The sequence below is a fragment of the Oncorhynchus clarkii genome, chromosome 1 (genome assembly GCF_045791955.1).
Source record: "Oncorhynchus clarkii lewisi isolate Uvic-CL-2024 chromosome 1, UVic_Ocla_1.0, whole genome shotgun sequence".
NCBI classification, from domain to species: Eukaryota; Metazoa; Chordata; class Actinopteri; order Salmoniformes; family Salmonidae; genus Oncorhynchus; species Oncorhynchus clarkii.
The window spans coordinates 58678074-58799969 of NC_092147.1; the positions used below are offsets into that span (position 1 = coordinate 58678074).

The window sequence follows — 121896 nt, forward strand, 5'->3', positions numbered from 1 at the left end:
TTCCATGAATCAAGACACCATCTGACGCTACCCTTGCCATTACTTGAGAGAGGACAGAGCAAAACAACAGTTTAAGACACTTCTGAATCTGGAAATCCAGATCGTCCATTCACTGTATGATCAATTATTACATTCCTAATTTTCTTAATACCATTATCTCTAAGACATGACTGCTGAAACCATTTTCAAAATGAGTTCATACGCCCTTATTTTACTGGCGACCTCTCTGAAGAGTTATCAGATCAGGGAGTTAAAACTCCAACCCATCAGGAAATCCAAAACAATCCAGCAGAACCCAATCTGGTGAAATTTGTATCGAAACAAAAATGAAATCAACAATAAACATATCACAGTCCATTTGGCTTAACTGTCAACCCTTATTAACATGTATTTTTCCTTCTATTTGCAGACTGAACAAAATACATTTGTGTTTTTACCAAAGGGCCAGGGCTCCAGGGAACTGGTCATTTCCCCTTTGAACACATGATTCACATCGTTAACTAAAAAAGAAACAAATTAGAATAACCAATCAACTTAGAATTACAACTCTTGATAACTCCATAAGGAAATAATGGTATCCCGTAAGGTAATGGTGAAATATACTAAAGACTGATGTCACTCCTTCATATTATAATGAAATCCCACCTGACTCGATCATTTCTAGCGAGGTTGATCACGCCTCAAAAGAAATTCAGGACACAGGTCATTCAACACCATTCATATTTTCTTTCACTGTTCTTCAAAGACCATTTACAAACATTTCCATCATTCTACGTACACAGTTTAAAACCAAATTGAAAAGACCCCACACAATAAATCCCACGGTATTAACGCCAATAACAAATATTCATAACTGGTGAGTGGTGTGTGCATGCTGGTGTGTGTGTGTGTGTGTGGTAAACCATAGGTCAAAAACATACACACGAACAGGCCTTACTTATCTGGGAGCCCCTTCTACGGACTAATCCGGGGACTTTTATACTTATAAAACTGCCTAATATCACTAACAGATCTCCCCAAGACCATAGTCTCAGGAAACATTCCAAAGAGATAATGAATCCCCCTCTTCTTCTGGAAAAGAAAGTGTACATTTCGTTAGCATTCACTACATCTTAATCAGCAATCCAAAAGTATTAATTATAAACCAAACATGATAATGGTAAATTCACCTTCCTCACTCCAATCATTAAACGTTTGTTTTAATCCACCCCATCGTTTATGTATCTCTTATTTGGCATGTACCACCCTTTAGACTCGGTGGCGAGATAATGACGCCGTGTCTAACGATTCACTGGTCTCTTTTCCCCATGATTCTCCATATCCACCACCATATCCACATTGCTCTTCATGTTCATGAACTAAAAAAAAATTTAAGTTCATTTTAGGTTTGGGAACCCCAATGCAAATTTCTCTTGACCCCTTCTCCCTTTCGTCCATTCTATAAATCTATTTCAGAATAAGACATAAAACGTAAATCTATTTCATAATAAAACAACATAACATGTCTCACGAGATTAAAAACCCCCAAGGTTTTCTGAGTTGGCAAGGAGTGTTTGGCCAGATAACAAATTCTAACAGATTCTTCAAGACAAAATAATTTTTCCTGAGGCAATTTTTGCCAATTTCTCATCATAAGGAATCCGTGATATTTGATCCCTGGCATCGATTAAAAAGTTGTAAGACGTGAGCTCCTACGTCTCCCCTCACTAAAAACCGTAATCTCTATGAACCGCTAACGATCGAACCGAGGCCATACACTGCTATGTAAACATTTTCCTGTCCCGCTGCTTTCAAGAAGATTTGTTGGGGCTCTTTTGAAAAAAATATAAATGCTTGCAAGGCGGCATTTCCTCCGGATGCAGCAGGCTCAATTTTCCACCTTATACTCCCTTTTCCTTTTCCAATGACCAACAGCCCCACACCTAAAACAGGACCCATAGCTTCTATGGCTTTAAGCTTCTCTTCCCCTAGCCCCATTTTACAGGGAAAATCGGGGCCGCCGGTCACCATTTTCAATAGTTAATATTCCGAAACCTCTCCCGACGGTGTCCAGGGGGTTTAGATCTTCACTCCGGGCTCTAATACACGCCTTTCATTAACTATTTTCCAAGGTAGTGATATCCACGTCCCAGTATCGGTACCAATAATTGGTCACGGCACTTCATACTTTGCATTAGAATCAATACTATAGCGTCTGACAATGTTTTACTGGAGAATACGGATGACCTAATGTCTTATTCCAGTGTTGCGCCTCAAATATCACTGTTAACACACTGTACCAAAATGATTCAGTTGTCTTCCTAAAAATATAAATGCAACATGCAACTGTTTCAAAAGATTTACAGTCCACATAAAGTTAATTCATTCAATAGGCCCTAATCTATGGATTTCAGATGACTGGGAATACAGATATGAACCTGTTAGTCCCAGATACATTAAAAGAAAAGTAGGGGCATGAATCAGAAAACCAGTCAGTCTCTGGTGAGACCACCATTTGCCTCATACAGCGTGACACATCTCCTTCGCATCGAGTTGATTGTGTCCTGTGGAATGTTGTCCCACTCCTATTCAATGGCTGTGCAAAGTTGCTGGATATTGGTGGGAACTGGAACACACTTTCGTATACATCGATCCAGAGCATCCCAAACATGCTCAATATGTTACATGTCTGGTGAGTATGCAGGTCATGGAAGAACTGGGACATTTTCAGCTTCCAGGAGTTGTGTAGAGATCCTTGCGACATGGGGCAGTGCATTATCATGCTGAAACATGAGGGGATGGCGGCGTATTAATGGTAGGACAATGGGCCCCAGGATCTTGTCATGGTATCTCTGTGCATTCAAATTGCCATTGATAAAACCACCACCATGGGGCACTCTGTTCACAACATTTACATCAGTAAACCGTTCGCCCACACAACGCTATACACGCTGTCTGCCATCTGTCCGGTACATTTGAAACCGGGATTAATCTGTGAAGAGCACACTTCACCAGCTTGCCAGTGATCCATCGAAGTCAAGCATTTACACGTTGAACTTGGTTACGACACCGAACTGCAGTCAGGTCAAGACCCTGGTGAAGACGACGACCAAGCAGATGAGCGTCCCAGAAAAGGTTTCTGACAGTTTATGCAGAAATTATTCAGCACACCCACAGTTTCATCAGGGTGGCTGATCTAAAACGATCCTGGAGGTGAAGAAGCCGGATGTGGAGGTCCTGGGCTGGCGTGTTTACACGTGGCATAATTACACGTGGTCTGTGGTTGCAAGGCCGGTTGGACGTACTGCCAAATTCTCTAAAACAATGTTGGAGGTGGCTTATGGTAGAGAAATTAACATTACATTTTCTGGCAACAGCTCTGGTGGACATTCTTGCAGTCAGCATGCTAATTATAAACTTGATACATCTGTGGCATTGTGTTGTGTGACAATTAGCCCAAACAGATATATTTGACTAAAACATAATCATTTCAAACCATGCCTACATTTGTATACAATCACATAGAGATCTCTATGTGTGGGAATACTTTGGAACAGATTTGCTGGTGTTTTTACAGTCTTTTATGTCCAACAAGTCCAGCACCCAGTGACACAGGAAAGCCAAGACAATCATCCAAGACCTCAGCCACCAGAGCCACGGCCTATTCACCCCACTAACATCTAGAAGGCAGAGACAGTACAGGTACATCAAAGCTGGGACCGAGAGACTGATAAACAGCTTCTGTATCCAGGCCATCAGGCTGTTAAACACTCATCACTAGCCGGCCTCTGCCCCGTGTACCCTGCCCTGAACCTTAGTCACGGTTACTAGCCGGCTCCCACCCGATAATCTACCCTGCGCCTTAGAGTCTGTTGCCCTATGTACATAGTCATTGAACACTGGTCACTTTAATAATGTTTACATACTGTTTTACCCACTTTATATGTACAGTATATACTGTATTCTAGTCATGGCTCATCCTATACAACTCCTTTTGTACACACATTTCCTGTTCAAATACTGTCTATACACAAATTCCTAATATTGAGTTGCACCCCCCACACCTTTTGCCCTCAGAATAGCCTCAATACGTCGAGGCATGGACTCTATGGTGTCGAAAGCGTTGCACGGGGATGCAGGCCCATGTTGACCCTAATACTTCCCACAGTTGTGTCAAGTTGGCTGGATGTCCCTTGGGTAGTGGGACCATTCTTGATACACACGGGAAACTGTTGAGCGTGAAAAACCCAGCAGCTTTGCAGTTCTTGACACAAACCGGTGCACCTGGTACCTACTACCATACCCCGATCAAAGGCACTTAAATCGTTTGTCTTGCCCGTTCACCCTCTGAATGCCACACACACACAATTCATGTCTCAATTGTCTCAAGGCTTAAAAATCCTTCTTTAACCTGTCTCCTCCCCTTCATCTACACTGACTGAAGTGGATTTAACAAGTGACATCAATAAGGGATCATAGATTTTACCTGGATTCACCTGGTCAGTCAATATCATGGAAAGATGTCCAACAATAAAACACTTTTTTTTAAACGGTCAGATATCTTGTGGAGCCAAATAAAATTGCCTGCTGACCAAATTAGCACACTGACGCTCTGGAACAAAGCTACTGACTCATGCTATGCACACGAAACCAACAAATGTCTACAGGTTGTGCACGCACATACCATTTCAGATGCAAAAATACAATTTGGGACGCATGCGCTTTGAGGTTCGCATATCAAACGCTGTCAGCGCACGTAATCTGCAGCTGGATGCTTCACCTTTGTTTTGATTCATTCTTTGTGTGGAGTAAAGAAAGACATACTGTCTTAGGCTACACAACTGTCATTTTACCAAAAAGATCTCTCAACTATAGAGCTGTTTTTGTCTAAATTGATTTGGTTAAGTGATCAACGTATCTGATGTGTCAATGACTGTTAAATTCAACAGTTGGTAGTTAGTTTAATGAATGTAATTGATGCGGTTAACAGTTGTATCTCTTGGTTTGTTTGAAACAACTGCCTTTTTGACAATTTCCCAACAAGTCAGGCAAAAACGCAGAGCGCCGTCTACTTATCAAAAAGTTGTACACAAGCAACTTAATCCAGGTCGGTCTACACATTTTAAAGTTTGAATGGGGTTTCTAGTGTTTGTGTGTGTGGAGATACTGCTGGCCCCTGTTCTACACAGCTGGCCAGAGAGAGAATGAGAAAAGGAGAAAGGAATGGGCAAAGGATGTAGGGCAAGGTTCAGGGCCAACATTCCTATGACTTCAACCAGAAGGAGAGGGATGTAGAGATGGATACAGGGGTGGGGGATATAGGGGTGACGACTGACACTCCCTTCCGTAGAAATCCAAGAAAAGAAAGAGAGAGGAGGGAGGAGTGTTGCTATGCAGTCTTGACGTGTCACCTTCTTAAAAATATGTGTCTGTACGTGTGGGCGTGCAACCTTTTTCTCCCCCATTTCCTTATTCATCAAGTCTGAGTCGTCCCGAGGGTTCAGGGGCAGACATGAATGAACCAGATAACATCCTGTTGCTACATAGGCCTACACCCACACACAGTCACCACTTCCTGTTTGACTGATCGACATCTCCAACCGTAACTCATGGCACTGGGGTGATGGGGCAATGCTCAGAAGAAAAGGATGAAGTTTTCACAAATTTCCATAGACTCTAATCTAAGGTCAGTATTGAATCCCCCCCCCTGATGGTTGAGGTTAGTATGGGGGAAGGTAAAGCTGAACCTCGATGTTGGGTTAAATCAACTTCTACCGGGACTATGGTCAGAAGAATGGAGGGTGGTAAGGTTTAGAAGAGGAAAGACAGAGGAATAAATTACATGAGGTAGTCCAGTTGTATCCTCAACCCCCCCCCCCCTAACCAGAGATAATGCCACAGATAAGATATGAGCAAGAACTGTCTTGTTAAGTGATTGAGAGAAAATGCCTATTTGTCAAATGAGCAGACAGCAGTCACCTGTTTCTGTATTGATGATGATAAACATTATCAGAATGAGGACAAGGATGTGCATTTGATCAGACATGCTTGATCAGACACAGATGTGATCGACTGGTATTGAACGTGTTTCTCTAGACCTTGTTAGCCCACTGAGCTAAAGCTTGAGAACCAACATGGGTCTTTAGATATCAGATGACTAATTTCAAGAACTACCCCTACTATAATGACACACTCAGTATGCTTTATTTCTCGATGCATCGGTGTAGATCTGACATTTACGTAACAAATATGCAAACTTCAAGAGCAGCAAGAGCATTCTGTTGGGCTGTATCGCCGCCTGGTATGGCAACTGCATCGACCACAACCACAGTGCTCTCCAGAGGGTGGTGCGTTCAGCCCAACACATCACCAGGGACACACTGCCTGCCTTCTAGGACATCTACAGCACCCGGTGTCACAGGAAGGTCAAGAAGATCATCAAAGACCTCAGCCACTCGAGCCACGTCCTGTTCACCCCGCTAACATCTAGAAGGCGGAGACAGTACAGGTGAATCAAAGCTGCGACCGAGAGAATGATAGAAGCTATTTATCCCCAGGCCATCAGGCTGCTTAGCAATCATACCCTGCCCTGAACCTACTACTACCCGGCCACTACCCGGTACTCTACCCTGCACCTTAGAGACTGCTGCCCCTTTGTACATAGTCATTGAACACTGGAAAACTGTTGAGCATGAAAAACTCAGCAGCGTTGCAGTTCTTTACACAAACCAGTGCGCCTGGCACCTACTTCCATACCCCGTTCAAAGGCACCTAAATCTTTTGTCTTGCCTATTCACCTTCTGAATGGCACACATACACAATCCATGTCTCAATTGTCTCAAGGCTTAAAAATCCTTTTTTAACCTGTCTCCTCCCCTTCATCTACATTGATTGAAGTGGATTTAACTTGTGACATCAAGTACACCACTATGTTGGGGTGGCAGGGTAGCCTTGTGGTTAGAGCTTTAGACTAGTAACCGGAAGGTTACAAGTTCAAACCCCCGAGCTGACAAGGTACAAATCTGTCGTTCTGCCCCTGAACAGGCAGTTAACCCACTGTTCCTAGGCTGTTATTGAAAATAAGAATTTGTTCTTAACTGACTTGCCTAGTTAAATAAAGGTACAATTATTTTTTTTTTTTAAATGTTCATGAAAACGGTTCGCTCCTACAGATAGTGAGTCACGTGGCTGTAGTGTGCTACATAAAGAAGGCAGTTAGGCATCAAGTTACTCTTGGAATGAATGTTAGAATGGGCATAATTTGCCAGCAGCATACCACCCTGCATACCACTGTTGGCTTGCTTCTGAAGCAAAGCAGGGTAGGTCCTGGTCAGTCCCTGGATGGGAGACCAGATACTGCTGGAAGTGGTGTTGGAGGGCCAGTAGGAGGCACTCTTTCCTCTGGTCTAAAAAAAAATATCCCAATGCCCCAGGGCAGACACTGCCCTCTGTAGGGTGCCGTTTTTCGGATGGGACGTTAAACGGGTGTCCTGACTTTCTGAGGTCATTAAAGATCCCATGACACTTATTGTAAGAGTAGGGGTGTCAACCCCGGTGTCCTGGCCCTCAAACCATCACGGTCACCTAATAATCCCCAATTTACAATTGGCTCATTCATCCCCCCTCCTCTCCCCTGTAACTATTCCCCAGGTCGTTGCTGCAAATGAGAATGTGTTCTCAGTCAACTTACCTGGTAAAATAACGGAAAAATAAATAAAATGAATAGCCTAAGAGACTTTGAGTGTGTTGTATGATCCTCGGTGCCGGTTCCAGTATCTAAAAAAATGGCAGGCTCCCGGGTTTGTCACGCACAAGCGTCTAGGGTTTACCAAGAATTGCGTGACAAACAAAAAACATCCAGTCAGCAGCAGGCCTGTGGGCGAAAAATGTAATTGATGAGAGGTCGAAGGAGAATGGCAAGAATCGCGGAAGCTAACAGGCAGGCCACAAACAGGAAAATAATGGCACAGTACAATAGTGGTGTGCAGAACAGCATCTCGGAAAGCAAAACACGTTGGTCATTGTGACGAATGGGCTATTGCAGCAGACGACCGCACCGGGTTCCACTGCTGTCAGCGGAAAACAAGAAGAAGCGGCTCCAGTGGGCATGCGATCACCAACGCTGGACAATTAAGGAGTGAAAGAGCGTCCCCTGGTCCGATGAATCCCGGTTCCTGTTGTGTCATGCTGACGGCAGAGTCAGGATTTGACATAGGCAGCATGAGTCTATGCCAACATCCTGCCTGGTGTAAATGTTACAGGCTGGTGGCGATGGTGTAATGGTGTGTGTAATGTTTTCCTGGCACACGTTCGGTCCCTTGATACTAATTGAGCAATGTTTCCATGCCCCAAAGAATTCAGGCTGTTCTGGAGGCAAAGGGGGTCCAACTATATGGGTGTACCTAATAAACTATACCTAATATATGGCAGTATTGACTCAAGACGGGGGTTTTGCTTTCCGTAGTCGTTTTCTGTGTCTGCCATATATAGCCATGCTTGAAAAAGCCTCCGGTAGCTTAATCCAGGTGAATAAGGGGATGTTATTCTAAGTTACAATTAAATACTAAAACCGTACTTATGTGTCCGGTGTAATCAACCTAAGAAGACTCTTAAGATACTACAAACACTGATATACAGTGCTTTCGGGAAGTACTCAGACCCCTTAACTTTTTACACACAGCCTCATTCTAAAATTGATTAATTAAAAACATTTGATCAGCAATCTACACACATTACCCCATAATGATTGAAACAAAATAGAATTAGGTTACTTACATAAGCATTCAGAACCTTTGCAATGAGACTCGAAATTGAGCTCAGGTGCATCCTGTTCCATTAATCATCCTTGAGATGTTTCTACAACTTGAATGGAGTCCACCTGTGGTAAAGTCAATTGATTGGACATCATTTGGAAAGGCGCACAACTGTCTATACAAGGCCCCACAGTTGACTGTGCATGTCAGAGAAAAATCCAAGCCATGAGGTCGAAGGAATTGTCCATAGAGCTCTGAGACAGGATTGTGTCGAGACACAGATCTGGGGTAAGGTAACAAAAAATGTCTGCAGTATTGAAGGTCCCCAAGAACACAGTGGCCTCCTTCGTTCTTAAATGGAAGAAGTTTGGAACCACCAAGACTCCTCCTAGAGCTGGCCGCCCGGCCAAACAGAGCAATCGGGGAGAAGGGCCTTGGTCAGGGAGGTGACCCTAGAACCCGATGGTCACTTTGACAGAGCTCTTGAGTTCCTCTGTGGAGATGGGAGAACCTTCCAGAAGGACAACCATCTCTGCAGCACTCCACTAATCAAGCCTTTATGGTAGAGTGGCCAGACGGAAGCCACTCCTCAGTAAAAGGCACGACAGCCCGCTTGGAGTTTGCCAAAAGACACCTAAAGACTCAGACCATGAGAAACAAGATTCTCTGGTCTGATGAAACCAAGATTGAAATCTTTGGCCTGAATTCCAAGCGTCATGTCTGGAGGAAACCTGGCACCACCCCTACGGTAAAGCATGGTGGTGGCAGCATCATGCTGTGGGGACGTTTTTCAGCAGAAGTGACTTTGAGACTAGTAAGGATTAAGTGAAAGATGAACGGAGCAAAGTACAGAGGGATCCTTGATGAAAACCTGCTCCAGAGGGCTCAGGACCTCAGACTGGGGCGAAGGTTCACCTTCCAACAGGACAACGACCCTAATTACACAGTCATGACAACGCAAGAGTGGCTTCGGGACAAGTCTCTGAATGTCCTTATGGCCCAGCCAGAGCCCGGATTTGAAACTGATTTAACATCTCCCTTGTGACCTGAAAATAGCTGTGCAGCAACGCTCCCCATCCAACCTGACAGAGCATGAGAGGATCTGCAGAGAAGAATGGGAGAAACTCCTCAAATACAGGTGTGCCAAGCTTGTAGAGTCACACCAAAGAAGACTCAATGCTGTAATCGCTGCCAAAGGTGCTTCAAGAAAGTACTGAGTAAAGGGTCTGAATACTTATGTAAATGTGATTATATTTTTTACATTTTTAAATGAGCAAACATTTCTAAAAGCCTGTTTTTCCTTTGTCATTATGGGGTATTATGTGTAGATTGATGGGGAAAAAACTATGTAATGGAGTTCAGAAAAAGGTTGTAACCTAACAAAGTGTGGAAAAAGTCAAGGGGTCTGAATACTTTCCGACGGTCCTGTATCTCGATTCAAGTTAGAATGACCTTTGGCAGTGATTTCAACGGAGTCTTTCTGGGTAGGTCTCTAAGAGCTTTCCACACCTGGATTGTCCAAAATTTGCCCATAATATTTTCAAAATTCTTCAAGCTTTGTGAAATTGGTTGTTGATCATTGCCATTTTCAGGTCTTGACATAGATTTACAAGCAGATTTAAGTCAAAACTGTAACTTGGACACTCAGGAACATTCACCGTCTTCTTGGTGAGCAACTCCAGTGAAGATTTGGCCTTGTGTTTTAGGTTATTGTCCTGCTGAAAGTTTAATTAATCGGTGGTGGAAAATGTACCCAAATGTCATACAATAGTAAAAGAAAATGACTCAAGTGATTGTCACCCAGTAAAGTACTACTAGAGTAAAAGTCTAAAAGTATTTGGTTTTAAATATACATAAGTATCAAAAGTTAAAGTATAAATAACTTCAAATTCCTTATATTAAGCAAACCAGATGGCACCATTTTCTGTTTTTATTTTTTACAGATAGCCAGGGGCACACTCCAAGACTGACATATAATTTACAAACGAAGCATTTGTGTTTAGTGAGTCCGCCAGATCAGATAGGGATAGTTTCTTGATAAGTGTGTGAATTGGACCGTTTTCGTAGTCCTGAATGAATTGTAACTAATGATGAGTGAGAAAGATTAGAGGCATAAATATCATACCCCCCCCCAAAAAAAATTGCCAACCACCTCTCTTATTGTAATGGTGAGAAGTTAGCATGTCTTGGGGGTATGATATTTGTGCGTCTAACTTTCTCACTCATCATTATTCAAAAATTAATTTGAGACTATCCATAATCATGGTAGCATCCACATTAATGTAAGTGTTAAGAAACATATATTCTTATTTACAATTAAAGTGACTCCAAAATTACACAATACATTATTTACCATTCATTTCTATTGATGACAAATGATCTAAAACACAAACAAAAAATGCATCCAACAAGTTTGAAGAGTCACAAGCATGATGTAATAATCATTGCTTGCTAGGAATATGGGTCCAAATACTTCACTTTTGACTACTTTAATACACGTAAGTGAATTTGTCCCAATACATTTGGTCTCCTAAAATGGGGGGACTGTTCAAAAAGTGGTTTAATTTCTAAACGGTTCACCCCGATATGGATGAAAATACCCTCAAATTAAAATTGACAGTCTGCACATTAACCTCAGTCGTTGTATCATTTCAAATCAAAAGTGCTGAAGTGCAGAGCAAAAACAACAAAAAAATTATACCTGGAGAGACTGAGGTAGACTGCCTGCTTGCCTCAAACCACACAGTTCTAGGATCAGACTATATCCCTAATCATAACCTTATCCATAAGGGGGAGGATATACAGTATCTGACCCTTGACCAATGGTTAGTTTCAACTTCTACAGGCCTAGTCCTGCTTCCTTGCCGCTTACCACAACTTATTCCACCTCTTGCTGACTTACCCGTAGGTCGTTTTGCCTGACCTCCACGTCGCAGACAGCGTGTCCGTGACTGGAGGAGCAACAGGAGAAGCACCAGTACTGACATACAGCAACCTGCTCCACCTCGCAGTAAAACAGCTGGTATTTGTTGTGCCATTTACCCCCACCGACAACTTCTCACATGAATCCATTACATTTTTTTTTTTGAAGGTGTTGGGCAAAGCCTGAAATTGGGGTTGGGAATTACCCTTTAAAACTACTCATCCGCAAAATATCATAGCAAATATATGGCTCTGGGACAACTCATCCGAGATTCTCATTATGATACCCAGGGGGGTGGAATCATATGAAAGCTATCGTTCTGCTTCAGTCTTTGTTCCTAAGTAGGCCTACCACTGAATGCATGTATCAGTGTCTCTTCAAGGTGAGAATACTAGAGGAAATCATTGGTAGATTCTCAAATTGGTTTTTCTCAACTCCTCCATCCTCCTTTGGAAAAAGTTCAAAGGTAATCGAGGAGAGGAAATGTAGAAACAAATGCGCTTGTATGAAATTACTCTCCTTCACTAGCGGGTCATCATGCAAATGACATTTACAGGGGTGGAATCCCATAATAAACGTGTAAAGTAGTAAACATAAATGTAGCTATTTGTGGTAGACATTTTATAGATAAAAACTATATGCTACTTATTTTAAATATATGTATGCTTTTCTCCACGGACAAAACAGGAGCTGATTCAAAGGGCGTGGCGGATTACAAAACTCTTCCACGAAGGACTCTCTTGTGCTTCCTCGGCGGGAAGAGGCGAGGAGGACACTCCTCCATTCACCTACTAGATTTGACAGACACACAATTGACACCCTCCTAGACCACTTATTGGTTTCCCGGTCACGAAGTAAAGGAGGACGGAGTCGTCGACAAGAGGATGAACTTTTACCCAATTGAGAATCTCCCATGTCAAAACAATACCAAAATATTCAATACACCTTTCTACATATCTAATTATATATTCAATATATGGCAACAACATATAAAGCAGTTACCGAAAATTGCATACTTCATCACGTGTAGATATGTGCACCACGTTATTGCTCTACAGTGGATGCATCTTGCTGGCTCTCACTCATATTTAAAAAAATATATACTTTGTAGTCACCAAAGCTCCCGGAGCATGTCTTTCATTTATTTACACTTTAGTACATCAATAAACCATTAGACCAAAAAACACTGACTTGAATGTACACTTGTTTAATGCACTTGTGATTACATAGAAACAGGCAGTTAAGTAATTAATTCACTCATAAAATAACAGTACTACAAAACTTACCTTTCAAAAATGCCCTAATAAAAGCTCTTTTACATTTTCACCCGGGAATAAAACCAGAAAGACACAGTAAAATACATATGGCGAACAGGAGGCCACTGTAGAAAGAGAAGAGTTACTTAGCTCCTGTTCTGGACTACCTAGCTATGGAATGCAGTCATGGCATTAAGAGACATCTGGGATGCCGTATGTGTATGAAGACCGAGGTCCTTGATCGAAACTAATGTACATTAAAACACAGGAGCGATAGGCAGTGGAGAGTGTAGACGATACACGGAGTCTAAACATTAAAGCCTCGGTGGACTGAAACGGCGGCGAGAGTCAATCCACGAGAACACAATACATTAACGTAACAGTTGAGGACACGCAGTGTGACAGCGATAAAGGACAAAGTATCACAAGTTTTGGCTTTGGTATCAAAACTAAAGAATGAGTTTCCAATAAAGTATTGATCAGAAACGTGGAATCGACCAAGGGTTTGACAAGTTCTATTGGCTTTCAAAAGCAAAACACAGAGATGGGAGAAATTAGTGTGAGTTCGATCAACTCTGATTCAATTAAAGGACAAGAAACACACGACAGTAACTGTTGGTCTAACTTTCTCACTGATTAACTTTGTGTGGCCACATGGGACGTTCTCTGATACGCTCTCCCACATTTCACTCTCTCTCAGCCCTTATAAAAACTCTTACAAACACAATCTTTCCACTGATAGTAGTTAAGTCATTGTAGAGCTTTAGGAGATACATTTCATGAGCAAGTTACAGAATAGGGTAATCTTGATATAAAAATCAAATTAAGGGGAAAGAGGGACAACTAAGATTTGAGAGACACAGAATAGAATGAGAGGATTATGTGGTTTGATTGATTTTAACAGAGTTTGCAGGGGTCTTCAAACTTTCCTTGCCAAAATATGGCAAAATAAAAATAAGATCTCATCAGGTGAATGATAATGGCAGGGAGAGATGATCAACATTTTAAAATGAATAGATTTGGTATAGTTTTTCATTATTTTTACCTCACCAGTTAAAATTAGCAACATTCATGAAAACATTGAAATAAACAAAATTCCACTAAAAAAACAAACATATGTTTGAACTAAATCAACTGACCCTGCATCTTTGCTTGTGTTACAAACTTATCGGGTCTAGTGGATGTCTCTTTATAACTAGACATTTGACCCATTCACAAGGCATGGCAACCACGTCTCATCTAACAAGGCAGCTATTTGGAGAAACAGGTTTCCAGAACATTTCCAGATGTTTCTAAAGGTTTGAAAAACCCAGTAGAAAAAGGTGGGTAGGTCAGAGAAGGCAGTAACAGTCTACAGTCAAAGGAAGATGTGATAAGACATCCTGCAGTAGCTGGGTCAGGCTCTCTCGCCCTGGGTATACAAGGCAGACCAGAGCCCCTGGAAAAGAGCATGGTTGTGCTCAGTAGGCACAAAATGAGAGATAAATATCCGAAACGTGTGTGTTACCAGAGCTACTATCTGAACTTGTCCAATAAAAAAAATAACAACTTGTATTCATATTCTGCTGCAAAACACTTTGCTACAATTTGTCCTAATGAACATGACCCATTTAAAGGCTGGGTGAATAGGTCCATCCATGGGAACTGACTGTGTAAGGAGGTCCAGAGTACTCTGAAAAGAGAAGTGGATCCCAGTCTCACTGCAGAGGGTTGTCAAACACAGAGTCAGGCAGGACCGAGATCTTCAGTTTCTTCTCTGGCCAGCTATATTCCTTTGGTAACTTGGTCTGGAAAGAGGAATCAAACAGGAGAAAAACATTTAATGACAGAGGCAAAACAAAGTTACAATTCTGGAAACTTTGCAGGGTTTTTTCCTTGCCTGCTTATTACTGTAATCCTCAAACCAGGATTTCTGAAAAATCTAGGAATTTGTCTGTAATTTCCCAACCGTAATACTTAATAGGCCGAGGATGCAGATCCATAGGTAGTCCCCCCTGGAAGCCGTCCCCAGAGCCAGAGATCCTAATTACATCGGCGCATGCATTTCTTTACCTATACTTTATGCACACATTTTCATGGTCTCCCGCCCTTCACATTTCTCACCCGTGAGTGATAATTCTTCAAGTTTTACCGGTGAAACGTCCATGCAGCATCTGTATACCAACCTTTTGACCTCAATCAGTTTCATGGAAATATGCATTTGAGTGTTGATTTGAATTATAGTGCATTCGGTAAGAATTCAGGACCTTGACTTTTTCAACATTTAGTTATGTTACAGTCTTTATTAAAAAATGTATTAAATAGGTTATTTTCCCTCATCAATCTAAACACAATATCCCATAATGACAAAGCAAAAACAGGTTCCTGGAAATGTTTGCAAATACAGAACAGTCAAAAGTTTGGACACACCTACTCATTCCAGGGTTTTTCTTTATTTTTACTATTTTGTACACTAGAATTATAGTGAAGACATCAAAACTATGAAATAACACAAAAAGTGTAAAACAAATCAAAATATATTTCATATTTGAGATTCTTCAAAGTAGCCACCCTTTGCCTTGATGACAGCTTTGCACACTTGGCATTCTCTCAAACAGCTTCATGAGGTAGTCACCTGGAATGCATTTCAATTAACAGGTGTGCTTTGTTAAAAGTTACATTTGTGGAATTTATTTCCTTAAGTCAATCTGGGAAATTTCAAGAACTTTGAAAGTTTCTTCAAGTGCAGTCGCAAAAACCATCAAGCGCTATGATGAAACTGGCTCTCATGAGGACCGCCACAGGAAAGGAAGACCCAGGGTTACATCTGCTGCAGAGGATAAGTTCATTAGAGTTACCAGCCTCAGAAATTGCAGCCCTAAATAAATGCTTCATAGTTCAAGTAACAGACACATCTCAACATCAACTGTTCAGAGGAGACTGAGTGAATCAGGCCTTCATGGTCAATTTGCTGCAAAGAAACCACTACTGATGGCCACCAATAAAAATAAGAGACTTGATTGGGCCAAGAAACACAAGCAATGGACATTAGACAGGTGGAAATCTGTCCTTTGGTCTGATGAGTGCAAATTTGAGATGTTTGGTTCCAACCGCCATGTCTTTGTAAGGGCTATTTGACCAAGGAGATTGATGGAGTGCTGCATCAGATGACCTGGCATCCACAATCACCTGACCTCAACCCAATTGAGATGGTTTGGTGTGAGTTGGACCACAGAGTGATGGAAAAACAGCCAACAAGTGCTCAGCATATGTGGAAACTCCTTCAAGACTGTTGGATAAGCATTCCAGGTGAAGCTGGTTGAGAGACTGCCAAGAGTGTGTAAAGCTGTCATCAAGGCAAAGGGTGGCTACTTTGATGAATCAAAAACAAATCAAAATATATTTTATATTTAACACTTTTTTGGTAACTACATAATTCCATATGTGCTATTTCATAGTTTTGATGTCTTCACTTTTATTCTACAATGTAGAAAATAGTAAAACGTCAAGGATTATCAATAGAAACAGGATGCACCCTAGCTCAATTGAGTCTAATAGCAAATGGTCTGAATACTTATGTAAAATAAGGTCGTTTTTTAATTGTAATACATTTGCTAAAATGTCTGAAAACCTGTTTTCACTTTGTCATTATGGGGTATTGTGTGTAGATTGATGAGGAAAAATGTATAATTTAAGCAATTTTTGAAGGCGGTAACGTAACAAAATGTGGAAAAAGTCAAGGGGTCTGAATACTTTCCGAATGCACTGTATGTACAGTGATGGTGTTAAACTGTAGAATACCTGTGTTGTTTCAATCAAAGCACATACAGTGCCTTCAGAAAGTATTCACAACCCTTGAGTTTTTCAATATTTTGTTGTGTTACAGCCTAAATTTAAAATGGATTAAATATATATTTTTTTGTCATCACTGGCCTAAACACAATATATAGATGGGTAAAAAAAAATGAATATCCCTTGGTGCTGGTGTTAATTACACCAAAGTGTAATTAATCGTGTTAATTACACTTTGGATGGTATATCATTACACCCAGTGACTACAAAGGTAAAGGCGTACTTCCTAACTCAGTTGCCTGAGAGGAAGGAAACCGCCCAGGGATTTCACCATGAGGCCAATGGTGACTTTAAAACATTTTATTGACTGCGATAGGAGAAAATTGAGGATGGATCAACAACATTGTAGTTACTCCACAATACTAACCTAATTGACAGAGTGAAAAGAAGGAAGCCTGTACAGAATACAAATATTCTAAAACAGGCATCCTGTTTGCAACAAGGCACTAAAGTAATAATGCAAAAAAATGTGGCAAAGAAATTGACTTTTGTCCTGAACAATAAGTGTTATGTTTGGCGCAAATCCAATACAACACATTACTGAGTACCACATTCCATATTTTCAAGCATAGTGGTGGTTGTGTCATGTTAAGGACTGGGGAGTTTTTTAGGATAAAAAAGAAACGGAATGGAGCTAATTGCAGACAAAATCCTAGAGGAAAACATTGTTCAATCTGCTTTCCACACGTCCCCAGGAGATCAATTTACCTTTCAGCAGGACAATAACCTAAAACACGAGGCCAAATATATGGCAAGACCTGAAAATGTCTTTCTAGCTATGATCAACAACCAATTTGACAGAGCTTCAAAAATTTTGAAAATAATAAAATGGGCAAATGTTGCAGAATCCAGGTGTGGAAAATTCTTAGAGACTTACTAGAAAGACTCACAGCTGTAATCACTGCAAAAGGTGCTTCTACAAAGTATTGACTGAATATTTATGTAAATTAGATATTTCATTTTCAATACATTTGCTATAGTTTCTAAAAACACGTTTTCACTGGGTCATTGTAGTGTATTGTGTGCAGATAGGTGGAAAAAGAATCCAGGCTGTAACAACAAAATGGAATAAGTCAAGTGGAATAAGTCAAGGGGTATGAATACTTTCTGAAGGCACTGTATTTTGCCTACAGTCGTGCACAGTTGAATTTTGGCCACATTAAAGAAAAATGCAACCCCTCGCACAATCCATAAATCTCCTAAGAAAATGTGGTGTTTTTGTCTTACAGTAATGTTATATGGTATTATATTCTCTTGTGTGGAATACTATCATTGATCTCGGCGACATTGATTCAGCTTTGATCTAACTTTATTAAACGAACACCATTCTCAACTCATCACACAGCCTGTTCTCTGAGTAGCCGAACGAGTAGAGCAGAGTGTGCATAAAGTAGAGAATCCCACACATGCGCAGAAGCTTCGTACCGTCAGCTGTCGGTAAGAGGGTTCCAGAGAACTCGGATCTGCAGCCACTCCATTCTTTATATTACCCCTGTAAAGAATGGTAAAAGGTGTTTCCCTCACCTCCTCTCGAGTGTTGAGCTCCGATAGGTCTCCAAGCATCTGTTCAACAAACTCTTCAGTCAGCAATATCTGAGGAGGAGATGTGATAACATAAGTACATGCAGCAAGTATGCACTTGAAGCAGTGTGTGTGTACCAGGAGCCAGTGTGTGTGTTTACCTGTAGCCAGGGTCCATGTGCGGCATACGGGTGTTCCTCAGTAGCAAAGGCCCCCTCTACTCCAGTGGATACGAAGGTGATGGCAGTGTCTCCATTAATACTCTTATAGGTGAAGTGTCTACCATGGAGCAAACGACCCCTAAGCAGAGAAGATGACCAGCACATTAAACATCACTGAATACATACTGTATGTAAGAAGTCTGCCGGATTGGAGAGCCTGCTTCTTCTCACCCTCCGTCTCCCTCTCTCACTCCATCGCTCTAACACGCCACTCCCGATCTCTCCCGCTTTCACACACAAAGGGCTCAGATGACCCGGGTATCGTTTTAATGTAATCTGTATGTATGTGGGAAGAACCAGGCTCACCCCCAACACCAGTGTGTGTGTGTGTGTGTGTGTGTGTGTGTGTGTGTGTACCTGAGACAGAGAGGCAGCAGTGTTCCTGACTCCTGGTTGAATTTCAGATGAACACTTTCCAGTTGTCTGGTACGAACTAGCTCGTGAGGAATGATGGCCGCCGAACTCTCACTCTCCAGACTGTCCTTACGACTTCTAGAGAAAGAAGGGGAGTCAGAAAGAGATTTAAATGACCCCTTACGTTCAGGGGAAACAAGTCCGATGGTGGCGTGTAGCTCCCTATAAAGTGTGTGAATGAGTTTGCTATGGAACTGGACATGTGCATAAGCACTTATCTTGTCTTTCTCTTACCTGTGATACTGCTGGCGCTGCAAATGGCCATTGTTTGTCTACGGAGAAACCAGGGGGAGAATTCTACCACATACAATTTCACACACCTATCATGTGTTGTTCAATGTCCCAATACTGTGTACACACTTGGGTCTCATGGCGTGGTCTCTGGCTGGGTTAAGGGGAGGTGCATGCATGTGTATAGTCTACTCTGACATCACCACTTGAGAGGAAAGAGAAAAACAAGAGTGGAGTGTATGTGCCTCAATGCTGACTGAGAATGAACATTTAGAGTGGGAAAGTGAGTGAACAGCAGCTGCACTGTGTGGGTATGTACTCACTGAGGCCTGTCATGTCCTTGTTTCTGTGAGTTGATAGGGGGTAGTGCTGCTTTGGTGTTGAACTCCAGTCCTTTCCTCAGGGCTTCTCTGATCTGCTCTGTATCTGCAGTGGACAAACCATTGGGTTTGTTTTTGGACATACAGTAACATTAGGACACAAAATCACTCCATAAGGACTTAAATAACAATATTGCTTACACTTATCTGGGTAGCGCCCAATAGATTTGCTGCAAAAAAAACACTACTATAGGACACCAATAAAAAGAAGACGAGACTTGCTTGGGCCAGGAAACACAAGCAATGGACATTAGACTGGTGGAAATCTGTCCTTTGGTCTGATGAGTGCAAATTTTAGATATTTGGTTCCAACCGCCGTGTCTTTGTGAGACGCAGAGTAGGTGAAAGGTGGATCTTTGCATGTGTGGTTCCCACCGTGAAGCATGGAGGAGTGATGGTGTGGGGGATCTTTGCTGGTGACACTGTCAGTGATTTATTTAGAATTTAAAGCATACTTAACCAGCATAGCTACCACAGCATTCTGCAGTGATATGACATCCTATCTGGTTTGCGCTTAATGGGACTTTCACACCTCCAGGATGTGTAAGGGCTATTTGACCAAGGAGAGCGATGGAGTGCTGCATCAGATGACCTAGCCTCTACAATCACCTGACCTCAACCCAATTGAGATGGTTTGGGATGAGTTGGACTGCAGAGTGAAGGAAAAGCAGCCAACAAGTGCTCAGCATATGTTGGAAATCCTTCAAGACTGTTGGAAAAGCATTCCAGGTGAAGCTGGTTGAGATAATGTCAAGAGTGTGCAAAGCTGTCATCAAGGCAAAGGGTGGCTACTTTGAAGAATCAAAAATATAAAATATATTTTGATTTGTTTAACACTTTTTTGATTACTACATGATTACATGTGTTATTTCATAGTTTTGATGTCTTCACTTTTATTCTACAATGTAGAAAATAGTAAAAAGTCAATGATTATCAATAGAAACAGGATGCACCCGAGCTCAATTGAGTCTAATAGCAAATGGTCTGAATAGGTGTGTGAAAAGCTGTCATCATGGAAAAGGGTGGCTACTTCAAATATATTTTGACATGTTTAATACTTTTTTGGTTACTACATGTTTCCATATGTATCATTTCATAGTTTTGATTTCTCACTATTATTCTACAATGTAGAAAATAGTAAAACTGAAGAAAAACCATTGATTGAGTAGGTGTGTCCAAACGTTTGACTGGCACTGTATGTTCAGTTGAAGTCGGAAGTTTACATACACTTAGGTTGGAGTTGATAAAACTTGTTTTTCAACCACTCCACAAATGTCTTCGTTAACAGACAGATTTTTTCACTTATAATTCACTGTGCCACAATTCCAGTGGGTCAGAAGTTTACATACACTAAATTGACTGTGCCTTTAAACAGCTTGGAAAATTCCAGAAAATTGTGTCATGGCTTTAGAAACTTCTGATAGGCTAATTGACATCATTTGAGTCAATTGGAGGTGTACCTGTGGATGTATTTCAAGGCCTATCTTCAAACTCAGTGTCTCTTTGCTTGACATCATGGGAAAATCAAAAGAAACCAGCCAAGACCCCAGAAAAAACAATTGTAGACCTCCACACATCTCCACACATGCTGGAGGAAACAGGTAGAAAAGTATCTATATCCACCGTAAAACAAGTCCTATATCGACATAACCTGAAAGGCCGCTCAGCAAGGAAGAAGCCACTGCTCCATTCAGGAAGTAGGATTATTTGTTGTTGTAGTTTTCTATTCAATGCCATTACAGTATCCATTGACTTAGGACTCAAATTGCAGTTCCTATGCCTTCCACTAGATGTCAACAGTCTTTAGAAATTGTTCCAGGCTTGTATTCTGAAAAATGAGGGCGTAAGAGCAGTCTGAATGAGTGGACCCTGCCGTGTCACAGAGCTTTTTCATGCGTGCGACCGAGAGAATGCCTTTCTAGTTTACCTTTTATATTGACAACGTTATTGTCCGGTTGAAATACTATTGATTATTTAGGCTAAAAACAACCCGAGGATTGAATATAAACATAGTTTGAAATGTTTCTACAAACTTTACAGATACAATTTGGATTGTTTGTCTACCTGTTGTGACTGCGTTTGAGCCTGTGGATTACTGAAGGAAATGCGCAAACAAAACTGAGATTTTCGGATATAAAGAGAGACTTTATAGAACAAAAGGAACATTTATTGAATAAATGAATGTCTTCTGTGTGCAACCATATGAAGATCATCAAAGGTAAGTGATTCATTTTATCTCTATTTCTGACTTGTGTAACTATTCTACTTGGCTGGTTACTGTTTGTAATGATTTGTCTGCTGGGCTATGTTCTCAAATAATTGTAAGGTATGCTTTCGCCATAAAGCATTTTTTAAATCCGACACAGTGGTTGGATTCACAAGAAGCTAATCTTTAAACCTATGTAAAATAGTTGTATCTTTTCTGAATTTTTAAAATTAGTATTTCTGTATTTGAATTTGCAATCTCACTGGATGTTGGCCAGATGGGACGCTATCGTCCCACATACCCTAGAGAGCTTAAGGACAACAAAGTCAAGGTATTAGAGTGGCCATCACAAAGCCCAGACCTCAATCCCATAGAAAATTTGTGGGCAGAACTGAAAAAGCGTGTGCGAGCAAGGAGGCCTACAAACCTGACTCAGTTACACCAGCTCTGTCAGGAGGAATGGGCCAAAATTCACCCAACTTATTGTGGGACGCTTGTGAAAGGCTACCCAAAACGTTTGACCCAAGTTAAACAATTTAAAGGCAATGCTACCAAATACTAATTGAGTGTATGCAAACTTCTGACCCACTGGGAATGTGATGAAAGAAATAAAAGCTGAAATAAATAATTCTGACATTTCACATTCTTTAAATAAAGTGGTGATCCTAACTGACCTAAGAAAGGGAATTTTTACTAGGACTAAATGTCAGGAATTGTGAAAAACTGAGTTTAAATGTATTTAGCTAAGGTGTATGTAAACTTCAGACTTCAAATGTATGTATGTATGCATGTAAGCATGTATATAGTTCTGCAACAGAAAACAAATATAAGCCGTTCTTGTTGGACAAGTCCAGATAGTCCCTCCCTGTTTCAAAAAATATTATTTTTTTTGGTGCCTATTGAACACAGCCCATTAGAATTGTCTAGGGATATAAGTTAGAAGTGTTATGTTACCTTTCTCCGACAGTCTTCGTGGCTGAGATCCTATACAGATGGAGCGGCTGTCCTCTTCATCCTCGGACGGCCGGCTGAGGTCGTCCCACACACACTTTGCGCTCACGCCACTCAGGTTGGATCCCTCTGTCTCTATACCCTGGTCCACACGCTCCTGCTTAGGATGAGCAAACGCACACGCAAACATTAACACTAGCCCACACACACATTAACGTACACTCAAACACATTGTGTGGACTGAACCAGCAGGTGGCACTGTTAGAATGAAAATACAATTTGAATTTATACACAAAGTAACTAATCAAAGCCTTACTTGTAAATGCGGGTCGATGTCAAACATGGTCTCTCCTCTCCTCATGTCAGTTATCAACCAGGGTCCTCCAGCACTGAACACAGACAGCATAGAGGAGAAAAGAGAATCATCGACTCGGTCACACTGGGTTAATGTGAAATAAGACTGGTCGGCTGGCAGGGAGGTATCTCATATTTCAAACTCACACATGGACCCCTCGGAGAAGGTCCAGTATTCCCTGGCCGTTCCACTGTTGGGCCGCCTGCAACTCTTCTGTACACACACCCACAATCTATAGAAAGGAGAGAGAGTTAACACACCGAAAAAAAAGAAAAAAGACACACAGAATGCTATTATAGACTCAACGGAGGGAGTTGAAGGGGTAGGCCGGAGAGCCTACCCCTTCAACTCTCTCTGGGGCTAGATTAGCTCACCTGCAAGAAGTTGACCAGGCCGAAGGGTGTGTGGACCGGCGATATCTGGGGGTCCTCAGTGAGCAGCATGTGTTGGATACGAGACTCACTGTTGTCCAGGGGACTGTGCCACGATATGTGGTCTCCACTGCAAAATGTGTTTTCTACAGGAAAGAGGAGAGACATGGATGTGAAAGACCACTCTGTAATATATTGGAAAATACGTTACAGTTCTCATCACCAGTCAAACAGCAAATGAGAAAAGACCATCAGACTGAAAGAAGAGTGATGGTAAGAATGATAGGAGAAAAAGCGAGGAAAAAGGGAGTGTATGTATACAGTGCAGAGCGTTCAGACCCCTTTACTTTTTCCAGATTTGTGACTGACCGGCTTGATCTTATGTACAACATTTTAAAATTGTGTTTTTTATTTTTTATTTTACATTGGATAAAAGTAGAGACTCAGAGCTAGGACATGGTATATCATACACTACATTTGAGGAACAATGGGAAAGTTATTCTGATTTTTAAGTTGATAAACTTGTAACCCCACTTTCCAGAAAATGGCCCTTGAATGTTTTGGTACACTTACTGGAGAGCTCTTCTTTGTCTACACCCATTGAGTATCGTTCACACCCTCTTAAGCTTTAGCCCCACCCATCTAAGTATTTACATGTGAGGCCATTTACTAAACAACCAAAGGTTTCAAGACTAAAGGCTGGCTTATACTACGGGTGTGTTCGTAAATTTAATTTGGAGCGCCAGAGTGTGCTCTGGGCGTTCGAAAACTAAGAGCGTTGTCAGATTGTCCGTTCGTAAATTCAGAGCGCTTCACTCTCGGAGCGTTCAGACCTAACAGCAGTAGTCAAGCACCCAAGCTAACTGGCTAAAGTTGGCTAGCTTGCTAGCTGCTGCCAGAACAGCTCACTCTGACCATTTTACTCGCACTAGCAGAGCTGGTTAGGCTGTCTTCATGTTATCCAGAGTGTTGGTGACTGCAACTGTGCTGCTGGCAACAATTTAATTATACTTTGTTTGCCAACTTTTACTGACACTGGCCATATTCAATGGGTGTTGAACGTTCATAAATTCTAAAGTTATTCTGCACTTTGCCACGCTCAGTGCTCTGAAATCGGAGTGGATAGCTGGTAAATTCACTCAGGCTACGTCTAACGACAGTTGTTGCAGTGACATCATGAACATTCTATTGAAATGGTTACTTGCATAGAGGAGTCCTTTGTCTAGATATTTAGCTAGCTCGCTAACTAATGAACCATGCCAGCAGCACAGTATTTATGCTGCAGTAGTTTGTGTGTCGGGGGCTAGGGTCAGTCTGTTATATCTGGAGTATTTCTCCTGTCTTATCCAGTGTCCTGTGTGAATTTAAGTATGCTCTCTCTAATTCTCTCTCGGAGGACCATGCCTCAGGACTACCTGGCATGATGACTCCTTGCTGTCCCCAGTCCACCTGGCCGTGCTGTTGCTCCAGTTTCAACTGTTCTGCCTGCGGCTATGGAACCCTGACCTGTTCACCAGATGTGCTACCTGTCCCAGACCTGCTGTTTTCAACTCTCTAGAAACAGCAGGAGCGGTAGAGATACTCTCAATGATAGGCTATGAAAAGCCAACTGACATTTCTCCTGAGGTGCTGACCTGTTGCACCCTCGACAACTACTTTGATTATTATTATTTGACCATGCTGGTCATTTATGAACATTTGAACATCTTGGCCATGTTCTGTTATAATCTCCACCCGGCACAGCCAGAAGAGGACTGGCCACCCCTCATAGCCTGGTTCCTCTCTAGGTTTCTTCCTAGGTTTTGGCCTTTCTAGGGAGTTTTTTCTAGCCACCGTGCTTCTACACCTGCATTGCTTGCTGTTTGAGGTTTTAGGCTGGGTTTCTGTACAGCACTTTGAGATATCAGCTGATGTAAGAAATGCTAAATAAAAAAAAAATTGATAATCCCAACTCATAACGTTACTACCCTGCATGAATCTGCAGGTAGCTAACCAACAAGGTTCAATGTTAGCTAGCTAACATTAGGCTATAACTAGCAGTGCAAATGGCTCTGATACGAATAATATTACTACACAGATCATACACATAATTAGCTAGCAAGCTAATGTTAGCTAGCTAGCTAACAGTACACAAACTTGTAAACGACTTTGACTAAATTTGAAATGTGTAATATCTGAAAATGTAGTTAGCTAGACTATCTTACCCGTAAACATGGAAGGACACTCCTCCCTCTCTATCACGGATGCTATGGTTGACCTTAGAGCGAAAAGTGTTTCAAACAGCCTTCTATGCTTCCTTTTCGACAATCAAACACCAGAATTAGCTCTCATACTCTAATTCCACTGATTTCAAAACTCGGTCCTCCTGAAAGTGGAGAGCAACCCTTATGCATTTGTACTACATGATATCTTTCAAAAAAAGCTGTGTTAAAAAGGATTACCTACACATACCGACCAGCTTTGAGTACACGTTCTGGTATTCCGTCTGGCCCCGCAGCTTTGTGAATGTTGACCTGTTTTAAGGTCTTGCTCATATCGGCTACCGAGAGCGTTATCATTCATCCGGAACAGCTGGCGCTCTCATGCATGCTTCAGTGTTGCTTGCCTCGAAGCGAGCATAAAAGGCGTTTAGCTCGTCTGGTAGGCTCACGTCACTGGGCAGCTCGCGGCTGGGTTTCCCTTTCTAGACCGTAATAGTTTTCAAGCTCTGCCACATCCGACGAGCGTCAGAGCCGTTGTAGTAGGATTCAATCTTAATCCTGTATTGACGTTTTGCCTGTTTGATGGTTCGTCTGAGTTGGGGTATGTACTGTGGGGACGACATCGTCAATGCACTTATTGATGAAGCCGATGACTGAGGTGGTATACTCCTCAATGTCGTTGGATGAATAACGAAACATATTCCAGTCTGTACTAGCAAAACAGTCCTGTAGCGTAGCATCCATGTCATCTGACCACTTCTGTAGAGCGAGTCACAGGTACTTCCTGCTTTAGTTTTGCTTGTAAGCAGGAATCAGGATATAATTATGTTTAGATTTGCCAAATGGAGGACGGGAGAGAGCTTTGTATGCATCTCTGTGTGTGGAGTAAAGGTGGTCTAGAGTTTTTTCCCCCTCTGGTTGCACGTGACATGCTGATAGAAATGAGGTAAAACGGATTTAAGTTTGCCTGCATTAAAGGTCACCCGGTCACTTGTCCCCGGCATTTACTTCTATTTAGCTGTTATTCTACCAGGTAAGCTGACTGAGAACACATTCTCTTTTACAGGCTACATGAGGAAGTTGCGGTGGAGAAGCAAGGAGTTGAAAGAACCAATTTGAAGCTGGAGTGCTCTCCTTAGCCGAAACGTCACTGACGTAGAGTGACATAAGGTTACAAATATTGACATGCACATGCAAAATCTCAATATGGAGGTAGCGGAGCCCTCTGTGCCATGTGTGGTGGAGAGTAACAAAACGGTCCGAGCTCCTGGCTTATAATTGGTAGATAACTACCATCTCCTAACCTTACTCTAATAACTAAATTCCTTCTACACTAGACACACACACACACACACACACACACACACACACAGAGCCTGGGTTCTTACCTGATTGGAAGACGTAGCGGGCCAGGCCCTGCATGAGTTCAGCCGGCCAGGTAGGGGGTGCGGTCTCTCCCACCTCTCTCTTCAGCCTGAACGTCAGCTCAAAGCCAAAGCCACTGGGGCCTTCCTGACCTGTAAACCTGACAATACACATATGGAATACACACACTTAATTCAAGTGTTATTTGACCACGAGTCCACACAACCCATGACAACACAAACCCAATAAGGATTAGCCTTCCCTTTAGCTTAACTCCATTACTCCACTAGGGATATGACAAATGAAAAAAAGTTCTTAGCGTTTAAACTATAAGAATATTCATAACATTACACATGAATTTACAATGCAGCTGTGCTGCTGCCAGCAATGGTTTGGGTCTCTTCCAAATAGTTAAGCATTGCACCTGTACTACCATTACTGTACATCAATTCCACCGCGCAAAGTTTGCATTTCCTTGTCATTTAACTCCTCAAAGTATTTGCCTTCCTCTGTCATTTTTTCCAACTGTTCACCACTACGTTAAGAGTCTACTCCAAAATAATTGATTCCTTGCACATCAACTCTAGTCATGTGCATTTTACAGGGTTCGTAGGACTTTTTCAAGCACTAATATTTATTTTCAAGGACCATCAATATGTATAGTTCCTATTATGCAATTGTTTCTAGTCGCCATCAGAAGGGATTCATCTACTCAATCATACGTGTTTTGTTTCACTACTTATTTACTACATACATGAGTGATATCAGTTATATGAACTGCAACTCAGTAAAATCTTTGAAATTGTTGCATGTTGCGTTTATATTTTTGTTCAATGTACATTATAATAATATTAAAGTCTTTATATATAAATTGTCTTTATATTGCACAAAATGTTAGGTCCCACAGGCTGTCCCAAAACAATGACATGGAAGTGTAACAGGCCCTTAGTTGACTTTAAAATATCGTATTCTATAACCATTTGAAGAGAAACAAGTTACTAATGTGTTTGATAAGATGAAAGATACTCTCCGGGGCCTCAAGTTTGGGTACCACCGCACCACTAACCTCGTCTCTCTGCTTGCTTCAATGCTTCTCTGTGCATGTCCTTTGCCTCCTTCATTGCAGCCTGACTCACAACTGTCTGTCTCACTACTCTCTATAAAAAGGTCATTTGTTATGAGAACTTTATGAGAACTTAGAAATGCGGCAAAAAAAGAGCCGTCCTCTCACTGTCAACTGCGTTTATTTTCAGCAAACTTAACAATTGTGTAACTATTTGTATGAACATAACAAGATTCAACAATTGAGACATAAACTGAACAAGTTCCACAGACACGTGCCTAACAGAAATGGAATAATGTGTCCCTGAACAAAGGGGACCAAATCAAAAGTAACAGTCAGTATCTGGTGTGGCCACCAGCTGCAATAAGTAATGCAGTGCATCTCCTCCTCATGGACTGCATCAGATTTGCCAGTTCTTGCTGTGAGATGTTACCTCCCTCTTCCACAAAGGCACCTGCAAGTTCCCGGACATTTCTGGGGGGAATGGCCATAGCCCTCACCCTCTGAGATCCGGGCTCTTCGATGGCCATGGCAGAACACTGACATTCCTGTCTTGCAGGAAATCACACACAGAACGAGCAGTATGGCTGGTGGCATTGTCATGCTGGAGGGTCATGTTAGGATGAGCCTGCAGGAAGGGTACCACATGAGGAGGAGGTCTTCCCGTAACGCACAGCGTTGAGATTGCCTGCAATGACAACAAGTTCAGTCCGATGATGCTGTGACACACCGTCCCAGACCATGACGGACCCTCCACCTCCAAATCGATCCCGCTCCAGAGTACAGGCCTCGGTGTAAACGTTCATTTCGTCGATGGTAAACATAAATCCGACCATCACCCCTGGTGAGACAAAACCGCGACTCATCAGCGAAGAGCACTTTTTGCCAGTCCTGTCTGGTCCAGCGACGGTGGGTTTGTGCCCATAGGCAACATTGTTTCCGGTGATGTCTGGTGAAGACCTGCCTTACAACAGGCCTACAAGCCCACAGTCCAGCCTCTCTCAGCCTATTGCGGACAGTCTGAGCACTGATGGAGGGATTGTGCATTCCTGGTGTAACTTGGGAAGTTGTTGTTGCCATCCTGTACCTGTCCCACAGGTGTGAGGTTTAGATGTACCGATCCTGTGCAGGTGTTGCTACACGTGGTCTGCCACTGCAAGGACGATCAGACGATGTCCTGTCTCCCTGTAGCGCTGTCTTAGGCGTCTCACAGTACGGACATTGCAATTTATTGCCCTGGTCACATCTGCAGTCCTCATGCCTCATTGCAGCATGCCAAAGGCATGTTCAAGCAGATGAGCAGGGACCCTGGGAATCTTTCTTTTGGTGTTTTTCAGAGTCAGTAGAAAGACCTCTTTAATGTCCTAAGTTTTCATAACTGTGACTTTAATTGCCTACCGTCTGTAAGCTGTTAATGTCTGAACGACCGTTCCACAGGTGCATGTTCATTAATTGTTTATGGTTCATTGAACAAGCATGGGAAACAGTGTTTAAACCCTTTACAATAAAGATCTGTGAAGTTATTTGGATTTTTACTAATTATCTTTGAAAGACAGGGTCCTGAAAAGGGGACATTTCTTTTTTATGCTGAGTTTCTTTGGATTGAGACACAGCCCATGCAACAAAAAAAAAAGATATCTCTATCTTACACAGATTTCTTCGTTATGTATTATGCAAATTAGATTTGATTGGAATTTCTTGGCTTTTAATGTCTTGCAACTTCAGTAAAGCAGGGCCTATCATCAATGAATAGGCTAGGAAATTCTAAACACAATAGACCGAAGACTGAACACAAACTCGGCATCATTAGCGAGAGAAAGCAGGTGGGCCAGCGTGAGGCTGTATTGCATTACTGGAAACCAAGACTATTCTGAGGACAGGTCTTCCAGTTTTGAGTTGCAGAATTGCCTTTTTGTAGCAGGTTAGGAGAACTTACGCAGCAGGGTAGGAGAATTAACGTGGCAGGTAAGGAGAATTAGGTGAAGGTTAACTAAATTGTCCCCGAAAACCAGGCCCCAGAGACGGTCTTGGTTTCCACTAATGTGATGCTGCCAGCACAAGAGAGAAAGAGGAGGGGGCAGGCAGAAAGAACCGTGGTACGCATATGTCTTGGTAATATGTATCTCATCTTGTATGCCTCGCAAATTCACCAAAGTAGTCTAAAGTTAGCCTCTTCCTCTCTGGTTTTATTTAAATTACACCACTTTCCTGAGGTCATTCTAGACCTGGGGAAAGTTGTGTAAATGAATATGTTCAGCGCTGGCAAGTCTAATCAAGAACACTACAAACGGGGGTGAAAGCTGTTGGCATGACATAACTGCTTCAGAGGAACAAGAAAAATACAAGTGGAGAGTGTGTTAGTGTCTCAATGTTGATTCTGCAGGATGATAAAAAGGAGTGAAAATGAGTTAACAACAGCTGCACAAACCATGTGTGTGTGTTCTTAGTAACCTGGTCTGATGGAGCTTTAACCCGAAGTACCATACTTACTCATGTACTCTGTTGTCTCCATACAGGTCACTGAGTCCGAAGCTGATGTAGTGCCAGTGCTCCTGTACATCCTGCGCTGCACAGCCCACGTTACGGTACATACTGATGTAGTCCAATGGATCAGGACCCCCTAACCTGTAGAGACACACTACTGATAAGTGCGATCTGCAATATTTACTCCCATCTTAAATAATTATATAACCATTGATTATTTAATTTAATGTCTGATAAGCTTAGGACAACTATCACACAACCCAAAATATGAGGCAATTTACACACCATTGTTTGTTTACATACTCTGTAGGCATTTAGTGGTTAACGTTACATTTCTCCAGCCCCATTCCTCACTGGTCATTTCGTCGACAATAAAGGGCAATCACATCAAATCATACGTTCCCTCTGGCTAGCAAGCTAGGTAACTAACCGTAGCGTTTTCAACATATATTGTTAGCTAACGTAACTAACAACATTGCAATCCACGTTAGCCTAGCTAGCTTTCGAGGAATCCGACGTTGTTGTAAAGAAATGTCTCCACAATAAGACGTCGTTAGCCATCTCCTCACCAGTATTTGACAATGGCTGTAACTTGTAAGGGGTTGGCCTGGTCGGGGTAGAGGCGCCTGCATTCCCCGTAGATTGCCTGCAGACCCGGGGGGAAGATTGACGCCAGCCCAGGGGCTGCTGCTGGTCCGTTGATAGGCCGCACCTCGTCCATCCCAGTTTTTTTTTAAAAATGTGGTAATACCTGAAAGGGCGACAGAAATTACTTTCTTCGCGAAGATAAGGAAGGATCCCTTGGTTTAATGTTGGTTGATGAAACAGTCCCTGTATTTTTTGTTTTTGTTGATATTGCTACCAATATATACTTTTTTACTATCGGCCCCCTATTCCTTGCCCTACTCAACTGCGTGACTTGTTGCTCGCTCCACCTATGAAAACTTTTCCTCATTGGTTGGAGCTGTGGAAAGGAAGGGAGGAACGGCTTGAGTGACATTTGCTCAATCCAATCAAAGGGCCAGTTTTTGATAGGCGGATCCAAATACAGAGTTGTGTTTGGCTAAAGAATTGTCAATCAATATGTTAGAACCTGTTTAAGAGCAAGATTGATGGATTTAAAACTATCCCCAGTTTTTGATCGTATTGAAATGTATCATATTGTGTGTGTATTAAGTTGCAGTTATTTTCTTACCTATGCCACATATTATATTTGTTTCCAATACAGAGTTATTTCCAATGTAAATTGACTGAGAAAATAAGTATTATCTTTTAAAGCAAAGACATGGGGAAGAGTTACAGGTGGGAGGAGAAGTGATGAATGAGCCAATTGGAAGCTGGAGTTGAGTAGGTGGCCATCAATGGCATGAGGGCCAGATTGGTAATTTAGCCAGTACCCCAGGGTTAACACTACTCTTTTTAGGATAAGTGCCAAAGGATCTTCAAATCAAATCAAATTTTATTGGTCACATACACCTGTTTAGCAATGTCATTGTGGGTGTAGCAAAATGCTTGTGTTTCGACAGTACAGTAATATTTAACAAGTAATATCTGACAATTTCACAACATATCCCCAATACACACAAATCTAAGGAATGTAATTAAGAATATATAAATATATATGGATGAGCAATGTCAGCGCAGCATAGACTAACATACAGTAGAATAGTATAGAATACAGTGCATACATATGAGATGAGTAATGCAAGATATGTAAAAAATATTAAAGTGACTAGTGTTCTATTTATTAAAGTGGCCAGTGATTTCAAGTCTATGTATATTGGCAGCAGCTTCAATGTGCTAGTGATGGATTTTTAACAGTCTGATGGCCTTGAGATAGAAGCTGTTTTTCAGTCTCTCTGTCCCAGCTTTGAGGCACCTGTACCGACCTCACCTTCTGGATAATAGCGGGGTGAACAGGCAGTGGCTTGGGTGGTTGTTGTCTTTGATGATCTTTTTGGCCTTCCTGTGACATCGAGTGCTGTAGGTGTCCTGGAGGGCAGGTAGTTTGCCCCAATCGATGCGTTGGGCAGACCGCACCACCCTCTGGAGAGCCCTGCGGTTGCGGTAGGTGCAGTTGCCATACCAAGCGGTGATACAGCCTGATAGGATGCTCTCGATTGTGCATCTGTAAAAGTTTGTGAGTGTTTTAGGTTCCAAGCCAAATTTCTTCAGCCTCCTGAGGCTGTTCCCCACACTGTCTGTGTGGGTGGACCATTTCAGTTTGTCAGTGATGTGTACGCTGAGGAACTTGAAGCTTTCCACCTTCTCCACTGCGGTCCCATCGATGTGGATAGGGGGTTGCTCCCTTTGCTATTTTCTGAAGTCCACAATCATCTCCTTTGTTTTGTTGACATTGAGTGAGAGGTTATTTCCCTGGCACCACACTCCCAGAGCCCTCATCTCCTCCCTGTATGCTGACTCATCATTATTGGTAATCAAGCCTACTACTGTTGTGTCGTCTGCAAACTTGATGATTGAGTTGGAGGCATGCTTGGCCACGCAGTCATGGGTGAACAGGGAGTACAGGAAGGGGCTGAGCACACACTCTTGTGGGGCCCCAGTGTTGAGGATCGGTGAATTGAAGGTGTTGTTTCCTACCTTCACCACCTGGGGGCGGTCCATCAGGAAGTGCAGGACCCAGTTGCACAGGGTGGGGTTCAGCATTCTTACATAGGTATTCTTGTCCAAATGGGATAGGGCAGTGTGCAGTGTAATGGCGATTGCATCATCTATGGATCTATTGGGGCGGTAGGCAAATTTAAGTGGGTCTAGGGTAGAGGTGATAGAAGTGAGTGCTACGATAGTCTATCGTGACTAATGATAGTCATTTCGTTCAGTTTCCTTAGCTTTCTTGGGTACAGGAACAATGGTGGCCATCTTGAAGCATATGGGGACAGCAGACTGGGATAGGGAGAGGTTGAATATGTCTGTAAACACAGCTAGCTTGTCTGAGGACGCAGCTAGGGATGCCATCTGGGATTTCCTTTTGGGACTACAGAGAGTCAGGACACCTGTTTTAACATCCCATCTAAAAGACACCACCCTACGCAGGCCAATTTGCCCTTTACTGCCCTGTTGCATTATGATTTCCTTAGACCAGAGGGAAGCGTGGCCCGTACTTGCTCTCCAACACCACTTCCAACAGCATTTGGTCTCCCAGCCAAGGACTGACCAGGACTGACCCTGCAGCTTCACAGGCATGGCAGCAGTGGGATGCAGTGTGGTATGATGCCGGCAACTTGCAAGCAACCCATCTGACCTCTCACTGCAATCAATGCTTGTCACAAGCAAAATGAAATATCAAATTTGTCACAGTATGTTTGGGCAGGGTTGCAAAAGTCTGCCTAGTGTGCAATTGAGTACCACAGTATGAGTCATAATACTCATAAAATCTGGCGGTTAAACCCCGGAAATGTTTCCAATAGTTTTCCAGCATACTTCATGTAAGATCATTGTTTCGTGTAGGCTTACCCTGGTGTGACGTTTCGATAATCGCGTAAATCTCTCTCGGACAAGGTCACTTTTATCAATATATTCGCCTGTAATTGCCCCCCCCCCCCCCCATATGAAATAATAATTAGCTATCATACAGAACTACACATCCTGTCGCAAGCTTTGACGTCATCGCTCAAGGCGCAGGATACCTTCATGCCACCTCTTTGTTATATGTGCCCCACTTTACAGACAACACCCCATCTAACGACTGTGATCTGAGGACCCTCTTTTAGCAGCGACAGAGTAACGCACTTGGCCCTGACCACTGCTCCATAATTGCTGCCCGTCAACCTCCCTCTCCTCATGGCATGCTAGTTGGGGTTGGAGCACTGTCCAACTGTTGCCTGCCGTATCGCTTCATGCTGCTCCACGACAGCTCCATGCCAGCCAGGATCCCTGCAAGCCCCAGGTGCCCTTGTTTTTTAAATAATGTCCAGTACAGACAGGGATGACAGGGAGGGTAGCGACTGTTCTGGCTCAAGTTCAAAGAGACATGCCATTCCACTGAATCTGCCCTGGAGACAGTTCCTTAGCCACTGAAAATGTTCCTCTGTGGGCTCTTGGGACAGAGGGTTGTTGTCTTCTCACGGGTTCAGGTCCTCCACAGACTGCACGTGGTTGGCCACGGCTGGCTTCCTCCATTCTCATTCCACATTGGTATGGCCGATACAAATACCAGTTTTAGTTTTAGGTATGGCCGATACCAGTTTTAGCATTGGAATGTGATACAAAACTAGGCAACGGTGTGCTTTAGGACCATGCGGCTGTTTGGAATGTTTATCCGACGGGATAAAAAAAATAATAATAATGAAAAAAAAGTTACAACCAGAGTTGCGCCCCTGGAAATAGACACTAAAGTCGACAAAATGTACAAACAATTATCTAGGCCAATTTTTTGATCTACTGCTCTGCTAACGCTATGAACTATGCCTATGTAACGTGTCTGTAACCAGCTTCTGACAGACATTCACTATGGTGCATCAAGTTTGTTGGAACCTCTCCAGCGCGCTGACGATAAACAATGATTAATTTAAGATTGACTTGTACTGTCCCTGTGTAAGAATTTCCACAACAATTTGGCGTCAATGAACAGGGTCATTGATTCTGCCTGCGGAGCTTTCAAGTGAGCGTCTGCAAGGAAAACCGGTGGTGCATTTTATTAAGCGTGAGGGAAATTCCCGTCTGACTAAAAGACGACGAGACTCGCCCAGAACAGACCCTTTCTGTTATCTGCCCAGGAGGAGACACATCATCTGCGAACAATTGAGGGATGGCAACTGATTTCAGTAAGTCAATTTAAATGAATCGGTATAAAAAATATAAAAAATAAGATAAAAACTCAAATCAAGGTGAGTAGCGTACACAAAGGTACTCATAGTATTATAGAGAGAAGGTTATTCACTAGTTTTATGAAGACTTGAGCGAGGACGTAACGGTACCATGGGAAGCCCCGCTGACAGCTGTCTGTAGGCATTTATAAAAAAACATAATCGTGGCCTGCAGCCACTACAAATAACACAAAGTGTTTTTGAAACGTTGTGTTATTTATATTTACAGCAAGATACATATGGTGCATAGCAAATAATGACAATAATCTTTGAAGATGCACATGGGGTGATGAGGGAGATTACTGAGTGTGTTTGGGAATAGTACTAAGTGCATGTGGATGTGAAAGCTGTGTGATTGTGAGATACGACATATTAAGCTGAATCAAATTTGGATCATAAATGGATTGAAATTATTACTATTGAGATTGGAATTTGGAAGATAAGATCACAATTTCAATAGTAGGCTGATTGGATAATAAGATTGAGTGAAATGTGGATTTTAAGCTGATTGAAATGTGGAAAACAAGATTGAAATATGGATAATAAGAGGATTGAAATTGAGGTGAATGAGAGCTGTCAGGGGACTAGCTCACGTGTGATAGAGGTGAATGAATGCCCCAACCAGTTCTGTGAGCTGAGTTTTTTTTTGTCTGTAACGTTGTCTAGGGTTCTGTTCAACACCGCCGATGGATCTACAGGTAGAGGATAACATGTCTCCAGTCTTTGATAAATTCACTCCCATTAATAGAAGTATAACCTATGATGATAGTATTACCATACTAATTGGATTGTACAACCCAGAATGGCTTTGAAATGATGAAGTGTCTGGTTTTATGTGTTGATTTCCCTTACTTCAATTTGATATAGAAGTTAAACAATGCTTACCTTACAATTTCACCATTATTATCACTCAAGTGATAAAAGGATGGAATGTAAAGGACATTTTACTTTGTGCATCTTGTCTTTTGTGTCATAAACAATCCTTGGTTCCTGCCTGTGCCTGGTAAAGACAGGGGGGCCACCATGACCTCCTCCTTTAGACTATTTGGCAGAATGCCCAGAATATGTTCTTTACATTAAGATAGGAGACGGTGCCAGACACATGCCAGAAACAACGCTATGAACTATGCCTATGTAATGTGTCTGTAACCAGTATATAAGGGGACTAAATGGGACTTCCTGGTTAGCGCTCCTGACAGACGTTCACTATGGTGCATCAAGTTTGTTGGAACCTCTCCAGCGAGCTGAAAATGAACAATGATTATTTTAAGATTTTCTTCGAGTGTCCCTGTGTAAGAATTTCCACATCAAGAGTAAATTGAGGTGAACAGACAGATTAAACTTGCCACGACCTGATCTGTTTCACATGTCTTTGTGATTGTATCCACCCACCTCCAGGTGTCTCCTGTTTTCCTCAATAGTCCCTGGTGTATTTATCCCTGTGTTTCCTGTCTCTCTGTCCCAGTTTGTCAAGTCGACCAATGTTTTGCCTAGCTCCTATATTTCCCCAGTTGATGGTTTTCCTAGCCCTACTGGTTTTGATCCTTGCCTGTCCTGACGCCGAATCCGCCTGCCTGACCACTCTGCCTGTTCTGACCTAGAGCCTGCCTATCCCCTTGTACTGTTTGTAGTCGGACCTGTTCACTGAACCCCTGCCTGTCCTGACCTCAAACCTGACTATCCCCTGGTACTGTTTGGACTCTGACCTGTTTTATGAACTCGCCTGTCCCCGACCTGCTTTCTGCCTACCACTTTTGGTACAATAAATGTCGGTGCTCAACCATCTGCCTCCTGTGTCCGCATTTGGGTCTCGCCTTGTGCCCTTTTATAAAACTCACCTTGTCCGAGATATAATCGCACGGTTGACAAAATATCACGCCGAGGTAAGCCTACGCGAGACATATACTTCATTTAAAGTATTTGTAAAGTTCACTATGTGAAAAAATGAATGGTGGAAAGACGATTGGAACCGTTTCTGAGTTTGACCGCTAGATTTTATGGGTATTATGACACGTCCACGGTGGGGCTCTATGCAAACACACATTTTACGAGGCCTATGGGACTCACTACTGTTTGAGCTCCAAGTAGTATAGGAGGAACAGAAAGGGAACTCAAAGGTGCCACTGTCAATGGTAGGCTGTCCTAAAATGCAATTTGGTGTTTAGATTTTTATGACCTGACGACACCGTAGTTCATTGAGAAGATATAGTCACCATCTTATCAGGATCTATGTACGTAACTGTTGTTACCTGCAGCCTAGATACTGTAACAAAGAGTCAGATGACCGGCTTCTGTGCCACAAGTTATGTCTGAATGTAGGGGAGGTATGGCAGACCCTTTCTATACTTAATGGAAGTGCATTTCATTTTCTGACAAGAGAACACCAAACAACACTGGCTTTGCGAGTTTCACTTCATATTCCTTCAGGTGAGCAACACGTTGTTGATTTCCTTATGATCTTGTGCAAGTTGCCGAGTCTTTTCACAACTTTTTAGATTTAATGACAGTCAGCCTATCTGTTTCTTTTTTCAGAGTTTAGTTCAGAGTTTATTGGAAATGGGAGCTAGCTACAGTGTTGACTTGTGAAAGTTATTTTCATATACCTTTTTAATGTGAGTACTTTTCACCTCTTTGTTTTGTATTTGCTGTTAATTTCAGCAGAGTGAGATCCCTGTATGGACAAAGACAACCCCGACCTGCCTCTGAGGTCAGGGGACCTTCTACCATTCTCTCCACACCCACCTGTCTCTTAGAACATGAACTCTCACTACTTTTACACATACACATCACCTCGACCTGCATCTACACACCACTTTTACAGATCGATGTGTCCCACCGTCATCACCCCACCTATGCAGTGGCCCAACAACTACAGTCTCTACCCTCCATGTATCCCCACCAAGTATCAATTCCCCTTAAACTTGGTCTCCAGGAGCACTAGGGGATTCCAGGGATCTGATCCCAGCGCGTTCCACCACTATCATCAATCTTCTCCCCTGCCCTGGTGTAACTATAGACTTATGTCTAACCCTTACTGGCACTACCACCAGCGCCTGTATGCCAATCTTTCTGCTCCAGTGGCTCCTGTGGCCCCTACTCCAACCAGGCCCCAGAGGTTCCAGAACCAGGGAGGGACCTGGCCCGAGGGCTTCACCCTGAGAGGAGAGCTTCGCTGGGGCAGGCTGGAGAGGGTGTATGGCCCCCGCAGGGAGCTGCCTGAGTTTGTGAGGGAGGACCTGCGGAGAGTGTACGGTACCTATCCCCGGACGGATGTTAGTATCACCTACCAGGGAGGGGAGTACGTGGTGCGAGGGGACACCCATGTCGGGGAACAGGAGTACAGAGTGGAGAGGAGGATAGTGAGGCAGCAGGAGAGTCCTGAGGGGGAAAGCATGAGTGAGGTAGTAGAGAAGAGGAGGAGAAAGATGAGATGATTGTAATGGAGGTATGGCTAATAAATGCCAACTTTGTTGACGTATGAAAATGTATTTACATAAATGTGATTTTTCCCATAAGCATTGAACAAAAGTATAACTGTTATATAGTAGTCGCTGCATATTAGTAAATGTTAATAGTAGAAATGCTATTGATAAATATTCTACATAAAATTGTATTTGTCACATGCTGAATACAACAGGTTTAGTAGACCTTACTATGAAATGCTTACTTATAAGCCCTTAACCAACAATGCAGTTTTAAGAAAATACAACAGCAGCAAAAAGTAAGAGATAAGAAACAAATAGTTAAAGCGCAAACTCCAGATAAGTAGCATTTGACTGCTTTTGTATTAAACGTATTTGTTAATATTCTCCATCTCATTATATGGCGCTACCTCAGGCAACTACAATGCTGGAGTCATTCTGGTCTAGTGTTTTCATTAGGTGGTGTGCTACTGTGTACTACTATGATTTTCAGTATCAAGGTTCCTGTAACATTAGCATTAACAAGTTTGCTTCAGGAAAGTGCTTTTCCACTCTTGTTATAAACTCCTGTCATTTGCCTCTCATCTCTTACTGAAAAACCCATGTTAAGCAGTTAAAACTTCTCTCATAACATGCTGATGTTCTATCCATTGTCTATCATATTAGTCATTTCTCACCTCTTCTACTATAACCCCATGTCGTATTGTATCAAACCCGGTCCAATCTCTTGTATCTCATCACTATTGTCACAGTAGACTTTGTCCATCAGCATAGAAATATAATTACTAGAATGGACATTCTCATTCAAGTCAACTGGTAACTCTGACGAGTATGACTAGTCATTCTGTTTCTGTCTGTCCGACCAGTCATTGACGTTTATGGACCCTGCTCTTCTCTCTGTCGTCTCCATGACTCCAGGTTCTATGGAACAGGCGTTTGGGTCTGAGTCACCTCTCGCAGTATAGAGTGATAAGACATAGCTGTGGCCAGGGTGTGTGGGTTGGGTATGCTGCATTCGATTGCTTCACTTTAGAATGTTCCTTGTACTGCACAATTTCCAGTAATATATATGTGCTTGAGCACACATCCCGTTTCTCTATAAATAAGTGTCACATATGATTTTACAAAACTTGGATGTCTGACTGTTATTTATAATCCTCACCACTTTGTAAATAAACAGGAATGATGATGCGATTGTAAATATTAACGAGAAATGAAGTGTATTTTCTGAATAGGAAAAGTTTATTCATTTACATGATATGTATACATACAAAACACATACCCCAATTACAGACTTTAACAGTTTATTACAACACACAATGCTGAATTGTAACATGCTGAGTAAATGTAATCTGCAGAAGGACACAATGATTTATATTTGAAACTGCAAGTTTGCCGTAAAAATCCAGATAACCCGTATTCCTCATATGAAAGTATAGGTGATGTCTTATTATGCTGATAAGCAGTGCCTTGCCAGAAGAACTGAGCCCATAGATGACATCTCCAGTAGCCACCATCTATGGAATTCAGTTCTCAGGGCACAACACCTCTCACACCTCTCATTCTCCTCCCATACTCCCATCTCTTCTCTCTCCATTTAGGCTTTAGCACCGTTCCAATACATTCAAATTGCTTCTGTAACACCTGGATCAAAAAAGTATTTGTTTTCTTTCAAAGAAATTAGGTGCTCTTGTTCAATTGGTCCCATCATTCAATTTCAATCAAGCATACCTTAAGTATTTTAAAGACTGCTAACACTATCAAAAAATATTTTGACCCAGGTATTGAACAATAGTGTAGTGAAAATTGTATCAATACCATAGTTTCCTAGTCTCAGTAGCATAGACACTTCTGTGTCTACCTCTCTACCATGTTGACACGTCTTTTAAAACCTAAGTAAACAGAACTGCCAAAGGCTCCTATTCAGATTGACACCGAGTCTGATAAATGCCAGGGGAACGACAAGCAGTAGACCAGTAGAGACATTGCTCAACCTCTTATCATCCCCAGCTTTGCCCTGTGGTGACCTTCCCTATTTCTAGAAAAAGTCACTAAGATGGCGACGAGAAGATGGTGATAGTAGATACCAGCACCTCTTCCTCCTAAGAGTACAACGCTATATGGCATGTTCCATCATCATTCAAGACTGAACCATGGGCCTGTTGATTAGAGGGGTATGAAGTTCATGATTCGAGATCTGTGCCCAAGGGTTACGCCTACGCTTAACCTTGCTAAAGAATGTTTAAAGGATCCATCTGCAGCACACAAGATTCCTGGAAGTGTTTCACAACTTCTCTGATGGCAGTTGGCGGGGAGGAAAGGAAATATTTTGTGGTGGGGTGATGCAGGGCCTGATTCAGATCGCACCGAGAGATACAGCACTGGTCAGTTACACACACACACACACACACACACACACACACACACACACACACACACACACACACACACACACACACACACACACACACACACACACACACACACACACACAGCACTGGTCAAGCCGGGAGATGACTCGTCACATACAACAATTTCACACAAACCAGGGGAGTATTCAGGATCATATCATATCTGTTGCTTAGTATTTCTTTAAATCCTCAATAATATAAATACATGGTTTGCCACTGATTGTAATCTGAGCAATTAAAATGGCAGGAATTATAATTATATTCAAATAACTAGAGTCAATATTGACAGTGTGAGTACGGTTGGAGGTGCCTTCAGCGTTCTCTCCTGGTGGTTTATAGTGTATTCCTGAGTGGACACGCAAACGCACACACACACACACACACACACACACACACACACACACACACACACACACACACACACACACACACACACACACACACACACACACACACACACACAGAACATAGTGAGGAAGAACACAACTCAACCAGCTAGCACATTTGGTTCCTTGGAAGTTGTGGGAACATATGTTTTTGGTATCACATTGGCTGTGGGAAAAAAAGTTAAAGTTGAGATTTTTGAATAACTTCCTTAAAACTTGTGTGTGTTTCAATAAGACGTTTAATTAACACTGCCAGCTCGTTTTGGATCTCCACGCACAGATAGGCATTAATCGAGAAAACACATTTATTTTTTCATTATGACACAGCAGCAGTGAGATTAAAATCTATGATCATCTGTCCTCTATCCATGGAATGAGTTCACTTGGCCACCAGGATGGCACGATCATACCATGTTTTTTGTTACGCATACAAAGCTGTTCATTTTAGTCTATTTAAACAGACCCTATTTCAAAGGAAACAAGCACTCATTAAAAACAGGTGTGGCTACCACAACTGAACACAGTTCAGACACAAGATGGAGGGAGAGAGAGTGTTGTTAATGCTGAGAACGAAATGTACACGTTTTTAAATAACATTCTTAGAATGTTCTCTGAACGTTACTAAAGTTTTATAGTGGTTTTCTTAACTTTCTCGGGACAATTTGAGAACATTACTTTAGCGTAGCACCCCGTATTATCGGCATATTCAACAGGGTTTAAGAAATATATTACCTTCAACAGTGCTATCTTGTGATCAAGCCATCAATGTTTTGTGATTATTGGTGTTGTAAAAATGTTAGCTAATGGTTTAGCAATTTGCATGTTTGACATTTCAGTAGAAATGCTACTACTATCAGCTTTTTGATAAGCAGTTTAGCAAATAAAATATGTCCTGTATTATCGGCATATGGTCCCCAGTTGTTGACACCTTACTATTTTGTTCAATTACAACATAAATCTGTTTAATTTTGTTAACAAAAGAGACACCAACCTCGTATCCGAACTGTTTACTGGTTGACTAGTTGGCTAGCCTTCCGGTAAAAAAAAAACTTGCCTGTCAACTTTTCCTAGCGTAGCTCATTGCACCCTCCTGTAGACTCTTAAGAATTCAGTGTTACCAAATAATGTCTCATTATTTGTTTTACTGATTAAACTTATGTTTTGAGAAGTAGATACGTTTAATACTAACATTTAAATGAGTATGAATAATTTAGGTCAAAAGTTGGATATTAAATTATGCGTGTGGGGTCTGTCGCGCATTCACATTTTTAAATATACAACACGTCCCACAAAATGTGCATATGTATAACTTTTTTGAAACTCTCAAAACCTAACTTACATAAACTGCAATGAAAATTGGTGGTCAGCTAGCTAGAAGTGTGTCTTTAGTCGCAAAACATACCATTATTTTCCAGGCCATTTAAATGTTGAGCTCGAGGTGATTTAATCCTCCAATCCTATGGTGGGGGAAAATGAGCTAAATACAACCATTACAAAAAACCTGTAGGAATTGTTATGCTAAAATACCATTACGCTAAAGTACCCACAGAAAAACTTTTTTTTAATGTTCTCTAAACTATTTTATAACATTCCCAATGTCAAACAAGTTGGGAGAACATTCTTAGAACATTACCAAAATTGAAATGAAATGTAACCATCTTTGAACTTTTAGGAAACTTTCTGTTAAATTAATAAAATACCAAGAAAAAAACATTTTTGTGCCTAGAATGTTCCAAAACCGAGCAACTATCCTGCACCATTCTCAGAAAGGTTGTATACAAAATAACCTCAGGACAACCATGCTCTCCCCAAGCTCTAAGAATTATATGGTTCTCAGAATGTTATGTGCTAGCTGGGTAATATATGCTCAGGAAACTCCAGTCTTCCTGCCAGTCAGTTGAACTGAGCAACAACCGGTTGAACTGCCTGGTATTTACTGGAATAAAGAAATAGTTGAAATACAGAGGAACTGGCTAGAGAGTCCCAGTGTAGTGGAGATGGTTCAGTGAACCATGCTCACATTATGATTAACCTTGTCTAAGGCCTTGACACTTGTGTTAGCTCCCAAAGCTAATGCCTAGGCTTTAGCTCATTGGGCTAACACAGTTAAACACATTCGGTCACGTACTAGGGACTTTTGTTATTAAAAAAGTAAATGTAAAGATAGGAATCACACACATATGGGGTAGACTAAAGCAGAGACAGATTTGGCTACCAGGCAAAGTCCAACACAGTCTCTAATCTCTGATCAACCTCTAGCATCTGTAACCCAGACAGACTAGCTAGCACATAATGTTCTGAGAACCTTATGTTTGTTAAAGCTTGGTGAGAGCGTGGTTGTCCTAGGGTAATTTTGTGTACAACCTTCCCACAACTTTCTGGGAAGGGTGCAGAATATCCAGTTAGCACATAACGTTCTGAGAACCATATGTTTCTTGGGTGGGAATTTCAGTTTCCTCATGGCTCTATTTAAAGTAATGTTATCGAATTGTTCCAAGAACGTTATGAAACATCGTTCTTCCGTGGGAATGTCAGTACTTCAGCATAACATTTTCTGCAGGTTTCTTCCTGGTTCTATTTAAAGTCATGTTCTCAGAATGTTCAGAGAATGATAACAAAAAAACAGAAGTTCTATTGTCACATACACCGGATAGGTGCAGTTTTACAGGGTCAACCATAGTAGTACGGCACCCCTGGAGCAAATTAGGGTTAAGGGTCTTGCTCAAGGGCACATTGACCGATTTTTCACCTTAAAACCAGAAACCTTTTGTTTAGTGACCCAACACTCTAACTGCTAGGCTACCTCACAACCAACAACATTCTTTTGTGGAAATTTCAGTACTTCAGCAAAAACATTAAGGGCACCTTCCTAATATTGCGTTGAAACAGCGCCACGTAATCTCTTATTCCAATACAGAAATTATACTCACACAGATGAAGACATTTGTAACTCAAATACTTACATCAGACTAAACACTGTCCCATTGATTAGGTACATCATAGAAATTCTGCATTGTGGCTTTCCTAGAAGTAATGTTCTTGCTAATAGTGAAATGAAACTCACAATAGTGATATGGCCCTCACCCAACAAATAGTGGTATAGCTCCCATTTTGGCATCTGAAATCATACTGGAGCTGAGCCCATCATCCGCATTTCTCTCTCCACCAGCCTCTCTCTCCACCTGTACTGTCCAGACAGATCCTCACTGTCTTCCCTATCCCAGGCACACCACTCACTGCCTGACATTCAGAGTTGAGACTCTCTTAAATACACTCCCCTCCACACAAGCCGCCCGCTCTCTCTCCCCTCCTTCTGCTTTTCTCTCTTTCTCTGAATGATAAGCCAGGCAGTCACTTCCAGTAAGGAGGAAATAGTGGGAGTGAGGCTCTCACCCACACACAGTGATTAAACAGAGCTGCTTCTGAGGAACTCCATTAGACCAGCCCCCCTCCCCCAACACACTTCTCTTCAGAAAGACTGGGGAGAGGCGAAGGGGTGGCTTAATAGTCTACAGTGGTTTCCTCTGTTTGTCTCCTCTTTTCTCTCACCTTTATCTCTCACTTCTTTCCCTTTACTGATCTTTGACCAGGTTAAGAAATGCATGTTGCATGCCTATGAGGGACTGTGTAGTCAACTCTTCTGTCGTAATAAAGGAGGGGAGACAAGGATAGGAGAGGAGGAACCAGTGTTAGAGTATTGATGATCAGCCTTGGAATGGTGAAGAGAACAGGAATTCCCCCTCAGCTCCAGAACAGCTGCTGAGAGTAGGTGATGAGGCACAGGGAAACACTTCTTGCTCTGGTATCTGTGTGTGGGTGCATTTGAGTGAAAATTAGGTGATGTTTTGAAGTGCACTTTTTTAAAAACCTTTTTTAATGAACAACAGTCATGCTTCAAAAGTAGAACAAGTCTCATACAACAAGGTTCCCATTAGACCGAAAAGGTATTCTACGGGAGTGCACATTTTAATTATTGCACTAGCACTACAAACCTGATTCAAATCATCAAAGCCTTATGATGAGTTGATCATTTGAATCAGCTGTGTAGTGCTAGGACAAAAACAAAAATGTGCAGCCCTTTGGGTCCCCAGGACCAGGTTTGAGAACCAGTGATCTAGACCAATCTAGACAAGCCTGAAGCCTATAAAAGAACATTGTCTCCACTATGTGCATGTCGAAACCCATGATGTCATGGATGAAACAGGGCACTCGAGGGGTAGTGTGTACAAGTGTCAACGAGTGGAACAGATCAGTCATATAGAGATGAATGTGACAGACAGTATATAGATGAATGTGTACACAAACTATCGGTAAGTGAAACATGACACGTATGATAACCGGAACAACCACATTAATCCTTCTTCCTCATCATGTTATATTGACAGATACTCAGGTGTAAGCAGCTAGGTGGTTCTGCCTTGTTTGTTATTCTTCCTAGGAAATCCCCCTTTCTCTCCCACTGGTTTTACTGTATTTCCCTCCCTTCTCTACGTCTCTGTTACAGTATTTCCGTGATGAAGCTGAAAAGGGGATTCCACTCTAGCTATACCGGTATGTCAGCATGCTTGACTTCTCTTACTCTACATAATCTACCCTGGTTGGTCCCCACTCATAGGGTTACTGTAATAACCCAGTTAGCACATTTGGTTCCTTGGTTGTGGGAACGTAATTTTTTTGGTTTCCCATTAGTTCTGGGAACGAAGCCAGAAGTTTCCTGAATGGTAAAACGGAACGTTTTTTAAACATTCTGAGAATGGAAGTGAAAATTTCACCTGTTCTGGGAATGTAACTGTTTTGGTTGTCGGATGTTCTCTGGACATTTTACTATGGTTCACAGAAAGTTTTCCTGGAAGGATTTATTAATGGAAATTCTAAGTTATTTGGAGGTTTTTGAACAACTTCCTTAGGGACAACTGATTGCCCACCTCAACAACAGCCCCTTCACATTACACTCCATGCAGTTTGGCTTCAGAGCGAAACACTCCACAGAAACGGCCAACTGCGTTCTTCTGGAAAATGTGAAGTCCAAGATGGACAAAGGGGGCGTTGTTGGGGCTGTGTTTCTGGACCTAAGGAAGGCTTTTGATACTGTTAACCATGAGATTCTCATCACAAAATTGTCCAAGTTCAACTTTTCCCCTGATGCCTTGATATGGATGAAATCATACCTTGAAGGCAGTACTCAGTGTGTCAGAGTGAGCAATGAGCTGTCGCCCACTCTTAGGTATGATGTGGGCGTGCCCCAAGGGTCAATACTGGGGCCCCTCCTGTTCAGCCTGTACATTAATGATCTGCCTTCTGTCTGTGCTGGGTCTGGAGTTCAAATGTATGCAGATGATACAGCGATATATGTGCATGGAAAGGTGCAAACATCAAGCTGCACAAGAACTCACTACTATTACAGTAGTGATTATTATTATTTTTACTATTACAGCTCCAGGTGGTATCTGATTTTAAGTACCATGGCATCATACTTGATTCCAACCTCTCTTTTAAAAAGCATGTGAAAAAGGTAATTCAAATAACCAAATTCACAAAATGCTTGGCTCCCCCTCCACTCAGTATTTTTGTTAAACAGAAAACCCAAACATATGGCAGCAGATCCACAACGTCTGCCATGAGAGGTCCAGGTTACAATGTGGCTCAGTGACTCGTGTTCTTCACAAAGAGGGCAACAGATGCTACTGAGCCAGATGTCTATGTGTCAGGGGAGAAGCTCCAGGTGGTATCTGATTTTAAGTACCATGGCATCATACTTGATTCCAACCTCTCTTTTAAAAAGCATGTGAAAAAGGTAATTCAAATAACCAAATTCAACCAAATGTATACAAAATTGTTTGACTACAGAGGTAGCAAAACTTTACTTCAAATCTATGATACTCCCCCACTTAACATACTGCTTGACTAGTTGGGCTCAAGCTTGCTGTACAACATTAAGACCTATTCAGTCTGTCTACAAACAGGCTCTTAAAGTGCTTGATAGGAAGCCCAATAGCCATCATCACTGTTATATCCTCAGAAAGCATGAGCTCCTGAGTTGGGAAAATCTTGTGCAATATACCGATGCATGTCTTGTATTCAAGATCCTAAATGGCCTGGCTCCCCCTCCACTCAGTATTTTTGTTAAACAGAAAACCCAAACATATGGCAGCAGATCCACAACGTCTGCCATGAGAGGTGACTGTATAGTTCCCAGCAAGGAAAAGCACCTTTAGTAAATTCGTTTTCTCTGTGAGAGTTTCCCATGTCTGGAATTTCCTGCCATCAGACACACACAACTGCACCACATATCACACTTTCACAAAATGCTTGAAGACATGGCTAAAGGTCAATCAGATTTGTGAACATGGTCACTAGCTGTGTGTTGCCGCTTTCCATGTCTGTTGTCTGTAACTTGTGAGGTGTGGAAACACTTTGTTGCTTTTATAAATTTTGTCTTGCTGCTTTTTGTTCTATGTTGCTCTGTATGTATGCTACATCTTGCTTGTCCTATGTTGCTCTGTCTGTATGCTATGTCTTGCTTATCCTATGTTGCTCTGTCTGTATGCTATGTCTTGCTTGTCCTATGTTGCTATTGTCTATATTGTAATTGTTTTTAATAACCTGCCCAGGGACTGCGGTTGAAAATTAGCCGGCTGGCTAAAACCGTCACTTTTACTGAAACGTTGATTAATGTGCACTGTCCCTGTAAAAATATAATAAACTCAAACTCAGACACATCTAAATTTACTGGTGACCCTGTGTTTATAAAATTGGATATCGACTTCAGCATGCGTTTGTGGCACAGTCGATGCCTGTAGCAAGAAGATTGAGGGTTCACCAACCGCCACAGACGAGCTCACTCTCACTGCCTGTTTCATTACTTCATGATCAGCTAGGGGAAATCATATTTTCAACATTTTGATTACATATTTATAATTGTATTAAAATACTGTATATACAACACTAGTCTAGTGGTTAGGATTTGGCACTCCCACTGCCGCAGCCCGGGTTTGATTCCTTGTCAGGGAACTGCTCTTAGGGCTCCGAGTGGCGCAGCGGTCTAAGGCACTGTATTTCAGTGCAAGATGTGTCCCTACAGTCCTTGGTTTAAATCTAAGCTGAATCACATTCGGTCGTGATTGGGTGGCACACAATTGGTCCAGCGTCATCTGGGTTTGTCTGGGGTAGGTCGTCATTGTAAATACGATGTGGTGTTGAAGTCGTCATGTTTTGTTTATTGGTTGTGTGGTGTAAAATTAAAATAATAATAAATATAAAAAACATTTTTCACCAACAGGTTTTGGCACCACACAACCAATAAACAAAACATACTGACTTCAACACCACAATAAATAGAATACAGTGCCTTGCAAAAGTGGATTTCATCCCACTTGGCAGTTTTTTGATTTTTGTTGCATTACAACCTGTAATTTAAATAGATTTTTATTTGGATTTCATGTAATGGACATACACAAAATAGTCCAACTTAGTGAAACTGAAATGGAAAAAATAACTTGTTTAAAAAATAAATACATCTAAGCATATGTGGGAACTCCAACACGGTTGGAAAAGCATTCCAGGTAAAGCTGGATGACAGAATGCCAAGAGTGTGCAAAGCTGTCATCAAGGCAAAGGGTGGTTACTTTGAAGAATCTCAAATATAAAGTATATTTTGATTTAACACTTTTTTTGTCACTACTTGATTCCATATGTGTTATTTCATAGTTTTTATGTCTTCACTATGATTCTACTTCCGGCGCCGGCAGAGATGGCCGCCTCGCTTCGCGTTCCTAGGAAACTATGCAGTATTTCGTTTTTTTTAAGGGTTATTTATTACATTGGTACCCCAGGTAATCTTAGGTTTTATTACATACAGTCGGGAGGAACTACTGGATGTAAGAGCAACGTCAACTCACCATCATTACGACCAGGAATACGACTTTCCCAAAGCGGATCCTGTGTTTTGCCCACCACCCGGGACAATGGATCGGATCCCAGCCGACGAATCAATACAACGATGCCGTAAAAGGGGCAGACGAAGCGGTCTTCTGGTCAGGCTCCGGAGACGGGCACATCGCGCATCACTCCCTAGCATACTACTCGCCAATGTCCAGTCTCTTGATAACAAGGTTGATGAAATCCGAGCAAGGGTAGCATTCCAGAGAGACATAAGAGACTGTAACTTTCTTTGCTTCACGGAAACATGGCTCACTCGAGACAAGCTATCGGAGTCGGTACAGCCAGCTGGTTTCTTCACGCATCGCGCCGACAGAAACAAGCATCTTTCTGGTAAGAAGAGGGGCGGGGGGTGCCTTATGATTAACGAGACATGGTGTGATCATAACAACATACAGGAACTCAAGTCCTTCTGTTCACCTGACTTAGAATTCCTCACAATCAAATGTCGACCGCATTATCTACCAAGAGAATTCTCTTCGATTATAATCACATCCAGACACATCGATGGCCCTGAACAAACTTTATTTGACTCTTTGTAAACTGGAAACCACATCCTGAGGCTGCATTCATTGTAGCTGGGGATTTTAACAAGGCTAATCTGAAAACAAGACTCCCTAAATTCTATCAGCATATCAATTGTGCTACCAGGGCTGGTGAAACCCTGGATCATTGTTATTCTAACTTCCGCGACGCATATAAGGCCCTCACCCGCCCTCCTTTTGGAAAAGCTGACCACGACTCCATTTTGTTGCTTCCAGCCTATAGACAGAAACTAAAACAGGAAGCTCCCGCTCTCAGGTCTGTTCAACGCTGGTCCGACCAATCTGATTCCACGCTTCAAGATTGCTTCGATCACGTGGATTGGGATATGTTCCTCATTGCGTCAAACAACAACATTGGCGAATACGCTGATTCGGTGAGCGAGTTCATTAGCAAGTGCATTGGCGATGTCGTATCCACAGCAACTATTAAAACATTCCCCAACCAGAAACTGTGGATTGATGGAAGCATTTGCGCAAAATTGAAAATGCGAACCACTGCTTTTAACCAGGGCAAGGTGACCGGAAATATGACCGAATACAAACAGTGTAGCTATTCCCTCCGCAAGGCAATCAAACAAGCTAAGCGTCAGTATAGACAAAGTAGAGTCGCCATTCAATGGCTCAGACAAAAGAGGTATGTGGCAGGGTCTACAGTCAATCACGGATTACAAAAGGAAAAACAGCCCCGTCGCGGACCAGGATGTCTTGCTCCCAAACAGACTAATCGACTTCTTTGCTCGCTTTGAGAAATATAGTGCCACTGACACGGCCCGCTACCAAAACCTGCGGACTCTCCTTCACTGCAGTCGACGTGAGTAAAACATTTAAACATGTTATCCCTCGCAAGCCTGCAGGCGGCATCCAGACGGCATCCCCAGCCGCGTCCTCAGAGCATGCACGAGCCCAGGCTCTGTCGCAGCCGGCTGCGACTGGGAGGTCCATGGGGCGACGCACAATCGGCCCAGCGTCGTCCGGGTTTAGGGAGGGTTTGGCCGGCAGGGATATCCTTGTCTCATCGTGCACTAGCGACTCCTGCGGCGGGCGCAGTGCACGCTGACCAGGTCACCAGGTGTACAGTGTTTCCTCCGACACATTGGTACGGATGGCTTCCCGGTTGGATGTGCGTAGTGTCAAGAAGCAGTGCGGCTAGGTTGGGGTGTGTTTCGGAGGACGCATGGCTCTCGACCTTTGCCTCTCCCGTGTCCGTACGGGAGTTTCAGCGATGAGACAAGATTGTAACTACTACCAATTGGGGAGAAAAAAGGGGTAAAAAAAAGTGAAATGTCAGAATAATAGTAGAGAGAATGATTAATTTCAGCTTTGATTACTATCATCACATTCCCAGTGGGTCAGAAGTTCACATACACTAAATTAGTATTTGGTAACTTTGCATTTAAATTGTTTAACTTGGGTCAAATGTTTTGGGTAGCCTTCCACAAGCTTCCCACAATAAGTTGGGTGAATTTTGGCCCATTCCACCTGACAGAGCTGGTGTAACTGAGTCAGGTTTGTAGGCCTCCTTGCTTGCACACACTTTTTCAGTACTGCCCACAAATTGTCTATAGATTGAGGTCAGGGCTATGTGATGGCCAATCCAATACCTTGACCTTGTTGTCCTTAAGCCATTTGCCACAACTTTAGAAGTATGCTTGGGGTCATTGTGGGACATTTCTCCAAAAAGTACGATCTTTGTCCCCATGTGCAGTTGCAAACCATAGTCTGGCTTTTTTATTGCGTTTTGGAGCAGTGGCGTCTTCCTTGCTGAGTGGCCTTTCAGGTTAAGTTGATATAGGACTCATTTTACTGTGGATATAGATATTGTTGTAACTGTTTCCTCCAGCATCTTCACAAGGTCCTTTGCTGTTGTCCCACCACAGTGTCTTTAGATATTTTTGTCAGATGTTACTATGGAATACTGAAGTATAATTACAAGCATTTCATAAGTGTCAAAAGCTGTTATTGACAATTACATTAAGTTGATGCAAAGAGTCAATATTTGCAGTGCTGACCCTTCTTTTTCAAGACCTCTGCAGTCCACCCTGGCATGCTGTCAATTGACTTCTGGGCCACATCCTGACTGATGGCAGCCCATTCTTGCATAATCAATGCTTGGAATTTGTCAGAATTTGTTTTTTGTTTATTTCTCCACCTGCCTCTTGAGGATTGACCACAAGTTCTCAATGGGATTAAGGTCGGGGGAGTTTCCTGGCCATGGACCCAAAATATCGATGTTTTGTTCCCTGAGCCACTTAGTTATTACTTTTGCCTTATGGCAAGGTGCTCCATCATGCTGGAAAATGTATTGTTCATCACCAAACTGTTCCTGGATGGTTGGGAGAAGTTGCTCTCGGAGGATATGTTGGTACCATTCTTTATTCATGGCTGTGTTCTTAGGCAAAATTGTGAGTGAGCCCATTTCCTTGGCTGAGAAGCAACCCCACACATGAATGGTCTCAGGATGCTTTACTGTTGGCATGACACAGGACTGATGGTAGCGCTCACCTTGTCTTCTCCAGACAAGCTTTTTTCCGGATGCCCCAAACAATCGGAAAGGGGATTCATCAGAGAAAATGACTTTACCCCAGTCCTCAGCAGTCCAATCCCTGTACCTTTTGCAGAATATCAGTCTGTCCCTGATGTTTTTCCTGGAGAGAAGTGGCTTCTTTGCTGCCCTTCTTGACACAAGGCCATCCTACAAAAGCCTCACTGTGCGTGCAGATGCACTCACACCTGCCTGCTGCCATTCCTGAGCAAGCTCTGTACTGGTGGTGCCCCGATCCCGCAGCTGAATGAAATTTAGGAGACGGTCCTGGAACTTGCTGGACTTTCTTGGGCGCCCTGAAGCCTTCTTCACAACAATTGAATCGCTCTCCTTGAAGTTCTTGATGATCCGATAAATGGTTGATTTAGGTGCAATCTTACTGGCAGCAATATCCTTGCCTGTGAAGCCCTTTTTGTGCAAAGCAATGATGACGGCACGTGTTTCCTTGAAGGTAACCATGGTTGACAGAGGATGAACAATGATTCCAAGCATCACCCTCCTTTTGAAGCTTCCAGTCTGTTATTCGAACTCAATCAGCATGACAGAGTGATCTCCAGCCTTGTCCTCGTCAACACTCACACATGTGTTAACGAGACAATCACTGACATGATGTCAGCTGGTCCTTTTGTGGCAGGGCTGAAATGCAGTGGAAATGTTTTTTGGGGGATTCAGTTCATTGTCATGGCAAAGAGGGACTTTGCAATTAATTGCAATTCATCTGATCACTCTTCAAAACATTCTGGAGTATATGCAAATTGCCATCATACAAACTGAGGCAGCAGACTTTGTGAAAATCAATATTTGTGTCATTCTCAAAACTTTTGGCCACGACTGTATATTGAAGCGTTAAGTTCTGGGTGCACAAGGAATAGCCACTTGGATTGTAGAGGAGGAGGAGCTAGTGTTAAGCTTTTCTGAATAACTTTGGCCTGCCTGGAGCATATGTGGCCACATTATTATAGGACATCTTGAGAGAATGAAGATCTCCAACAGACAGCGCATCATTGACGGCAGTGCCGTTTAAGATGAGGGAGGACAATTTTTTTTCATGAACATTACAGCATATTGGATGACTTGTCATTCATGTTTCATTCACCCAGTTCAATGTAACATTGATAGGCTTATAGGCTACTACATGATACTCAAAATTTCCCTGTGCCCATCATGAGGTTGTCTAGTCTAGTCTGGTCTATGAATGAAAGTTTACAATGTAGGTGCACACAGGTCGAGAGACACATTTGACAGTGACACACAGGGTGGTAGGTAGCCTAGTGGTTAGAGAGTTGGGCCAGTAAACGAAAGGTTGCTAGATCGAATCCCCAAGCTGACAAGGTAAAAATCTCTTGTTCTGCCCCTGAACACGGCAGTTACCCACACACGGTTCCTAGATCATCATTGTAAATAACAATGTGTTCTTAACTCACTTGCCTAGTTAAACAAAGATTAAATAAAAAAACATGGCCAAACAATACTGCCTTGCACACTCTTGCCTGCATCTAACTGATATAGGGTGTAATCTAACAGTTGCAAACGAGAGTTACTATTGGACAATTTCAGGTATGTTTATCTCTTCAATAAATGTTTTTTTACAGAATCAGTGGAATGAACACACCCCTGATCACGTGTAAACACAGTTCGCTTTCATAGCTGCCGTGTTGTATTCCTTCTCACATCTATGCGCTCTCCTCCTCTCAACTATTCCCTTTGCTTGTGGACTTCAATGCTGTATGTGACCAGGTGAAAAAACCTGTCCAAGCCAAACTGCTACACACAGCCTACATCATTGTCACCATATTAGCATTTAATTATTTATTTATTTAACCTTTATTTAACTAGGCAAGTCAGTTAAGAACAAATTCTTATTTACAATGACGGCCTAACAGGGAACAACGCTCTAACCAATGCTCTAAACACTAGGCTACCTGCCACCCCTAAGGTAACGTCATTGTCAGCATGGCTAATAGAACTAACAGATACAATGAATGGGTCTAATCCTGAATGCTGATTGGTTAAAACCACATGCCAGCCGGTGTCTATTTCACAAGTTACCACCGTCTAAATCTATGACGTTAAAGTGTCTATTTAGTCTGTTCCATCTGACCCTCGCAATCCACTGTCTCATCAGCCCAGCCAAGCATTTTATAACTTGATCTCCACTATAAAAAGGATCTAGACATTATCTCACATTTCTTTTAGACTAAGATTTTGTTTTTGACAGGGGAGATTTGTATTAATATTGTTTCAATATTGAAATTTGATCTCCAGCTGTCCCATAGTAATGAACGTGTCGGGTGTCAGGATGAGACAGACAGGCAGACCGGCAGGCAGGCACCATTTCTCAGTCAGTCTAAATCATGAATCAGCATGAAATGTCAATTGAAAAAAGGTAAAAGCAAAACGAAGTGCAGCTAGTTTGAAGTCTTTCCAGCTTTGAAGTGATTTTGTTAGCTGTGTTGTTGGCTAGCTCCTCTGAAAAACAGTGTCCTGACAAGTGAGCACATTTTCTATGCCAGGTGAAATCACGCCTCATTAGCTCATTGTTATGGATGTATCCAAACAAATGTCACTTGAAAACAGCATAAACAAATGGGGCTAATTTGCTGTTATTCTGGCTGCAGAATATTTGACTTGACTGTACATTAGCCGTAATTTGCTAGCTAGCATGCAAGGGATAAGAACGTTGCCAGGCAGTATGGCAATTGAACATTTAGAACAAATGACTGGGTTGTGTCCATACATACAGAACAAAAAGACGACCGGGTCGCATCTCTAGCAACCGAACCGATGGATTGAATGCTTGGGTAGCAACCCTAGATTTGTGTCGGGACTATATCTTGTGGAAGGATGAAATGGTATGAATAAATTAATAAAAATAACGTTTTAAATGAAATTATGTCAATCATTATTTGAGGATGTTGTTAACCCGTTGTATAAATGTGATAATATCCTCAAAGCTGGTGTTTGGAGGATATATTGATACAGTTTGCCGGCCCTTGACTTCGTCTCGGGCCTAACAACATCCGTGCCAATATATCCTCCAAACACTGGCCTCTAGGGCATTATCAATTAAGTAAACCTGCTACAATCATGCAGTGACTTTACAGTATACATTCAGTAAGCAGTTACATGGGCGGGCCCTGGTAGCAAAAAAATTGTAAAACCAAAAGCTTACCTTGACTTGGAAGATTTCCAGTGTTGTGTTGGATAGTCAGAGCCAGCTAGCTAACATAGCATCCCTCTGTTTGAGCAGAGTGTTTCAGTAGGCTAAACCAGCTAACTGCATTTTCTAGCAAAGTAAGTGAAACTGAAAAAAATAACACTCTCTCTCTCTATTTCTCTCTTGCTTCTTAATTCGTTCAACCATTGTTTTTATCTCTTTGAGTAAACTACTCACCAGCTAGCTAGCTGCAGCTTATGCTTTGAGTTCTAGATACATTCTCTGATCCTTTGATTTGGTGGACAACACGTCAGTTCATGCTGCAAGAGCTCTGATAGGTTGGAGGACATCCTCTGGAAGTTGTCATAATTATTGTGTAAGTCTATGTAAGGGGGTGAGAACCATGAGCCTCCTAGGTTTTGTATTGAAGTCAATGTACACCATGGTGCTACCCTACAGAGTACAGAGAGGCTACTGTAGATCTTCTTTGCAAAACAGTGTTTTAATAAATTATTTTGTGACATGTGGTTATATTTGAATATTGTTTTATCTTAAAAGGATAACTTTAATGTTTTACAATTTAAAAAAAATGAAATTCAGTGAGGAGAATGGTTCACCCCTTCCTGCTCTGAGGAGCATCCACTGCAGTGCATTCAGTATCAGAATTTAAAATACAGCCAGACTGGCCTGCTACTGTGCCTTTCTAGACCTTATAAACTGTCGAGAATAGACCCACAACTGATCCAAATCGAATGAAACATTCAAATCACAGGGCTTTTGCTGTGTTATTCAAATGACATTTTCACTGCAGCCTAGAGAAGAATTTTGTTTTCATTTGAAAACAATAATGTAATTATTCATTGTACTGTGGCGTTGTAGGCTAGTATAGGTAGGGTAATTTTATTGTCCCTAAACAAAATCAATAGGGGAGCTGTTTGAGCTGTGTGTTTCATGTCTTCACTGATTGATGTGCAATGACGCACATGGCCTCTCTGCTGCCTATCAGCTATTCCTATTTGTTCTTGTCGATTCATATTGAAAATTGATTCAGGTTTGAATGTTTTTATGTGTGGTATATTGCTAGTTAGCCTATTGCAGATCTGACTATTGTCACTATAGAGAGCAGGATAGACTGTAGACTGGTAGACTATATTGACCTGTGGTATACTCAAAGTTAGCGTGTGGAAAAGTGTTCAGTGGCTTGCGAAGGTATTCACACCCCTTGGCATTTTTCCTGTTTTGTTGCCTTACAACCTGGAACTAAAATTGATTTTTTGGGGGGTTTGTATCATTTCATTTACACCCTCATGCCTACCACTTTGAAGATGAAAAACACTTTTATTATGAAACAAACAAGAAATAAGACTAAAAAACTGAACTTGAGCATGCATAACTATTCACCCCCCCCAAAGTCAATACTTTGTAGAGCCACCTTTTGCAGCAATTACAGCTACAGGTCTCTTGGGGTATGTCTCTATAAGCTTGGCACATCAAGCCACTGGGATTTTTGCCCATTCTTCAAGGCAAAACTGCTCCAGCTCATTCAAGTTGGATGGGTTCCACTGGAATACAGCAATCTTTAAGTCACAACACATATTCTTAATTGGATTGAGGTCTGGGCTTTGACTAGGCCATTCCAAGACATTTGAATGTTTCCCCTTAAACCACTCGAGTATTGCTTTAGCAGTATGCTTAGGGTCATTGTTCTGCTGGAAGGTGAACCTCCGTCCCAGTCTCAAATCTCTGGAAGACTGAAACAGGTTTCCCTCAAGACTTTCCCTGTATTTAGCTCCATCTATCATTCCTTCAATTCTGACCAGTTTCTCAGTCCCTGCCGATGAAAAACATCCCCACAGCATGATGCTGCCACCACCATGCTTCACTGTGGGGATGGTGTTCTAGGGGTGATGAGAGGTGTTGGGTTTGCGTCAGACATAGCGTTTTCCTTGATGCCCAAAAAGCTCCGTTTTAGTCTCATCTGACCAGAGTACCTTCTTGCATATGTTTGGGGAGTCTCCCACATGCCTTTTGGCGAACACCAAACATGTTTGCTTATTTTTTTCTGGCCCCTCTTCCATAAAGCCCAGCTCTTTGGAGTGTACGGCTTAAAGTGGTCCTATGGACAGATACTCCAATCTCTGCTCTGGAGCTTTGCAGCTCCTTCAGGGCTATCTTTGGTATTTTTGATTAATGCTCTCCTCGCCTGGTCTGTGAGTTTTGGTGGGTGGCCCTCTCTTGGCAGGTTTGTTGTGGTGCCATATTCTTTCAATTTTTTAATAATAGATTTAATGGTTTAGAAAAAACATTTTACAACCCAGCCCTGATCTGTATTTCTCCACAACTTTGCCCCTGACCTGTTTGGAGAGCTCCTTGGTCTTCATGATGCCGCTTGCTTGGTGGTGCCCCTTGCTTAGTGGTGTTGCAGACTCTGGGGTGTTTCAGAACAGGTGTATATATACTGAGATCATGTGACAGATCATGTGACACTTGGATTGCACACGGGTGGACTTTATTTAACTAATTATGTGACTTCTGAAGGTAATTGGTTGCACCAGATCTTATTTAGGGGCTTCATAGCAAAGGGGGTGAATATATATGCACACACCACTTTTACATTTTGTCATTTTTAAATATTTTTGAAGCAAGTTATTTTTTTCATTTCACTTTACCAATTTGGACTATTTTGTTTATGTCCATTAGATGAAATCCAAATAAAAATCCATTTAAATTACAGGTTGTAATGCAACAAAAATAGGAAAAACGTCAAGGGGGTGAATACTTTTACAAGGCACTGTAGTGCATAAGGGAAGTACCAAAACACCTTGATATAGGGGAGGTGGATGCAAGCAGAGGAGGATATTTGGCTAGGATGGAAGAAATTATATATTAAAACCCACAAAAGAGAGACTGTAAACCAGGGAAAAAATGCACCATTTTTGGAGGGGATAACTCCCCCCTATTTTGGATGCGCACCCCCCGCCCCCATTGGTAAATTACAATGTATCCCTTAAAACTTTCACTAACACTGCCAGCTTATATTAACTAAGTTGAACTCTAAGCACAAATAGAAACACACTTGCTTAGGCACTAATCATGCAAATACATTTTTTTGGGTGTAATGGTATTAGGGAGATTTGAACCTATGAACTTCTGTTTTTTAGCAATGGAATTAGTCCACTGTGCCTCCAGGATGGAGCTAGCATGCCATGTGTTTTAAATCATACAAAGCTGTTCCTTTTAGTCTATTCAAACAGATCAGGTGTGGCCAATTGGTGGGCGCGAGTTCACAACGTTGGTCTGCAGGGGGACTGGAGTCTGACGACAAAGAAGAATTCAAGACTGGATGCTGCGTTCTATTCAAAATAGCCTCTCCCAATGACTGCCAGCCCTGGAGGTCTGTCTGGGGATGCTGTGACTTAAACAAGACAAAGAATACAAACAAACATATACCAAAGAAAAATAAACTAGTCCGCCCACCAAGGCAACCATAAATCTTTTGCCTGTGTAGCAGCTCAGATGCTAGGGCGGACTCGACCAAGTAACCGTACCCTACCTGCCTAACGTAAGAGACACAAACTAAAGCTACAGTATGAGCAGCGAAAGGCTTATTAGCTTTACAGTTGGTGAGCCATGCTCTTTCCAGACCTACACAACCATCAAAAGGCATCAATGCTGAGTCTCTGACAGCATTGAACGCCTCTCCCAAACCACATCACAAAGGTTTCACAGAATTCGACCACCAGAGCCAACGGCTCACCATTCCCTGTCCTCCAGGGCGGAACCAAAACTCTCCCCTGAAAGGTTCTGCTCAGGTATTTATGACATTGCTCCCCCCTTATTTCATACCAGACACTGTTTTCTTGTTTTTGCAACACACGGGTTGAAAAATCACGTGATCAAACAAAGCTTCAGACGCCATTGATGACGTTCTTCTGATAAAGTGATACACGCATCGGCACACTGCTTCGAGATCTCCATACACTCATTGTAAAGAATGTGGATTTTGTATCATTTATAGCCACTTTTATTAATTGCACTGCACAAGTGTCCAAGAGGTCTAAGAAGCTGGACATCATTGTATCTTAAGCTGTCAAGGACTGTCCCCAGAAAACATCCCTCCCTCACAAGATCCTTCTGAGCCTGTGTAGGGACCTGATTAGAATTTGAACAGAAAATGCAGGTTGATTTAGTTTACTTTAACCTTCTTTTTGATAATCTGTATGAATATTCTTTACCCCACGTTATTTATTTTTGGAGATCTTTATTATCCACTCGCACAGTAGGTGGCGGAATGCACATGCAATTGTTCCTAACGCCATTGTATCAGAGAAGAAGAAGAAAAATTAGTAGCTGCGGCCAACTCACCTGAACACAGATAGAGGATAGAGAGCGTTTTAGATGTAGCTGAGAACAGAATGTATGTTTTTCAATAACATTCTTAGAACGTTCTTTGAACGTTACTAAGGTTCTCTTATGGTTGTTATGTAAAAGTTGTAAACGTTCTGGGAACATTACTTTAAAAAGAACCATGAGGAAACCTGCAGGAAATGTTGTATTGACGTTCAAACACTGAAGAGCGTTGTTTCTTAACGTTCTTGGGAACAATTTTAGAACATTCCTTTATTAAGTACAACAATGAGAAAACCTGGTGGAAATGTATGCTGTTATGCAGTATCTAAATTCCCACAGGAGAACATTGTTTCTTAATGTTCTATGAACTATCTGAGAACATGTCTTCCTAATGTCAAACCAGTTGGAGAACGTTCTTAGAACATTACCAAAAATATAATTAATTGTAACAATGTTTTAACTTTTAGGAAGGTTCTGTTAAAGTAATGAAATACCAAGATTTTTATTTTTATTTTGTCAATTTTGTTAAATCTGCCGAGAATGTTCCAAAGCCAAAAAACTATCCTGCACCATTCCCAGAACGTTGTGGGAAGGTTGTATGCAAAATAACCAGAGGACAGAACATTATGTGCTAGATGGGAAGTGAAATGAATATATTAGGGTAAAGCGTGTCAATCTTGACACTTATACAGTGCCTAGCGAAAGTCTACACACCCTTTGCACAGCCTTCACATTTTGCTGCCTTAAAATTTGAAAAGGTGAATTTACTCAGCAGGACCCAGACATTAGAAGGAGACACAGAGACCACATAGAGCCTCACTGTAGAATAGATGGGCTACACTACAGTGACTCCAGACTCCACTTTCAGACCCCGTCCTTGGGCAGGTGGGATAAGTTGCAATTGACATTTTGCGGCGGACTTCAGAAACAAGCCTGGCTTTCATGGTGCCGTTTGAACACTGGGGGAATCTCCTGCAAAGGTCACTGAGCCCATTTCCCTTCCTTCCTCCCCCCCACCCATCAATCCCCCCTGTAAAGACCTTTATTGCTTTACCTCCTCTCCGCTTTTCTCCTGCACTTCAGTTACTGGCACCAGTCCTATTCTAATGGTCTATATAGGAAGTGAAAGAGGGGAGACATGAAATGGCATCTTATTTTAAGTCGTATATTGCACCTACTTCAACTACCCCTTTTATGTCCACATGATCCAACATTAATACAAACAGCTTTTCTTTTTAGTTTCACAAACATACACTAAACAAATGGAAACTGAGTTTAAAACACTTTCACATGTTCACATTGAGTGCTGCACAGACACTTGTACAGTATGTACTGTACGTGTAAAGATGTCCTGTTAAAAACAGGCTAAATACATTTGAGACAAACCATTTGAAACACTTGAGGTATGCTTGTTATAGGCCTAGTTTGCAAGTTACAATAGTTCCATATTGATGGAATATCACATATCTTTTTGCTAATCTCCGCAATCTTCTTTATCATCAGACTTCTGCTTCTTCCCCCCCCCCCCATCAGTGCAGCTATCCTGGTCCTCTCCTTCCTCTGGTAGCAACTAGTGAAGCTTCTCAAACTCCTCCTTAATCTGTTTTATTTTATTAATCAAGCGCACCTCATGTATTTGACATACAGTACAAGGTTTTACCACAAAGGTAGTAAGCCAGACTGTCATACCTGCTTGCTCGACTATGTAGCCTACAGTATGTCTCAAATCTTTTATATGTCCTGAATATCTCTTCATTATCTCTCAAACAACCATTCATACTGTCATTTTAATTATGTGCAAGTGTAATGGGGGTCAGTGTAGAGCTGGGCCATACCGACAAAAATCGGTGTTGTTCCGAAATTGCCTGAATTGATGCGATAAGGATACGTTTCTGACATGCACCACATTTCTTTATTTATTATCCTTTAAAAAGATGCACCATGCAGATATCGATCCACCATTGCCTGGTTCCAAAAATTCTAATAGTTTGCCTAATTTCAGTATAGTATAGAGAATCAGTGAACTATCTAAACCACTGTGAAGTATATTTTCCATAACCAAAAATATTGTATTTTCAGCTGTTTGAAGCTGGTGTACAAAACCAAAAGTAAAAGACGCAGAAACAAAATCTAACAACGGGTCGCATAGCAATAGCACACATAGAACATATCTACTGCTTCTTAGACTTGCTTTCAATGAGAATGGCAGATCTATAAAACACATTTCTATGTGAATTTTGTCAGGTCGCCCAAAAAGTGACATATTGCAGCTTTAAACTACTACAGTACCACTAGCTTGATCGTTGTAGCCACCAATTGTACAATTAACAATCGCCCATATTAACAAGCTTATTTCATTTTAAACTACACAGTTCTCTAGTATAGGCTACTTATGGTAATGAATGATATTAGCAAAATGCCTACGATAAGTGATGACTTTGGTCTGTGTCAATTATTTTCGGTTTATCGTCCTAGCTTTAAATCAGTGTACTGCTAACAGCTTAGCCCCATACTGGGCTCGTACCAGTGATCCTCTGCTTTGAAGCACATCACTACGACATGTCTCTGTAGCCCCTGGTCCACATTCCACAGTTTCTCCATATCAAACACTCCCTTGTCCTCCACAAACTATTCAAACAGGTGCAGCACCCACCCCAAAGTAGTTGCCCTTGGTGGCCAGGTAGACCATTCACCCCGAGGCCAACAGTCTGGAGGGTGTTGTGAAGAGCTGAGTTGTATGCCGTTTTGTAAATGGTCCCCGAGGTGCAGATTACGTCATATTTAGGGGACGGATCTTCCTTGAGGACCAGCGCTAGGAACATTGTCCAGTCTCCTGAGAAGAAACGGCAGCAGGACAGCTTTGGATGCTAGGAGGGGTCCAGAGCTTGCCTCTTGGGCAATATGCTGCCATCCTCTCCCTCCTATTTTTTCTGTTCATTCTTCTTCATCTCCTTTGACTTTTCCTTCCTTACCTTCTTGTCCTCCTCCTCCTATTCTTCGTCTATAATTGTCTCATTGTCTTGTCCTTCCACCTGACAGTCTAGCAGTGTGTTAGACAGCGTGAGCCATTTTATAACGGTACTATTATAGTCCTGGAAATGGGCCCGACTTGCACATTTCTTTAGTGCCAGTAGGCCCAGCAGTCCAGCACCGTAGCCCAGATCTAGACCACTCTTACCCCCCGAACGTCTCCCACTCTTTCTCTAGCAGCTCCATGAGGTCATAGGTACACTCAGAGCTCAGGGATGATAACGAGTTTCCCACTAGTAATTACAAGTTGGAGCGCTGTTCCAGTCGATGTTTCCCAGTTGTATGTTGTAAATTCCCACTTCCCAACATAATTTTAGCAACCTCCATGCAGCCACGTGTTAATGACATATTAGGGCACATCAAATCCATAATGCATTGTGGGTAAATGGTGACTGACTGACTGATTGATTGACAAATAATAATGAGTAGGTATTTATGATGCAAGGTGATTTTTAGATCAGTCAGTCAGGCAGTTGTCTGCACTGTCAGCTGCAATGCCGACCAAGCCTGTTAACTACACGCGACAGAGTCATGCGGACTGGAAGGAAAGGTTATATGAACATGCCTGCTGCCCAAATGGATGACGTATGTCGCGCAGCTGAGAGTAGAGTGTGGGAGGAAGTGAGCTTGTTCGTGGAGGCCCAAGGCGGAGGAAGGAAAGACCATGGAAGCACTGTTTGAGTCAGATGGTGAATAGAAGAAAAATAAACTGTAGCGTTAAAAAATTGAGCAAAACGGGCTAAAGTTGTTAAGAAAGATGTAGAGTGTGTTTTATGGATGTGTGTTTGGGAGATCTATTTGTGGTCAAGGAGATGGTGGAGGATGCCCTGGGAAAAGTGGAGTTAATCAAAGTAGCCATACACACACACACACACACACACACACACACAGATTAATGGACTGCTGAATGTATATATATATTTTCTCTTGCTTTGTTTGCTCTTTTCAGTAATATGTCTATCCCTGATAAGCTACCTGGGAAAGGGCTGAAAATAGCCCATGTTAATGTATGTAGACTTAGAAATAATGTTAATGAAATCAATAACTTACTAACATCAGAAAACATTAATATATTAGCCATTTCTGAGACTCACTTAGATAATTAACTTGATGATACAGCAGTAGCAATACAAGGATATAACATCTATAGAAGAGACAGAAAAGCTTATGGGGGAGGTGTTGCTGTATATATTCAGAGCCAAATCCCTGTAATGCTTAGAGAAGATCTTATGTCAAGTGTTATTGAAATGTTGTGGTTGCAGGTTCACTTGGCACATCTAAGGCCTTTTAATTTGGGGTGCTGCAATGGGCAACACCAAGTGCTAACAGTCAGTATCTAAATAATATGTGTGAAATGCTTCATAGTGTACAGTACCTTGCAAAAGTATTCAAGTATTTGTGTTTTTCCTAATTTGTTGCTTTACAACCTGTAATTTAAATGGCTTTTTATTTGGATTTCATGTAATGGACATACACAAAATAGTCCAATTTAGTGAAGTGAAATTGAAAAAATGACATGTTTCCACAAAAAAAATAAAAACATGGAAAAGTGTTGCGTGCATATATATTCAAGCCTCATGATGAGTTGATCATTTGAATCAGCTGTGTAGTGCTAGGGCAAAAACAAAAATGTGCAGCCCTTTGGGTCCCCAGGACCAGGTTTGAGAACCGGTGATCCAGACCAATCTAGACAAGCCTGAAGCCCACTATGTGCATGTCGAAACCCATGATGTCATGGATGAAACAAGGCACTCGAGGGGTAGTGTGTACAAGTGTCAACGAGTGGAACAGATCAGTCATATAGAGATGAATGTGACAGACAGTATATAGATGAATGTGTACACAAACTATCGGTAAGTGAAACATGACACGTATGATAACCGGAACAACCACATTAATCCTTCTTCCTCATCATGTTATATTGACAGCTACTCAGGTGTAAGCAGCTAGGTGGTTCTGCCTTGTTTGTTATTCTTCCTAGGAAATCCCCCTTTCTCTCTCACTGGTTTTACTGTATTTCCCTCCCTTCTCTACGTCTCTGTTACAGTATTTACGTGATGAGGCTGAAAAGGGGATTCCACTCTAGCTATACCGGTATGTCAGCATGCTTGACTTCTCTTACTCTACATAATCTACCCTGGTTGGTCCCCACTCATATGGTTACTGTAATAACCCAGTTAGCACATTTGGTTCCTTGGATGTTGTGGGAACGTACATTTTTTGGTTTTGTAAGGTACTGGGTGTCGTGAGGGTGAAGTCAGGCGCAGGAAAACAGAGAGTTCAATATAGTGCTCTTTTAATGCACACACGGTGAACCACGGCCACCCCACTAAACACTGGGTGCTCAAACAAGATGCCCCAGACACGGGGAAAGAAAACAGTCCAGCACTATACACGAACATACACCAACACGTTCGTCTGTATCAAACACCAGGGTTACAATAATCAATCCCGCACAAAGAAACGGGCGGGCCGGCTGACTAATAAAGCCCAACTAATTACAACAAACTTAAAACAGGTGTAATCAATAAACACATAAGGAGGGGGAGAAAAGAATCAGTGGTAGCTAGTAGGCCGGCGACGATGACCGCCGAGCGCCCCTCGAACGGGAAGGGGAGCCACCTTCGGTCGGAGTCGTGACAGGTTTCCCATTAGTTCTGGGAATGAAGCCAGAATTTTCCTGAATGGTAAAACGGAATGTTATTTAAACATTCTGAGAATGGAAGTGAAAATTTCGCATGTTCTGGGAATGTAACTGTTTTGGTTGTCGGGATGTTCTCTGAACTTTTTACTATGGTTCACAGAAAGTTTTCCTGGAAGGATTTATTAATGGAAATTCTAGGTTATTTGGAGGTTTTTGAACAACTTCCTTAGGGACAGATCTAAATTTACTGCCGACCCTTGTTTATAAAATTCGATATCGACTTTGCTACTTCAGCATGCGTTTGTGGCACAGCCGGAGCCTGTAGCAAGAAGATTGAGGGTTCACCAACCGCCACAGACGAGCTCACTCTCACTGCCTGTTTCATTACTTCATGATCAGCTAGGGGAAATCATATTTTCAACATTTTGATGCCATATTTATAATTATATTAAATATATGCAACACTAGTCTAGTGGTTAGGATTCGGCGTTCCCACCGCCGCGGCCCGGGTTCGAACTGCTCTTAGGGCTCCTGAGTGGCGCAACGGTCTAAGGCACTGTAATTCAGTGCAAGAGGTGCTATAGTCCTTGGTTTGAATCTAAGCTGAATCACATCCGGCCGTGATTGGGTGGCACACAATTGGTCCAGCGTCATCTGGGTTTGTCTGGGGTAGGTCGTCATTGTAAATACGATGTGGTGTTGAAGTCGTCATGTTTTGTTTATTGGTTGTGTGGTGTAAAATGAAAATAATAATAAATATAAAAAAACATTTTTCGCCAACAGGTTTTGGCACCACACAACCAATAAACAAAACATACCGACTTCAACACCACAATAAATAGAATACAGTGCCTTGCAAAAGTATTCATCCCACTTGACGTTTTTCCTATTTTGTTGTATTACAACCTGTAATTTAAATCGATTTTTATTTGGATTTCATGTAATGGATATACACAAAACAGTCCAACTTAGTGAAGTGAAATGGAAAAAAATACTTGAATATGTATTCACCCCCTTTGCTATGAAGCCCGTAAATAAGATCTGAATAATTATACATGTTCAAGTTCTGTTTTTTGGTCTTATTTCTTGTTTGTTTCACAATATAAAATATTTTGTATCTTCAAAGTGGTAGGCATGCTGTGTCAATCAGATGACACAAACCACCCAAAAATCTTCAAATTAATTCCAGGTTGTAAGGCAACAAAATAGGAAAAATGCCAAGGGGGTGAATACTTTCACAAGCCACTGTATGTGATGTAAACAGAGAGGTCTACTTTCTTGGGGACCTGAGTATTGACTGGTTTTCATCAAGCTGTCCGCTCAAGAGGAAGCTTCTTACTGTAACCAGTGCCTGTAATCTGGTTCAGGTTATTAATCAATATCAGGATGTTTACAAACACTACAGGAACAAGATCATCCACGTGTATCGATCACATTTTTACTAATACTGTAGAACTTTGTTCTAAAACTGAATCTGTACCCATTGAATGCAGTGATCACAATATAGTGGCTATATTCAAGAAAGCCAAAGTTCCAACAGCTGGGCCTAAACGTGTATAAGAGATCATACAAAAGATTTTGCTCCGACTCTTATGTGGATGATGTTAAAAAAATATTTTTTTGTCTGATGTGATTAATGAGGAGCATCCAGATGCTGCACTTGATTCATTTATCAAATTGCTTCTTCCAATTATTGATAAACATGCACCCAAAACTGACTGTTAGAATTGTTAAGGCTCCATGGATTGATGAGGAATTGAAAAACTGTATGGTTGAAAGAGATGGGGCAGAAGGAGTGGCTAATATGTGGCTGCAAAACTGTCTTGCTTACTTACTGCAAATTTGAAATTATGTGACTAAATTTAACAAAAAGACGAAGAAACTGTATTATGAAGCCAAGATCAATGATATAAAGAATGATAGAAAAAAAACTTGAGTACTTTAAATGAAATTTTGGGCAGAAAGACAAATTCAACACCATCTGTCATCGACATGGCTTATTCATCACAAAACCATTTGATTTTGCCAATTATTTTAATGATTATTTAATAATTGGAAAAGTGGGAAAACTTAGGCAGGAAATGCCAACAACGAACAGTGAGTAATTGTATTCCTGCATAAAAAAAACTAATGAAAGAAAAGCATTGCAAATTTGAATTTTGTAAAGTTGTGGGAGAAATGGAAAAATTCTTGTTATCGATCAATAATGACAAACCTCCTGGGATTGACCACATAGATGGAAAGCTTCTGAGGACGGTAGCTGACTCTATAGCCACTCCTTTCTATCAAATGTTTAATCTGAACCCAGAGGAAAGTCTTTGTCCTCAGGCCTGGAGGGAAGCCAAAGTAATTCCGCTACCCACGAGTGGTAAAGCGGGCATTACTGGTTCTAATAGCAGACCTATAAGCTTGCTGCCAGCTCTTAGCAAACTGTTGGAAAAATTGTGTTTGACCAAATACAATGCTATATCTCTGAAAACAAATTTACAACAGGCTTTCAGCATGCTTTAGAGAAGAGCACTCAACATGTACTGCACTGACACAAATGACTGATGATTGATTGAAAGAAATTGATAATAAGCAGATTGTGGGAGCCGTACTGTTAGATGTCAATACAGCCTTTGATATTGTTGACCATAACCTGTTGTTGAAATAAAGTACACTACCGTTCAAAGGTTTTGGGTCACTTGGAAATGTCCTTGTTTATGAAAGAAAAAAAGAAAAAAAAATGTCCATTAAAATAACATCAAATTGATCAGAAATACAGTGTAGACATTGTTAATGTTATGACTATTTGTATGGAATATTTACATAGGCTACAGAGGCCCATTATCAGCAACCATCACTCCTGTGTTCCATTGGCATGTTGTGCTAGCTATTCCAAGTTTATCATTTAAAAAGGCTAATTGATAATTAAAAACATTTTGCAATTATGTTAGCACAGCTGAAAACTGTTGTGCTGATTAAACTGGCCTTTAGACTAGTGGAGTATCTGGAGCATCAGCATTTGTGGGTTCGATTACAGGCAGAAGGGTTATCTAATGATCAATTAGCCTTTTAAAGTGATAAACTTGGATTAGCTAACACAACATGCCATTGGAACACAGGAGGGATGGTTGCTGATTATGGGCCTCTGTACACCTATGTAGATATTCCATTACAAATCAGCCAGTTCTAGCTACAATAGTTATTTACAACATTAACAATTCCCCTCATTTTGTCTGTCATAGTTGAAGTGTACCTATGATGAAAATTACAGGCCTCTCATCTTTTTAAGTGGGAGAACTTGCACAATTGGTGGCTGACTAAATACTTTTTTGCCCCACTGTGTGTGTGTGTATGTATATATATATATATATATATATATATTTTACTGGACTGATGCCCTGCATCTGATGGTCAGTCTGAGGGGAGGGAGGGAGCGGATGGCAGACTGCATTATTTCTACCTCATTCCCCAATTCATGTTGTCACTCCTATGACCAGGGAAAGTGAAACATTCCTCGATTTTAAAAAAAAAAGAGACAAGCTGCTAAAAATAACAAAGCAAGCTTATTGGAACGCTTTGCTTTAGTCATTCAGTGCAGCTACAGTGCTGGTTGTAGTGTGAGTGAAAGTATGGAGGATGTTCAACACTTTAATCCATAAAATGCACAAAGTGTTGACAGTGCTGAATAAAAACAGACATGCACTTACTCATAAAAACAGCAGCCCTTTGTTGTACCCTATTCGTTGAGTCTCTAGTTATGGTTTTATACATTTTTAAATTTCAGTCTCAACTGGCAGCTTCATTAAATAGTACCCGCCAAACACCAGTCTCAACGTCAACAGTGAAGAGGTGACTCCGGGATGCTGGCTTTCAAGGCAGAGTTGCAAAGAAAGCGCCATATCTCAGACTGGCCATTAAAAGAAAAGATTAAGATGGGCAAAAGAACACAGACCCTGTCCAACCTCTCTGAGGTTGAGAGCTTCAGAGTTTCTAAATAATCTGCTTGACACATTGTTACTTGCCTTACAGATCACAAAAATCAGCTAATTTCCTCTCCATTCATAAGAAAATCCATTTGATTCATACACTGGCTTGTCTGGCTGTCATGTTTATATCTTAACCTGCCCTTCCCTCATCTACACCGAAATAATATAATTTATGTAGTCCTCTAGTATGATACATTTTTTTTTTTTTACATCTCACATAGCTCACTAGCACACCCTTGTGGTTGAATATATATATGTATCTATTGTAGATCCTAGGACACAACAATAAGTAATGTGGAACTACTAAATACCATCAAGGGATACCTTACAATTAACACCTTGTGAAACAGCTGTGCAAACCAACCTGGCAATATTAAAGATTTTAATACATAAAACATTGATATTCTTTTGGTACAGTTGTGGCACTAATATTTTTCACAGATTTTTTGTACACTCATGGCAATCAAAAACTAAAATACAGAATTCTGGTGTGTGGAATATAAAGGAGGTGGTTGCTGTGTGGGTGGGAGGTTCTGCCTGTCACTTGTTCACGACAGGCAGCCAGTCTCAGTGGTGTTTGCAGTGCTAGTGTTTTTAGTTAGTTAAATCTGTGTATCGCACATATGTGCCCAGCATGATAGAGCACGAAAACTTTCTTAGCAGATAATGACAACAACAGTAGCTGTAGCAGATGGAGTGGTTGGTAATGGAGGACATCAGGCTGGTACCCTTCTGACTCAGAACCAGACTGATCTGAACTCACTGGCTCTGGTGGATGGGATACCTCCTGGGGTGCTCGGACAGTCGATGGTCCTAAAGTCATTTGGAAAGGTAAATTGAAGAGGTACATTCAGCATAACTACAATTTCTTGTTTTCTCAAATGTCAACCAAAGCTTAACATACTTTGTCTAATGGGCTTCACTGAAGTGCAGGGCATCAGGGCTTTCGGTGGTCGACCGTCCAACTGGAGAAGGTTGTTAGCTTCCACCGAGGTAACCCTAGGAAGACAAAGAGAAAAATATCATTGATAGGGAAACTAAAATTGGCTTCAGGTTGTTTTGTGTGCAAATGAAAATAATTATCTGAGATGTTTTATATTCACCTTAACGGATGGTGACTCCAGCTAGGAGCGAAAAAGCAGCGAGGTTCCCCCAAGTCTTGCCTTCCTTTCGTCCTTCTTCCAAACCCAAGTAATTTGCCCAGATGTCAAAGTACTTGCCCTTCTTTACTTCCCCTTCTTGATTCTCCCCCGGTAGCTCTCCTTCTGTTTCTCCTGCGCATTGTCGATGTTCAGTCTCACATTGATTGACAACAGGACTAAATGCAAATTATATTTCATATTACAAATACATTTCTTACATCTCTTGGAGAAGGCCAGAAAATAAATGAACAGCAGACAATTATTTTTACCTCGTCAAAAACCTTCACATCCTTCTCAGTCTGTGCAAGAAGGTGGTTCCCGAAGGCATTCTGACGAGGTACACAGTGATCTGAAAGTATGTTACACAAAAATCACAAATTTGAAAGACTACAGTTTATGCAATAATTGTACAGTTGAAGTCGGAAGTTTACATACACCTTAGCCAAATACATTTAAACTCAGTTTGTCCTGACAGTTCCTGAGATTTAATCCTTATAAAGATTTCCCTGTCTTAGGTCAGTTGGGAGTCAGTTGGCTCAGTTTTAAGAATGTGAAATGTCAGAATAATCGTAGAGTGATTTATTTCAGCTTTAATATCTTTCATCACATTCCTAGTGGGTCAGAAGTTTACATATACTAATTGAGTGTTCAGTAGCATTGTCGTTAAATTGCTTAACTTGGGTCAAACGTGTCGAGAAGCCTTCCACAATAAGTTGGTTGAATTTTGGCCAATTTCTCCTAACAGCTGGTGTAACGGAGTCAGGTTTGTAGGCCTCCTTGCGCACACACGCTTTTTCAGTTCTGCCCACAAATGTTCTATATTATTGAGGTCAGGGATTTGTGATGGTCACTCCAATATCTTGACTTTGTTGTCCTTAAGCCATTTTGCCACAACTTTGAAAGTGTGCTTGGGGACATTGTCCATTTGGAAGACCCATTTGCGACCAAGCTTCAACTTCCTGATTAATGTCTTGAGATGTTGCTTCAAAATAACCAACATTTTCCTACCTCATGATGCCATCTATTTTGTGAAGTGCACCAGTCCCTTTTGCAGCAAAGAACCCCCACAACATGATGCTGCCACCCCCGTGATTCACGTTTGGGATGGTGTTCTTCGGCTTGCAAGCCTCCACCCTTTCAGAGAACATTTCTCCAAAAAGTACAATCTTTGTCACCATGTGCAATTGCAAACCGTAGCCTGGCTTTTCTATGGGGGTTTTGGAGCAGTGGCTTCTTCCTTGCCGAGCGGCCTTTCAGGTTATGTCGATATAGGACTCGTTTTACTGTGGCTATAGATACTTTTGTACCCGGTTCCTCCAGCATCTTCACAAGGTCCTTTCCTATTGTTCTGGGATTGATTTTCACACCAAAGTAAGTTCATCTCTAGGAGACAGAACGTGTCTCCTTCCTGAGCGGTATGACGGCTGCGTGGTCCCATAGTGTTTATACACATCGACGTGGTATGGAAATTTTGTGAAAAGGATAGCGTTGTTCACTAAGTGGAGAGCTCTCAGCAAGACAGGGAATTGGTCCTGGGAGAAAATGGTTGGGAAAAAAGGGGTCCTCATTAGTGAGACGTTTCCTTTTAAGACCAGACTACCTCTATACTCAATGGCTATCGGTGTCTTTCAAGAGTACATTTTTTTCTGTCAGGACTGACTTCGATTGTAACTATGGTTACTCAGGGTTGGCAACTGAGAACCCCCTTTCCAGAGGTTTATGCATCTTATGAACTTTTCCTGTATTTGCACCCCATTTATTAATAAATCCCCCATCATAGTAATATTTCCGATGATATCCCCCCACAATACCTTCCCCCATTTCTACCCCACCTGGACTAGAAAACATTCCACAAATTAAAATACACCCCCCTCCCACAAACCACTAAAAAGGTTTCATCCAAATCTGGCAACCCTATTTAGCTTTCGCGCAAAGGTAGGTTTATATTTGAGGTGATAATCTGTGAGGCGATAACATTTTATTTGCCTTGTCAAAAACTGCATGTGCTCAGGTTGTGTACTCTGTAACAAGCACATCAAAGATTTGTTACATGGTGAAAAGTGGCCAGACTAAATTGATCTTATTCGGGCAACAGGTGCAGCCATCTTTGACTTTGTTTATTTGCGTTTTTAGTGAATGGCGTTCTGGGATTAGGGAGTTCTCTTGTCAAACAAACATGGCTGCCATCACAAAGAATTTAGCTGTTAGTTTAGCTGACACATATCTCTTTTCTAAACAATTTTACATTTCTCCCTTTTGCTCACCAGAGATGTGGTACATTGCAAATAAGTGTAGCCGTTAGATCGATAATTTATGTTTTTTGTCAGCGCAACCTGGTATTTAGATTGGCTGTGGATGTGTTCCGTGTGATACTTGGATGATGAAGTTTGCGTTGATCTTTTAAAATTAAAGGTGAAATTGTGGAATAAAGTTTAGACATTTTATTTTTCATCAGTACAAAACATTATTTAGATGCTTTTCAGACAACACCGCAGGGACCACTCAACAATGATCACAAATAAGTGATTGTACAGGTCAAAAGGTTAATGACCGGGATACGCCCACACCATTCTGTTGTTGGGGTATGCCCAAAGCTTTCCAATACAAAAAAAGCTGCTTTTTAACATGCTTAATAAAAAAATTGTGAAGGAAAACTATTTTACTCAATGTAATTCATTTTAAGTGACATTTCATAGAAATCTAGAAACACTGGACAGCTACTTTAAAGGTTGACTTTGGGAAAAACTCAAATATTGTCTTTAAACTGTAAAAATCATCAATGCACCATTATACTAGGTAATTTAATGCAATATATTAATAACATATTTGGCTACAGAAGTGCCATTTCTTACCGCTACAGCTTCCGTCCAAAAACAAATCCTGAAAAATGATGTCAACACATACTGGAGGAGTTACTGTTTAGCTACATTGGCTAGCTTAGCTAACAAATGTCAGTCGCATGACCAAATGACAACAATAAACTATCAAATACACAGCCCATTTCTGCTTGAAAATTGAGAAAGAGGAGGAGTTGGACCTTTTTTGTGCCCAAAGTCGACTGTGTATGCAAATGTCCTACAATTTCACACATTTTGCCATTGCTTATGACATGTTCATATGCTATATGGGGTACCCCTGACCAAAACCCCCCCAAAAACTATTCTACATGGACATGTCCCACCCATCCCCCCTGGTAATTTTGCCTATGACAAAGAAATGTGTGCTCTAATAATCTATTCCAAGGCTGAACATGAGTTTCAAGTTTGGGGAAGTTTACAAGTTATCCTTCAACTTCTACCGATCTGCGTGCCAGTTATGATTTTCACAAGTGCATTTTTCATGGAAGAGTTTCATTTTAATAATGTTTTAGTTTCTCAAAATCATTGTCACGTGGTTAATATTACTAATTGGAATTAAAATGATAAAATCTAAAAGTTAAAATTCCACTAATGCCAGAGCACCAGGCTCTGTCATATGTACACATTGATTCACAGTTAGCCATTGGCGGCTAAAGAAATGAGCGCATGGAATGAAGCCAGGGGTCTCCAATCTGTTCTAGCATGAGAGCTACTTTAAAAAAATAACGTCCTGAGCAAAAAAAAATTCTAGCTTTCAAATAGGCACATTCTCCTCCTCTCCCCTGCAACTCTTCCCAAGGTCCTTAATGTACAAGAAAGTAGTCCAGTGTTCTGTCAATATACCTGATAAAATTATGGTTAATAAAAATCTGTTTTTTCCCCAAAATCGGCTTTATTTTTCACTCTTAAAATTACAATTGTTCACAGAGAAACAAAATGTGATGTTCTGAGCCCATGTCAATACTTTAGACATTTCTTTAGGTCTAGAAGAAACGAACACATTTAAAATTGAGTGCAAGTCCCCTTTTAATTGCGCATCTGGCCCTTTAATTGCGCCACCGAAGAATTTCTACACAAACTGTCTGAAACGGTTTCAGGGAAGCGCATCTGCGTGCTCGTCGCCCACACCAGGGTCTTGACCTGACAACAGAGTGCCCTATGGTGGCGGTGGGGTTTTGGTATGGGCAGGCATAAACTACGGACAACAAACAATTGCATTTTATCGACGGCAATTTGAATGCACAGAAAAACTGTAACGAGAGCATGAGGCCTATTTTTTAAGATATATATATATATATACCCAGTCTTGTGAAATCCATAGCTTATGGCCTAATTAATTCATTTCAATTGACTGAATTTCTTATGAACTATAAACCAGTCAAATCTTTGAAATGGTTGCGTTTATATTTTTGTTCAGTGTAGATACAAATTATATACTTACTCATGATACACTTCTGCCAGGTAAGCCTACTTTGCAATTAACATTAAGTTGAGAAGGTTTTGGGGAAAGTATTTTTTTAAACTCACAAGATGGTTATCACATCAACTGGCTACACATGGAGTGATTTACAAAAGTGCCCCCCACACCGACAGACAGGGGCAATATTGCTGGAAATTGGCAGATATTGTGTTAGACACTATTGGCTTAAAAAATCCAAACCTAACCAGGGGTGGGATAATGTCAATGTTAGGGCCTACTTGTAAGATTTGTTTATGACAGTTTGCGGTGGAACACGTGAAAATTGCATGTACTTTCAGAATTGTTTGGCGAACTACTCATAGGTGAGCTACGCGGTCGACCTGTTGGAAACCCCTGGCCAATGTAGAAGCAGGCATATAACTTCCATTGCGAACTAAGTGAAATACAGAAAGTTGACAAATATAAACGCATTCGTCGCTCTACTCCATCGGTCTGCCTCCTTTTCTATCTGTCTTGAGCTATGAAGTGCATTGTAGCCTATCAAATCAATCAACTGGCTCCGGCCCAATGACTGTTTATATATATATATATATCCCGAAGCTGTTGCCAGCGAACTTGCAACATTGTATCAACTAGCCTATTCCGGGCCCTCGGTTTCCTGCACCAGTGAGCTCCGGACAAACACAGCTGATTTTGTACAAAGGGAAATGTGTTCATGTATTTTATGACATTACCACTGGATATTGGTATCCTCAGAGCATTACATGTTGCTCTTTCACACCAAGGCCTGGTTATTATCAAGGGGGAGAGTGTTGGAAAGATTTTGCAAATACTATGTGGAACTATCGTCATTCAAAAAAATGAAGGACTTCATTGACTTACTGTGTGAGGCGAAGAAACAATTACTTAGAAGCGCAGAGATAAGTCAGAAATCAAACATCCCCAAATGGGCACTTTCCTAAATGTTCACGCAGCAGACCAGTTAGTCTACTTCTATAAGTGCTCAGGCGCAAGCGTTCCGTTAACATTAAGATGACAGAAAAGACACTCATTGCTCACATGGAGCGCTCAAAATGCAATGGAACATTTGTAAATTAAGGTATGAAATAAACCAAAACTTGTTTCTCACAAGTGTAACAGGTTGTGAACTGCAAAAGTTTCCACTCTGAGAACGGCAAATGACTGTAGGACTAATTAATCTATGCATTAACATAACTGAATGTAACGAAATGACGCGAATAACCGTACATTTACTACTGGTCACAGGTAATGGGGAATTGATCAAAATAAACAAAATGGCAAACCATTAACACAATAAAACAATGACTGCACAGCATTAATGTCTAGCTACATGTTTGTAAAAAAAAAAAAAAAATTACTCCGATAAAAAGTCACAAGTCCCGATATTGGTGTCTAACCACTTCAGCGAGAATTTGAAATTTGTCTAGCTGTGAAGGGCTCATCAGGATGAATCATTAGTACACTGCAAATTGACCGCAATAATCCCAAACATATATACTAAACCTTGATTACGTTGATAAAAATCACATGCCTCTATTTATGCGTGTGATTACTTGGTTACAGATTTTCTAAATTAAAATAATTTTGAGCTGATTTCCTGGTGATTTTTGTATTCTCAAACAACTGAAATTATATTTAAAAAGTGGGTTAACTGCCTTGTTCAGGGGCAGAACGACAGATTTTTACCTTGTCAGCTCCGGGTTTCCACGAAGCAACTTTTCAGGACGGCTAATCAGGAGGACTGACAATCGAATGTATTCGTCTCGACTGCCGCTGTGCGACATAAGTCATCAATTAGGGCACCATGTCAATATCAATTATTTATATACACACCTTTGGTCCGTATAGCCTCTCCCGGAAGTAAAATTACTAATTTTCAGCACTGAGTCTGTAACGTAGAGGAGAAGCGTCTGGGCTAAACTCGCGACAGAGAACATTGTCTCCGTTCAATTGTTAGCTTCCGGATGAATTAAACCTTCTTCACCTTGGTATCATGGCCAGAGATAACACATTTCTCACGGGTGACATGCGATCCTAAGAAAGTGAGTATATAAATGGAATGTATTACTTTGTGCATGGTAGCTAGCGCTATACAGCGCTACTCTCTCTTCAAGCTTGCTGCTGGTAGCTCACGACACTGGTCAAGTGCCTGTGGTCCTTTCAACTGATGTTCTCTGAGGAAAAGCTTAAACGTATATGACTCCTATTCAATCATATTGTTTGGCTATCTTAAAATAGCATTTTGTCCGTCGTGTCATAAAACATTGAAGCTTGATAGTTGCTACTGCGCTGGCAGATGGTTTATAACAAATGGGGGGAATGAACAGTGAGTGACAGAGGTATGTTAATGGAAAGTTGCGGTGAAAATGCGCAACAATGTGCTAGACAGAACGTCTGGATAGGATTCCAACAATATAGCTAACTCCATTCTTTCAAAGCTGTCATTATGGGCTGTGTCGCTCTCACTATTGTGTTCCGCCCTGCTCATATCCCTTGATTGGAATGCAGAAGAGCAAGAGTAGAGTTGCCATAAAATGACGTGTCATAACTATATATATATAAATAAATAAATAAAGCAGTAGTCCTAACAGTTTGTGGCCCAATCCCAAAACTACAGGGGTCCCCAATTACTTTCAGCTGTGGGCCGATTATTATAATTTCTTTCTTGAGCAGATGGTTGGTGTGCCAGAACATAGTTATTTATAATTTGTACACAGCAAATTCACCGTAGGAATTCCAAACAGATAGTATTTGACATAATCAGATGAAAATTGTATAGATTTGTTTTTATATTTTTTTTACTAAACTTCGGTGCCAAATAAAACCAACAGTTTGGCCAGTGTGCTTCCTATTGGGCAATCCTGGTCTAGACCCTACGCGAGGGCTCTCCAACCCTGTTCCTGGAGAGCTACCTTCCTGTAGGTTTTTGCTCCATCCCCAGTTGTAACTAACCTTATTCAGCTCATCAACCAGTTAATTATTAGGGTTGGAGTGAACCTACAGGACGGTAACTCTCCAGGAACCGGGTTGGCGAGCCCTGCCCAACGTCCTATGCACTTGTGGAGATCTGCAATGATTTCACAGGTGTAATCAATTTGGTAATAGTTCCAATTTGCCCTCTAATAGGCTAGGTGGAAGTTTTACCATATTGCTTAGATCAAATTATCTCAGATCTCCACAAGTGTGTAGGGTCTAGGGGGGTTGATTTGGGATTGGGCCAGTGACTTGAGTAATGTTCCCTCATTGTTTTGGGAACTGAGCAAATTTCAGGTCTGCTGAGTGCAAACTTGAACATTGTGAAAATTCTGTGCAACTACTGACACTGTACCCGCTTTAAGGTACAGTTAAAACAGTGGCCGTTTGGTCATAATGTAGGCCTATCTGAGTGGCCTACCATTAAAAACAATGGAGAAAATGCATCACAGAACGGCTATTTCCATGTTAAAATGTTATATCATTCAGCCTATAGTAGCAGCCAATGTGTGGTGTAAAATGTAGGCCTACATTCCATGAGAATTTTTGAAAAAAATGCAGGGCTTCACATTAACCATTTTATTCCCTTGTCCTTCAGACAAGGTGGTGACTGGAAATGTGTTTGACGCAGGAAACCACTTACGAAAATAAAGTTAATTATTATTTCCATACCATCATTAGAGAATCAGACATTATCCTACCCTCTGCCCATTGGCTACTTAGCTCATTCAAGCATGTCTCAAAATACAACAATGCCCCTTTTTAAGACCGAAAAAAAATATTTACCTGACTTTCTTTTCAAAGGCTAGAAATGCACAGGTTTTGTGCTCTTGTAGGAAGCAGCCACTCCCCCATTGTTGACTAGAAATGAGCAATAACTGGACTAATAACTCACTTACTAGCAAAGAATATAACAAATGTTCTCTCGCTTTGATCCCAAAAGAAGCGCATCTACTCATGCTGCAAACACAGTCCAGGTCAAAGGAATAATCTAATCCTAAACTGGAATTACGGGTAGGATGAACGGCCGGCAGACTCAAAACTTCTCTGTCACAAATCCACCCTATCCCGTTAATCCCAGGGACCCAGGGGGAAATTGGAATAGATCCCAATGCCATAATCGTCCGGAGCCCAGAAAAGTAGGTCTTAAAAAGCGGAACCATTGCTTACACCATGTGGTCTTTGTAGCTCTGTGTATTGTTCAGGCCTGTGTGTGTGCGCAGGTTTTTTTTTTCTGGATCAAAAAGGGGCTTCGGTGGTGGGTGTGGCAAAAATGTGTTTTTTGGTCTTGATTTATGGCTTGGGTAAGGCATAATGTCACCAGTGTGGTTTAAGCTTAGGTTTTGAAATCTGATTTTAAGAAGAGAAATTCTAGAAATAGGTGGAGTTTATGACTTTGTTGGTGTGTTAACTAGTTACGACCATGTGACAGAATTTTAGAGGGCCCAATTCTATGCATTTTGTCATAGCTAATGCTGTATTCTTTAAACATAACAAAATCAATACTGCTAAATTCATTGTTTTTGGAATTTTCAATTAGAGGTCGAACGATTATGATTTTCAACGCGGATGCCGATTATTGGAGTACCAAAAAAAAGCAAATACCGATTTTAATCGGCCGATTTAAATAAAAAAAAATAATAAAATACATATTTTGTTTTTATTTTGGTATTTTTTTTAAATTGTAAATTTTGTATATATATTTTTATTTATTATTTATTTATACAGTGGGGCAAAAAAAGTATTTAGTCAGCCACCAATTGTGCAAGTTCTCCCACTTAAAAAGATGAGAGAGGCCTGTCATTTTCATCATAGGTACACTTCAACTATGACAGACAAAATGAGAAAAAAAATCCAGAAAATCACATTGTAGGATTTTTAATGAATTTATTTGCAAATTATGGTGGAAAATAAGTATTTGGTTACCTACAAACAAGCAAGATTTCTGGCTCTCACAGACCTGTAACATCTTTTTAAGAGGCTCCTCTGTCCTCCACTCGTTACCTGTATTAATGGCACCTGTTTGAACTTGTTTATGGATATATTCATGCAACGATTGTGCTTTTTTTGCAAATGCGCTATTGTTAAATCATCCCCCGTTTGGCGAAGTTGGCTGTCTTTGTTACACGGAATCCAAACCGGCTGCGCGCGTGCGTTATCGTGCATAAATGTATTTGGTCCCCCTACACCAAACGCGATCACGACACGCAGGTTAAAATATCAAAACAAACTCTGAACCAATGACATTAATTTGGGGACAGGTCGAAAAGCATTAAACATGTATGGCAATTTAGCTAGTTAGCTGGCACTTGCTAGCTAATTTGTCCTATTTAGCTAGCTTGCTGTTGCCAGCTAATTTGTTCTGGGATATAAACATTGAGTTGTTATTTTACCTGAAATGCACAAGGTCTTCTACTCCGACAATTAATCCACACATAAAACGGCCAACCACGACGGATTACCACGACGACCGGCAAAACAGTTTGTCTTTCAATCATCCACGTGTGTATAACCAATGAGGAGATGAGAGAGGCAGGACTTGCAGCGCAATCTGCGTCAGAAATAGAAAGGAGTTCTATTTTAGCCCTTGGCTTCGCAGATGCTCGTTGGTGCGCGCGAGCAGTGTGCATGCAATAATTGAATAACATGGATTTCTAAATATACAACGAGCCAGGTGGCCCAAACTGCTGCATATACCCTGACTCTTTTGCACAGAACGCAAGAGAAGTGACACAATTTCCCTAGTTAAAATAAATTAATATTGGCTGCTAACATGAACTAAATATGCGGGTTTAAAAATATATACTTGTGTATTGATTTTAAGAAAGGCTTTGATGTTTATGGTTAGGTACACATTGGTGCAACGACAGTGCTTTTTTCGCGAATGCGTTTGTTAAATCACCCGTTTGGCGAAGTAGGCTATGATTCAATGATAAATTAACAGGCACCGCATTGATTATATGCAACGCAAGACAAGCTAGATAAACCAGTAATATCATCAATCATGTGTAGTTAACTAGTGATTATGTTAAGATTGATTGTTTTTTATATGATGTGTTTAATGCTAGCTAGCACCTTACCGTGGCTCCTTGCTGCACTCTCATAACAGGTAGTCAGCCTGCCATGCAGTCTCCTCGTAGAGTGCAATGTAATCGGCCATGATCGGTGTCCAAAAATGCAGATTACCGATTTGTTATGAAAACTTGAAATCGGCCCTAATTAATCGGCCATTCCGATTAATCGGTCAACCTCTATTTTCAATTCTCTGACTATCTAGCTTTTATTTTGGTAAAAAAAAAATATGGGTCCATTATCTTTTCTACATACGGTGCCTTCGGAAAGTATTCCTACACCTTGTTTTATTCCACATTATTTTGCTGTTGCAGTCTGAATTCAAAATGTATACATTTCTCCCTCATTTACACACAATACCTTTTATAATGACAAAGTGAAAAAATTTGATTTCTAAAAACATGTTATTTGTCACGTGCCGAATACAACAGGTGAAATGCTTACCTAACAAGCCCTTAACCAACAATTCAGTTTAAAGATAATGGAGAATTAAGAGATAACAAATAATTAAAGAGCAGCAGTAAATAATAATAGAGGGGATATATACGGGGGGGTACCATGTAATGGTAATTTTTACTTTTATTTTTTTATTTCACCTTTATTTAACCAGGTAGGATAGTTGAGAACAAGTTCTCATTTGCAACTGCGACCTGGCCAAGATAAAGCATAGCAGTGTGAACAGACAACAACACAGAGTTAAACATGGAGTAAACAATAAACAATAAACAAGTCAATAACATAGTATAAAAAAAATAATCTATATACTTTGTGTGCAAAAGGCATGAGGAGGTAGGCAATAAATAGGCCATAGGAGTGAATAATTACAATTTAGCAGATTAACACTGGAGTGATAAATAATCAGATGAACATGTGCAGGTAGAGATACTGGTGTGCAAAAGAGCAGAAAAGTAAATAAAATAAAAACAGTATGGGGATGAGGTAGATAAATTGGGTGGGCTATATACCGATGGACTATGTACAGCTGCAGCGATCGGTTAGCTGCTCAGATAGCAGATGTTTAAAGTTGGTGAGGGAGATAAAAGTCTCCAACTTCAGAGATTTTTGCAATTCGTTCCAGTCGCAGGCAGCAGAGAACTGGAAGGAAAGGCGGCCAAATGAGGTTTTGGCTTTAGGGATGATCAGTGAGATACACCTGCTGGAGCGCGTGCTACGGGTGGTTGTTGCCATCTTGACCAGGGAGCTAAGATAAGGCGGAGCTTTACCTAGCATAGACTTGTAGATGACCTGGAGCCAGTGGGTCTGGCGACGAACATGTAGAGAGGGCCAGCCGACTAGAGCATACAGGTCGCAGTGGTGGGTGGTATAAGGTGCTTTAGTAACAAAACGGATGGCACTGTGATAAACTGCATCCAGTTTGCTGAGTAGAGTATTGGAAGCTATTTTGTAGATGACATCGCCGAAGTCGAGAATCGGTAGGATAGTCAGTTTTACTAGGGTAAGTTTTGCGGTGTGAGTGAAGGAGGCTTTGTTGCGAAATAGAAAGCCGACTCTAGATCTGATTTTGGATTGGAGATGTTTGATATGAGTCTGGAAGGAGAGTTTACAGTCTAGCCAGACACCTAGGTACTTATAGATGTCCACATATTCTAGGTCGGAACCATCCAGGGTGGTGATGCTAGTCGGGCGTGCGGGTGCAGGCAGCGAACGGTTGAAAAGCATGCATTTGGTTTTACTAGCGTTTAAGAGCAGTTGGATGGCCACGGAAGGAGTGTTGTATGGCATTGAAGCTTGTTTGGAGGTTAGATAGCACAGTGTCCAAGGAAGGGCCAGAAGTATACAGAATGGTGTCGTCTGCGTAGAGGTGGATCAGGGAATCGCCCGCAGCAAGAGAAACATCATTGATATATACAGAGAAAAGAGTCGGCCCGAGAATTGAACCCTATGGTACCCTCATAGAGACTGCCAGAGGACCGGACAACATGCCCTCCGATTTGACACACTGAACTCTGTCTGCAAAGTAGTTGGTGAACCAGGCATGGCAGAGGTAATATGTACATGTAGGTAGAGTTATTAAAGTGACTATGCATAGATAAGAGTAGCAGCAGCGTAGAAGAGGGGGGCAATGCAAATAGTCTGGATAGCCATTTGATTAGATGTTCAGGAATATTATGGCTTGGGGTAGAAGCTGTTCAGAAGCCTCTTGGACCTAGACTTGCCTAGAATGTATTGGAATTAATGGAAATATATGCAAATTAATACCATTTAAATGTTGTTTTTTTTTGCATTGGATATATTTATCATGTGGAGACAAACATAAACCTTTTACCTTATCATAAGTAGACATAATTGAAAATGATTAAATCCTTCCAATAGAAATAATAATTTTAAAAAACAATTTAGTTACGAATTGAACTTTAAGTTGAGTTTACTCTTCACGTGGGGATTTCACTGAACAACAAAAGAAAGGTAATATTTGAATGATTCCCAATGATCCATCGCATCTCCCAAAAATGTTTTCATCATAGCCGACTCTAGAAACGATAGTCTATAAACTTAAGCTTTGGTTGTCTTCCTCTCAGGCTTCCAAGCCTTCTCCCTGGACCTCCTCAATGTCCACCTCCTGAACATCAGACTCTGAGGTCTCATCTTCACTGTCACTTTCCAACCTTGTTGAGGATGGCTTGTTGTCAGGCTCAAAAAGCCTCAAACTTGCCAGAATGGCCACCAATTTTTCAGCCTGTGTGTGTGTTCCTAAACAAGGACCAGTTGCACTCTGAGGCTGCTGATGTTGATGGGATTTGTAGGATGATGGAAGCAACACGGGTAAGAGCCTCAGATCTACAAAGACCCTTCCATCAGGTAGCTGATGAGATATGGCAGTCGTGCCAACATATTGCATCTCTATCCCAAAGTCCTTGCTTGGAAGTGTACTTCGCTAGACTGCCAAGAACCTTGCCCTCATCCAGGCCAAGGTGGCGAGACACGGTAGTGATGACACCATAGGCCTTGTTGATCTCTGCACCAGTCCGGATGCTCTTACAGCATACTTGGGATCCAACATGTACGCTGCGTATGGGCTTCAGGCAGAAGTCTTCACGGTTTTTGATGTATTTCAGAACTGCAGTTTCCTCAACCGTGAAGTGGGCAGGGCAGTAAGGATTTCTTCTCTTATATCTGCAAGCAGAGTCTGAATATCAGACAGGATGGCATTGTCTCTCTCAATCCGTGCAATGGCTTACTGCTATAGGTTTCAGGCTGCTTACCGCTCTCTCCCAAAATACATCCAGGAGGATCCTCTTGATTGGGCTGTCCAAATCGGCAGACTGTGATATGGCCATTTCTTGGAGAGACTCCTTTCCCTCCAGGAGACTGTCAAACATGATGACAACACCACCCCAACGGGTGATGCTGGGCAGCTTCAATGTGGTGCTCTTATTCTTCTCACTTTGCTTGGTGAGGTAGATTGCTGCTCTAACTTGATGACCCTTCACATACCTAACCATTTCTTTGGCTCTCTTGTAGTGTATCCATTGTTTTCAGTGACATGATGTCATTGAGGAGCAGATTCAATGCATGAGCAGCACAGCCAATGGGTGTGATGTGAGGGTAGGACTCCTTCACTTTAGACCAAGCAGCCTTCACGTGCGCGTGCGCAGTATTGTCTGTCACCAGTGCAAATACTTTCTGTGGTCCCAGGTCATTGACTGCCTTCAGCTCATTTGCAATGTAGAGACCGGTGTGTCTGTTGTCCCTTGTGTCTGTGCTCTTGTAGAATACTGGTTGAGGGGTGGAGACAGTGTTCTTTTGATGTTTTTCAGTCAGTAGAAATACCTCTTTAGTGTCCTAAGTTTTCATAACTGTGACTTTAATTGGCTACCGTCTGTAAGCTGTTAGTGTCTTAACGACCGTTCCACAGGTGCATGTTCATTAATTGTTTATGGTTCATTGAACAAGCATGGGAAACAGTGTTTAAACCCTTTACAATGAAGATCTGTGAAGTTATTTGGATTTTTACAAATTATCTTTGAAAGACAGGATCCTGGAAAAAGAGGCCTTACTTTTTTTGCTGAGTTTAGGTGTTCCTTTTGTCCAGGTGTGAAAGGGCAGTGTGGGGTGCAATAGAGATTGCATCATCTGTTGGGGCGGTATGCAAATTTGAGTGAGTCTAGGGTTTCTGGGATAATGGTTTATGTTTATGTAAGCCATGACCAGCCTTTCAAAGCATTTCATGGCTACAGACGTGAGTGCTACGGGACGGTAGACATTTAGGCAGGTTACCTTAGTGTTCTTGGGCACAGGGACTATGGTGGTCTGCTTGAAACATGTTGGTATTACAGACTCAGACAGGGAGAGGTTTAAAAATGTCAGTGAAGACACTTGCCAGTTGGTCAGCGTGTGCTCGGAGTACACGTCCAGGTAATCTGTCTGGCCCTGCGGCTTTGTGAATGTTGACCTGTTTAAAGGTCTTACTCACATCGGCTGCAGAGAGCATGATGACACAGTCGTCCGGAACAGCTGATGCTCTCATGCATGTTTCAGTGTTACTTGTCTCGAAGCAAGCATAGAAGTTATTTAGCTCGTCTGGCTCGTGTCACTGCGACGCTCTCGGCTGTGCTTCCCTTTTGTATTCTGTAATAGTTTGCAAGCCCTGCCACATCCAATGAGCGTCAGAGCCGGTGTTGTACGATTCGATCTTAGCCCTGTATTGACGATTTGCCTGTTTGCTGGTTTGTCAGAGGGCATTGCGGGATTTCTTATAAGCTTCCGGGTTAGAGTGCCGCTCCTTGAAAGCGGCAGCTCTACCCTTTAGCTCAGTGCAAATGCCGCCTGTAATCCATGGCTTCTGGTTGGGGTCTGGTACGTACAGTCACTGTGGGGATAACGTCATCAGTGCGCTTATTTATGAAGCCAGGGACTGTACTACTCAATGTCATCGGAAGAATCCAGGAGCATATTCCAGTCTGTGCTAGTAGAACAGTCCTGTAGTTTAGCTTCTGCTTCATCTGACCACTTTTTAAAAACATTTTCATAGACCGAGTCACTGGTGCTTCCTACTTTAATTTTTGCTTCTAAGCAGGAATCAGGAGGATAGAATTATGGTCTGATTTGCCAAATGGAGGGAGAGCTTTGTACGCGTCTCTGTGTGGAGTAAAGATGGTATTGAGTTTTGAGTTTTGTTTTTTTGCACATTTAACATGCTGATAGAAATTAGGGAAACTTTAATCAGTTTTAACTGCATTAAAGTCCACGGCCACTAGGAGCGCCGCATCTGGATGAGGGTTTTCCTGTTTGCTTATGGCGGTATACACCTTATTGAGTGTGGTTTTAGTGCCCTCACCGGTCTGTGGTATGTAGACAGATGACAACTTTCTAGGTAGATCATGTGGTCTACAGCGTATCATGAGATGCAAAACCTCGAGACTTCCGTATATATCGTGCACCAGCTGTTTACAAATATACATAGGCCGCCACTCTGTGTCTTACCAGAGGCTGCTGTTCTATCCTGCCGAAAGAGTGTATAACCCGCCAGCTGTATGTTAATGTCGTCGTTTAGCCACGACTCGTTGAAACATAAGATAGTACAGTTTTTAATGTCCCGTTGGTAGGATATACGTGCTAATTTATTGCTTTTATACACGTGTCAGCTTAACTCTATTCCATTTCTTTTGATAAAAAAAACTACTTGCAGATGACCAGCATACCCATAACACGATGCAGCCACCACCATGCTTGAAAATATGTAGTGGTAGGTACTCGGTTGTGTTGGATTTGCCTCAAACATAACACTTTGTATTCAGGACACAAAGTGAATTTATTAGCCAATTTTCTTTAGTGCCTTGCAAACAAGATGCATGTTTTAGATGCATGCTTCCTCTTCACTCTGTAATTTAGGTTAGTATTGTGGAGTAACTACAATGTTGATCCATCTTCAGTTTTCCTTGTCACAGCCATTAAACTCTGTAACTGTTTTAAAGTCACCATTGGCCTCATGGTGAATCCCTGAGTGGTTTCCATCCTGTATCTTTGTAGTGACTGGGTGTACTGATACACCTTCCGAAGTGTAATTAATAACTTCACCTTGCTCAAAGGGATTTTCAGTGTCCGCTTTTTATTTTATTTTTACCCAATTACCAATAGGTGCGCTTTTCCAGGTATTGGGAAAATCTCATCCGACCTGGATTCCTCACTCCTCCCTAACTCGTCCACGTATGGAGTCATTCAATTTCCAATAATCCCTCATGTGGAACAATGATCTCTCACGCCACCTAGAAAATATATTGACTTGAACAGGGAAGAGAGAAAATGCATGTTTAATAATTTCACACCAACCTTGATGAGAATGAGATTTGGGCAAGAACCGTCCATCTGTTCTAAGCCAATGTGATGTTAGTCTCCATGCCAGTCTCCTTCTTCCTCGGGTGTCAAAATGAGATGCAGACTGAGCCTTGTACGTAATTAATTGTACTGTATCACCCAGAAAGCCATATGTATTTTGGCACTTTAAAATTAGGATTCTGATGACATGGTAAAACAAAATCCCTACTATCAATGTCCTGGTTAGCCCAAGCTACCATCTAGTGGGTTCTCCACCTTCCTCTCAGAGGACACTAAAAGATTAGGTTTCCTGGGAGGAAATCCTCCCTTGACTCAATAGATTTGAGCAGTGCACCCTCCCCTCACTTGGCGCTCTCTTCTCTCCTTTCCGACTCATACTTAAAACAATTGATAAATTATCCAATAGATTTGATAAAACTGCAGAATTTCGCTAACTGCTCCGCGAAGAAACAACCTCTGTGAAATATTTCAAAGAGAGATAAGGACAGCCCATCTTCTCCTGGAAGAGAAAATGTGCATTTTGTTAGTATTATGCTAAATCTTAATCATCAACTAGTTTTAATTACAAACGAAACACGTCCTGCCTCCAATCATTAATCATTTGTTTTAATCCATCCCAATGTTTATGTAGCCTGTACTACCCTTAGACACGGGGGCATTTCTTACCACTGAGTCTAACGATTTACTCCCGTATATGACTGGTCTCTCTTTCCACCATGATTTTCCGTAACCACCACACTACAATGCCCTTCATCTTCATGAACAAATAGTTTAAAAGGTAATTTTAGGTTTGGCAACCCCAATGCTGGCGCATGACACAATTGCTTTTTCAAAACAAACAATTACTCACAATATTAACTCCACTCTTAATTTCTCGTGACCCCTCCTCCCTTTTGTCAATTCTATAAACATATGTCAGAATAAGTTGGAATAATTGGTTCCCCACCCATCACTATCCAAGTATTGTTACTGGTCCTGGTCAATTCTGCCCCTGTTACCGTGCTGAATGTAATACTTTTCCCTGTCGTAAATTTGACTTGTTTCATGCCCTGCTACACTCTTCCAATGACCAACGGCCCCACACCTAAAACAGTGCTCTGACACTCTGCACTTTGCGATAGATTCACTGCTCTTTCCTCCCTGTTTCTTTGTCTTACCTTGGCCGTGTAGTTGCCGTACCAAGCGGTGATACGGCCCGATAGGATGCTCTCAATTGTACATCTGTAAAAGTTCTATGGTTTTCGGTGACAGGACAAATTTCTTCAGCCTCCTGGGGTTGAAGAGGCACTGTTGCGCCTTCACCACGCTGTCTGTGTAGGTGGACCATTTCAGTTTGTCAGTGATGGGTACGCCGAAGAACTTAAAACTTTCCACCTTCTCCACTGCTGTCTTGTAGATGTGGATAGGGGGGTGCTCCCTCTGCGATCATCTCTTTTGTTTTGTGGACATTGAGTGAGGTTGTTTTCCTGACACCACACTCCCAGAGCCCTCAACTCCTCCCTGTAGGCTGTCTTGTCGCTGTTGCTAATCAAGCCTACTACTGTTGTGTCATCTGCAAACTTGATGATTGAGTTGGAGGCGTGCTTGGCCACGCAGTCATGGGTGAACAGGGAGTACAGGAGGGGGCTGAGCACTCACCCTTATGGGGCCCAAGTGTTGAGGATCAGCGACGTGGTGTCGATTCTTACCTTCACCACCTGGGGGCGGTCCGGACCCAGGGCCTCAAGCTTAATGATGAGCTTGGAGGGTACTATAGTGTTGAATGCTGAGCTGTAGTCAATGAACAGCGTTCTTATATAGGTATTCCTGTTGTCCAGATGGGATAGGGCAGTGTGCGTGTGATGAAGATTGCATCGTCTGTGAACCTATTGGGGCGGTAAGCAAATTGAAGTGGGTCTAGGGTGACTCTCCAGTTCGACTATAAATCGTTGTGAATCCTACCGACAACTGTTAGGTTCTGACAGAGTGAAAAACTAACGGACAACTAGTCAAAGCTCAAATCAAGTTTTTTTTAACTACTGGATCAAACAGCTGCATAAGACAGACATGTTTACACAAGCACATATATTTATACCCTCCTTCTAGGTTGAGTCTCCTCGCACATTTGGACAGCCAATACATCTCTGTTGCTAGGCAGGACTTTAGTGGCAACTCTTTGTTCTCACTTCATCTGACCTGACCTTGATCCTAATTCCTCACTCCTCCCTAACTCACGGCTGTCTGTGACTGAAACCAGACCATTGCTTTTCTCTTCATAGTATAAATGAGATTTAACAATAACATCTTTTAACAGAATGTAAACTTTCTGCACTCCCCTGTCTCACTCAGTAGATTTCCATCCACTGTTCTAATAGTGTAAGATACTGTATTTCAAGTTAAAAGTTTTAACCCAACAAGTGTGTATTATTTACTGTATTTATACATGGGATATCACTTTGCAACAGTACATTTTCCAAAATCACTGGAGGATGTCTTCAGTTTACAGAGGTGTTTTATTTATTTAAGCATCGTGAAAAATGGTAGAATAATCCCTGGTAAACATTAATCTGTGTGTGTTTCAGGAGAAGAATGCGGCTGTGCCCCACCTTCCTGCTGCAGCGCTGGCTGTGGTTGTGTGTGTGCGCCAGACAGTGGCACTGCAGAAATGGCAACAACTGCAGACTACCGCTGTGTGTGAGGCAGATATGGGCCTACCTCAGACTGATGGTCGACTCCCTCTATTACAACACCCTCACCAACTCTGATGTCGTCATGGACTCACTGATGGAACCCATCTTATGGATGGTGGACCTACTCACCCGCAGGTTCGGGGCGGTAAGTGTGTGTGTGTCAGTTGCCCAGATGTTCATGCTCATGAAACAATTTCTCACTCATTTACCCCCTCTCTCTTTCTCCAGGTGTTTGTATGTCTGTTAGTGATACTGACCACTTCTATCCTGCTGGTAGTCTATGTGGTTATGCTGCCCGTGATCTTCGACACGTACTCTCCATCCTGGATAGCCTGGCACATGAGTTACGGACACTGGAACCTTGTCATGATCGTCTTCCACTATTATAAAGCTACCAATACTGCCCCAGGATACCCCCCTACGGTACACACACACACACACACACACACACACCTGCCTTGCGGTAATCCATCGTATCCGATGATGACTTCCACTTCTGACTTAACAATGAATTCTTTGGTGGCTGTAGAGTCCAATCTGAGATCCACAAACTTAATTACAGGTTCAGGCATGTGCAGTCTGTGTTGGGAGGGAGGGGGCAGTCATGGTTGTCATGTCTCCTGAGCTGTTTTTTCCTGTCTCTTTGTGCTCCTCTCCTCCTGCCTCTGTACACCGCTCTGTCAGAGCTACCGCCAGGTGGAACGGTCGGCGGCGGCGTCCACCAGGTCTGTGGGTTTGATGTTGCACTTCTTCCGTGACGCTTTCAGCTGGTCCTCGTAGCGCTTCAGACCGGCAGCCAAGAAGTAGCTGGCCATTCAAGATCTTCCATGGCAAGCGCTCACGAGACATTCTAATGACATGACCGAGCCAGCGCAGTTGGTGTTGGGTGGCCGTGGCGTCCCTACTCTTGCATTTGGTCTTAGAAAGTATTTCTGTGTGGGGCACACGGTTGCCCCAGTTGATTCCCAGTATGCACTGTAGGCATCCTATGTGGAATTGCTCGAGCTGCTTGTTGTGGCGACTGTAGGTGACCCAGGCTTCACAGCTGTAAGGAACTGTGGTAATGCAGACGGCTTGAAAGACGGTGACTTTGGTGTGCAGGTGGAGATCCCAGTTTTGGAAGACACTGCGTCTGAGTTTCCCGACGGTAGTGAAGGCTTGCTTGATCCTTTTTTGAATTTCTGGGTCGATGCTGTAGTCCTCCGGGAGGATGCTGCCCAGGTATTTGAATGACGGGGATATTGCCAGTGATTTGTGTTCTATGGTGAAGAAGGGCATGGTGAATGGAGGGCTGGATCTCCATTGGCAGACCCCCTCTGTCTTGTTGACAGTCCCATCCTGCTGTTGACCTTCACAGCCGTTTTACAAGGATGGACTGAAGGTCTTCCGGAGTGTGAGCCACGAGCACAGTCATCAACATACTGCAGCTCAAGAACCTGCTCTGTCAACCTTGGTGGTTGCTTGGAGCCTCCTGATGTTGAATAGGTTTTCACCAGCCTGAAGTCCACCGCAACCCTGCTGCTGTCCTCAAGCGCCTTGTGGAGAAGCTGGGTGACACATATGAGGAAGATGTACAGGTGCCAGCACGCACCCTTGCCTCACACCAATCCGTACTACCAAGGGCACTGACTCCTGCCCTCCTATGGAACTGGCAAAGGATGTTGACTAATTTTAGTATGCCCCATAGTTGTTCCCGGCTCCGTGTCGAAGGCCTTAGAGGGTGACAAAGGCCATGAAAAGGTCCTGATGTTCATGGCACTTCTGCTGGAGTTGCCATGCCGTGAATATCATGTCAACCGCGCTCCTTTTCTTTTGGAAGATGCATTGGCCAGGACCTTGCCGGGCAACAGCCAGAAGGGAAAACCCCCGGCTGTTGCTGCAGATATTGCCACTGTATTCTCACCTGGAGTTTAGCCAGTATCATACAGTGATCTGTCCAGTATTCTGCACCCTTCATGACACGTATCAGCAGGACGTCATTGGTATCAAAACGTCTTACTGTGACGTAGATGATCAGGTGCCAGTGTTTTGAAGCGTCCAATAGATTTCTATTGTTTTTCTGCTGGAACAGGCTGTTAGTGATGATGAGATCAGGCTCGGCACATGGTCAGTAGTCTCATGCCGTTCTCATTGACCTGGCCAACACCATGCGTAGTAGAGGTCGACCGATTTATGATTTTTCAACGCTGATACCGATTATTGGAGGACCAAAAAAAAGCCAATGCCGATTAATCGGCCGATTTAAAACAAATTATATATATATATATATATATATATATATATATATATATATATATATTTGTAATTTATTTATAATAATGACAGTTACAACAATACTGAATGAACACTTATTTTAACTTAATATAATACATCAATAAAATCAATTTAGCCTCAAATAAATAATGAAAAATGTTCAATTTGGTTTAAATGATGTTGGAGAAGAAAGTGTTGGAGAAGAAAGTAAAAGTGCAGTATGTGCCATGTAAAAAAGCTAAGGTTTAGGTTCCTTGCTCAGAACATGACAACATATGAAATCTGGTGGTTCCTTTTAACATTTCAATATTCCCAGGTAAGAAGTTTTAGGTTGTAGTTATTATAGGAATTTTAGGACTATTTCTCTCTATACCATTTGTATTTCATATACCTTTGACTATTGGATGTTCTTATAGGCACTTTAGTATTGCCAGTGTAACAGTATAGCTTCCGTCCCTCTCCTCGCCCCTACCTGGGCTCAAACCAGGAACACATCGACAACAGCCACCCTCGAAGCAGCGTTACCCATGCAGAGCAAGGGGAACAACTACTCCAAGTCTCAGAGCGAGTGACGTTTGAAACGCTATTTGCGCACACCCTGCTAAATAGCTAGCCATTTCACATCGGTTACACCAGCCTAATCTCGGGAGTTGATAGGCTAGAAGTCATAAACAGCCCAATGCTTGAAGCATTGTGAAGAGCTGCTGGCAAAACGCACTAAAGTGCTGTTTGAATGAATGCTTACGAGCCTGCTGCTGCCTACCATCGCTCAGTCAGACTGCTCTATCAAATATCAAATCATAGACTTAATTATAACATCATAACACACAGAAATACGAGCCTTTGGTCATTAATATGGTTGAATCCGGAAACTATCATTTCGAAAACAAAACGTTTATTCTTTCGGTGACCGTTCCGTATTTTATCTAACGGGTGGCATCCATAAATCTTAATATTCCTGTTACATTGCACAACCTTCCTGTTATATCATAATTACATAAAATTCTGGCAAATTAGTTTGCAATGTGCCAGGCGGCCCAAACTGTTGCATATACCCTGACTCTGCGTGCAATGAACGCAAGAGAAGTGACACAATTTCACCTGGTTAATATTGCCTGCTAACCTGGATTTCTTTTAGCTACATATGCAGGTTTAAAAATATGTACTTCTGTGTATTGATTTTAAGAAAGGCATTGATGTTTATGGTTAGGTACAGTTGTGCAATGATTGTGCTTTTTTTGCCAATGCGCTTTTGTTAAATCATCCCGTGTTTGGCGAAGTTGGCTGTCTTTGTTAGGAAGAAATAGTCTTCACACAGTTCGCAACGAGCCAGGCGGCCCAAACTGCTGCATATACCCTGACTCTGTTGCAAGAAAAGTGAAACAATTGACCTAGTTAAAAGACATTCTTGTTAGCAGGCAATATTAACTAAATATGCAGGTTTCAAAATATATACTTGTCTATTGATTGTAAGAAAGGCATTGATGTTTATGTTTAGGTACACATTGGAGCAACGACACTCCTTTTTCGCAAATGTGCACCGCATCGATTATATGCAACGCAGGACACGCTAGATAAACTAGTAATATCATCAACCATGTGTAGTTAACTTGTGATTATGATTGATTGATTGTTTTTTTGTAAGATAAGTTTAATGCTTGCTAGCAACTTACCTTGGCTTCTTACTGCATTCGCGTAACAGGCAGGGTCCTCGTGGAGTGCACTGTAAGGCAGGTGGTTAGAGCGTTAGACTAGTTAACCGTAAGGTTGCAAGATTGAATCCCCGAGCTGACAAGGTAAAATCTGTCATTCTGCCCCTGAACAAGGCAGTTAACCTACCGTTCATTGAAAATAAGAATGTGTTCTTAACTGACTTGCCTAGTTAAATACATTTATTTTTTTATTAATCGGCCAAATCGGTGTCCAAAAATACAGATTTCCGATTGTTATGAAAACTTGAAACAGGCCCTAGTTTATCGGCCTTTCCGATTAATCGTTTGACCTCTAACGGGTACCCAGCACTCTGCTCCATATTCCTGTTCTGTCCTACCCTAGCGTTGAAGTCACCCAGCAAAAAAAGCTTGTCATTCCTGGGGATGCGGTAAAAGGCCTCATCTAGTGACTGGTAGAATCAGTAATTTGCCTCATTTTTAGATGGTAATGTTGTTGCGTATGCACTGAAGAGTGGCATAGCGCATCTTGGCTAGGAGGATATGGAGAGACATGAGTCTTTCACTTATGCCAACAAGTGTTTTTGGTGAGACGGAGTAAGAGGCTGGTCGTAATTGCCAGTCCCACATGTGCTGATGTTGTCCATCCAGAGGGTAACCTTTCCAGGAAGAAGCGAGTGGGCACTTTTTAGGCCACATTTTCTAGGCCTCTCCCCTGTTGGGGTGAGCAGTGTGGCTCCTAAATAGGGCAGCTCAGTCACATGTCCTGTCGAGAGCAGCTGCCCCTGAAATCCCAGCTGCTGGCGTCCATAATAGCCCTGTGCCACTGGCGTGCAGGGGTCTGATTAAGGTCTCCCAGTGCATTCACCCCTGTCCCCCGTCATCAAACACCCCAACGCAGCCAGGCTTTAGTCCAGTTTCCGGTTGATGCCTTCACTAAGGTCAGAAGTGGATACCTGTGCAAAGGAGGTTATGTTAGTCTCGCTGAGGGTACGCAATCTCCAACTGCACTACTTCCCTGTGGGAAGGTGTATTCCAGTGACAAGGGGGGAAACTCAGGACAACCAGCATCTTCCACTGCAGGAGGCTGCCTGGTCCCCAGTCTGTCGGCGTCTGCCTACCTTGAGTTTCAAGACAACCAGTTAACGTGTGCTGCCACTAGGAGGTCCGAAAGCAGTCTTGGTCATGGAGAGGCTTTGTACCGACAAGGGGGGACTTGTGCATGAAGCTCCCCAATTCACCACAAGGGCTAGCTGGCGGCAGCAAGCTGTAAGCGAGAGTATGGAGGCACTACTGCACTAGATGCGTCACATGCACCCTGCAGTTTACTGCCGACACACACACACACACACACACACGCACACACAGGCGTAATAGAGATCTCTGTGTTGTGTTTATTCCAGATGAAAAATTCAATTCCATTTGTGTCCATGTGTAAGAAGTGTATCATCCCCAAACCAGCCAGAACTCACCACTGTGGCATCTGCAACACGTAAGGCAAACTTTGGTTACCCTTAACCATAGATCTAGGATCGGATGTCCCTATCATAACCATTAGGGGAATTAAATAGCTGACGGTAATGCTAATTCTATCTAGTCGATGAGAACTCATAACCCTGGTATAGTAGCGTTGTAGATGTCTAACTTTAACATGACAGCTTCTACTTCACAGGTGCATTTTGAAAATGGACCATCATTGTCGTATCCTTTTAAATGGAGTTGGAGAGTAGAGATTGATTGGTAGTGTACTAGTAGTGTCACGTTATCAGGGATGGTTGACACCATTTAGATTGTCTATCATAGCTGCATCTTTTATAAGCAAGTCTGTTAGGCACAAAAATGAAGATTTATTGCACAGTATTTTTGAGGATGGGTGTTAGTGTTTTTTGTTTCCTCCTTAACTCTGGTTCCCCCCAGCGTGGCTGAATAACTGTGTCGGCCATTTTAACCAGCGCTACTTCTTCTGCTTCTGTGTCTCCATGACCCTGGGCTGTGTCTACTGCAGCATCAGTGGCCGGAACCTTTTCCTGGATGCTTATAGTGCTTATAGTGCTATAGAGGTACACACAGACTCTTTGCGGGAGACCTGGGTCTGCTGGGCTTCTATTATTGAGAGGGTCATGGTCTACTTTAACCGTCTCTGTGTTCAATTTTAACTCTTGAAGTGTTTCTTCTGTTTGTCTAACTCTTGGTGGTCTGGGGGTGTGTTTTTGCGTTATCCTGAGAGCGCTTCAAACACATGGACAAATCAGGTGTACCGGTGACAGGGAAGGGGCAACTCATAGGCATCTTACCTCCTGTGCAGGTAGTACACACACACACACACACACACACACACACAAACTGCCCCTCTCACTTCATTGGCCTCTCCTGGTTACTTTCTTGTTCTTTAGTGGTGGTGGTTGAATAGATGACTTGTTATTAAAGGGTGATGTTTTTCATACGGTATTTGATATTGTATTATGCATACTCCTAAAACAGGTGACTTAAGCACAACCCTGGGTTCCGACTAGGATATGTTTTCCTATTTAGGCGTCTGTATGACCTCTGTCTGTTGTCAATCAGAGCACCTACCAGACTCCTCCCTTAACGTTCAGAGACGAGATGTTCCACAAGAGTGTCATTTACATGTGGGTGTTAACCAGGTGAGATGTACTTCACAAGATTACTGTTATTATTACTGTATTTTAGTTAGTTTTTACACAGTGATATTTAAAAAAAAAAGACATATTTTAATAGTTCCAAGTTAAAAGCACATTATTTCCCAATGGTGTTAGAAGCTCCGCCCCACAGTACTGTGTGTGTGTTGTCATTGGCTGTTTAGCAATAAAAAAAAAAACTGCGACTGGTCATTTTAGCGTGGTGGCTGTATCTCTTGGGGGGCTGACTATCTGGCACGCAGTGCTGATATCCCGAGGAGAGACCAGCATAGAGAGGCACCTCAACAACAAGGAGACCAAACGGATGCGGAAATGTGGCAAGGTGCACGCGCGCGCACATACACACACATACCTTGCCTTACAGTTGGCGGACACAAGCTATTCAAACTGTTCTCCTATTCCTCCCAGGTGTACAAGAACTCATTTAACTATGGCAGACTGAACAACTGGAAAGTCTTCTTAGGTGTGGAGAAGAAAAGGTTAGATAGATGCTTCTCCTCTCCAGGCTGTGTGACAATCTATTGATCTGCACAGATATTTAACACGCACATTATGTGACTGTTGTGGTCAGAAATAAAACACTATTACTGAGTATTGTATTTAGTTGTGGTAATGTCTGCCTCTCTTCTGTCTCCAGTCATTGGCTGACGCGAGTCATCCTGCCCTCTGGACATGTCCCCATTGGGAACGGCCTGACCTGGGACATCTATCCATTCAGAAAAGACATGATGCCCGTCTGAGCCAAATACAAAATAACTGAATTGAGACTTCTACAAAATGAGGAAACACCTGATGTCTGTCTGATCACTGACCCCACAGACTCTGTCCACACAGAACTACATCTCCCAGCGGCCCCTGTACCCTACATATACTGATGTCACATGACCAGGTTTTGGAGACGAGCAGGAGAGTGAATACTGGGAGGACAACAGGGAAGAGATGGGGAACGTTTGCTGCTCCTAAGTGAAACAACCCTACAAAATGTTTCAAACCTGGTCCTGGCACAGGGCTTGTGTAATAAAGGCCAACCACACTCCAGAACTTGTAATGATGTGGGGATGAACTGTTTCATAATGTTTTCAGACTGTACTACAGTGTACCACAGTATGAGTCGTCATATTACCCATAAGACCTAGAGGTCAAACAGGGAAATTATTCCAATTTTTTTACACCATTCACTTTTCCCATAGGTTTAAAAAAACAAAACACTTAAATTAAGGGCTGGGTTTAGTTTTGATAACCGTGTAAATCTTCCTAGATGATATTAAAAAAAAGCAGTGACTCATCAATATATTTGCCTGTATTCATCCCCCCCCCCAAAAAAAACGAAGTGCTACTGTGACTATCATAAAGAACTACAAATGCCATGATGATCAGGATGAGACTTCCGAATCAAGGAAAAAGTTAATCCCGAGATTCTTACCATCTAATGTCAGCTAAATGTAATAAATACATTGGCACCATTTCTTTAGATGGACAATTCTGTCAACTGTGCAAGTTTTCAATTGACAGAATACCTGTTAGCAAAGGTGTTAGCTAGAGATGACTTGCAGGGATTTGTAGTCTTTCATGATGTCTACTTTGATGCTAATTACTATTTTGATTTAAGTCACCTTGTCAGAGATTAACATGGTTATCAAAACGTCACAGCAGGGTGACTACACAAAACACAGCTGTTATTTTAGGTGTTTCTAAAATCTCCTATGGGGAAAAATGAATGGTGGAAAAACGATTGGAACTATTTCCCGGTTTGACCGCTAGGTTTTATGGGTATTATGACACGTCCACAATAGGACTCTGGTGTACTTTAGGCATGTCAAACTCATTCCATGGAGGGCCAAGCGTCTGCAGGCTTTTGGGTTTTTCCTTTCAATTAAGCCCTAGACAACCACGTGTGGGGAGTTCCTTACTAATCAATGAACTTAACTCATCAAGTACAAGGGAGGTACTTGATGAGCGATATGTTTGCGATATTACATTTCCTTAAAACAATAACAAATGTGGATCTCGGCTTTAATCTATTTTTAACATTGTCATTTCCCATCTTGACATTAACATTGAGAAAAATCACTGAAAAGGGGTTGACGGTAATGGTTAACGATGTCATAAATCAGCCATAACTCCCCTTGGAATCAAGGGAGAGGCAATTGAAAGCAAGCTTAACAAAACATTCAAACTTGTTTACCAATGAGTAACAGGGTTAACGTGCTATGCTCGATGCACTCGGTCTTCTACCCCAAAACACTGTATAGTAGGACAGTTACATGCAATGTTACATTTGTTGACCCCGTAGTTATGTTATGTTCTGTATTGTTCAGTTGTATGATATAAAAAAAAAAAAATCTCTGTCAGGTGAGCCCCCGGCTCCATGGTCTCTTTGGATTCAAACTTCTGAAACATACATTTTTTAACAAGCTGTGCTTACAGGACATAAGTGATGCTAGGCTAAAAGCACTGCTGCTACACTGCCTAGGCGCAGAGGGACAGTGTGTGTTCGGGACACTGTTCTTGGAGACACTTCTCTGTCGGTTTCTGTTCCGACGTTGCTTCCTGGTGATTATGCACACCAGTATAAGGCAAATCTACTGGGCAAAGCTAGCTCGTGTAAATTTGGTGCACTGCAGGACGAAATGGTACGTGAGCAACTCATTGAGCATTAAAACAACAAAGTACGTGAAAGACTGCCAGTGGCAAATCATCAGGTTCAACTAACAAAAGCACTCCAGCTGGCTTTTCAAGTGGATTCTGTGGCAGAATGTGCTGCAAAGCTAGCCTCCTCTCTCTCCAACCACTCACTCACTCTCAGTGAGGGGGGGGGGGGGGGGAGGGCGTGCCTGTGTGGACCGTAGAGCAGCAAACAAGGCCATCATCCAAGACAAATACCCTCTGCCCACTGCAGAATAGCTCTGCCCTGTTCTATGGCGCCACTGTGTTCAACAAGCTCAACCTCACAGCGTTCTTTACCCACTTAGGGGTCTTCCGCTACAAGGACATGGCGGTTGGATTAAGCTCCGCCCCACAGCTGCTTCCAAAAGATCATGTCGGTCTTTGCGGGGATCCCAGAGGAGGCCATGTACTTCTGACAACAATTTAAAAGATTTTACATTTCATATAAGGAAATCAGTCAATTAAAATAAATTCATTTAGGCCAGTCATTAATTCATGACTGGGAATACAGATATGCATCTGTTGGTTACAGATACCTTAAAAACAAAGATATGTGCTTGTATAACATGTGAGGATTTATATCTATGCTCTGTAACCCACTACTATATCACGTAAGATTGAATTGATTGAACAGCAGTTGTCTGTGTGTGTCAAGAACTGAGTAACATGCTGAGACTGCTGCATGTTGCAAAACTGTAGATAACAGCCCGGCAGATGCTTTGTCCTTGTGTTTGTATGTGACAATATTGAGCATATGGTGTGACTTGCTGTATCTTACAAAGTTGTGGTTAATCAGGTAAAGGGAGGGGTGGTCATCACAAGGTTTAACTGAGATGGAAAAATACTGAACAACACAATAGCAGGAACTGAGCAACTGTTATAACTAGGAGGTGATACCAGAACAGTAAGAATCTATACATCGACGGAGGGAGGACTCCAAGAAGCGCCAAGAGGCGGGGACCAGCCTGAGCGCCTGCGATAGGCTGAGCAAGTCTAAACCACGCTCAGCCTTTACTCTGATAGACCAACTATGTCTATCACAGTATAAGAACAGCTGTTTACGTACATCCTGTCAGTTCCTTGTTCTGCCCTGCGTGGTATTACAGTGAGCCCGTATATACGAAAGTTGCATTTGCCATTTATTGCTTAGCTAATAAAAGTACATAGAGTACAATCAGTGACTCAGTGTTATAACTTGTTCTGATACCAGATTCGAATTGACGCAACCCTAACAGGTTTAGCAAAATATTTTTAAGGATATGTGACGAAAAACATGTAAAATGGTATATACAAGGGACACGACAGGACAGAGACGTCTGACTGCTACGCCATCTTGGATTCATATAATGGTTCTTGGGGTGGGATAGACATGGGCTGTGGGGGGTCTGTGGATGGCTTTTGACAATTCTTTTGGATTCCTCATGTTTGGTCCAAGTTGGATGTTGGGTACTATTTTTATTGAATATTATCTGAAACCTAGCAATTAAATTGGCCAATTTGGTTGCAATCAATTAGCTTAACTTCTCTGAGATAAAATAACATTTCAACAGAATGCCAATCTTACCTGTTTCTAACGACAGAAACAATTTCATCACAATCTGAGATTGTGACTGTCATGACTTGTTGAAATGACTCGGGTAACTTATACAATAGATACTACCAAGAATTGTCCACCCCCAAACAATATAATAATATATGCCATTGAGCAGACACTGTTTCCCCAAGGGCCTGAGTCACGTGTGCATGGGTGGAGCCAGCAGGCCAAACAGACAACAGTACAATGGTTTATACCTTGCTTGAAATTCTCCTTAACAGGTGCAATCACATTCCCAGCAGGTAAGTATGGTCTGACCAGGGTTTTAAGTCTATAATGGGGTTGCTGTGTTGACTCAAGTTATTCTTGATCTCTTCCACCTCTTCCTCTAAATAGCTGATTGGATTAGTGCTGTTGTGTAAAGGATTAGCTGCCTTACTAGCCAATGTGGATAGGACATGCCCTCATATACCGCTCCTGTTGCTGTTTATAACATATGCTGCCAGATGTTCCATCTGACCATTTATTGATCCTGTGTGGTTCCTTAGTAAAGAACTGGGGAAGTGTCGTGACAGCTAGCGAACCTTGCTCTGACTCCACCTGTAGTCATCATCGATAGTCAAAGCATTGAAATCTAGTCCAGGTGGTGGGATTGTACCCTTGACCACTACGACCTTCTTAGACAAATCTAAGTACTTTGTTTCTGAAAGGCTGTTTTCTCTGATGCTGAGCCGGTGTCGTGTTTGATTTAAACAACAAGTCTCTAGAACTAAGAGATCAAGTCTCTGGGAGAGAGAAAGAGAAGAACATGGGAGTCGCTAACTCCAGGGATCACCATCTCTACCACCCCTCACAGTCTCCCATCAAGGTGGTGCTGAAAAGTGAGTATGGATGGAGATGGACTGTGGATTGTTGGAGTGTTGGATAACTATGTTAGTGAGCCTCAATGTTCTAGCGCTGCAATTGCCAGAAACAGAACAGTGTTAAGTCTGTGTATTTTGTCTCTCCACCATGTCAAGTTGAAGAGGTTAAGTGTAAGATGTGGTCTTTAGATATTAGTAACAACTTGTCATCAGGTTGCATCAGGTTGTAAAATCTCTCATAAGCTATAGTATGACCTGTGTTAATATAACCCACCTCTTTTCAAGAATTTATTTAACAGCGAATAGGTAAGGGGACAGGGTAAATTTATGAAAGGATATGAGAAGGAAGTGTGTAATTTAAATAAGGGCACTTAGACAAATTATTATGGGAATATCCTGTAGTATCATGTATCAAATATTTATATAATAGTGAACTCTAACCTGCAGCATACAAAGAATTATGCTTTCCAGTGATGTTTGACTGTTAATGTGTTGTGCACCATTTAAAGCTGGAGACCAGCATTAATCGTCCATTATGGTCACTGCCTGTATGAGGCAAGCGTCAATTGTTTGGATTTACAGTACCAGTCAAAAGTTTGGACACACCTACTCATTCAAAAAAAATGTAAAACTTTTTTCTACATTATAGAATAATAGTGAAGACAACAAAACTATGAAATAACACATGGAATCATGTAGTACGCAAAAACGTGTTAAGCAAATCAAAACATTTGTAATATTTTCGATTCTTCAAATTAGCCACCCTTTGCCTTGATGACAGCTTTGCACACTATTGGCATTCTCTCAACCAGCTTCATGAGGTAGTCAGCTGGAATGCATTTCAATTAACAGGTGTGCCTTGTTAAAAGTTAATTTGTGGAATTTATTTCCTTTGAGAGAATGTCAAGTGTGTAAAGCTGTAATCAAGGCAAAGGGTTTGAAGAATCTCAAATCGATGTTGATTTATTTAACACTTTTTTGGTTATTACATAATTCCACGTGTGTTATTTCATAGTTTTGATGTCTTCACTATTAAAAATAATAACAATATAGAAAAACCCTTGAATGAGTTGGTTTGTCCAAACTTATGACTGGTACTGTATATAGAGTGCATTCGAAAAGTATTCAGACCCCTTGAGTTTTTCCACATTTTGTTACTTTACAGCCTTATTCTAAAAGGGTTTCAATTGGCTCTAACCAGAACAGAAAGAGGAGTGGGAGGCCCTGGTGCACAACTGAGCAAATAGACCAGTACATTAGTGTCTAGTATGAGAAACGGACGCCTCACAAGTCCTCAACTGGCAGCTTCATTAAATAGTACCAGCAAAACATAAGTCTCAACGTCAACAGTGCTGGCCTTATAGGCAGAGTTCCTCTGTCCAGTGTCTGTGCTCTTTGCCCATCTTAATCTTTTATTTGTATTGGCCAGTCTGAGATATGGCTTTTTCTTTGCAACTCTGCCCAGAAGGCCAGCGTCCCAGAGTCGCTTCTTCACTGTTGACGTTGAGACTTGTGTCTTTTATTCAGACCATTTACTCTGTATTTTGTTGAAGCACCTTTGGCAGTGAGTACAGCCTTTACTTTTCTTGTGTATGATGCTACAAGATTGGCACACCTGTATTTGAGGAGTTTCTCCCATTCTTCTCTGCAGATTCTCTCATGCTCTGTCAGGTTGGATGGGGAGCGTTGCTGCACAGCTATTTTCAGATCTCTCCAGAGATGTTCAAGTTTGGGCTCTGGCTGGGCCACTCAAGGACATTCAGCGACTTGTCCCAAAGCCACTCCTGCCTTGTCTTGGCTGTGTGCTTAGGGTCCTTGTTCTGTTGGAAGGGGAACCTTCTCCCCAGTCTGAGGTCCTGAGCGCTCTGGAGCAGGTTTTCATCAAGGATCTCCCTGTACTTTGCTCCGTTCATCTTTCTCTCGATCCTGACTAGTCTCCCAGTTCCTGCCAATGAAAAACACGCCCACAACATGATGCTGCCAGCATCATACTTCACTGTAGGGATGGTGCCAGGTTTCCTCCAGACGTGAAGCTTAGCAGGACACAATCTTTGTTTCATCAGATTTGAGCATCTTGATTCTCATGGTCTGAGAGTCTTTAGGTGTCTTTTTGGCAAACTCCAAGCGGGCTGTCATGTGCCTTTTACTGAGGAGGGGCTTCCGTCTGGCCACTTTACCGTAAAGGCCTGATTGGTAGAGTGCTGCAGAGATGGTTGTCCTTCTGCAAGGTTCTCCCATCTCCACAGAGGAACTCTGGAGCTCTGTCAGAGTGACCATCGGGTTCTTGGTCACCTCCTTGACCAAGGCCCTTCTACCCCAATTGCTCAATGTGGCCGGGCTATAGGAAGAGTCTTTGTGTTTCCAAACTTTTTCCATTTAAAAATGATGGAGGCCAGTGTGTTGTTGGGGACCTTCAATGCTGTAGAAAGTTTGGGGTACCCTTCCCCAGATCTGTGCCTCGGCACAATTCCTTCAACCTTATGGTTTGGTTTTTGCTCTGACATGCACTGTCAACTGTGGGAAGTTACATAGACAGGTGTGTGCCTTTCCAAATCATGTCCAATCAATTTAATTTAAGAGAGGTGGACTCCAATCAAGTTCGGTCAGCCAGCCGAAAATACGGAGCCTAGGGGATGGTAATGTTCTCTAGTTGCGCCGTGATTGGCTCAGTGTTCTGTCACTCATGGGGACACTGTCACAGCAAAATCTACAGGGAGAACTCAAAAATGTAAGTGGGTGCTGCCATAGAGTTACATCAGAAGTGCCCAAAGCTAAAGATCATTGGCCACAGATAAAATGTTGTCAGATCACATCATATCTACTGTAGCTTTGATTGGACTTTCATTTCAAAATCTTAGGTAGCAAGCTAGACAAGCAGTCATCATCATGAAACATGGTCACAATCTACTGACAAATACCTTTCAATCCTTGTCATATGAAGATAAATTATAGATAAAACATGTCGGTGCTCATCAGCCATTGAACATAAACATTACACAACAAGTTGGAAATCGCAAATTAAACAATGAGTAGTTTGGAAGGAATCAGGGACTAACTGCAAGCGTTGCAAAGCTATTCACTGGATTTGGTGTGTGGTCCAAGTCTGGGTTTAAGGCTCTCTCGTTTGACATTCTGGGGTATTTTGTGTAGATAGATCATTGACAAAGAATCTAAATTTCTCATACCTTTTAAGACTTTTTCTGGTATATGTTTTCTAAGACCCATTTTCTGTTTGTTTGACAAGAAATCAAAGCCTTTGCTTATTCCAAATTTTTATTATGTAAAATGGTTGAGAAATGTATATATGTCTCCAAAATATAGACTTTTAGATTTCATTTGACACCCAATTTGATACACTCCATTGAACCTCCCGTTGGTGCTAATGGGTCCTTTTACATGGAAAGGACCTTAATAGGTTTCACCTATAGTGTTATTCTTATGCCAAGACCAAGGATGAGAGAATGAGTTGGTCAGAATCAACTAGGGCTAAGAATTTATTTTCAAAGGATGATAAATATCAGTCAGTCAATCAATCAACGAACCAAACAATAAATTCATTGGCCAAGACATGTCAATAGATGGATAGACAATCATTGAACCTCTCTCTCTCTCTGTTCAGTAGCCTAAACCCACCACAGGAGCAGTGAGGATTAGTACTCATAACAGGCTAACACTTTAGCATTCAACCCTGACAATGACATTGTGCAACACCCTGCAGCTGCTATCATGGGTGCTCACACATGTCAAGCCTCTGTGCGCGTGTGTGTGTGCTTTGTTTGTGCAAGCTTAGATAAATGCACAGTGATCTATTTAATAGAAAGCCACTTGAGTCAGTAAGTTGTCGTCGACTGCTGTGTACAGTGGGGGTAAACGAGTATCTATCCAATGGGGTGGTTCTATCTTTGTTGGTTCATGATCTAAGAAATAAGGATTTGTTTAATCAATGAAGGTGTCTTTTTTCAGAATGCAGTTGTTATCTGAAATGTGAGGTCCATTGAGGTCATTGCAGTCACCTGGCAGTCTCCACTCAACACCCATCTCTCAGAGCAATGCATTGTGGGGTAGCAGACACTACATCCTGTTATGTGGCACCCGATTACTGCGGTAATCCACTGTTGTCCTTTTGTGTGTGTGTATATGTGTGTGACCGTGGGTAATACACTGCACTATAAATAATCACTTTTGATTTCTATCGCTCTCTCTCGTTCTCTCTTTCTCTCTCCCGCTCTTTCTCTCAAAGTGACCTTATTTTCTAGTACAGGAATACAGCACTATGACCAACATCAGGCAGCAGAGTATTATACCGAGTCTCTTTGCAGAAAGAGTCTTACAGAGGGGTACACACAAACACACCGCTCCTTGAGATGTGTTTCAGCAGTATCAAGTCATGTGGAGGTCTATGACTATTCACTCATTTACCTTGTCAGATTATATGATTCTGCTTCGGTTGCTTCTGTTCTCCCTACAGGTTCTCACTCTGTTCATCAATTGATAGCGTGAGTCTAAGACCGAAAGACCTGAGAAGAGACTGTGAATGTCCCCACTTCTGCATGTAGAAATGCCCCCTAATACAATGGCTAGTTCTGGCATTTGGAAATGGAGTCTTTGCACCTGTTTTGATTTAATGCTATAGACAATGCCATAGACGGAATGATAGCTAGCAAGCTACACTTTGTAATGAGTGCTGTGACATGACATTCAGAGGAATGGCAGTGTACATGCACATCAGAACTCTGAGTAAAATATTCTCACCTTTGGGAAGCAAATGTATGTATTTCTTTCTCTTTATTTCTCTTCAGGACGCAACGAGCCACTGAAGAAGGAGCGTCTTAAATGGAAGAATGAGTACCCTATGACGGAGGGCCAGCTGAGGTGTAAGAGGGATGAGTTTTGGGACACGGCCCCAGCCTTTGACGGCAGGAAGGAGATTTGGGATGCGCTCCGAGCAGCAGCGGTGGCTGTAGAGCTTAACGACCTGGAATTGGCTCAGGCTATAGTGGACGGAGCCTGCATCACACTACCACATGGTGAGATACACGCATGTGCCCACACACACACACGCGCTCACATGTTCCATCCAATTATTAATACACTAGATGACTGACAAGGTGTGCTGTTTTCAAGCCACTGCTCCTCCATCTTGGCACTCCCCCTCCATTGTGAAGAATTGGTTTGAAGCTATATAAAAGCATGTATTGGGGCCTTCCGGGTGGCGCAGTGGTCTAAGGCCACCAGAGACTCTGGATTCGAGCCCAGGCTCTGTCGCAGCCGGCCGCCCTAGCATCGTCTGGGTTAGGGAGGGTTTGGCCGGTAGGGATATCCTTGTCTCATCGCGCACTAGCGACTCCTGTGGCGGGCCGGGCGCAGTGCATGCTGACCAGGTCGCTAGGTGTACAGTGTTTCCTTGGACACATTGGTGCGGCTGGCTTCCGGGTTGGATGCACGTTGTGTTAAGAAGCAGTGTGGCTTGGTTGGGTTGTGTTTCGGAGGACGCATGGCTCTCGACTCTCGTCTTTCCTGAGCTTGTACGGAAGTTGTAGCGATGGGACAAGATAGTAACTACTAACAATTGGATACTATGAAATTGGGGAGAAAAAGGGGGTAATTCAAAATAATAATATATATATATATTTTTTAAGCATGTATGGTAATGACCATGCTTAATGACTATCAACAATAATGACCTAAATGACAGAGTGACAAGAACAATATTCATAATAAATATTCCAAAACATGCATCTTGTATGCGACAAGGCACTAAAGTAATACTGCAAAAAAACGAAGGAATACACGTTTTGGCCTGAATGCAATACATTACAGTACCTTCAGAAAGTATTGACATCCCTTTACTTTTTCCACATTTTGTCATCTTACAGCCTGAATTTAAAATGGACTAAATTGAGATTTTGTGTCACTAATCTACCCCACAATACCCCAATGTCAAAGTAGAAATTTGTTTGTGGAACATTTTAGAAATGTATGAAAAATGTAAAGCTGAAATGTCTTCAGTCAGTAAGTATTCAACCCCTTTGTTATGACAAGCCTAAATAAGTTCAGGTGTAAAAATGTGCTTAACAAATCGCATAATAAATTGCATGGACTCAATCCGTGTTCAGTAATAGTGGTTAACGTGTTTTTTGAACGACTGCCCCAAATCTGTATCCTACGCATATAATTATCTGTAAGGTCCCTCAATTGAGTAGTGAATGTTAAGACCAGAGCGTTTTATCATGGGTAGATGTGTAAAAAAAAATTAAAAAGCAGCAGCTGAATATCCCTTTGAGCATGACAAAGTTATTCATTACACTTTTGGATGTTGTACCACTACACCCAGTCACTACAAAGATACAGGCGTCCTAACTTATTTGCCGGAGAGGACGTAAACCGCTCAGGGATTTCACCATGAGATCAATGGGAATTTTAAAACAGTCAGGGTTTAATTGTTGCGATATGAGAAAATTGAGGATGGTTCAACAACATTGTATTTACTCCACAATACTAACCTAAATGACAGAGTGAAAAGAAGGAAGTCTGTACAGAATGCAAATATTCCAAAACATTTATCATGTTTGCAACAAGGCACTTAAGTAATACTGCAAAATAATTGGCAAAGAAACTGACTTTTTGTCCTGAATATAAATCATTATGTTTGGGGCAAATTCAACACAACACATCACTTATTACCACTAATTTTAAGCATGGTGGGGGCTGCATCATGTTATGGGTATGCTTGCCATTGGCAAGGACACTGGAGTTTTTTGGAATAAAAAGAAACAGAATTGAGCTAAGCACAGGCAAACTCCTAGAGCAAAACCTGGTTCAGTCTGCTTTCCAAAATACACTTTCAACAGGACAATAACCTACAACACATGGCAAAATCTACACTGGAGTTGCTAACAAAGACGACAGTGAGTGTTCCTGAGTGGCCAAGTTAATGTTTTGAATTAAATCTGTTTGAAAATCTATGGCAAGACTTGAAAATGGCTGTCTAGCCATGATCCCCGACATCTTGACATAGCTTGAAGAATTTCAAAAAAGTTATGGGCAAATATTGCACAATGTAGGTGTGCAAAGCTCTTATAGGCTTACCCAAGATGACTCACAGCTGTAATCGATGCCAAAGGTGTTTCTATTATGTATCCTGTTGTGATTCAAAATATTTGAATGTGCAACCTAATCCAGTGATTGTCATGCATTTTGGATAGACAATTGTGTTATTGTTATACTTTACCATTAATATGTCTCCAGAATTGTCCCTTTTTTTGTCAATAGAGATGAATTTGTCTGCATCTTTATGTGCTCTAATAGCATATGCTAATTTATTTGGGGCTAATTCACCACCTGAGTAAGTGGAAACTCAAAACACATTAGATAGATCACTAACTCTAAAGTTAATAACCACTAATAGTAGCCATGTATTAATCTAACAGTAAATGTCATGTCCAGAAAAACTAGCCTACGTCCAATGAGGCCAATGCGCATATCTCAAAGCCATATCGAATATCTTTGTAAAATAGTTATTCAACTCATAATTGAGAGTTGCAAAATAAAAAGTAGACCTACAGAAAGCTGAGAACATCCTCTCTCCATCTTGAACAACTGGATAGCTGTGTTTTCCCAGAAATTGGATTTTAATATGTTATTCAATCAGAACACTTTTCTTTCTCCCGGAGCGTTTTTTCCCCTGAGAAACGAGAGATGGAGTGGTTCAATCTACACAGCAGCAGGCCCCAGCTACACTAGTCCACGCTACTGATTGAGACACTTTCGGTCATGTAGTATATGTGGACACCTGCTTGTTGAACATCTCATTCCAAAATCATTGGCATTAATGTGGAGTTCGTCCCCAATTTGCTGCTATAGCAGCCTCCGCTCTTCTGGGAAGACTTTCCACTGTTGGAGCTAGAAACAAGAGCATTTTGCTACATCCTCAATAACATCTGTGACCAATAAAATTTGATTTGATTTACAGTAGATGTTGAAACATTGCTGCGGGGACTTGTTTCCATTCAGCCACAAGAGCATTAGTGAGGTCGGGTATGAATGATAGGCGATTAGGCCTGGCTCGCAGTTGGCATTCCAATTCATCCCAAAGGTGTTCAATGGGGTTGAGGACAGGGCTCTGTGCAGACCAGTCAAGTTCTTCCACACCGATCTCAACACACCATTTCTGTATGAACCTCGCTTTGTCATGGTGAAAAAGGAAAGGGCCTTCCCCAAACTGTTGCCACAAAGTTATAAGCACAGAATCTTCTAGCATGTCATTGTATGCTGTAGCGTTAAGATTTCCCTTCACTGGAACTAAGGGGCCTAGCCCGAACCATGAAAAACAGCTCCAGACTATTATTCCTCCTCCACCAAACTTTACAGTGGCACTATGCATTGGGGCAGGTAGCGTGCTCTTGGCATCTGCCAAACCCAGATTCGTCCGTCGGACTGGTGAAGCATGATTCATCCCTCCAGAGAACGCATTTCCACTGCTCTAGAGTCCAATGGTGGTAAGCTTTACACCACTCCAGCCGATGCTTGGCATTGCGCATTGGTGATCTTAGCCTTGTGTGCGCTGCTTGGCCATGGAAACCCATTTCATGAAGCTCCCAATGAACAGTTCTTGTGCTGACATTGCTTCCAGAGGCAGTTTGGAACTCGGTAGTGTGTTGCAAACGAGGACAGACGATTTTTTACATGCTGCACGCTTTCAACACTGGCCGGTCCCGTTCTGTGAACTTGTGTGGCCTACCACTTCGCGGCTGAGCCGTTGTTGCTCCTAGACGTGTCTACTTCACAATAACAGCACTTACATGTTGACCGGGGCAGCTCTAGCAGGGCAAAAATTTTAGGAACTGACTTGTTGGAAAGGTGGCATACTATAACGCTGCCACATTGAAAGGCACTGAGCTCTTTAGTAAGGCCATTCTACTGCCAATGTTTGTCTATGGAGATTGCGTGGCTGTGTGCTCGATTGCATGGCTGTCTGCTCGACTTGCACTTACTCCATCCATCTATCCTTCTGGGTAAAGACATCAGTGAGTGAACTGTAAAACTCATCCCTGTTGGCCCTCAGTTTTAATAGTCTCTTGGTCTCGATGCGATGGAGATGATGGCAAGGAATGAGAGTCGTCCTTGAATTGTCCGGTTTCGACTGTGTGTCTTTATCCGTTTCAGTGCAGACAATGACCTCTCAACGAATGCTGTTGTGGCTGATATAGTGAGGAACGTTGTCGCCACTGGAGCTACAGTAACTTTGTCGCCTCAGGGAAAGTCGTGTCGGGTCATGCTGAACAAAAAACTGAGAAGCTGTCCAGGTGATTTGTCTTGTACCATTTGTGAGCTGTACAATCCGACTAACGAAATCAACGAAATCTAACGAAATCAAAGTACTTTGAGTATTTTGACAGGCACTCGTTTGCTGGTGTCAAACTTTTGTGACATTGTTTCCCATTTTTTGCAGTCCACTGAGCCAAGGAAATTAAGTTCACCAAAGTGGTCAAACCTGGCTCTCATCTAAACATTGATTGATGTTGTCCATTATGGTGTAGTAGATTCACCCCTCTCTACTCTGACCCGCTGGTTACTATGAGTTTCGCTTTCTGCCAGGCCCAATTCATTGTATTTCATGCTCGAATCGCTCAAATAAACGATCCGTCTTGTTGCTGCCTTACCAGTGCTTTCCTTGTGTCGCTGAAACCCATATCCATCACTTTGTTCTGCAGAACACGAAAGAGCGAGTCAGTTTCATTGAAAATTCTATCATAGGCCTTAAGCAAAAAGCAAACATGCTGGCAGGTCTCAATGTGTTGCTAACTGTAAAAAACATATTACTGCCACACTGGCGCTCACGAGTCATGAAGGCAGTCAAATTCCACATGACCGTTTATCAAATATAACTTTATTTGTCACATGTCCCGAATACAACAAGTGTAGGCTTTACCGTGAAATGCTTACTTACAAGCCCTTAACCAGCAGTGCAGTTCAAGAAGAGTAAAGAAAATATTTACCAAGTAGACTATAATAAAAAAGTAATGATAAAAAGTAACACAATAAGAAAAACAATAACGAGGCTATATACAGGGCGCACCGGTACCGAGTCAGTGTGCGGTGGTACAGGTTAGTTGAGGTCATTTGTACATGTAGGTGGGGTGAAGTGACTATGAATAGATAATAAACAGCGAGTAGCAGCAGTGTACAAAAGGGTGGGGGGGTCAATGTACATTTTCTGGTGCCAATTTTATTAATTGTTCATCAATCTTATTGTTGTCACTGGTGGTGCTCGGCGGTCATCGTCATCGTCACCGGCCTACTAGCCGCCACCGATCCCTTTTTCTTTTCGGTTAGTTTTGTCCCATTAGTTTCACCTGTTCCTATTTTGTGTGTGCTTGATTTGCTACCCTATTTAACGTGTGGAACCTGCCCCTTTGTTGTGTGGGATTATTTTGATGTTCACGTTTGTGTTGTTGGTGTTGTTTGTGCTCTGGACCGTGTTACCTGTTGTTTTAAGTTGGTCAGTGTTTTGCACCCTGCGTGTTTGGGTATTTATTTTTGGTGCCGCATTAAAGTGCATCTTTCCACTGGACCTCTCTGCTTTCTGCGCCTGATTCCTCTCCACACACCTAGTCAGCCGTGACAGAATCCCGCACCCTTCACAATGTAATCAGCAAGAGCAGCCACACCTCCTCTCCCATCGATGGAGGAGAGGGTCTTCCATCACACCACCGTTCTTCACCGGATCGGGTCCGCCATGGATCAGATGATGGAGAGGATGGACCAATGGGAGAGGAGTGGCCTTCCCACCCCACCCCCTCCACCAGCACCACCTACCCCTGCTTCAGCATCCGGCTCCGGGGCCCTGCGTCTGGTGCTCCCCAGGGAGTATGATGGGACGGCGGCTGGGTGTCAGGGGTTTCTCCTCCAACTGGAATTATACCTAGCTACCGTCCGTCCGACTCCCTCAGGGGAGGAAAGCATGTGCGTCCTCGTCTCCTGTCTGACGGGGCGAGTCCTGGAGTGGGCCAATGCAGTGTGGAATGGCCCAGACTCGGCGAGGGATCACTACCCCGAGTTCACCCGCCGATTCCGGGCTGTGTTCGATCACCCACCGGAGGGCCGAGCGGCGGGTGAACGGCTGTTCCACTTGCGACAGAAGACGAGGAGCGCACAGGACTTTGCCCTGGAGTTCCGGACCTTGGCCACAGGAGCGGGGTGGAATGACAGGGCTTTGATGGACCACTTCCGTTGTTGCCTCAGGGAGGACGTCCGCAGGGAGCTAGCGTGTCGGGACACTACTATCTCATTGGATGAACTGATAGACATGTCCATTCATCTGGACAACCTGCTGGCTGCCCGCGGGCGTCCGGAACGGGCCCTGTTGATTCCACCCCCAAGTCCTCCTGCTGCCATCCCCATGTAGTTAGGGGGGCTGCATCGAGGGGGACCGGAGGAGGAGTTTCCTCCTGCACCAGTTGTGGTCGGTGAGGACACATGGCCGACCGGTGCTGGAGGAGCTCGTCTGGGAGTTGGGAGGGCAGGCGGAGCACTACTCGTTCACCCCAGGTGAGTCCGCATCAGACTCACCCAGAGCTTCCTGTTGGCCATATGTTTGTGTTAACCTCTTTCCCTGGGTTTTCTCCCTCTCTACAGCATAAGGCGCTAGTCGATTCAGGCGCAGCTGGGAACTTTATGGATCATGGGCTCGCACTAAGGCTAGGGATTCCCCTGGTGTCGTTAGACCAACCTTTCCCCATGCACTCCTTAGATAGCTGACCATCAGGGTCAGGGCTGGTCAGGGAGGCCACGGTGCCACTGGACATGGTAACGCAGGGGGGTCATAAGGAACAGATTAGTCTATTCCTTGTTGATTCACCTGCGTTTCCAGTGGTGCTGGGAATTCCGTGGCTTGCTCATCACAACCCGGCGGTTTCATGGAGACAGCGGGTTCTTCGAGGGTGGTCAGAGGAGTGTTCAGGCAGGTGTATAGGAGTTTCCGTAGGTGCGACTACGGTGGAGAGTCCAGACCAGGTTTCCACCGTGCGCACACCCTCTGAATATGCCATTCTGTAAGATAAACCTCCTGGAGAACGCTGCACTTCCTAGGAGTCATGTGTACCCATTGTCCCAGGAGGAGACAGTGGCTATGGAGACATATGTCACGGAATCTCTGGGGCAGGGGTACATTCGGCCCTCCACGTCACCCGTCTCCTTGAGCTTCTTTTTTGCGAAGAAGGAGGGAGGTCTGCGTCCGTGCATTGATTATAGAGGTCTAAATTGAATCACAGTGGGGTTTAGTTACCCACTACCTCTCATCGCTATGGGCGGTGGAATCATTTCACGGGGCGCGTTTCTTCACAAAACTGGACCTGAGGAGTGCGTATAACCTGGTGCGTATCCGGGGAGGAGATGAGTGGAAAAACGCATTTAGTACTACATCTGGACATTATGAGTACCTTGTCATGCCATATGGGTTGAAGAATGCTCCAGCTGTCTTCCAATCTTTCGTAGACAAAATTCTCCAAGACCTGCACGAGCAGGGAGTGGTAGTGTACATTGATGACATCCTGATCTATTCTGCCACACGTGCCTCGCACGTGTCTCTGGTGCGTAAGGTATTTGGGCGACTGCTGGAGCAATGTGTGTTCTCCAAACAAGCCGTTTCCTTCCTGGGTTAACGCATTTCCACCTCCGGGGTGGTGATGGAGTGTGACCGGGTTACAGCCATGCGTAATTGGCCGACTCCGACCACGGTAAAAGAGGTGCAGCAGTTTTTAGGGTTTGCCAGTTACTACCAGAGGTTTATCCGGGGTTTTGGTCAGGTTGCTGCTCCCATTACCTCACTGCTGACGGGAGGACCGGCGCGCTTGCGCTGGTCAGCAGAGGCGGGCAGAGCTTTCAGTCGACTGAAAGACCTGTTCACCAATGCGCCAGTGTTGGCGCATCCGGACCCATCTTTAGCGTTCATAGTGGAGGTGGACGCGTCCAAGGCTGGTGTAGGGGCCGTGCTGTCCCAGCGCTCGGGCGCGCCACCAAAGCGCCGCCCTTGTGCTTTTTTTTTCGAAGAAGCTCGGTCCGGCGGAGCAAAACTATGACGTGGGGAAGTTGTTAGTCAAGGCTCTGAAGGTGTGGAGACATTGGCTTGATGGGGCTAAGCACCCTTTTCTCATCTGGACTGACCATCGTAATCTCGAGTATATCCGGGCAGCGAAGAGAATGAATCCGCGCCAGGCTAGATGGGCCATGTACTTTGCCCGGTTCCGCTTCATCATCTCGTACCGGCCGACCCCCATCATTCCACCTTCATGTCTCAGGGCACCGGTGGTATGGGAGGTGGACGTGGAGATAGAGAGGGCATCATGGTTGGAGCCTGCCCCCCCTCAGTGTCCAGCAGGGGCTCAGTACGTGCTGCGGGGTGTCCGTGACAGGCTGATTCGTTGGGCTCATACTCTACCCTCCTCAGATCATCTTGGCATCATGAGGACAGTGCGGAGTCTTAGGGGGAGATACTGGTGGCCCACGTTGGCGAAAGACGTGAGGTTTTATGTCCCTTCCTGCTCGGTGTGGCTCAGAGCAAGGCTCCTCGACACCTGCCTAGAGGGAAGTTACAGCCATGTGAGGATATGATGTAGCCGAATGACTTGGTGTATAGTGAGAAGAGGGCCTAGAACTGAGCCCTGGGGGACACCAGTAGTGAGAGTATGTGGTGCAGACACCAATCCTCTCCACGTCACCTGGTAGGGGCGGCCTGCCAGGTAGGATGCAATCAAACAGTGTGCATAGCCTGAGACACCCAGCCCTGAGAGGGTGGACAGAATGATCTGATTATTCACGGTGTCAATGGTAGTGGATACAGTGCCTTGCGAAAGTATTCGGCCCCCTAGAACTTTGCGACCTTTTGCCACATTTCAGGCTTCAAACATAAAGATATAAAACTGTATTTTTTTGTGAAGAATCAACAACAAATAGTCATGGGCAGCATGAGAGGATCTCAAGTATTTAGCTTCATAGACAGTAAGGAGACAGTGGGGGACGGTATCTCCGGGGGTAGGGTTGGCCACTCCTAGTCTAGAGGTCCCTAGGGGCTGTTGGTTGACTTCAGTCGGGACTGCTACTGAGTTTTTTTTTGTGTCTTTATCTGTCATCTTCAGGTACTCTGACAGAGAGTTATGATGAACTGGGGAACCGCTACCAGCTTCCTGCTTACACTCTAACCCCTCCCGCCAATCTCATCACTGAACGCACCAATGACAGCGAAGCTCCCGATCAAAAGGAGCCGAAAAAGCCTCCCGCCTTTCCCAAAGAGGAGTTCCAGCTACGAGTTCGACTCTCGTGCGGTAAGAGACACAATACTAGAGCAGGCGATGTGACAAAAATTCACATTGCGATAAATTGCATGAATTGAGGCGAAAACGATAAATAAAACGTTAAGTTTATAACATTAATATCCACCACAGTTTTTATTTTTTATTATCCTTTAAAATACTACTACTATCTTGGTGGTTGTAGCCATCAAGTGGCCCATTAACAATCACCCCGATAAACACATTTATTTCATTTCAAATGAACAATATCAGCAAAATGCCTGTGATAAGTGGTTGATGTCGATCATTTTCCGTTTATCGTCCCAGCTCTACACCCTACCCTTTTTCCGTTGAGTTGCTCCATCTGGGGATTTCTCACTGAGATCTGGAGGGTCATTTCAATACTAATAATTGTGAATGTCATCCCTCAGACCTAGTTATCATCCTATTGTTTGACAGCGTGTTAAAGGGAATCTGTTTAAGCAAGGCGAGGCACAGAATCACTCATCTTGATTACATTATAGTGATTTGTGCATGAGTGATTCTGCACAGTTTGACTCTCAAACTCTCTAGTCCAGAGTTTTCAAAAACTCTGTCCTGGGAACCCTGTGTGCACGTTTTTTTCCCCTTCTTCCTAGCACTACTCAGCTGATTCAAATAACCAACTTATAATCAAGCTTTGATCATTTGAATCAGCTGTGAAGTTCTAGGGCAAAAACTAGAACGTGCATCCAAGGGGAGCCCCAAGACCGAGTTTAGGAAACCCTGCTCTAGTCTAGAGTTGATTTACTTGCTCTGATGTCCCACTATTCCCAACTCCCCTCCTCTCCATTCACTACCCTACAAACAGTGAACTGATTGAGTGCAGTGAGCAACTGGTTTATACAGTGAGGGCAACGTTTCAAACGTTGCAGGTAGAAATATAATGAATAGAGTTGACACCATTCCCCATTCTTGAACAGACCCTTGATTGTAGAAGTCACTTGACCAATGTCTCTGTCCTCCACAGGTAAGGACCTCCGTATAAGCGCCTCCATGTCAGACACCATCTCCCAGCTGAAGACAGTCCTGGAGGGGCAGGAGGACATCGAAGTGGCCCACCAACGCTGGTTCTTTGCCGGTAAACTGCTCACAGACAAGATCCGACTCCAGGACACCAAGATACAGAAAGACTTTGTGGTCCAGGTCATCGTCAACAACTACTTACCAGTTACCAAACTCATGCCAAACTGAGGAGAAATGGAGAAAGATGGATGGGAGAGCAGGAGGAAAGGATTAAGATGAAAGGGGGACAGAGAGAGGGGTGGCGAAAAACTGGGATGGAGTGCAGGCAGAAAAGGATGGGAGAATGTTGGTCAAGGCCTTATTTCTCTCCTTTGGAAGTTCAAGCACACCAGGGTCATGATCGTTAGTGCACACCGTAGGAAAACGTAACAAAACATTTTGCAACATTTCTCATTGGTCATGTTCAGATGGTCCGAAATGTGGAAAGACTTTTCTTTCATTTCGTGCCTAGTGAATAGGACACTGGACTGTTGGTTGCTGCAACAGAATGTTGTAATTAGTTTGTTTGCTTTTGTATTTCTTATCCTCTTTTTGTATTTTCCTAATAAGCCCACATTGTTACTGAGTAAAAATAAACAAATTCTGCATAGCCTGGCAAAGCACTGACAAACTGTATAATGAACGGGAAGAGAATCATGGCATATGGAGAAGAGATATTTCTCCCATGAGTCTGTCTGTTTACAAATCATTCCTTGTGAGTTTGTCCTTGTGGAACTTTGAACTGTGGAAAGTGTCCTGCCTGATGGTACAAATATTCTATTGGATCTCTATCTATACTGAAAGCCAATCGATTTGTACCCTATCGATTGTCTAATCTTTACCTAATGGGAGAGAAGAATATTGACAGATTTATGAACGAAAGTGTATGTACTGTTTCAATACTTGTTGGATCATCATATACAAATATTTGTATATGTTTAACAAACCCCAAAGAAATTTTACGTGACAAGGTTCATGAAAAGTCAACGATTTGAGGAAAAAGTGAATATACCGGTTTATAAAGGTGAAAATAGCAGATTTGATTTCAATCTACTGTATTTTTCGAACCAATTATGGAGAAAATGCTGGAAAGTGTATGAATATTTGTTAATGAAGTTATTAATAAATATTCTAAATGTAAACTGAAGTAGTTTGTCCTAGTTTGTATTGAAAATTCATCCTTAAGTACAGATGCTAAATATTATTAAAAAGTTACATTTTATCTTCACCCGAAGAATATAACTAGAAACAGTCATTTTTCATGACAAATTGTGTGTCTTCCTTTAGCTGTTCAAAAGTTTTTATGGTAGTTAAAGAGGTTTATACATTTAAATTGCTATCATTGAACATTTTAAGCTAGTAGTAGTGATTGTATTACAAATAGCAGTATAGTAATCTTTAGTGGGATAGTGACAATATAAGTAGGGAATAGTAATAATTGTAATAGTATCAGCAGTGAACGACTATGGTAGTAGTGAGCGACTATTCGTTTCCATGTTCCCTCTCCTCACCACCTCTCCTTGATTAGTTTTGACATTTTTCAAAAGGAGGCAAGGAGAGAGGACGGAGGAGAGGAGGCAGGCGGCGAGTAAAACCAATTGAGATTCTGCCAGCGTAGGTAGCATAAGCGTGACCACATGTAATATACAGTATGGATTTGCATTAGAATACGCATCAAAAGTTCTAATGCAAAGTTACACCTCACTTTTCTATTTTTTGAGTTATTATATAAAACTGATCAGAATTCCAAAGTCATAACGGAAAAACATTTGAGGGGTGTAAAGTAATATGGAGGACCCGACAAGCCAGCCTATTCCCTATAATGTAAACTTCAACAGAAGTAACTTCAAAAGTATAACCAAATTACAATAAAATGTTTGCACTCATCATGAATACGGGTTTCAATTTAATTTTCAGCCAACTTACAAGCAAATACTTTACGAATATATTGTTACAAATCAGTTGCAAGGTTGCTAGCCAACTAGCATGCTAACGTTATCCCTACTAGCCAAATAGCGTTGGTCCTACCAGTCTGCTCATTTTAAATTAGCACTTCATGAGTCAGCCAGTTTCTATCTTACTTCTACATTAAAGTAAACTAACATTTTAAATATTATTAATCATTAGCTATAATAGAGACATGAGGGGTGCCATAGTCTAGGGTCTACACCAGAAGTTAATGGTTACAGTGCCTTGCGAAAGTATTCGGCCCCCTTGAACTTTGCGACCTTTTGCCACATTTCAGGCTTCAAACATAAAGATATAAAACTGTATTTTTTTGTGAAGAATCAACAACAAGTGGGACACAATCATGAAGTGGAACGACATTTATTGGATATTTCAAACTTTTTTAACAAATCAAAAACTGAAAATTTGGGCGTGCGAAATTATTCAGCCCCTTTACTTTCAGTGCAGCAAACTCTCTCCAGAAGTTCAGTGAGGATCTCTGAATGATCCAATGTTGACCTAAATGACTAATGATGATAAATACAATCCACCTGTGTGTAATCAAGTCTCCGTATAAATGCACCTGCACTGTAATAGTCTCAGAGGTCCGTTAAAAGCGCAGAGAGCATCATGAAGAACAAGGAACACACCAGGCAGGTCCGAGATACTGTTGTGAAGAAGTTTAAAGCTGGATTTGGATACAAAAAGATTTCCCAAGCTTTAAACATCCCAAGGAGCACTGTGCAAGCGATAATATTGAAATGGAAGGAGTATCAGACCACTGCAAATTTACCAAGACCTGGCCGTCCCTCTAAACTTTCAGCTCATACAAGGAGAAGACTGATCAGAGATGCAGCCAAGAGGCCCATGATCACTCTGGATGAACTGCAGAGATCTACAGCTGAGGTGGGAGACTCTGTCCATAGGACAACAATCAGTCGTATATTGCACAAATCTGGCCTTTATGGAAGAGTGGCAAGAAGAAAGCCATTTCTTAAAGATATCCATAAAAAGTGTTGTTTAAAGTTTGCCACAAGCCACCTGGGAGACACACCAAACATGTGGAAGAAGGTGCTCTGGTCAGATGAAACCAAAATTGAACTTTATGGCAACAATGCAAGACGTTATGTTTGGCATAAAAGCAACACAGCTGAACACACCATCCCCACTGTCAAACATGGTGGTGGCAGCATCATGGTTTGGGCCTGCTTTTCTTCAGCAGGGACAGGGAAGATGGTTAAAATTGATGGGGAGATGGATGGAGCCAAATACAGGACCATTCTGGAAGAAAACCTGATGGAATCTGCAAAAGACCTGAGACTGGGACAGAGATTTGTCTTCCAACAAGACAATAATCCAAAACATAAAGCAAAATCTACAATGGAATGGTTCAAAAATAAACATATCCAGGTGTTAGAATGGCCAAGTCAAAGTCCAGACCTGAATCCAATCGAGAATCTGTGGAAAGAACTGAAAACTGCTGTTCACAAATGCTCTCCATCCAACCTCACTGAGCTCGAGCTGTTTTGCAAGGAGGAATGGGAAAACATTTCAGTCTCTCGATGTGCAAAACTGATAGAGACATACCCCAAGCGACTTACAGCTGTAATCGCAGCAAAAGGTGGCGCGACAAAGTATTAACTTAAGGGGGCTGAATAATTTTGCACGCCCAATTTTTCAGTTTTTGATTTGTTAAAAAAGTTAGAAATATCCAATAAATGTCGTTCCACTTCATGATTGTGTCCCACTTGTTGTTGATTCTTCACAAAAAAATACAGTTTTATATCTTTATGTTTGAAGCCTGAAATGTGGCAAAAGGTCGCAAAGTTCAAGGGGGCCGAATACTTTCGCAAGGCATTGTATCTGTAGGAGGAATGTATATAGTGGGTGCAATTAAGCTTGGAATGTGCTGAGTGCAGGGAAAACTATCACATGTTGGCAGGCACTGATAAGGGTGGGGAGCCGTGGATTAGTGATGAAGGGGGCCGAGGTCAGGTCAGGTCACGTTAAAGGAGAAGGAGCAGTTTATTTCCTGCGTCACTTAATTTCCTGCCTAGCAACAGAGATGGAGTGTTTAGAGAGAAGGAGGAGATTGCACCCAAAATTGGGGAAATGTGTCTTTGACTGTTCAGCTGTTCGACCCTTTGGGGTGAATAAACTTGGTTTAAGCTTTCATAGAGTCCGTCGAGTTCTTACTCTGATATTTAGAACCTAACACTCCTAAAAACCAATGAGGAGATGGGAGAGTCTGGACTCGCAGCACATTAAGCATCACAAATAGAACCAATAACTATTTTAGCGCCTGGCTACGTAGACACTCGTTGATGCGTGCAAGCAGTGTGGGTGCAACGATTGAATAACATGTGTACATTAATTTGCAACGCTCGCGCACGTTACGAGGGTGGTGTGGTAGGAATGTAACTCTGAAGATAGCTAGCTATCTAAAAAAATAAAGGAGAGCCGCACACTCTAGGGGCTCAGATGCAAAAATATTTAATATTTAAGACAAGCTGTCTTCATCAGGGTATAATGACAAACACTGCGGGATGACTCATTTATACAGTGTCAAAAGACACACAGGTGTCTAATCATGGCCGGGTGTGGCCTGATGTCATTGGTTAATTCTCATTAATATATAGCATACAAAAAAACATAGATGGATAGCGTACGAACATAGATACAATTTGGCTACATAAGCCTACAAACATTTACAATAGAAAAATCACAATAATCACAAGAATGGCTTTAGATCAAAGTCTACTTTGAGACCGAAGGGAGCAAGGGTCTT

General features: G+C 42.2%; 3 protein-coding genes and 1 pseudogene across 4 annotated transcripts; 2 read left to right on the forward strand and 2 right to left on the reverse strand.

The window, feature by feature from the left end:
• Positions 1–12759: 12759 nt before the first annotated feature.
• On the reverse strand, positions 12760–31454 carry LOC139409271 (suppressor of fused homolog). Its single transcript, XM_071154173.1, has 12 exons — positions 31075–31454; positions 30512–30646; positions 26982–27118; positions 23396–23538; positions 23168–23253; positions 22983–23055; positions 22670–22826; positions 19453–19555; positions 18842–18976; positions 18425–18563; positions 18267–18335; positions 12760–14698 (listed from the first exon to the last, which is right to left on the reverse strand). Exons 1-12 carry the CDS (start codon positions 31224–31226, stop codon positions 14609–14611), a joined length of 1419 nt encoding a protein of 472 aa, XP_071010274.1. The 5' UTR covers positions 31227–31454; the 3' UTR covers positions 12760–14608.
• Positions 31455–62575: 31121 nt separating this feature from the next.
• On the reverse strand, positions 62576–71070 carry LOC139407057 (histidine protein methyltransferase 1 homolog; annotated as a pseudogene).
• Positions 71071–77082: 6012 nt separating this feature from the next.
• Positions 77083–99119, forward strand: LOC139409276 (palmitoyltransferase ZDHHC16A-like). 2 transcript variants are annotated; one of them, XM_071154196.1, is made up of 11 exons: positions 77083–77213; positions 90075–90327; positions 90411–90605; positions 95509–95597; positions 95778–95806; positions 96023–96154; positions 96331–96410; positions 96671–96750; positions 96964–97087; positions 97174–97244; positions 97403–99110. In XM_071154196.1, the coding sequence occupies exons 2-11, from the start codon at positions 90082–90084 to the stop codon at positions 97503–97505; spliced, it is 1149 nt and encodes a 382-aa protein (XP_071010297.1). In that variant the 5' UTR covers positions 77083–77213; positions 90075–90081; the 3' UTR covers positions 97506–99110. The 2 variants fall into 2 exon arrangements, with proteins under 2 accessions (XP_071010297.1, XP_071010288.1); XM_071154187.1 differs by lacking the exon at positions 96331–96410 and having other exon boundaries at positions 96023–96165; positions 97403–99119.
• A 2552-nt stretch (positions 99120–101671) lies between these two features.
• Positions 101672–118239, forward strand: LOC139416675 (ubiquitin domain-containing protein 1-like). The gene is made up of 4 exons (XM_071165634.1): positions 101672–101847; positions 106629–106856; positions 115965–116150; positions 117127–118239. Exons 1-4 carry the CDS (start codon positions 101775–101777, stop codon positions 117348–117350), a joined length of 711 nt encoding a protein of 236 aa, XP_071021735.1. The 5' UTR covers positions 101672–101774; the 3' UTR covers positions 117351–118239.
• The last annotated feature ends 3657 nt before the right edge of the window (positions 118240–121896 follow it).

Coding starts and splice junctions, on each gene's coding strand:
- LOC139409271 (XM_071154173.1), bottom strand. CDS start 31,226: ATGGACGAGGTGCGGCCTATCAACGGACCAGCAGCAGCCCCTGGGCTG. Junction 18,336..18,424: donor CACATGGACCCTGGCTACAG/GTAAACACACAC, acceptor TCTCCTCCTCAG/ATATTGCTGACTGAAGAGTT. Junction 14,699..18,266: donor AGCTCAACACTCGAGAGGAG/GTGAGGGAAACA, acceptor TCCTCTTTCCAG/ACCAAGTTACCAAAGGAATA.
- LOC139409276 (XM_071154196.1), top strand. CDS start 90,082: ATGCGGCTGTGCCCCACCTTCCTGCTGCAGCGCTGGCTGTGGTTGTGT. Junction 95,598..95,777: donor CACTGTGGCATCTGCAACAC/GTAAGGCAAACT, acceptor TCTACTTCACAG/GTGCATTTTGAAAATGGACC. Junction 97,245..97,402: donor TTAGGTGTGGAGAAGAAAAG/GTTAGATAGATG, acceptor TTCTGTCTCCAG/TCATTGGCTGACGCGAGTCA.
- LOC139416675 (XM_071165634.1), top strand. CDS start 101,775: ATGGGAGTCGCTAACTCCAGGGATCACCATCTCTACCACCCCTCACAG. Junction 106,857..115,964: donor CTGCATCACACTACCACATG/GTGAGATACACG, acceptor TGTCATCTTCAG/GTACTCTGACAGAGAGTTAT. Junction 116,151..117,126: donor ACGAGTTCGACTCTCGTGCG/GTAAGAGACACA, acceptor TGTCCTCCACAG/GTAAGGACCTCCGTATAAGC.